The sequence below is a fragment of the Bos indicus genome, chromosome 4, assembly GCF_029378745.1.
Source record: "Bos indicus isolate NIAB-ARS_2022 breed Sahiwal x Tharparkar chromosome 4, NIAB-ARS_B.indTharparkar_mat_pri_1.0, whole genome shotgun sequence".
NCBI classification, from domain to species: Eukaryota; Metazoa; Chordata; class Mammalia; order Artiodactyla; family Bovidae; genus Bos; species Bos indicus.
Window position 1 is genome coordinate 40,525,200 of NC_091763.1, and position 111,989 is coordinate 40,637,188.

At 38.5% G+C, this 111,989-nt stretch overlaps 1 pseudogene; it reads right to left on the reverse strand.

Moving 5' to 3' along the window:
• Positions 1 to 33,779: 33,779 nt before the first annotated feature.
• On the reverse strand, positions 33,780 to 93,360 carry LOC109557879 (platelet glycoprotein 4-like; annotated as a pseudogene).
• Between the last annotated feature and the right edge of the window lie 18,629 nt (positions 93,361 to 111,989).

The window sequence follows — 111,989 nt, forward strand, 5'->3', positions numbered from 1 at the left end:
ACTCTTCTTACATAGAATAGAGAGGTCACTTCCCAGTTCATGCACTTGGGTCACACTTCACTGGACTTAGCCACAGTATTTGTTGGAGGGTATTCTGGAACATTGTGCTAACTTGCTACAGATCTGATAAGCATTCACGCTCACATATGGGATATCACCGTTGTCTTCATGTATTGCCTGCTGCGGTGAGACATTTGTTTCATGGTCCATGTAACCTCATACTGTGGTAATTGAGTCACATCTGAACTCAGCTTTATTGTAAGGATGTGTGGTTTGCTTACCAGAAGTGTGGGAAGGTTCCCCCTTCCCTAGGCCTTTGGCAATATTTATTGTCGCTGAGGATTATAGTATATATAGTAGGAATATAGTAGGTAATTCAGTTTATGTGTCAAATTAATGATTGTTTTATTTGGAATATGGTCCATTCGCAATGTTGTGTTTGTAGGTGTACTCAGACATGATTCAGCTGTGCCTGCATGCTCAGTCATGTCTGACTCTTTGAGACTCCATGAACTGTAGCCCACCAGGCTTCTCTGTCCATGGGAGTTTTCAAAGAATACTGGTGTGGGTTTGCTATTTCCTCCTCCAGGGGACCTTCCCGACCCAGGGATTGAACCTGCGTCTCCTGCATTGCCAGGCGGATTCTTTAGCACCGAGCAACCTGGGAATACCTTGATTCAGGTATACATAGACCTGTATCTAGTGTTTTTCACTATATTTTATTTCAGAGTGCTGAATAGGGTTCCCTGTTGTATACAGTAGGTTCTTGTGGGTGATCTCATTTTCAGTACCTGAGAGTGCATATGTTAATCCCAACGTACTGGTTTATTCCTCCCCCCAGTTTTTCTTCTTTGCTATAACTAAGTTGGTTTTATGTGTCTGGGAGTCTGTTGCTATTTTGTAAATGTGTACATTTGTATCCGTTTTTAGATTCTACCTGTACCTTATACTAAATGGTATTTGTCTTCCTCTATCTGACTTCCTTTACTTAGAAGGACCTAGTGATCATCATACTATGTTGCAGCAGATGGCATTATTCCAATCTTTTTTTTTTTTTTTTGTGGCCGAGTAACATTCCCTTGTCTGTATATAAATGTACCACAACTTCTTTATCCATTCATCTATAAATAGACATGATAGTTTTTTCCTATCTTGGCTGCTCTAAACAGTGCTGCAAGGAATTCTGGAATCATTTACAGGCCATCAGGCCTTATAAGTAAGTGCAGCCTTGAGTCCCAAGACTGCTCATTCTTCAGAATAGTGACCTTAGCCTAGGTCACGCTGGGCTGAATATAGTAGGCATTTTATTTTATTTGTCAAGTTAATCATTATTTATGTTGGAGTGTAGTTCATTTTTGGTGTTGGAGAAGATTCTTGAGAGTCCCTTGGACTGCAAGGAGATCCAACCAGCCCATACTAAAGGAGATCAGTCCTGGGTGTTCTTTGGTAGGAATGATGCTGAAGCTGAAACTCCAGTACTTTGGCCACCTCATGCGACGAGTTGACTTATTGGAAAAGACTCTGATGCTGGGAGGGATTGGGGGCAGGAGGAGAAGGGGACAACAGAGGATGAGATGGCTGGATGGCATCACTGACTCAATGGACGTGAGTCTGAGTGAACTCCGGGAGTTGGTGATGGACAGGGAGGCCTGGCGTGCTGCAATTCATGGGGTTGCAGAGTCGGACACGACTGAGCAACTGAACTGAACTGATAGTTCATTTTTAATGTGTTTGTTGAACTTGTGTAGCAACGAGGTTCAGGCATCCGTACACCTATGTCTAGCCGTTTTCATAGGCTTTACCCTCATAGGTTATTTCGGATGGTTGAGTAGGGTTCCCTGTTGTACACGGTGAGCCTTGTGGATGATCTGTTTTTGTATAATACGTGTGTGTATGTTAACCCCAACCTTCTTACTCGTTCCTCACCCACCAGTGTTTCTCTATCAGTATGGCTAAGTTGGTTTTCAAAGTGGTAAGTTTCGAACTTATCACTAAGTTGTTTTTCTCTTTCAGCTTTGTAAATAGTTCATTTGTAACAATTTTTAGATTGTACCTATAAGTGACAGCATATAATTTCTATCTTCCTTTTCTGACTTCCTTCAGTTAGAAGGATGTAGTGATCATCCTACTGTGTTGCTGCAAATGGCATTTTCAATCTTTTTTTTTTTTTGGTCTGAACAACGTTCTCTTTTTTCTGAATATAAATGTACCACAGCGTGTTTATCTATTCATCTGTGGATGGGCATTATGGTTGCTACTATCAATAGTGATGGGTTGAACATTGGGGTGCGTGGGACTTCTCTGAATTAGTTTTCTCTGGGTAGGAGCCCAAGAGTGAGACTGCCAGATCATATGGTATCTCTGTCTTTAGGTTTTTTAAGGAATCCACTGTGATGTTCTTTATAGTGGCTGTTACTAATTTGCATTCCACCAGTAGCCTGGAATGGTTTCCTTTTCTGCAGACCCTCTTTAGCATTTATTGTTGTAAACTTTTGATGATGGCCATTCTGACCAGTGGGAGGTAATACTTTGATGGGTTTTTGATTTCCATCTCTCTGATATTGAGGGGTACTGAAAATTTCTATACGTGTGTTTTCTGTAAGCCATTGATAAAAAAATTTGCCGGTTGAAAAGAGCTTCTTGAAAGCTTTGCCCTGTTTCCAGTTCTTATGCAAATACCTACCCCAGACCGTTTCTTGAGTACAGGAGTCTTTTTCAGGCCCTCAGGCCTTGTGAGTGCCCATCAGGACCAGTTGTAAAGGTGTTGTTACAGGAAATGGCCACGGGGTGGCAGAATTTCTTCATTCCTCACTCTGGTTATTGGAGCGCCAGAGGCTTAGTGAAAATGTGTCTGGTGTGTAAGTGAGAGTGGAATATGCCAGAACACACACCCTGGGGCTTGTGTCTCATTATTTCTATCCTACTAGTCTCCCCCAGATGGGATCAGTCCCACCGTCTTCAAATCTACCCTGCTGAGGATGAAGCAGCCTGAAAGTGGGGTGACACTAAGGAAGAAGGCTGGAGGTGGGAACCCCAGTACCTAGAGACAAAGAGACATCAGTTTTCAAAGTTCTTTTAGCCTGGAGGGTTGAGCATTTTTTGAGTGCATTAGTCTTTGGTGAGGGCTAGTGAGGGGCTACCTGGTCTGGAGATTGTGGTTTCATCCAGAGGAAACAAGTAAGACAAGTCTGTCTGGGGCTCGCTTGCTGCTACATCCTTTTTAGCTCCAGCGGCCCAGGGCAGTGCAGCCATGCGACCCAAGGCTACTCAGTCCTCAGAGAAGTCACCTTCACCCAGGCCACCTTCACTGAGGGGAGGACAGTAGGCATTTCATTTTACTTGTCACGTTAACCATTAATCACATTGGAGAGCAGTACATATCTAATGGTGGGTTTGTTGATGGTGTACAGCCATAAAGTTCAGGTATACATAGACCGATGTCTAGGCTTTCTTGGAGGCATTAACCCTACAGCTTATTTCAAAGTGTTGAGTAGGTTTCCCCATTCTAAACAGTAGACCCTGGTGGATCGTCTTTTTCTATAATGAGTGTGTATGTGTTAATCCCAATCTACTCATTTATTCTTCACATTCTGTCTTTCCCCATCAGTTTTCCAAGTCTGTGAGTCTCTTTCAATTTTGTGAAGTGAGTTCATTTGTATCAATTTTTAAATTCTCCCTGTAAGTGATTCCATGCGATATTTGTCTTTTTCTGACTTCCTTCACTTAGAAGGACCTAGTGATCTTCCTACTATGTTGTTGCAAATGACATTATTTCAAACTTTTTTTTATGGCTAAGTAACCTTACCTTGTCTGTATATGAATGTATCAAAATTGTGTATCCATTTATCTGTGGATGCACATCCTGGTTGCTTTTGTGTCTGCATCCTGTGAACAGTGCTGCATTGAACATTGGGGTCCATGTGTCTTTTTCAAGTTATAGTTCTTTCTGAGTAGAGAACCACGAATGGAAGTACCAGATCATATGGTATCTCTGTCTTTAGGTTTTTAAGGAACATCCATGCTGTTCTCCACAGGGGCTGTTAGTAACTTAGATTCTCACCAGTGTCAGGAGGTTTACATTTCTTCAGTCCCTGTCCAGCACTTACTGTTTGTAGATTTCTGGTGATGGGCGTTCTGACCACTGGGAGGTGATACCTGTCTGTATTTTTTATTTTCATGCCTTTAATATTGAGTGATATTGACAGTTTTTACACATGTGTGTGTGTGTTTTAAAGCTATTTCAGTAAAAGTTACATGTTGAAATTGGCTTTTTACATCATGCCCTGTCTTGAATTCTTATGCAGTTACCTACCACAGCCATTTTTTGAGAGCAGGAATTATTTACAGGCACACAACCTTATGAATAATATCTAGCCTAGGACATTAAGGGCAGGAGTCATTTATACAGGCCCACAGGCCTTGTGAGTACTAAGTGCCCATCAGAGCTAGTTCTGGTGGAGTTGTTAAAAGAAACGGCCACAAGGTGGCGGGATTTCTTCATTCCCCTCTCTGGTTACTGGAGCACCAGGCTTCCCTGGTGGCTCAGCTGGTAAAGAATCCAACTGCAATGTGGGACACCTGGGTTCGATCCCTGGGTTGGGAAGATCCCCTGGAAAAGGGAAATGCTACAATGCTACCCAATCCAGTATTCTGGCCTGGAGAATTCCTTGAACTGTGTAGTCCATGGAGTCGCAGAGTCGGACATGACTGAGCGACTTTCACAAAAGAGCACAAAGAGAGCCTTAGTGGTGGTTTGTCCTGCTGCTGGTTTGTAAATGAGAGTGGAATGTGCCAGAACACATTGAAGGGCCGTGTCTCACTACTTCTATTCCGTTAGTCTCCCCCAGACTGCCAGGATCAGCCCCACCCACTTCTACCTGCTGAGGAGGATGATGTCTGGAAGTGAGTCACACTAAGAAAGGAGGCTGGAGTTGGGAATGCCAACACCAGGAGATAAAGAGTGGAGATTGTTTTTCAAAGCTCTTTTAGGCCAAAGGAAGTACCATTCTTTGGGTGCATTAATCTTGGTTTAACTGGTGAGGGCCAGACCTGTTCTGGAGATTGTGGTTTTGTCAAGAGGAAATAGGACAGGGCCATCTGGGGCTCATTTGCTGGGACATTTCCTTCTCAGCTTCATGAGCCTGGGTTAGTGCAGCCTTGGCTCTCAAGGCTGCTCAGTCCTCAAAGAAGTGACCTTAGCCCAGGTCACGGAGGGCTTAGAAGAATAAAAAAGGCGTTTCATTTTACTTGTAAAATTAATCAGTAATTCTACTGGACTACAGTTCATTTCCAGTGTTGTGTTTGTGGAAGGTTTATAGCAGTGAGGTTCAGGTATACATAGACCAATGTCTAGGCTTTTTCAGACTGTTTACTCTATAGCTTATTTCAGACAGCTCAGTAGATTTCCCCATTTTATACAGTAGGCCCTTGTGGATGATTGATTTTCTATATTAAGTGTGCGTATGTTAATCCCATCTTACTGATTTATTCCTCACCTCCAGAGATTCCCCATCAGTGTTGCTGTGTTGGTTTTCTAAGTCTGTGATTCTCGTTCAGTTTTGTAAATGAGTTCATTTATATTAATATCAATGTATAGATTCTGCCTATGCGTTCGTGATAAATCGATTCAGTCGTGTCCGACTTTGCAATCCCGTCGACTGTAGCCTGTCAGGCTTCTCTGTCCATGGGATTCTCCAGGCAAGAATACTGGAGTGGGGTGTCATGCCCTCCTGCAGGGGATCTTCCTGACCCAGGGATGATTGAATGCAAATCTTTTATATCTCCTGCTTTGGCAGGTGGGTTCTTTACCACTAATGCCACCAATGTCTTCCCAGCCCCTATTCTACCCTTAAATAATAATATAGGATATTTGTCTTTTTCTGTCTGCCTTCCTTCACTTAGAAGGACCTAGTGATCATCCTACTGTGTTACAGCAAATGACATTATTTCAGGTTTTTTTAAATGGCTGAGTAACATTTCCTTGCCTGTGTACCAGGCAAGAATGTACCAGAATTTCTTAGCAGTTTGTGGTTGGACATTACTGTTGCTTCTGTGACTGGCATCCTGTGAGCAGTGCTATGCTGAACAATGGGGTGCCTGTGTCTTTTCCAAATTACAGTTCTTTCCAAGTAGAGGCCCAGGAGTGGAAGTGCCAGATCATATGGTCTCTGTCTAGGTTTTGAAGGAACCTCCGTGCCGTTCTGCACAAGGGCTATTACTCATTTACATTCTCACCAGTGTCTTTCGAGGGCTCCCTTTTCTCCAGGCGCTACTCAGCACTTACTGTTTGTAGACTTCTGATGATGGGCATTCTGACCAGTTGGAGGTGATCCTTCCCTCTATTTTTGATTTGCATTCCTTTATTATTGAGTGATATTTAGAATTTTTACATGGGTGTGTTTTTTTCAATGGTTTGAGTAAAACTTTCCCATTGAAATTGGCTTTTTAAAATCCTGCCCTGTTTCTAATTCTTATGCAGTTTTCTGCCCTAGACCATTTCTTGATGGCTGGGCTCATTTATAGGTCCACAGGTCATGTGAGCAGTAAGTGCCCGTCAACATCAGCGCTAAAGCTGTTGTTACAAGGCGGCAGGATGTCTTCCTTCCCACTCTGGTTATTGGAGCACCAGAGGCTGAGCATAAGTTTCTGGGTTGTAAGTGAGAGTGGAAAATGCTACAACACGCTCAAGGGCTTATGTGTCATTACTTCTTCACCATTAGTCTCCTGCCAGCTCCCAAGACAAATCTCAACATCTTTAACGATGCTGTGGTCTGAAAACAGGCCAGCAGTGAGTAACAAGGGGTAAGTGGGTATCCCACTACCCAATGACGAGGAGACAAGATCAGTTTTAAAGTTCTTTTAGGACCAAGGTCTACTTTCTTTGGGTGCATTACTCTTTGTTAAGCTATAGGGGACCAACCTGGATCTGAAGGTTGTGGTTTCATTCTGAGTGGGTAAAAATCACAGGTCCATCTGGAGCTCATTTGATGGCACATCCTTCTCAGCTCCATTAACCCAGGACCGTGCATCCTTGGTCCCAAGGCTGCTCAGTCCTCAGAGAAGTGGTGTTAGCCCAGGTCACCCAGGACTGGAAGGGAATAAAGTAGTCATTTCATTTTACTTGTGCAAGTAATCCTTAATTGTATTGGAGTATAGTTCATTTCCAAACTTATGCTTGTGCAAAGTGTACAGCAAGGTTTGGGTATACGTAGACCAACGTCTAGGCTTGTTCCAAGGCCTTGACACTAGGGCTTATTTTGGGGAGTTGAGTAAGCTTCCCAACTTTATACAGTAGTCCCTTGTGGATGATCTGTTTTTCTAGAATGAGTGTGTATGTGTTAACCTTCTAATTTACTACTGAACTCTGTGTTTCACTGCCCAGTGTCATTAACTTGGTCTTTGAAGTCTATGAATCTCTTTCAGTTTTGTAAATGAGTTCATTTGTATCAGGTTTTTGACTCTGTGTATAAGTGATACCAGGTGATATTTGCCTCTATCTGAATTCTTTCACTGAAAGTACCTGGTGATCATCCTACTATGTTGCAGCAAATGCCATTACTTCAGACCTTGTAATGGTCCCTCAGTTGTGTCTGACTCTTTGTGACCCCATGAAATTCATACATTCCATGAAATTTTCTAGGCCTGAATACTGGAGTGGGTAGCCTTTCCCCTCTCCAGGGGATCTTCTCAACCCAGGTCTCCTGCATTGCAGGCGGATTCTTTACCAACTGAGCTATCAGGGAAGCCCATCATTTCCTTGTCTTTATGTAAATTTTCCAAAATTTCTTATATTGTGGTTGGACATTATCATTACTTCTTCTGTCCTGTAACAGTGCTGTGTTGAACACTGGGATGCACGTGTCTTTATCACCTTATAGTCCTTTCTGGGTAGAGGCCCAAGAGAGAAAGGACTAGATCATATGGTATCTCTGTCTTAGGTTTTTAGGAACCTCCATGCTGTTCTCCACACTGGATGTTACTGATTTAAATTCTCACCAGTGTCTTTGTGGGTTCGCTTTTTTCAAGTCCCTGTCCAACGCTTACTGTTTGTAGACTTTTGATGATGGCAAAAGTCTACAAACTTTTCTAATCACTTGAGGTGATATTTCTGTGTATTTCTGGTTTTCCTTTAACACAGTGATATTGAGAATTTTTATGTGTATATGTGTGTTTTAAATCACTTTGTGAAAAATTGACCCATTGAAATTGACTTTTTAAATCCTTTCCTGTTTCAAATTCTTATGCAGTTACCTCCCCCATGACAATTCTTGAGGGCAGGAATCATTTACAGGCCCTCAGGCCTTGCAAGGTAGTAAGTGCCCATCAGTATCAGTTCTTAGCTGTTGTTTCCAGAATTGGCCACAGGGGGAGAGGATGTCTTTATTACCTCTTTGGGCACTGGAGCACCAGAAGCGGAAGGAAAGTCATGTTTCTGGCTTGTAATGGAGAGTAGAAAATGTCAGAACATGCAGTCAGGGGTCGTGTGTCATTATTTCTTCACCATTAGTCTCCCACAGACCTCAGGACAAACCCCTTCACATCTACCTTGCTAGTGATGCAATGGTTTGCAAGCGGGCCAACACTGAGTACAGTAAAACTCAGTGTCTATACGATAAGATCAGTTTAGAAGCTCTTTTAGTCTCAACATAAAGACATCTTTGGGTGCATTAGTCTTTGTTTTAGCGATGGAGGACCAACCCTAGTCTGCAGATTATAGTTTCATTCAGTATGGACAAATACACTGGGGACATCTGGGGTGCATTTGCTGGAACATCCCTCTCCCGACAGTACATCCTTGGATCCCAAAGATGCTCAGTCCTCAGAGATGTGACCTTTGCCCAGGTTACCCAGAACTGAAGGGAATATACTAGACATTTCATTTTACTTCTGCAGTCGTTTGTTAATTGCACTGAGAGACTGGGAGTGTTCATTAGTTTCACACTCGTGTCTGATTCTTTACAGCTCCATGGATTGCAGCACTGGATGGAACATGGTACATGACCTCAGTGAACAGATATGTTAACAGGGAAGAGTGGAGACAATTATATTCAAATAAATTAAACCATACATTTGGCCAGATAGTCTTTTTCTATCTGACTTCCTTCACTTAGAAAGAGCTAGTGATCTCCCTACTGTGTTGTAGCAAACAGCATTTTCTCAGACATTTTTTATGGGTTAGTAAGATTTCCTTCTCTGTATATGCTGCTAAGTCACTTCAGTCGTGTCCGGCTCTGTGCAACCCCAGAGACGGCAGCCCACCAGGCTCCCCCGTCCCTGGGATTCTCCAGGCAAGAACACTGGAGTGGGTTGCCATTTCCTTCTCCAAAGCAGGAAAGTGAAAAGTGAAAGTGAAGTCGCTCAGTCATGTCCGACTCTTAGCGACCCCATGGACTGCAGCCCACCAGGCTCCTCCATCCATGGGATTTTCCAGGCAAGAGTACTGGAGTGGGGTGCCATTGCCTTCTCCTCTCTGTATATAAATGTACCAAAATGTATTATCGATTTATATATGGATGGACATTATGTCAGTTCTGTATCTGTGAACTGTAAATAGGGCTGCATAAACATTGGGGTGCATGCATCTTTTCCAAATTGTACTTCTTTCCAGATGGAGGCCCAAGAGTGTAAGTGCCAGATCGTATGGTATCTCTGTCTTTAGGTTTCTACGGAACCTCCATGCTGTTCTTCACAGTGGCTGTTACTAATTTCCATTCTCACCAGTGTGTTAGGAGGTTTCATTTTTCTCTAGTCCCTCTCCAGCACTTCCTGTTTGTAGACTTTTGATATGGCCATTCTGACCAGTTAAAGTTGATACTTCTATGAATTTTTGATTTGCATTCCTTTAATATTGAGTGATATTGAGAAATTTTATATGTGGATTTTTTTTAAGCGTTTGAATAAAACTTTTAAAATTTGCTTTAAATTAATTTAAATTTTATTTTAATTAAAAAGCAAATTAAAACTTGCTTTTTATAATCCTACCCTATTTTGAATTCCTACCCGCTTACCTACCCCAGGCCATTACTTGAGGACAGAGTCATTTCCAGGCTTGCAGGGCTTGGGAGTAATAAGTGCCCATCAGTTATCAGCAGTAAAACTGTTATTATAAGAATGGCCACAAGGTGGCAGGATATATTCATTCCCCACTGGTTATTATCGCCCCATCGTCTAAGCGTTTGTTGTGTTTCTGGATTGTAAGAGAGTGGAAAATGACAGAACACATACCCAAGGGCTTCTATCTCACTACTTCTTCGCCATTAGTCTCCTGCCGACCCCCAGGTCATATCCCAACCCCTTTAAATCTACATTGCTAATGATTAGTTGGTCTGAAGATGGGCTGACACTTAAGGAAGCAAGGTGTAAGGAGGTAACCCACTCGCCGTGGTTAGGAGATGAGATCAATTTTAAAAGCTCCTTTAGCCCCAAGATGTAGCATTTTTGGGTGCTTTAGTCTTTGTTTAGCTATGGAGGACTGACCCTGGTCTGGAGATTGTGGTTTCATTCAGAGTGGACAAACACCACACGTCCATCTGGGCTCATTGGCTGGCACGTCCTTCTCAGCTCTGTCGGCCAAGGACAGTGTATCCTTATGTCCCAAGAGTCCTCATTTCTCAGATAATTGATCTTAGTCCAGCTCACCCAGGGTTGAGGGGAATATAGTACAGATTTTAGTTGTAAATTACTTGTTAATTCCACGGGAGTATAGTTCATTTCCAATGTTGTGTTTGTTGAAGGTACACAGCGAGTTTCAGGTGTACATAGACTAACATCAGGCTTTTTCTGAGGCCTTGATCCTAGAGCTTATGTAATTGTGTTGAGTATGTTTCCCCGTTTAATGCAGGTGGCCCTTGTGGATGATTTTTTGTATAATGAGTGTATATGTGTTAATCTCAAGCTGTTGATTTATTCCTCACCTCCAGTGTTCCCCAGCAGTGCCACTAAGATACACTAAGAAGTCTATGAATCTTTTGGTGTTGTAATTGAGTTCATTTTTATCAATCTTTAAATTCTCCCTATAAGTGATGATACCATATGGTATATATGCTTTTTCTACCTGACATCCTTCACTTAGAAAGACCTAGTGATCATCCTATTGTTGTAGCCACGCGTTCCGGGAAACAAACTCACTCAGAAGGACAATGCAGACAGTGGAGTGCAGTTTATTACACCGGCGGGCCCAAGGCAGAGTCTCCTCTCAGCCAAGGACCCCGACCAGCATTTGTGAAAATCTTTTATACACCATGTGTACGTGTCTGAAGCCACCACTCCAAATTCCTTGAGACTTACAAAAACCAAGGAAAATACAGTCCCAATAACCCCATCATTCCCATGCTATGTGCTCATGTGCTCAAACAGTCAAACAGTTAGCCAATAATCAATAAACCCGAGGTTACACTCCGATAGATACAGAAAAATTTATGGCCTGTCTGGAGGAAGGGGTGGTTAGTGTATGTTTTCTCTTAGGCAATAAGTAACCTAGAGACGATCTTCAAGGTTCCCCGGTCTGGAGGGGGTCTTATCCTTCCTTCTGTAGTTGTTTTCATAGGCACTAAACACAGAGTTCAGAGTCCATTGGAAAGGTGGCCGAGCACGATCAGCATGAACAGGCCTAAGATGGAGTCCAGGCCCTATGAATTCCTTCTTCACTATGGTGTTTCATCAAATGGCTTTATTTCGAACATGTTTTATGGCTGAGTAAGATTTCCTTGTCTGTATATAAATGTAGCAAAATGTCTCATCCATTTATTGTGGTTAGACATTATGTTTGCTTCTGTGTCTTGCAGACTGTAAATAGGGCACTGTTGAACATTGGGGTGTATGTGTCTTACCCAAATTATAGTTCTTTTCAGGTAGAGGCCTGAGAGTTGGAATGCCAGGTCATATATTGTTTTTGTCTTTAGGTTTTTAAGGAAACTCCCTGCTGTTCTCCACAGTGGCTGTTACTAATTTACATTCTCACTAGTGTCTTATGAGGTTCCCTTTGCTCAGGATCTCTCCAGCATTTATTTGTAGACTTTTGATGATTGCCGTTTTGACCAGTTGGAGGTGATGCTTCTGTGTATTTTTGATTTGTATTCCTTTAATATTGTGTGATAGTGAGAATTTTTACATGGGTGTTTTTTTTTTTTTTAACTATTGAGTAAAACTTTCCCATTGAAGTTGGCTTTTTAAAATCCTGCCTGGTTTTGAAATCGTACTCCGTTACCTGCCCCAAGCCATTTCTTCAGGGCTGGACTCATTTACAAGCCCACAAGTCGTGTGAGTAGTAAGGGCCCAACAGCATCAGCACTAAAGTTGTTGTTACCAGAAATGGCCACAAGGTGGCAGGATATCTTCCTTCTCACGCTGGTTATTGGAGCACCTGAGGCTGAGTGTAAGTAGTTTCTGGCTTGTATTAGTGAGTGCAAAATGCCAGAACACATAACCAAGGGCATTTCATTACTTCTTCTCCATTATCTCCCATTGACCCCCAGGATAAATCCAAACCTCTTCAAATCAACCTTAATGCTGCTGTGGTCTGAAATTGGGCCAACACTGAGGAACAGGGTTAAGTGGATACCCCACTACTTGGGGATGATGGAGTAAAGTATATTTTTAAAGCTCTTTTAGCCATGAGGTCTAGCGTACTTTGAGTGCATTGGTCTTTGTTTAGTTTGGAGAATCGACCTTGGTCTGGAGATTGTAGTTTCATTCAGAGTGGACAAAATACCACACGTCCATCTGGGCTCATTTGCTGGCACATCCTTCTCAGCTCTGTCAGCCCAGGACAGTACAGCCTCGGGTTCCAACATTGTTCAGGCCTCAGAGTGACCTTAGCTCAGGTCACCCAAGGCTGAGGGGAATATAGTGGACATTTCACTTGAGCAATTAATCATTAATTATATTGGCGTATAGTTCATTTCCAAGTTGTGTATGTTTTTTGATACAAGCAACAAATTTCGAGTACGTGTAGACCAGTATCAAGGCTTTTTTGTACACCCTGACTCTCTAGCTTATTTCAGAGTGTTGAGTAGTTTTCCCCATTTTATACAGTAGGCCCTTGTGGATGTTCTGTTTTTCTATATGAGTGTGTTATATGTTAATTGGAGGAGAAAATGGCTACCCACCCCATGGAGAATCCCATGGACAGAGGAGCTGGCAGGCTGCAGTCGATGGGGTTGCAGAGTTGAACACGACTAAGTGAGCTCTCATGCACTTATACCTGTTAAGACCAACTTTCTGATTTATTCCTCACTTCTAGTGTTATCCCATCAGTGTCACTAAGTTGGGTTTTGAAGTCTGTGAGTCTCTCTCAGTTTTGTATCAATTTAACATTTTCTGCATAGGTGATACCATAAGATACTTGTCTTTTTCTCTCTGACTTCCTTCAGTTAGAATGACCTAGTGGTCTTCCTAATATGTTGTAACAAGTGGCATTATTTCAAATCTTTTTTATGACTGAGTAGCATTTCCTTGGTGTGGTTTGGAACTGTGGTGTTGGAGAAGACTCTTGAGAGTCCCTTGAACTGCAAGGAGATCCAACCAGTCTACCCTAAAGGAAATCAGTCCTGAATATTCATTGGAAGGACTGATGCTAAAGCTGAAACTCCAATACTTTGGCCACCTGAAGCGAAGAACTGACTCATTGGAAAAGACCCTGATGCTGGGCAAGATTGAAGACAGGAGGAGAAGGGGATGACAGAGGATGAGATGGTTAGGTGGCGTCACCATCCTGATGAACATGAGTTTGAGCAAGCTCCAGGAATTGGTGATGGACAGGGAAGCCTGGCATGCTGCAGTCCATGGTGTCACAAAGACTCAGACACGGCCAAGTGATTAAACTGACTAAGTGTTTCCTTGTCTTATATAAATGTATAAAATTTCTTATCCATGCATCTGTGGATGTACAGTATGTTTTTTCTGTATCTGTGTACTGTAAATAGTGCTGTGTAAACATTTCCAAATTACAGTTCTTTCCAGGTAAAGGCCCACAGTGCAGGTACTGGACCTTACGGTATCTCTGTCCTTGGGTTTTTAAGGAATCTCCGTGCTGTTCTCCACAGTGGCTGTTACTAATTTACAGTCTCACCAGTGTCTTAGGAATGTTCTTTTTTCTCCAGTTCCTCTCCAGCATTTATTGTTCGTAAAGTTTTGAAATTGACCATTATGACTGGTGGGAGGTTATACCTCCATGTATTTTTGATTTTCATTTCTTTAGTAATGATTGATACTGAGAGTTTCTACTTTTTTTTTTTAACATGTTTGAGTAAAATTTTCCCACTTAAACTGGCTTTTTAAAGTCCTGCCTTGTTTGGAATTCTTACGGGATTACCTACTACAGGCCATTAATGAGGGCAGGTGTTGTTTACACACCCACAGTCCTTGTGAGTAATAAGTGCCATTCAGCATCAATTCTAAAGCTGTTGTTACATGAAATGGCAAGAAGGCAGCAGCGTGTCTTCATTCCACACTCTGGTTATATGAGGCTTAGTAACAGTCATGTTTCTGACTTGTAGAGAGTGATAAGAGCCAAATCACACACCCAAGGGCTTGTTTCTCATTCCTTCCCCACTATTAGTCTCCCACTGACCCCCAGGACAAATCCCAACCCCTTCAAATTCACCCTGCTGATGGGGCAATCTGAAAGTTGGATGACAGAGGAAGGATGGTGCCAGCGGCTACCCCACCACCTGGAGAGGAGGCGACCACATCGATTTTCAAAGCTCTTGTAGCCCAAGGTCAGGCATTCTTTGGGTTCGTTTGTTTATTCTTCCCTGATGGCTCAGTGGTAAAAGATTCCATGGGCAGTGCAGGAGATGCAGGATGCACAGGTTTGATCCCTGAGTCTGGAGGATCCCCTGGAGAAGGAAATGGCAACCCACTCCAGTATTCTCCCTGGAGAATCCCATGGATAGAGGAGCCTGGCGGACTACAGTCCATGGAGTCTCAAAGAGTCGGACATGACTGAGTGACTACGCGGGCAAATCCTTGTTTACCCGTGGAGGCTAACTCTGATCTCTAGACTGTGATTTCATTCAGAGTGGACAAATACCACATGTCCATTTGGGGTCATTTACTGCCACCTCCTCCTCAGCTCTGTCTGGAGAGGCACAGTGCTGTCTTGGATCCCTCAAGGGATGCCTCAAAGAGCTGACCTTAACCCAGAACACCCAGGCCTGAGGGAAGTACAGTAGCCATTTTGCATGTGAAATTAATCATTATTTCTATTGGAATATACATCATTTCCAATGTTGTATTTTTTGAAGGTGCTCAGTAACAAGCTTCAGGTATACATTGACCAATTTCTAGCCTTTTTCTGAGTCCTTGACTCTGTTGGCTCTATCAGGGATTTGAGTGGGATTCCCCTTTGTGTAGTGTAGCCCATTGTAAATGATGCGCTTTTTTGTAGGTGAATGTGTATGTGTTAATCCCTACATCCTGACTTGTTCCTTGTCCCCAATATTCCCCTCAATTTTCCAAGTATGTGAATCTCTTTCATCTGTGTATATGATTTCATTTTTATAAATTTTTAGATTCTCCATATAATTGTTACCATATGATATCTTTCTTCCTCTGAGGTTTTTAATTCTTCCATTAGAGGGATCTAGTGGTCATCCTACTATGTTGCTACAAATGGCATTATTTCAATCTCTTTTTGTGGTTTAGTAACAGTCCCTCATCTGTATAAATATACCACAATTTCTTCATCCATTTATCTATGGATGGACATTGTGGTTGCTTCTGTGTCTTTTGTACTGTAAATAGTGCTTTGTTGAACATTGGGTTGCATGTGATTTTTTGAAATTGCAGTTCTCTCTTGTAGAGTCCCCGAAGTGTAAATGCTGGACCATATTCTATCTCTATTTGAACCCTGAGAGGGTTTCCTTGTCTTCAGGATCTCCCCAGCTTTTACTGTTTGTAGACTTAAATGATGGTAATTCTCATCCATGAGCGGTGATAGTGTAAGTGAAAGTCACTCAGTTGCGTCCAACTGTTTGTGACCCCATGATACAGTCCATGAAATTCTCCAGGCCAGAATACTGGAATGGTAGCCTTTCCCTTCTTCAGGGGATCTTCCCAACCCAGGTATCGAAACCCAAGTCTCCTGCATTGCAGGTAGATTCTTTACCAGCTGAGCCACAAGGGAAGCCCAAGAATACTGAAGTATAGTAGCCTATCCCTTTTCTAGCAGATCTTCCTGACCCAGGAATCGAACCATGGTCTCCTGCATTGCAGCAGATTCTTTAGCAAGCTGTTAGGGAAGCGGTGATACCTTCTTGTATTTTTGATTTGTATTTCTCTAATAGTAGGCTTCCCAGATGGCACTAATGGTAAAGAATTTCCTAACCAGTACAGGAGATGTAAGAGATAAAGTTTTGATTCTCGAGTCAGGAAGATCCCCTGGAGGAGGCAATGGCAACTCACTCTTTTATTCTTGCCTGGAGAATCAATCCATGGACAGAGGAACCTGGAGAGCTGTGGGCCATAGGATCACAGAGTCAGGAAACTTCTGAGGCAACTTAGCCCACCTGCATGCAATATTGAGTGATACTGAGGATCTTTACATGTGTGATTTTTAAAAAAATCCGTTGGAATAAAACTTACCCAGTGAAATTGCCTTCTTGAAAGCCTGCCCTGTTTCAAATTTTATGGTATTACCTACCCCAAACCTTTTCTTGAGGGCAGCAGTCATTTCTAGGCCCTCAGGCCTTCTGAGGGATAAGCTCCCATCAGCACAGGTTGTAAAGGTGTTGTTAGAGGAATGACCACAAGGTGGCAGGATTTTTCCATTCCTCAGCTCTGGTTATTAGAGCACCAGAGCCTTAGTGAATGTGCTGTTTCTGGTTTGTCAATGAGAGTGCCATGTGGCAGAACACACATACAAGCATTTGTATCTCATTATTTCCTCTGCATTAGCCCTCCCACCCCCGATGCCCAGGACAAATCCCAGCCCCTTCAAACCTTTGTTGTTCACCTGCATCTGACTCTTTGCAACCCAGAGTTGACTGTGGCATGCTGGGCCTCCCTGTCCTTCACCATCTCCTGGAGCTTGCTCAAACTCATGTCCATTGAGTCGGTGATGCCATCCAACCATCTCATCCTCTGTCATCCCTTGTCCCTCCTGCCTCCAATCTCTCACAGCATCAGGGTTTTTCTAATGAGTTGGCTCTTGGCATCTGGTGGCCAAGGTGTTGGAGCTTCAGCTTCAGTCCTTCCAATGAATATTTCAGTGAATATTGTGGGTTGATTTCCTTTAGGATTGAAACCTTCAAACCTACTGTGCTGCTGATGTGGTGGTCTCTGATTCAGTTCAGTTCATCGCTCAGTCCTGTCCAACTCTTTGTGACCCCATAAACCGCAGCACGCCCTGATTGGGGCGACTCTAAAGAGACTAGAGGTGGGAACCCAACCACTGCGAGTTGTGGAGTCTAGATAAATTTTCAAAGCTCAAAATTTTAGCCCAAAGGTCCCAACATCCTTTGGGTGCATTATTCTTGTCTTGTGTGTTCAGGGCTGACCCTGGAGTGGATATTGTCTGTTCGTACAGAGGGACAAACATGAAGGTCCATGAGGGGCTCATGTGCTGGCACGTCCTTCTCAGCTCCCTCAGCCCAGGGACAGGCCCCAGGGATGTGGACCCCAGATCAGGTCCCCAAGGACTGAGGGTGACGTAGTTGGAATTTCATTTTATTTACCAGATTAGTAAATAATTTGTATTGGAGTATAGTTCATTTCCAATGTTGGTTTTGTAGGTGTACAGCAGTGAGCTGCAGATATTCATAGACCGGATATGTCTTTAGACCTAACATGTAGTCTTTTTCGGAGGCTTTGCCCTATAGGTGATTTCATAGTGTTTAATAGGTTCCCCATTATATACGGTCAGCCTTTGTGGATGATCTGTTTCTGTACATGGATGTACATGTGTTAATCCGAATCTCCTGATTTTCTTTTCACCCCGACATTTCCACTTCAGTGTCTCTAAACTGGGTTTTCTGTCTGTGAGTCTGCTTCAGTTTTGTAAATGAGTTCATTTGTGTCAAATTTGAGATTTTAAGTGATAACATATGACATTTATCTTTTTCTCTCTTACCTGCATCACTTAGAAGGACTTAGCAATCATAATACGATGTGGCTGAGAGTCATTATTCCGTTCTTTTTCTCCGGTTGAGTAACATTCCCTTGTCTGTATATAAACCTACCACAACTTCTTTATCCATTCATCTCTGTGTGGACATTACGGTTACTTCCTGGTGTTGGCTCTGGTGGACAGTGCTGCGGTGCACCTTGGCCTGCACGTGTTTCGTTTCGTTTCCAGATTACAGTTATTTTCAGGGCAGAGTTCTAAGAATCGGTGTGCTGCATCATACGGTATCTCTGTCTTTAGGTTTTTATGGAACTTCCACGCTGTTCCCCACAGCACTATTACCAATGTACATTCCCCCAGTGGCCTAGAGGCTTCCCTTTTTCCAGGCTCTCTCCAGAATTTGTTTGTAGTCTTCTGATAACAGCCATCTTGTCCATTGGGAGGTGATATCTCTTTGTAGTGTTGATACGCATTTCCCTAATTATGTGTGATGCTGATCATGTTTTCATTTGGTGTTTGGAAGTGCAGAGCCTTAATCATTAGCCTGATGGGGAAGCCCTTGCCAATGTGTGTTAGCTGACTATATCACAGGCATGCCTTTCCTCCCTGTGTTGTTTAGTCTTTTTTAAAAATAAATCTCTAGTTCTGTAAGATCCTTTCTCATAGGTTCTGATCTTCTCACTGATGGTTTTTCTACAAACATTTGTGATTTTGGTTTTTTCTAGGGGCTATGAGCTCAGGGACCTTCTACTTTCTTGGCTTTTCTCTACTGAATAATTTCAGTCAAATTATTTTCAAATATTATCAGTGTGATTCTTGTTTACCAACTTTTTTAGTATATTTATGTAACAGTGTACGGTAAGTTATATACTCTTGTTTTTTAAAGAATTAGTGTTTTCAAGATAAATAGCACTTAGTTTAGCTCCGTTGCTTCAGTTTATAGAGGAAGCAAATGAAATCCACTCAGAGAGTCGTTGCCAGGACTAAGTTTCTGGGCTGGTCTATTGTTCTTCAGCCAGTTGCTCCTTCCCATTTACAATATGGGTCACAATTTGTCTGGATGACCATTTCCTAGAACTGCGTTCTACACAGTAGATTGTTCTTCAAAAATATTTTTTTAGAAATGCTGCATAACATAGCTTGTTCTTGGTAATTCTTGGGAAATCCTTATTAAAAAAGTGAGACAACCTATGTTGAGAAATCTAACTTCTCACCTCTGGACATGAAGCTGCACAAACTCGAGGAGATAGTGAAGGAAATGGGGAGGCTGGTATGCTGTGGTTCATGGGGTCCAGTGTTTCTTAATGTAACCAAAGGATACATTAAAATATTCCATTAAAATACTGAGGCTAACAGCACAGAGTCTAATGTGGGAAAGCTCACATAAAGAAATGTCCAGGACTTCTATTCAGTAGGGCTGCTAAGTTACAGAGGGATTATGCATATTTCAGAGCTCCAGACAGATGTGTACAATCTAAAGGAATAAAGAAGAAACATGTTGACTCAAGAAAGAAGCCGCTTTACTCCTAAGTAACTGAAGGCAAGTAAATGAGGATGACACTCAAGCTCCAGTGAATAGATTATGTAAGTAGGTGCCTAAAGCCCCTGAACCTTAACCTCTCAGTCATGAGAAAAATTTCCTGTTATATATAAAACTTTGAAGCAGATAAGCTAAGGGAAGTACAAGTGCACACACACAGAAATACATGTGTGTGTATGTGTGTCTGTTTACATATGTCTGTGTACATACGTAAGAACAGAAGAATTGTCTTGTTCACAGAATGGTTTCTCAAACAAGGATATATCCTGAATTTTATAAACAAAGAGTTTAGAAAACCTAGTGGCTTAAAATTCGGCCAGAAAATATTTGCAGAACACCTACAAAGTACCAAATATTATTCATCAGATTCTAGTTCTCATTTCTTATTAGGCTTACATTACACTATGTGATAAAACACTTTTTGAAAAAAGTATGCATAATGAATTAAGGTGATGTGATAAAGTGGCTGAGTACTTCCTTTATATGGTGTAATCAGGGAAGACCTCTATGAGGACTTAGCATTTGCAATAAGCAGTGTGGCCCTCCAAAACTGCCTATGCCCTAGTCCTGATAATCTGGGAATATTCTTCTCATACCACATGCTTCAGACTTGACAGCTGATAGGGCTGTGTTCCACAAGGTCACCCAGGAAGTCAGGCGATGGGAGCCACCATCTCTCTGCATGTTGTCAGGTATAGCAGCAGGTGAGTGCTCTGTAGCCTCTGAGGAAGTCTTGCATAGCACTTCCATCCAGTCTGCTAGAATTTATTGTATAACCACTCCTAATTATAGGTGTCTGAGAGATTCAGGGGAGAAGACAGAATATTTGGAGCCACCACTATCTGTGCCACAGGTAATAACACCCCTTTTTAAAGCAAAATATCCGTGGCATTAACAGATAGATTCATCTATCGTACAATTCAGGGGACACAAACTATAGTTGGATGGTGAATAGAAGTTGCACAGAATGTGAGTATATTGAATATAAAGAAGTATTCAATTAATAATAAGGTATCTCACATGTAAGAGTAAGCAAAGAATTTTAGAAAGTTACAGCAGGGAGTTAGGAATGTTAGCACTTATGTAAGTAGCTCTGTAGTCCAGGATGTGTCATGTGGTACAAAAACTTAAAACAGTGTAGTTACTACCATAATCAAATGATTAAGGTTAGCATGTCAGTGAAAGCCACAGAATAGGGAAAACAACCATTTCAAATACTGAGCACTTTATACATGTCTCTTTTTGCACTGAGTACTTTATATTCATGTGTGTGCTGTGCTGTGCATAGTCGCTCAGTTGTGTCTGACCCTTTGTACCCCCATGGACTGTTGCCCGCCATGCTCCTCTGGGAGCCTGGGATGCCTGGAACATCCCAGGCAAGAATATTGGAGTGGGTTGCCATGCCCTCCTCCAGGGGATCTTCCCTTCAACCCAGGTATGGAACCCAGGTCTCCAGCATTGCAGTCAGATTCGTTACCCTCTGAGCCACTAAGGAAGCCCAAGGGATAGGCTACTGGAGCAGGTAGCCTATCCCTTCTCCAGGGGATCTTCCCAGCCCAGGAACCAAACCGGGGTTTCCTATATTGCAGGCATATTCTTCCCCAGTTGAGCTACCAGGGAAATCCATATTCATGCATAGCTTAAGTATAGTACAGTGTTTTTTAAAGACAAAGAAATGAATTATGAGAGGCAAGGAAAATAGTAATACCCAACAGTACTTTTTAAAAACTGTACTCGGCATTCGTTATTCATAAGTAGAATGAATTCATGGTCATAAAATTTAAAGGAAACACTGAACAGTAATTTTTCCTCTTGGATATTTTCTGTCACATTAAGAGCTCTGAGAAGCCTTCCAGAAGAAACCAGGTAGTGTCTTTTACCCAAGTTTACCAAGCTTTTTATCATATAGGTAAAAAGAATAGAGAAATATTAACCTGCCATACCCTGCTCAGCCTGGCATACAACTGAAAAAAAACAAAAAGAGGCTTTTCTGCCAGTTGGCTTTCAAAGTGGTCGATTCCTGAAATTCAGCCTTCCTCAGCTGTAATGTAAACCTATCATGTGCATAGTCTGTTTGAATTTGTTGCATCTCCCCTATGAGGTTTGAGATCAGGGGAAACTGACAGCAGATAGGCTGATACGCATGCTTTTTACTGAGCTGTAACAAAGTCTTTTGTCTCTGTCCCAGGAGTTTTATGTGTCTCCTGCCAACGTATTAGCTTGTAAGTAACATTAAGTCTAAAATATAATAGTGCAGCATCAGATCAGATCAGATCAGATCAGTCGCTCAGCCGTGTCTGACTCTTTGCAACCCCATGAATCACAGCTTCCCTGTCCATCACCAACTCCCGGAGTTCACTCAGACTCACGTCCATCGAGTCAGTGATGCCATCCAGCCATCTCATCCTCTGTCGTCCCCTTCTCCTCTTGCCCCCAATCCCTCCCAGCATCAGAGTCTTTTCCAATGAGTCAACTCTTCGCATGAGGTGGCCAAAGTACTGGAGTTTCAGCTTTAGCATCATTCCTTCCAAAGAAATCCCAGGGCTGATCTCCTTCAGAATGGACTGGTTGGATCTCCTTGCAGTCCAAGGGATTCTCAAGAGTCTTCTCCAACACCGCAGTTCAAAAGCATCAATTCTTTGGCGCTCAGCTTTCTTCACAGTCCAACTCTCACATCCATATATGACCACAGGAAAAACCATAGCCTTGACTAAACGAACCTTTTTTGGCAAAGTAATGTCTCTGCTTTTGAATATGCTATCTAGGTTGGTCATAACTTTCCTTCCAAGGAGTAAGCGTCTTTTAATTTCATGGCTGTAGTCACCATCTGTAGTGATTTTGGAGCCCAGAAAAATAAAGTTTGACACTGTTTCCACTGTTTCCCCATCTATTTCCCATGAAGTGATGGGAGCGGATGCCATGATCTTCGTTTTCTGAATGTTGAGCTTTGAGCCAACTTTTTCACTCTCCACTTTCACTTTCATCAAGAGGCTTTTGAGTTCCTCTTCACTTTCTGCCATAAGGGTGGTGTCATCTGCATGTCTGAGGTTATTGATCTTTCTTCTTGCAATCTTGATTCCAGCTTGTGTTTCTTCCAGTTCAGAGTTTCTCATGATGTACTCTGCATATAAGTTAAATAAACAGGGTGATAATATACAGCCTTGACATACTCCTTTTCCTATTTGGAACCAGTCTGTTGTTCCATGTCCAGTTCTAACTGTTGCTTCCTGACCTGCATACAAATTTCTCAAGAGGCAGATCAGGTGGTCTGGTATTCCCATCTCTCTCAGAACCCTCCAGAGTTTATTGTGATCCACAGAGTCAAAGGCTTTGGCATAGTCAATAAAGCAGAAATAGATGTTTTTCTGGAACTCTCTTGCTTTTTCCATGATCCAGCAGATGTTGGCAATTTGATCTCTGGTTCCTCTGCCATTTCTAAAACCAGCTTGAACATCAGGAAGTTCACGGTTCACATATTGCTGAAGCCTGGCTTGGAGAATTTTGAGCATTACTTTACTAGCATGTGAGATGAGTGCAATTGTGCAGTAGTTTGAGCATTCTTTGGCATTGCCTTTCTTTGGGATTGGAATGAAAGCTGACCTTTTCCAGTCCTGTGGCCACTGCTGAGTTTTCCAAATTTGCTGGCATATTGAGTGCAGCACTTTCACAGCATCATCTTTCAGGATTTGGAATAGCTCAACTAGAATTCCATCACCTCCGCCAGCTTTGTTCGTAGTGATGCTTTCTAAGGCCCACTTGACTTCACATTACAGGATGTCTGGCTCTAGGTCAGTGATCACACCATCATGATTATCTGGGTCGTGAAGATCTTTTTTGTACAGTTCTTCTGTGTATTCTTGCCACCTCTTCTTAATATCTTCTGCTTCTGTTAGGTCCATACCATTTCTGTCCTTTATCGAGCCCATCTTTGCGTGAAATGTTCCTTTGGTATCTCTGATTTTCTTGAAGATATCCCTAGTCTTTCCCATTGTGTTGTTTTCCTCTATTTCTTTGCATTGATTGCTGAAGAAGGCTTTCTTATGTCTTCTTGCTATTCTTTGGAACTCTGCATTCAGATGTTTATATCTTTCCTTTTCTCCTTTGCTTTTCGCTTGTCTTCTTTTCACAGCTATTTATAAGGCCTCCCCAGACAGCCATTTTTCTTTTTTGCATTTCTTTTCCATGGGGATGGTCTTGATCCCTGTCTCTTGTACAATATCACGAACCTCATTCCATAGTTCATCAGGCACTCTATCTATCAGATCTAGGCCCTTAAATCTATTTCTCACTTCCACTGTATAATCATAAGGGATTTGATTTAGGTCATACCTGAATGGTCTAGTGGTTTTCCCTACTTTCTTCAATTTCAGTCTGAATTTGGCAATAAGGAGTTCATGGTCTGAGCCACAGTCAGCTCCTGGTCTAGTTTTTGCTGACTGTATAGAGCTTCTCCATCTTTGGCTGCAAAGAATATAATCAATCTGATTTCGGTGTTGACCATCTGGTGATGTCCATGTATAGAGTCTTCTCTTGTGTTGTTGGAAGAGGGTGTTTGTTATGACCAGTGTGTTTTCTTGGTAAAACTCTATTAGTCTTTGCCCTGCTTCATTCCGTATTCCAAGGCCAAATTTGCCTGTTACTCCAGGTGTTTCTTGACTTCCTACTTTTGCATTCCAGTCCCCTATAATGAAAAGGACATCTTTTTTGGGTGTTAGTTCTAAAAGGTCTTGTAGGTCTTCATAGAACCGTTCAACTTCAGCTTCTTCAGCATTACTGGTTGGGGCATAGACTTGGATTACTGTGATATTGAATGGTTTGCCTTGGAAACGAACAGAGATCATTCTGTGGTTTTTGAGATTGCATCCAAGTACTGCATTTCGGACTCTTTTGTTGACCATGATGGCCACTCCATTTCTTTTGAGGGATTCCTGCCCACAGTAGTAGATATAATGGTCATCTGAGTTAAATTCACCCATTCCAGTCCATTTTAGTTAGCTGATTCCTAGAATGTCGACATTCACTCTTGCCATCTCTTGTTTGACCACTTCCAATTTGCCTTGATTCATGGACCTGACATTCCAGGTTCCTATGCAATATTGCTCTTTATAGCATCGGACCTTGCTTCTATCACCAGTCATATCCACAGCTGGGTATTCTTTTTGCTTTGGCTCCATCCCTTCATTCTTTCTGGAGTTATTTCTCCACTGATCTCCAGTAGCATATTGGGCACCTACTGACCTGGGGAGTTCCCCTTTCAGTATCCTATCATTTTGCCTTTTCATACTGTTCATGGGGTTCTCAAGGCAAGAATACTGAAGTGGTTTGCCATTCCCTTCTCCAGTGGACCACATTCTGTCAGATCTCTCCACCATGACCCGCCCATCTTGGGTTGCCCAAGGGGCATGGCTTAGTTTCATTGAGTTAGACAAGGCTGTGGTCCTAGTGTGATTAGATTGACTAGTTTTCTGTGAGTATGGTTTCAGTGTGTTTGCCCTCTGATGCCCTCTTGCAACACCTACCGTCTTACTTGGGTTTCTCTTACCTTGTGCGTGGGGTATCTCTTCACGGCTGCTCCAGCAAAGCGCAGCCATTGCTCCTTACCTTGGACAAGGGTTATCTCCTCACTGCCGCCCTTCCTGACCTTCAACGTGGGATAGCTCCTCTAGGCCCTCCTGCGCCCATGCAGCCACATCTCCCTGGACACGGGGTTGGTCCTCCCGGCCACCACCCTTGGCCTCGGGCATGGGGGCATGGGGGCGTGGGGTAGCTCCTCCCGCCAGCCACCCCTGGCCTCGGGCTTAGGGGCATGGAGTAGCTCCTCCCGCCCACGGCCCCTGGCCTTGGGCTTGGGGCATGGGGTATCTCCTCCCTTTGCTATTTCCATGTTAAGGTAATTTTTCCTGGGCTACTAGTTTTGACAGAGGAGAAATAAGAGTTACTGGGCAGTCAATTCACAGATGCTATGATCTACCAAAGTGGCAAGGTCTTTTTTTGTGTGTGTGTCAGTATTACAATTTATTTTTAGCTTTTTATTTTTAATTGGAGTGTAGGTGATTAGCAACATGTTAGTTTCAAGTGTACAGCATAATGATTCAGTTATAAATATAGATACATTTATTACTCAGCCATTAAAAAGAATACATTTGAATCAGTTCTAATGAGGTGGATGAAACTGGTGGTGATTATACAGAGTGAAGTAAGCCAGAAAGAAAAACACCAATACAGTATACTAACACATATATATGAAATTTAGAAAGATGGAAACAATAACCCTGTATGCGAGACAGCAAAAGAGACAGAGATGTATAGAACAGTCTTTTGGACTCTGTGAGAGAGGGAGAGGGTGGGATGATTTGAGAGAATGGCATTGAAACATGTATAATATCATAAGAAATGAATAACCAGTCCAGGTTTGATGAAGGATACAGGATGCTCGGGGCTGGTGCACTGGGATGACCCAGAGGGATGGTATGGGGAGGGAGGTGGGAGGGGGGTTCAGGATGGGGAACACGTGTACACTCATGGCAGATTCATGTCAATGTATGCCAAAACCAATACAATGTTGTAAAGTAATTAGCCTGCAATTTAAATAAATTTATATTAAAAAATAAAAAGATTCTTTTCCTAAATGAACGGTTACAGAATGAGTAGAGTTCCCTGCACTGAACTGTAAGTCTCTGTTAGTTATTTATATACAGTAGTATGTATATGTTAATCCCAAACTCCTAATTTATCCTTCCCCCACCTTTCCCTTTGGTAACCATAAATGTGTTTTTGCAATCTGTGAGTCTATTTCTATTTTGTAAAGAAGTTCATTTGTATCATTTTTTTTAAGATTCCGTCTATGTGATACCATATGACACCTTTCTGTGACTTACTTCACTAGTATAGAAATCTCTAGGTCCATCCATGTTCCTGCAAATGCCATTATTTCATGCTTTTTTCATTGCTTTGTGTATATGTACCACATCTTGTCTGTGCAGTCCTCCATCACTGGATTGTTTAGGTTGTTTCCATGTCTTAGCTAAACAGTGCTGCAGTGAACAGTCAGGTGTGTGTATCTTTTCAGATTGTGCTTTTCTCTGGGTACATGCTCAGGAATGGGATTGCTGGGATCATATGGTAGCTCTGTTTCTAGTATTTAATTAACCTTCATACTGTTGTCCAGAATGGCTGTATCAATATACATTCTCATCAACCGTGTGGGAGAGTTCCATTTTCTCAGCACTAACTCCAGCATTTACTGTTTATAGATTTTTTGATGATGGCCATTTTGACGATGTGAGGTGATACCTCATTGTAGTTTTGATTTGCATTTCTCCAGTAATTAGAGATGTTGCGCATCATATCGTGTGCTTTGTTGGCCATCTGTATGTCTTCTTCAGAGAAGTATCTGTTTAGATGTTCTGCCCATATTTGATTGGATTGTTTGTTTTTTGATGTTGAGCTGCTGCTGCTGGTAAGTCACTTCAGTATATGCTGTTTGTACATTTTGGATATTAATTCCTTGATAATTGCTTCATTTGCAAATATTTTCTCTCATTTTGTGAGTTGTCTTTTTATTTATGATTTTCTTTGCTGTGAAAAGTCTTCAAATTTAATTAGGTCCCTCTTTTTTTTCATTATTCTAGGAGGTGAATCCAAGAACATAATGCTGTGATTTATGTCAAAGAGTGTTCTGCCTGTGTTTTCCTCTAAGAGTTTTATAGTATTTGGTCTTACATTTAGGTCTTTTAGCCATTTTGAATATCTTTTTGTGTGTAGTGTTAGAGAATGATATAATTTCATTCTTTTACATGTAGCTGTCCAGTTTTCCCAGCACCACTTATTGAAGAGACTGTCTTTTCTCCATTGCATATTCTTTCTTCCTTTGTCATAGATTAATTGACCATAGGTTCATGGGTTTATTTCTGGGCATTCTGACCTCTTCCATTGATCGATATTTTTTGTTTTGTGCCAGTACCACACTGATGTGTTACTGTAGCTTAGGAAAATATCTTTTAAACCCTCCCAGTTAAAAGACATTTTGTCAGTATGTTTTGAGTAACTTTGGATTTTTCAAAGATCCTTCAGAAATGGTGATATCTCAGTTTGTGGTTTTCAGTGTTTACTGTGGCACCTAATGTGAGGAGACTGAATTGCTTTTGGATTTTAGTAGGCAAACAAAGCAATTAAAGTTTGTTAATCAGCCAGTTGTGTCTGATTCTTTATGAGTCCCAGGGCTTCCCTGTCCTCCACCATCTCCTGGAATTTGCTCAAACTCATGTCCATCAATTTGGTGGACTTGATGCCGTCCAACCATCTCATCCTTTGTTGTCCCCTTCTCCTCCTGCCCTCAATCTTTCTCAGCTCAGAGGCTTTTCCAATGGGTCAGCTCTTCACATCAGGTGGCCAAAGTATCGGAGCTTCAGCATCAGTCCTTCCAATGATCATTCAGGGCCGATTTCCTTTAGGATTGACTGGTTTGATCTCCTGGCAGTCCAAGGGACCCTCAAGAGTCTTCTGCAACACCATAATTTGAAAGCATCAATTCTTTGACGCTCAACCTTCTTTATGGTCCAACACTCTCATCTGTACAAGACTATTGAAAAGAAAAAACACACACACACAAAAATGTAGCTTTGACTGTACAGACTTTGTTGGTAAAGTAATGTCTCTGCTTTTTAATACACTGTCTAGGTTTGTCATAGCTTCTCTGCAAAGGATCAAGCATCTTCTCATTTCATGGCTACAGTCACCATCTGCAGTGATTTTGGAGTCCAAGAAAATAAAGTCTGTCACTGTTTCCATTGTTTCCCAGTGTATTTGCTATGGAGTGTTGGGATCCACTGCCATGATCTTCATTTTTTGAATGTAGAGTTTTAAACCAGCTTTTTCACTCTCTGCTTTAACCTTCATCAAGAGGCTCTTTAGTTCCTCTTTGCTTTCCGCCATAAAGGTGGTGGCATCTGCATATCTGAGGTTATTGACATTTCTCCCACTAGTGTTGATTCTAGCTTGTGCTTCATCCATCCCAGCATTTTGCATGATATACTCAGCATATTAGTTAAGTAAGTGGTGACAATATGCAGCCTTGACGTACTCCTTTCCCAATTTGGAACCAGTCCATTGTTCATGTCTGGTTCTAACTGTTGCTTCTTGACCTGCATACAGGTTTCTCAGGAGGCAGGCAGGGTGCTCTGGTATCCCCATCTGTTGAAGAATTTTCCATAATTTGTGTGATTCACTCAAAGGCTTTAAGCATTGTCAATGAAACAGAAGTAGATGTTTTTCTGAAATTCTCTTTTTCTTTGATCCAAAGGATGTTGGCAATTTGATCTCTGGCTCCTCTGCCTTTTCTAAATCTAGCTTGTACATCTGGAAGTTCTCAGTTCACATGCTGTTGAAGCCTAGCTTGAAGTATTTTGAACATTACCTTGCTGCTGCTGCTGCTAAGTCACTTTAGTCGTGTCCAACTCTGTGCGACCCCATGGACAGCAGCCCACCAGGCTCCTCTGTCCCTGGGATTCTCCAGGCAAGAACACTGGAGTGGGTTGCCATTTCCTTCTCCAATGCATGAAAGTGAAAAGTGAAAGTGAAGTCGCTCAGTCGTGTCGGACTCCCAGCGACCCCATGGACTGCAGTCCACCAGGCTCCTCCATCCATGGGATTTTCCAGGCAAGAGTACTGGAGTGGGGTGCCATTGCCTTCTCCAATTACCTTGCTAGCATGTGAAATGAATGCAACTGTGCAGTAGTTTGAACATTTTTTGGCATTGCCTTTCTTTGGGGTAGGAATAAAAACTGACCTTTTCCAGTCCTGTGGCCACTGCTGAGTTATCCAAATTTGCTGGCATATTGAATGCAGCAGTTTAAGAAATGCATTTTAAAAAGGAAAAGAAAATGAAAAACCTTATAAAAAATTTAGGAAAATGTGGTCAAGATTGAATTTAAAAAGAATGTTTCAGAAAGAAATACAGATGCATAAAGAAATAAAAATTCAAGTAGACTACTTCACACAGAACATTAGACTGAATGTTTTGTGATACAACAGGAACTAGGCAAAGCACAGGGATACGAAAGGGCATCTTTTAATGAATGAAACCTGTCTTTCTGCAGTGACTGTGAAAGCAAGAAATATTACAGAAAGTAACCATTAATGCCCATTCTACTCATTGTACCCTTTCACCCAAAACTTTTTATTTTCATTTACATCTCTTAACACTAGCACAGAACTCTTTTTATTTTTATTTATTTATTTTCTGGCTGTGCTGGGTCTTCATTGCTATGTGCAGGCTTTCTCTAGTAGTGGTAAGCAGGGGCTACTTGTTGTGATACATGGGCTTCTTGTGGCTTCTCTTGTTGCAGAGCGTGGTCTTTAGGTGCATGGGCATCAGTAATTGTAGCACTTGGGCTTAGCTGTCTTGCTGAATGTGGAATCTTCCTGGACCAGAGTTCAAACCTGGGTCTCCTGCATTGGCTGGTAGATTCTTAACCATTGGACCACCAGAGAATTCCTAGCATAGCATTCTGAAATTGCCAAGCATAAGTTGTATGCAGCTGAGTGAAAAGATCAAAATGTATTCAGTTTTCCAGAAGAGCTGATGAACATGGAAAATGACAAAATCCTTTTACATACCCATTTATATAATCATTGACAAAAATATAAGCATATATTGTTAAAGAGAGCATCATTAAAAATAATTCCATAAAGAAGGAAACTGAAGTAATGGATAATAAATGGTTCAGAGGCCAAGCGTTTGGTTACCATTCTTAAATGCCTTTCAAAATAGTTGATCCTCGTGAAATGCATGTACCAACAGTCTTGGGGTTTGTGTTGTTTCAGGGACATTGATAAGAGTAATGATATTTCCTCTTTGAGGAAGACAAGTGTTCAAGATCCAGGATTTGTTTAGGTTGTCCAGTCCTCTGCCATATTTACCACCAGGGAACCAATTAGTAAATCAATATCCAATAAAAATACTTGTATCATGAATAAGTGAGATCTGTAGAAACGTAATTCAAGTTGTTGTGTGTATGTTAAATTTTAAAAGGTACCTATTTTTGTTCCAAGTGTGGATGGCATCTTAGTAATTCTTTAGAAATGTGCTTATGCTCAGTACAAAACAAAAACAAAAAAATGCCACTAGTTCTTCAACTCTAAGATAAGGTGTGCTTGCAAAGATAAAGCACATCAAATCTTCATTTTGTAGGTCGATATTAAGAATGGTCCTGACGTAGCCGATGCATGAATGTGAAGACTCATTTGCTCCCTGGAAAGCAGAAAGTAAGTACTTAGTGCTTATCAGAAAGTTGTGGAAAAAATAGGTAATTCTGACATTCTTTAGATTGAAGATGTCATATTTTCTAGTAATTAGCCCAGCTTCTCAAGCTGGAGAGAAAGATTCTCTGATGCACTTCATGGATGAGACAATTATTTTCCCATTCCAGGGAGCATGAAGCCTCCTTCCCAGCTCTCAAGAGCTGCACGCAGTCAGATGAGGAGGGTCACTCATTAAATCTGCTCTGAATGAGCATTTCCACTCCTTGCTGTCCCTTCAGACCATCCTCCATTTAGTGGTGTATGTACTGCTACTTTCAGAAAGACTACTGGTTTATTCTCTCTGTGAATAAAACCACACCTTAGCTCTACCATCTTTGCTTTATTCCCTCCTGTACATCCATCTTCTTATTTTTCAATTGTTTATAAATCTGCCCACAGGCATAATTATTAAATATTCAACATGAGGCCTGTTTAAGGAAATCTATATCTGTGATTCTTCTTAATCTAGTAAATCAAGTAATCTATAGAGAACAGTGTTCTCTGTTTGTAAAGGGAAAAAAAAGAACATTGTGTAAAGAGCAGTAGCTTTCCACTGCAACAATCAGATGTTTAAGAAAAATCAATATACTTGTTGACAGTGACACGTTAGAGAGTTCTCCATCTTTTACCTTAATTTAGCCACATAGAGCCCCAAGATACTGGGTATTCAGGGTTCATTTAGCACTGATGAAATATATCACATAACAGTTACAGGGAAGAATACAGAAAAATTTACAATTATTACACTTCATTTTGAAAAGAATATTTTCCCACCAGAACAAGTTTTTGTTGTAATATGGCTTTTAAGTGGATAATCTTTTCTGTTGTATAAATGGTCATGTGCATTACTTTGTTTAATCATAACTTATTTGTTACTTGACTAATGATAGGTCTTAAAGGTGATACAATATTTCCTTCATTACAATGTGAATATATTAGATTAGCATTTTGAATATTCTGTTCAGATGGATTGTAGGCAGAAGTATTCAGTCTTTTTAGTGAATAAATATAGGCAGAAAGCATCAGAACAAAAGATTGAGTGGTCTTCCTAAGCCCAAGTTCTCATTCTTACATACAGAAAATACTGTTGTATGTCCTGTTTTACTTTTTTTTAATAATTCAGTTTGACTGATGTCACACTTAGAAAATGAACAGATTTGCACTGTTAAAATTTTCTGTAATGTCTCAAAAAGATAGATAGAATGAATGCTGGTGAATCCCTGGCTACTGGAAGTATAAAATTTTCATAGAGATTAGTTGTGATAATTCATATAAAATGGTTATCATAATTTTGGTGCACAATAGAAGGTCAGTCATTATCAGTGGCAGCTCCAGAATTTCTGTATAAGACATCATACAGTCAACAATCTGATTGAAAGTAGAGTAAGAAGACTTATTTTGAAGTTGTAATTTTTCATAGCAAGTATATTTGCTTTTATTTTGATTGTATATATTTTTTGATTTTCCTGGGAAGAAGGGTGGATGGAACCTAATGTAAGTGGAAAATCCTCCCCACACCCTACCAGGCCACACCAATGCCACATATGATTATTAAAGGCTTCATTTAGGGAAGATTGAGTCAGATGTTCCTCTATTTACAAGGGGGCATAGGCACTAATAACTAAAACACAGAGACCTGAGCCACGTCTTCAATTTTGCTTAAACTCCTACTGTCCACATTTACCTGATTTTTCCTGTAAACTCTGAGTAATTTGGTTTTACTGTATTGACTTGTTTTTCTTCTATTCTTTATACTATTGTATTCAATTTTAGTTCATGAATTGTAATAATTCATCAAGACTTCAACATTAAACATGTAGGGTACACACTGATTTTGTACTGTGATTGTAGCATATTTTTATGCTACAATCCTTTATATTAATATGTTATCTTCATCTTAAAATAGCATATTTATCCTGTTTTCTTACCATCATTTATTGAGTTTCTATTTCTCCTTAATTTCTAGCTTATTTAATAAACCTTTCTATTTTCTTTTCTCTTGTAAATTTCAGTCTCCCCAAATATCTACCGTTTTAATTTATATATAAATTTTCCTAGTCTGTGATTTTATTAATTTGTGATTTTAAAATAATTAGCTAGAAATAATCAAGAAATGAAAAGTTAGAACACATTTAGCTTTTGTGCAACATTTTAACTTTTCAAAAGTGATGACTTCATATTTTAGTGCATTCCTCTCAGAAGAAAGATGTAGTGATCTGCTTGGTATTACTAGGGCTTATTATTCATTCAGGCTTCATTTATGTTTCAATTTACGTTCAGTTCAGTTCAGTTCTCAGTCATGTCCGACTCTTTTCGACCCCATGAATCGCAGCCAGCACGCCAGGCCTCCCTATCCATCACCAACTCCCGGAGTTCACCCAAACTCACGTGCATCGAGTCGGTGATGCCATCCAGCCATCTCATCCTCTGTCGTCCCCTTCTCCTCCTGCCCCCAATCCCTCCCAGCATCAGAGTCTTTTCCAATGAGTCAACTCTTTGCATGAGGTGGCCAAAGTATTGGAGTTTCAGCTTCAGCATCAGTCCTTCCAATGAACACCCAGAACTGGTCTGCTTTAGGATGGACTGGTTGTATCTCCTTGCAGTCCAAGGGACTCTCAAGAGTCTTCTCCAACACCACAATTCAAAAGCATCAATTCTTTGGCACTCAGCTTTCTTCATAGTCCAACTCTCACATCCATACATGAGCACTGGAAAAACATCTCAAAACTTCAAAGATACATTAAAAACAATTGTTGACTAGACAGATCCAGAAATATTTGTAGCCTAATTTATTACCTCTTTTTGATAAAATGAAAACAAGCAATATATAATGTTATAGCAGCTGTATATAATTTTTATTATATACTTACTTATTTAACACTCCACTCGGCATGCACAGTATGAAATCATAAAAGCAACAAACATCACTGTACCAATACTCCATAAGATTATTTGTACCAGGCGAAGGAGGTTTATTTTTCCAGTTACTTGATCTATGAACATTGCTGCCTTCTCATCACCAATGGTGGCAGTCTGTAATAAAGTTAATAGTGTTTTTGGGGTAGTTTAGTGAAGCAAAATACTCAAAACCTTCAATTTACGTATCAGTTTTTTTTTTTTTTCAAAACACTGCATAAATTTTAGTTATTTTTTTCTGTAAAACAAGCTAATGGAAGTCTCTTTGCATGTCAGAGAAGGTAATAAATGCCAAGGTGGAATATTTAGAGAAATACAATCATTTCCCTTTAAACATGTTATATAGCATTCTTCAGTACACTGACTTCTTTGTTCAATACACTGGTCTTACAGAAATATTTTCCAGTTTCCCAAAGAATGTTTCTTAGTGACAGAGGGAAATATCAAGGGTCAGCAGTTTTCTTCCTCTAAAGGCTTATACAATGCATTTCCTAATTCTGTGGCTAATCCACTCCATGATTTTTACACTAAAAATGTCTCATCAGGAGATAAACTGCCTACATTTACTATAAACTCATCTTTATAAACTTGGTTGGCTTTTATTAACACTACAATATTCACACTGAGTTATTTGGAATGTCATGTTTGCATGACTCTTCCCCATGCCAAGCACTATGACAAGAGATAGTGTTTAATATACGCACTATGGAACTAATCTTAAATGATAGGAAGTACTTTGTCTTTCTAAAATAAAAACACTGAAATCTAACATAATCCTGATATTTCTGCATGGCTTGGTTCTCTCAAAATAATTAATTCTATAATTAATAATGTATAAACTTGCCCACATGAGTAATGGAAACTCATACAACTTCAAATACTATGCACACTTACTCAATTTTCAATCATCCAAGATTTATTCTATATACAAAGATGTTTGCTATTTCAGTGACTAATAGATAAAAATACTAACCTCATTAAGCCAAAGAATAGGCACCAAATAGTTCTGCTCCAAATGCTTTAATGCTCTGTAATATACATTGAAAATAATTATAAAATATTAAATAATTATGGAAATAAATATATATTATACACGCATAAGAGAAGTGTTAGTAATTATCTCTATACATGAATGTTCAGAAACTAGTTGCTGTTGTGTCTTGGTTAAATTCCTTGATTTTTGTTCTACGTGATGAATCATTTAAATTTTAAGGTCTGTTTCTGAGTTTTATAATCACTCTATGAATCTTTCTAATATATATTTCTAATTAGATTCACTTTTTCTAATCACTTATTTTCCCTTTCAACAAGTGATGCCCAGGAAACTGAGAGAGTAAATTCCTAGGCAGGCTGATAAGAAGTCCGGGATCCCCAAGGACAGAGGGGTCTGGAACTCTTGAGGAGGAGAGGACAAACTTTTTTATCCTCTATATTCCTTAGGATTATATAGCAATAATGTAACCTGCTTGAGGACAGTTTCTGGAAAAAAAAACCTTCTGGCTAATCCTGTTATCATAAAATGTAAATTATGGGAGTGGGTCTAGTAAGGTCTTTACAACCTCCAGACATTGTTTTGATTCACTTATTATTAATTTGACTAATAATAAAATTCAATAAAAATTTGATAATTATTATAAAATAATAATTATCAAATTATTATAATAATATTTTGATAATTATAATTTGGTTATTATAATATTTTGTAATTATAATTATCAAATATTATTATCATCATCATCAAATAGCTAACACTAGCAATGGGGTACTCTTTCTGCCCCCTTCTGATGTCTATGTCAGAAGCTTTCTCTACCTCTTTTATACTTTAATAAAACTTTATTACACAAAAGCTCTGAGTGATTAAGCTGCGTCTCTGGCCGTGGATTGAATTCTTCTCCTCCGGCAGCCAAAAATCCCAGTCTTTTTTGGTTTGGCAACAACCTTTCAAAACTAAACTTTGAATTCTGGAAACTACAGTCATAGAAATATTTGGACAGCTAGTGTGGAATGAGCAATACCACTATACACTCATTCCAAAATGTGTGTAAATACCATTTCAATACAAACTAGATATAATTCTAAATTGCAAATGAAAGTTATTAGCATTTTATGATTTAATGAATTAAGCCAAAGAAGTTGAAATTTTATTTTATATATGTTTTTTCATCATATTGGATTATTATTGCATGAGTTTATTCAAGAAAACTAAGAAGAAGTGGCAAGAATACACAGAAGAACTATACAAAAAAGATCTTCACAACCCAGATAATCACGATGGTTTGATCACTCACCTAGAGCCAGACATCCTGGAATGTGAAATCAAGTGGGCCTTAGGAAGCATCACTATGAACAAAGCTGGTGGAGGTGACGGAATTCCAGTTGAGCTATTTCAAATCCTAAAAGATATGCTGTGAAAGTGCTGCACTCAATATACCAGCAAATTGGAAAACTCAGCAGTGGCCACAGGACTGGAAAAGGTCAGTTTTCATTCCAATCCCAAAGAAAGGCAATGCCAAAGAATGCTCAAACTACCACACAATTGTACTCATCTCACATGCTAGTAAAGTAATGTCCAAAATTCTCCAAGCCAGGCTTCAGCAATACGTGAACCGTGAACTTCCAGATGTTCAAGCTGGTTTTAAAGATCAAATTGCCAACATCCTTTGGATCATCAAAAAAGCAAGAAAATTCCAGAAAAATTTCTGCATTATTAACTAAACCAAAGCCTTTGACTGTGTTGATTACAACAAACTGTGGAGTATTCCTCAAGAGATGGGAATACCAGACCACCTGACCTGCCTCCTGAGAAACCTGTATGCAGGTCAAGAAGCAACAGTTAGAACTGGACATGGACCAACAAACTGGCTCCAAACTGGAAAAGGAGTACGTCAAGGCTGTATATTGTCACCCTGCTTATTTAACTTCTATGCAGAGTACATCATGAGAAACGCTGGGCTAGAGGAAGCACAAGCTAGAATCAAGAGTGCTAGGAGAAATATTAATAACCTCAGATATCCAGATGACTCTCTTATGGCAGAAAGCAAAGAACTAAAGAGACTCTTGATGAAAGTGAAGGAGGAAAGTGAAAAAGTTGGCTTAAAGCTCAACATTCAGAAAACTAAGATTATGGCATCTGGTCCTATCACTTCATGGCAAATTGATGGGTGAACTGTGGTGACAGACTTTATTTTTTTAGGTTTCAAAATCACTGCAGATGGTGATTGCAGCCATGAGATTAAAAGACACTTGCTCCTTGGAAGAAAAGTTATGACCAACCTAGATAGCATATTAAAAAGCAGAGACATTATTTTGCCAACAAAAGTCCATCTAATCAAAGCTGTGGTTTTTCCAGTAGTCATGTATAGATGTGAGAGTAGGACTATAAAGAAAGCTGAGCGCCAAAGAATTTATACTTTTGAACTGTGGTGTTGGAGAAGACTGTTGTGTTGAGAGTCCCTTGGACTGTAAGGAGATCCAACCAGTCCATCCTCAAGGAAACCAGTCTTGAATATTCATTGGAAGGACTGATTCTGAAGCTGAAACTCCAATACTTTGGCAACCTGATGTGAAGAACTGACTCATTTGAAAAAACCCTGATGCTGAGAAAGATTGAAGGTGGGAGAAGGGGAAGACAGAGGATGAGTAGGCTGGATGGCATCACCGACTCGATGGACGTGAGTTTGAGTGAACGAACTCTGGGAGTTGGTGATGGACAGGGAGGCCTGGCATGCTGCAGTCCATGGGGTTGCAGAGTCGGACACAACTGAGCAACTGAACTGAACTGAACTGATGGTGACAAAGAATACTTTAATCCACAGCTTACAGTTTCTACAGTCAGAAATTCTTGGACATAGGTTTTCAAATCATTTAATGGTCATGCTTTTCTTTAGTAGCCTGTTTTGACATTCCTAAAGGGGCAGATATTCTAAATTTATGTAGAAATTAGAAAAAAAATCTTATCTCTAAATCTTTTAAGAGTATCAGTAATAAAGCTGGTAGAAAGAATTGAGCTGCAAACCTCTTACAGTGCTAACATGGAAGGATATAACCATGCTTATACAATTTTTCATATCTCCTTTTGCATTTTTTTCTGTGCATATATATTTTCCTCATACAAATTTGTTTATGCAGTCCATTCACTGTCTGTCTTCCTAGTCCAGCTACCTAAATTTCCGTAGATTTTCTTTTATTTCTATTTACCAACATTTTGTTTTATAGAGGTACAGGTAGATTTTTACTTTCATGACTCATTATTATCTGTGGTCAGTGCCTTGGGCTAAATAACTCTGATCATCTACATTACTTTAAAAAACAGATTTTTTTTTTTTTACATTGGAGTATAATTGCTTTGCAGTGTTGTGTTAGTTTCTTCTGTACAACAGTGTGAATCAGTTAAAAGTATACATAAATCCCCTTCATCTTCAGCCTCCCTGCCACCCCTCTACATCATCACAAAGCTCTGAGCTGAGCTCCCTGTTCTATACAGCAGCTCCCCACTACCTGTTTTACACATGGTCGTGTGTTTCTGTCAGGGCTGCTCTCTCAATTCATTCTACCCTCTCCCTCCCTCGCTGTGTCCACACATCCGTTCTTACATCCTCATCTCTATTCCAGCCCTGCCAATAGGTTCATCAGTGTCCCTTTTCTAGATTGCATATATATGTGTTAATATATGATATTTTTCTGACTTAGAGAAGTTGAATTTTATGTTCTTTCCCCTTCTTTTCATAGATATACTCCCATTCTTACAAGAAAATACTAAAAATCATAATGAAACTTGTTCAAGAGACTGACTCAATTTTTCTTGCTGGTTTAACCAGTATATTGATCTGCAGTTGTTTTGCAAAGTGTAGAGTGAATCCAGTTATCTAAAGACAGAACAAACTAAATTAATTATCAACTTCCTTAAAAAAAAAGATTTTATAAATCCAAAATTTATTTTTACTGTTACATAAAACCTAAAGTGAAACTCTACTACTTGAAATTTATTAAATAACTAATTGGACATATTGCTTCATGCACACATAATTCTCCATAATTAAATTTTGTGTGCGCATGAATAGGTGTATACAGATGTATATACCCATGCATATATATACACACAAAATTCCTTTGCCCATCCTAATGCCTAGGCTTTATTTAAATTTAAGATATTTATTTGAACTGGTTTTGAGGGATCTACCACAATAGTACTGAAACCCAGTACTGTTTACACTGTCTATAAATCCTGAACTTTGCATGGTTAAGTATATATCAGTCAGAACCCATATATCATCTGTATAATTATAATACTACTTATTATTCCTTATACTGAAATGTGACTTTTAAAATGCTGCGATATCATTTAAACTTTGAATAGGAGAATATTAAAATAAATGAAAAGTTGAAAACTGTTACTCTATAGAAAATTTAATAGATGTTTCCCTACACTGAGTATAATCAATCTTACCTCAAATGCATATATATCTGTAAAATCTTTCAATTGCTTGTAATCTACAGTGTCCCTTCATGTGAGCAGTACTTGCAGTTGTTATAAAATGAGCATAAAATTGTACTTTATACCAAATTGTTTTAAGTAGAATCATGTCTATCATTGCTTTCCCTGACCTATGAAGAATTAAAAAGATCTATAAAATTTCACATGCTATAAACTAAAACAGAATTATTTCATCTCATAAGCAACAATGGGAAAAAAATAAATGTTATTTTCATTGATATAAAAGTAAGTAATTTATCAAGATTGTGATGCAATAAATATAATCAATAAATGTGATTGAGAAAATGGAGAGAATTTAATTTTTCTTTCATTAAAAAATAATGTTAAACCAAACAGGTCAATAATGTATTTGCTTACAGGTTCAACATCTAAGTACGTGCTATGTTCTTCTTAATTTGGACTTACGCCTTCAATAGGTTCTGCAATTTCTGTACTTGCATATAGAAAATGAGGAAGTGAAATGTACACAGGTTTTCTTGCAAGCAAGTTTTAAAAGACAAATGGTATAAATACTTTTTCTTATTATACATCCCTTTCAGAAAAGATTTCCTTGAAGATAAAGCTTTTTAAGTTAAAAATGAAATGCAAAGTTTGCTTTGACTACTAATTGGATGGTGAGGGTTAGAGACAATTATAGCATCTAATCACTTTTGAACAATAACAAAAAAGAAATGTAACCAGTCATCCCTTAGGTGTTTATTTCCTATAAGTAAGGCTTAGCTGGCCTTCCCTGGTAGCTCAGTGGTAAAGAATCCGCCTGCCAATACAGGAGATAAGGTTTGATCACTGGGTCAGGAAGATCCCCTGGAGGAGGAAATGGCAACCACTCCATTTTCTTGACTGGGAAATTCCATGAAAAGAGGAGTCTGGTGGGCTATATAGTCTATGAGGTCGAAAAGAGTCAGATACGACTTAGCAACTAAGCAACAACAGCAAAGCTTAGCTGCTGAACACAAAGTTACAACCATATACCTTCATGTTTCAGGTAGTAATGTGCCTATGGACTGATAATTTTTTAAAGAGATTCTTTCTTTCTTCACACCTACACCAATATGAAATAGGTGAGCAAAATATGATAAACTCCATATTTTGAGTCAATTCTTGTTTTGGAGACTTCCTGAATACACTTATTTTTATTTACCATTTTCTAGGGTAGAAAAGTTAGAAAAATGCTAGATAAGTTGGGATGTTTAAAGTATTCTGATAACTATTTTAATTTTATCCTAAATCTAAAAAGAGCACAGAGATTCTGCACAGCAGAGGACACCATCAAAAATGAAAAGGCTACCTATGGGATGGGAAAAAATATTTTCAGAACTTATATCCCATAAGTAAGTAATATCCAAAATATACAAGGTATTCACACAACTCAAAAAAATAATCCTTAAAAAATGAGCAAAGAACCTTAAGATTTATTTTCCAAAGTAGCACAGAAAAATATCAGGGTGGTTTTACCTAATAACAACTAACTTTTGAAACAGTGAAAATCAGAACAAAAACAGCCTACCACTTTCTGCCATTGTTGCCTTCTCACTTTAAATTTCTTGTGGAAAGAAACCCTGGGTGAAGTTTACATTTTAAAGAATAATGCAAATTATGCCATGGATTGTAACATTGAGAACCTGTAAACTTACCTTCTTGGCATTTGCCAATGTCTAGCACACCATATAAGGTACAGTTTTTTGAGAAGTTCTTCTGTGCAGAAACAGTGGTTGTCTGGATTTTGAAGTGGAGATGCAAAAGCCAAGGATGGAAGAGTGAATCTGTACACAGGGATTCCTTTCAGATTCGTTTCAGCTGTGAACACAACATAGATGGACCTGAACACAGATACGGAAAAGCTTCATTCTGGGAAACTGAACTTCCTTCTGGAGATCCATTTTCTCCTATTGTAAAATTTATATTATTGCTTTAACTTAGGAAAATTATGTAATCTTGCTAGAATTCCTGCTTAATTCTTAGGAAAAAAATCTTGAGAGATTTTAAGCTATAACAGAACTCAGTACTTGGATATTCTTACCTTTGTTTTCAAAAGCTTCTGAGATTAATTTTTGTTTGTGAACTGCAATAGAGTATTTATCCCTTGAGATGGGAATGGCAGCCACTCTAGTTTTGTCGCCTGGAGAATCGCACAGATAATGGAGCCTGGTGGGCTACAGGGCTACAGTCCACAGAGTTGGACATGACTGAGCGACTAACCACATAGAGTATTTATACAGCAGACATTTCTCATAGTTCATTTCTTCTGTGGATTAATTATTGATGACTCTCTCAAATCCTTAATTCGTGCCCAATTTAAGTGAGATAAAAATAAAGTTTCAATCTTCCAAAACTTAATCATGGAGAGAAATTCTGCTTGAGTGTGTGCATGCTTGTGTTTAATATTTGCCTTCTACATGCCCATCATTTACAGCTCTTCACCATAACCAGGCTTCCCTGGTGGCTCAGAGGATAAAGCGTCTGCTTACAATGCAGGAGACCTGGGTTCGATCCTTGGATCGGGAAGATCCTCTGGAGAAGGAAATGGCAAACCAGTCCAGTACTCTTGCCTGGAAAATCCCATAGACTGAGAAGCCTGGTAGGCTACAGCCATGGGGTCGCAAAGAGTCAGACAACGACTGAGTGACTTCACTTCACTTCACTTCACTTTACCATAGCCTCGACAATGTATTGGATCCCACTATATACTTTTTTTTTTTTTTTAATACCCAGATGACCTTATTTGAAGAAATTCTGCTCTCTTCAATTTTACAGATAAGAAAAGTTTCAGAGATCTTCAAAGCTTTCTCACACCACAAAGAATTTAGAAACTAAAGGATTCAAGCATACCCAATGCCCAGTGTGGGTGCTGATGCTTGTGTGATAGTTACTGCACCCTGCCAATTTGAATGGATGTCGTAATGCCAGTAGAGCACATTAACATAGATCTGTGCCTGGAATCTCATCATTTTAGACAATTTAAGGAAGATCGGGCATGTCTTTCTTGACTGTTATTAAGCATACTACCACTTCAGTAAAAGAGAGGAACAAATAGCTCTTGCTTAGAAATGACAAAGAAGAAAATGATTTGTGTTACGCAGAGTGCCCTTCTACATCTTTTAGTTTACAGAAATAAACACATTATGAATTCTATATTGTATTTATTAATATATCAAAAAACTTCCTTAAATTTGTTTTATTTTTCTAATGTACTATTATTGAGTGTGGTCTTCTTGATTTATCTCTTGTCACTTGGGGAAATAATTCTGACTTAGAGAAATACATCAATGTCTTTGTCTTACCTGAAAATGTCCAAGGAGAAGAATTGTAATACCTGGGTCTTCTCAATAAAAGGTGGAAATGAAGCTGCATCTGTTTAAAAGTTGAGCCAGTGGCAAGGGATTAGATGCAGTTTGTGTCTTAAATCAAGAAATCTTGATTCCAACATGCTTGATAGAAATATAATATGAACTGTAGCAATTCTACATGTAATTTTTTAAACAGAAATTTATTTTTCTCATTCCTTTCTCTTTTATTAAATTTTCTGTTGGATCAGTTGATTAACCATGTTTTGTTAGTTTCAGGAGTATAGCAAAATGATTCAGTTATACATACACATGTATCTATTCTTTTTCTTTTCCCATCTAGGTGAAAAAAGAATATTGAGTAACGCTCTTTGTGCTATACAGTAAGCCCTTGTGGGTTATCTGTTTTAAACATTAATAGTGTATGTATGTCAATCCCAAACTCCAAATCCATCTCCTCCTCCAACTTCTTCCCTCAGTCACTGTACTTCATTGTCTGAAGTCTGTGAGTCTGTGTGGTAAGTTCATTTGTATCACTTTTTTAAGAGTCTGCAAAAAAGCAATATCACATGATCCATGTCTTTCTCTGATTTACTTCACTTAGTATGATAATCTCCAGGTCCATTCATATTGCTGCAAATGGCATTATTTCATCCTTTTTAATAGCTGAGTAATATTCTGTTTCACATATGCACCACATTTTCTTTATCTGTTGATGGACATTTAGGTTGCTTCCATCTCTTGGCTATGGTAAGCAGCACCGCAATGAATCCTGGTCTGCATATAACCTTTTGAACTACATTTTTATCCAGATACATGCCCAGGAGTGGGATTGCTATATCATATGGTAGCTTTATTTTTAGTTTCTTAAGAAACCTCCATACTGTTATCCATTGTGACTGTTACCAGTTTAAATTCCTACCAACAGTATAGGAAAATTTCCTTTTCTGCACATCCTCTCCAGCCTTTATTGTTAGTGAATTTTGGGGTGATGGAGTCTGACCATTGCGAAGTGATACCTCATTGTAGTTTTGATTTTCATTTTTCTAGTAAATAGTGATTTTGAGCACATTTTAATGTACTTCTTGGCCATCTGTATGTCTTCTTTGGAGAAATGTCAACTTAGGTCTTTTGCCCATTTTTTGATTTTTTTTTTTATATGTAATATAGAGAATATGAGCTGTTGAAAACTTTGGAAATTAATCCCTCATTGGTTGCATTGTTTGAAAATATTTTCTCCCATTGTGAGTTGTCTTTTAATTTTGTTTATGGTTTACTTTGCTGTACAAAAGGCTTTGAGTTCGATTATGTCCTATTTGTTTATATTTCTTCTTATTTCTATTTCTCTAAGAGGTGGCTCAGAAAAGATACTGCAGTGATTTATGTCAGAGAGTGTTCTGCCTATGTATTCCTCTAAGAGTTTCATAGCATTCAGTCTTTAGTTACTTAATCCATGTTGAGTTTATTTGTGTATGGTGTTAATGTTCAATTTCATTTTTTTACATGTACTTGTCCCATTTTCTCAGCACCATTTATTATACAGTCTTACCTACTTTGCTGTACATTAATTGGCCATATATGTGTGCGCTGTTTCTGGGCTTTCTACCCTGTCCCAGGGATCTACATTTCTGTTTTGGTGACACTGCCATACTGTTTTGGTGACTGTAACTTTGTAGTACAGTCTGAAGTCAGGGAGCCGTGATTCCTCCAACTTTGTTTTCCTTCTCGAGATTGCTTTGGCTATTCAAGGTCTTTTATGTCTCCATACACATTTAAAAATTTTTGTTCTAATTCTGTGAAAAATGCCATTGGTAATTTGATAGGGATTTCATTGAGTCTTTAGATTGCACTCGGTAATATAGTCATTTTAACAGTGTTGATCTTTGAATACCAGAATGTGATACATCTTTCCATCTGTTTGTGTCATCTTTGATTTCTTTCATCATCATATAGTTTCAGAGTATAGGTTTTTTGTTTCCTTAGGCAATTTTATTTCTAGGTGTTTTATTCTTTTTGATACAATGGCAAATGGGATTGTTTCTTTAATTTATCTTTCTGATCTTCATTGTTAGTGTACAGAAATGGATTACATTTCTGTGTAATAATTTTGTAATAATAATAATTACACACTTAGTTATCCTGCAACTTTACTGTGCTCAGACACTCAGTTGTGTCTGATTCTTTGTGACCCCATGGACTGTAGACCACCAGGCTTCTCTGTCCATGGGATTCTCCTGGCAAGAATACTGGAGTGGGTTGCCATTTCCTTCTCCAGAAACTATATTACAGCTCTTCAAAAATGAATTCAAGGGTTTTCTGATAGCATCTTTAGGATTCTTTGTGTAGAGTATCATGTCATCCACAAGCAATGACAGTTTTACTTCTTTTCCAATGTGGATTCCTTTTATTTCTTTTTCTTCTCTGATTTCCATGACTAGTACTTCCAAAACTATGTTAAATGATAGTGATGAGAGTCAATATCCTTTCTTGTTCCTGGTCTTAGAGGAAATGCTTTTATCTTTTAAATGTTTAATATGATGCTAACTATATTTTTGTCATATATGGCCTTTATTATGTTCAGATAGGTCTCCTCTGTACCCACTTTCTAGAGATTTTTTTTAAATCTCAATGGATATTGAGTTTTGTTAAAAGCTCTTTCTACCATCTATTGAGATGGTCATGTAATTTTATTCTTTAATATTCTTTGATATCATATATCACACAGATTGATGTCCAGATATTGCAAAATGCTTGTATCCATGGTATAAATCCCACCTTATCATGTTGTGTGATCCTTTAATGTATTATTTGATTTGGTTTGCTAGTAGTTTGTTGAAATTTTTCACATCTGTATTCATCAGTGATACTGACCCATGGTTTCCTTCTTTGCAGTATCTATGTCTGGTTTTGGTATCAGGGTGATGGTATCCTCATAGGATGAGTTTGAGAATATTCCTTCTTCTGCAAATTTTTCAGTAGTCTCAGAAGGATAGGTTTAACCCTTCTGTAAGGTTTTAGTAGAATACACCTGTGAAGCCATCTGGTCCTGGACATTTTTTGTTAGACGTTTTTAAAGCGCAGTTTCAATTCCATTACTTGTGATTGGTATGTTCATATTTTCTATTTCTTCTTAGTTCATTCATGGGAGCGTATACCTTTCTAAGAATTTGTACATTTCTTCCAGGTTTTCCATTGCATTGACATACAGTTGCTTGCAGTTGTCTCTTATGATCCTTTGTATTTCTGTGGTGTTTGTTTTAAATTATGTTCTTTTTCATTCTAATTTTATTGATTTGAACTCTCTCCCTTTTTCTTTCCTTGATGAGTTTGGCTAAAGGTTTATCCATTTTGATTCTTTTTAAAGAACAAGCTTTTAGTTTTATTGATCTTTTCTATTTTTTTTTCATTTTTGATTATGATTTGTTTTCTTCTACTAACTTTGGTGTTGTTTGTTCTTCTTTTTCTATTGCTTTAGGTGTAAGGTTAGGTTGTTTATTTGAAAATTTTCTTGCTTCCTGAGATAAGATTGTATTGCTATAAACTTCGTTCTTACAACTGCTTTTGCTTCTTCCCATAAGTTTTGGATCATCATGCTTTTATTTTCATTTATCTCTACGTGTTTTCTTTTATTATTATGCTTTGATTTATTCAGTGATCTATTGGTTTCTTGATAACATGTTGTTTACCTTCAACCCATTTGTGTTTTTTCAGTGTTTTTCTTGAAGTTGAATTCTAATCTCATAGCATTGTGGTCAAAAAAGATGCTTGATATGATTTCAGTTTTCCTAAACTTATCAAGGCTCACTTTGTGGCCCAGCCTGTGATCAGTCCTGGAGAATGTTCCATGTGAACTTGAAAGGAATGTATATTCTGCTTCTTTTGGATGCAGTGCACTATAAATTAAGTCCATCTGGTCTTTCTTTTAAGGCTTGTGTTTCCTTTGGTCTTCTGTCTGGATGATCTGTCCATTGCTGAAAGTGGGATGTTAAAGTCCCCCAGTATTATTGTGTTACTGTTGATTTCTCTTTTTATGGCTGTTAGTATTTGATTTATATATTAGGATGCTCCTATTTTGGGTGCAAGTACATTTGTAGCTATTACATCTTCCTTTTGGATTGATCCCTTGATCATTATGTAGTGTCCTTCTCTGTCTATTGTGAAAGTCTTTATTTAAAGTCTGTTTTGTCTGATGAATGTTGCTACTGCGGCTTTCTTCTGACTTCCGTTTGCATGGAATACCTTTTTCCATCCTCTGACTTTCATTGTGTATGTGTACTTAGATATGATGTGGATCTCCTGTAGACAGTATACATACAAGTCTGGCTTTTGTATCTATTTAGCTAGTCTATGTCTTTGGTTGGAGCATTTAATCCATTTACATTTAAGCTAGTTAGCAATGTCTCTTCCTATTTCTATATTCTTCATTGTTTTGGATTTGTTTCTGTAGGTCTTTTTTCTTTCCTTTCTCTTCTGTTCTGTTTTCTTGTGATTTGATGACTAGCTTCAGTGTTGAATTAGTTTTTCTTTTTTGTGTGTGTATCTACTGTAGATTTTCAGTTTGCTGTTACCATGAAGATTTGATATAGCAGTCAAATATAGCAGATATATACGTAAACACGGTTGTTTTAAGTTGCTGATGTTTTAATTTCAAGTGCATTTCCAATATCCTGTATTTGTGCTCCCTTATTCTCACAATTACTGGTTTTGATAGCATATTTTGCATATTTTTGTGCAGATGATTTCCTTTCTTTCTTTTTTTGCCTTTACTAGTAAGCTTTTCCATTCTTAATTTCTTTGTTTCTAGTAGTGAATTTCAGTTAGGATTTGTTGCAGATCTGGTCTGGTGGTAATGAGTTCTCTGTAAAGCTTTTGATTTCTCTGTTGCAACTGAACGATAGTCTTCTTGGACAGGGTATTCTTGGTTGTAGGTCCTTCCCTTTCATCACTTTGGATATGTCATGGCACTCCCTTCTGGCCTGCTGAATTTCTGCTGAGAAATCAGATGATAATCTTATGGGAGTTACCCTGTATGTTATTTGTTGTTTTCCCCTAGTTGCTTTTAATGTTTTTCTTTGTCTTAAATATTTGTCCATTTAATTCCTGTGTGTCTTGGTATATTCCTCCTTGGGTTTATCTTGCCTGAGACTCTCTGCACTTTCTGTACTGTACTCACTGTCTTCTTTCCCATGTTAGGGAAATTTTGGGCAATTTATATTCATTTTTCTCTCTCTCTTCCTTCAGAAACTCATATAAATGTGAATATTGGTGCATTTAACTTTGTCCCAGACTTTTAGACTCTTCATTTCTTCTTATTTTTTTTCTTTATTCTGTTCTGCAGCAGTGGTTTCCACTGTTCTTCTAGTTCACTTAGCCATTCTTCTGCCTCAGTTACTCTGCTGTTGCTTGCTTCTAGTGGATTTTTCATTTCAGTTACTGAATTGTTCCTCTCTTTTTGTTCTTTTGTTTTTCTAGGTCTCTTAAACATTTCTTACATCATCTTGATCTTTTTATGAGATCTTGTATCATCTTCACTTTCATTACTCTGAATTCCTTTTTGGGTAGATCACCTATCTCCATTTCAATAAGATGTTCTTCTAAGTTTTATCTTGTTCCATCATCTGGGACATATTCTTCTGTAACCTCATTTTGTCTAATTTTCTGTGATTGTAATTTCTTTTCTATAGGCTTTAGGATTGTAGTTCTTTTTGCTTCTGCTGTCTGTCCCCTGGGATAAGACTGTCTGAGTCTAAGAGGCTTGCACAGGCTTCCTGGTGGGAGGATTTTGTTCCTGCCCACTGGCAGGTAGAGCTGGGTCTAGTCCTGTCGGTGGGCAGAGCTGTACTCAGAAAGTCTGTGTGCTGATGGATGGGGCTGTGTTCCTGCCTTGGCGGTTGTTTTGGATGAGGTATCCCAGCACTGGAGCCTACAGGATGTTGGGTGGGGCTAGGTCTTGGGGAGGAAATGGTATTCACCAGAACTTCCACTACGAGTTGGTTTTTTTTTTTTTTTCCTTCCAGTTTGTGGGAAATAATTATACCACCTGGCAAGTACGGAATTTGGTTTCATTGTGATCGTGACTTTGCCCCTCCTTCTGTCTTGTTGTGGTTTTTTCTTTGTCTTTGGATGTAGAGTATTTTTTTTTTAGATGATTCTAGCATTTTGCTGATGTTGTGGATGGTTGTTCAGCAATAAGTTGTGATTTGGATGTTTTTGAAAGAAGGGGTGAACTCACACTCTTCTGCCTTGCCATCTTACTGCCAGTTGATTCAGAAATTTGAATACACGTAATTTTTAAATCCTCCAATAGCCACCTTTTAAAATGATAAAAGTATCAGTTATATTTAACCCAGTATATCCAAAATAACATAATTTTACACATAATCAATATAAAATTAACAAAATACCGTATGTACTTATGGCACATTTTGGTTTGTACTAACCCTATTTCAAGTACTTAATATGGACAGGTGACTAGCTGCTACCTTAATTCAACAAGTCTGTATACTGTCCACATTCATTGGTATTCAATTTTGTATCAGATTTTCCCACTGTTTAAAAATAAATGAGTTTTTTTTTTTTTTTAATGGCCAAATCACCTGTTGTTAAAACTATGATTGTTTTCCTACCCTATCAGTAGAGTGGCAATTTCCTTACTTTGAGGTTCCTTTACATGTCCTTTTGGTAAATGTTGTTCTTACTTTTGATTGTGATTCATTCACCTACACTTATGGCTGATTAACATTTTTAAAATCATTTTTTGAAGTTCTCTCTCTAGGATTTCATGCAAATAGTTTGAAATTGTATACATCAAAACAAAAAAAGCATTTGTTGAGTTTATTGAATCCCTACAATGGTTATTATCCATGGCACACATTGAATATAAGAAGGAATAACTAGATAATAACTAGATAATTTCCTCCATTTATTCCACAAATGAGTATCAGCAAAATGAGCCACTGCTGAATGTGTTTGTTCAAACAGTAAGACCTAGCCTTCAATTATGAATTCTTTTTCTAGTAACAGCACCAACTTTGGAATCTTCTTACATTTCACTTATAACAGAAAATCAGTAAACTTGATCCTGCCTTTAAGATAATGGGCTATTGAAGATTAACTTAAATGCCCAGATGGATCTCTGAATGGGCATTGCCTACAACTGCCTTCCCAACACCTTAAACATTAAAGGAAAAGAATACATTGAAAAGCTTTAAATATCATCAAAGATTCTGTCATAATGATACCAGCAATTACCATGTGTCATAACCCTAGGATTCTGCATACTAGCAGGACCCTTTTTTTAAAAATACATTCAAGTGTAAATCAGTATTTTAATTTTATACCTCTTTAAGCTTATTGGTGAAGGTATAGTAAGTACTTCTTTCATGCTAACAACATTGGAATCCTTTCTGCCGGGAGCCGGCATATTGCATATTGAGTGCAGCACTTTCCACAGCATCATCTTTCAGGATCTGGAATAGCTCAATTGGAATTCTATCATTGCCGGGAGCCAGCGTGAGGAACTCCGCCCATGACAAAGGTCATGAGGAAGGAGGCTTGGCATACGCAAAGGCGGGATCGAGCTTCAGGAGTGCCCCTGGAAATTCTCAGCATCTAGCCCCAAAACCAGAGTCTGCCTACTTTCTGCTTTGTGCTTTCACCTACACCTCTGACTTTACGGGGGGCTGTCCCCCACTACCTCTCTCTGAAAAAAGAGTTAGCTTACAGTTCCAGTTAATAATTCCTAGGTGTGACAGTGTTTAACCTACAAACTCCTTTGGAAATCCTCTAGCCTGCCTGAATAGGTTTTTCCGGCCACATGTGATTGTCAGAGCCTCCCAACTGTGAGAGGCAGGAGATGTTCTAAACTGTCTAAACACAGATTCTTTTGAGTAGTTAAAAGATTGATTAGAAATTGTATTGGTGAAGGGATTTTCACTTGTTGGGCCAATGTTTGCTGCTAAGTTTCCATATCCCTTACCTGCTGTGTCCCTGGCAGTGTATTGATTAATAGAATTGGTGTAAGTAGTAGCTTTAATGTTTGTAACCTGGGACCCTTGAGTTAATTCTTTTTCTTGTTATAGCCCACCACACCTTTGCTCTGTAGGAATGCAACTTTATCTAATGCTTTTGGAGGGTGGCTCCTGGCCAATCACCTTTAGAGAAAAATAAGTTTTCTGAAGAAAGGGTCTTAAAATGTTAACAGGCCTCCGGGCCAGAAGATGATGCAAATCACCTAAGCTTTTGCATATGATAAGTTTGCAGGAAGAAAGCCTGGCTTGCTGCATGACTCTACCCCTTCCCCCATTATCCTCTATGCATAACTTAAGGTATAAAAACTACTTTGGAAAATAAAGTGCGGGCCTTGTTCACCGAAACTTGGTCTCACCATGTCGTTCTTTCTCTTACCTTCTGGCTGAATTATTCAGCCTCTTTTCTCCACTGAATTTCCTCACTGAGCTATGCTTATTCTATTACTCTTTATATCCTTAATTAACATTTAACTAAGCAATTGTTTCCTGATCCTTGCCTATGCCGTCTCTCCTTCGAATACCCTGGATCAGCCGGGGCTGGTCCCCGGCACCTTTCCGTTTCTTTACACTCTTTTCCTAGTGTGTAACCAACAATCTGTCTCAAAGAGATTCCATCAGAATCCTTGGTCTGCCCAATATACCTCTACTCCTAGTATTTTTACTTCTGTTTTTCTCTTAGATACTTTTAACTTCATGATTTCTTCCCAACTTTAGTTTAGAATGTTCATTTTTGCATGTTTTTTCATGGTTGGTAACAATATCCAGTACAGGTATGTATTGGTTAACACATATATAACCTTATTTTTGTTGCTACTGTTGTTCTTTTCTCCATAATTATGATCATCTTATTCAAAATAGATGGCTCCCCTTGCAAGGTTACTGATTCTTCTTCATATTGAAACCTTCACTTGGAAAAATGTTTTACCTTTTATAATTATGTGGATTGTTAAATTCTTTCAGTTTTAAGTTATTATCTACACAGTATGTACAATAGATGTGAACAGTAACTACTAACCTCTTTACTTCTGTGACCAGTAAGTCAGTTAATTAGTCTTTACAAAGCAGTAGTAAAGATGCTTTGTAAAGCATTATTACAAAGCATTAGTCTTCACAAAACATTTCCCTAGGAATGCAGTAATGGTTTATTCTTAGTGATTAATCTTGAGACATTTCATCAAATTAGATAGTTACTATTACTTTGCCAACAAAGGTCCATTTAGTCAAGGCTATGGTGTTTCCAGTGGTCATGTATGGATGTGAGAGTTGGACTGTGAAGAAGGCTGAGTGCTGAAGAATTGATGCTTTTGAACTGTGGTGTTGGAGAAGACTCTTGAGAGTCCCTTGGACTGCAAGGAGATCCAACCAGTCCATTCTGAAGGAGATCAGCCCTGGGATTTCTTTGGAAGGAATGATGTTAAAGCTGAAACTCCAGTACTTTGGCCACCTCATGCGAACAGTTGACTCATTGGAAAAGACTCTGATGCTGTGAGGGATTGGGGGCAGGAGGAGAAGGGGACGACAGAGGATGAGATGGCTGGATGGCATCACCGACTCAATGGACATGAGTTTGAGTGAACTCCAGGAGTTGGTGGTGGACAGGGAGGCCTGGCGTGCTGCAATTCATGGGGTTGCAAAGAGTCGGACATGACTGAGCGACTGAACTGAACTGAACTGAAGCCTGTATAGGAATTGAGACCCTGAATTATGTTGTAGGGATACAAAGATAGGTAAAAGCATCCCTATCCAGAACATCGTCGGCATGATGGTAGATTTGTGGGAAAAAGGAGGGGGTTTCATTGTGGTATTATTACAAAACAAATACCCTTACCTGTACCATTAATCATGTCACAATAACTTGCCTGATAGGAGAGATGCCTTAGGGGGAAAAAAAAAAGGAAAGGAAATGAACGTTTGCATTCCAAGAGCACATCTCACATTAATTTTTCTTTTATGGTTCAAGTGGTGGGGGTGGTGGTTTAGTTGCTAAGTTGTGTCTGACTCTTACAGGAGTCTATAGCTCACCAGGCTCTTTTGTCCATGGGATTTTCCAGGCAGGAATACTTGAGTGAGTTGCCATTTCCTTCTCCTGGCAATCTTCCTGACCCAGGGCTTGAACTTGGGTCTCCTGCGTTGCAGAGAGTTTCCTACATTACAGGTGGATTCTTTACCGACTGAGCCACCAGGAAAGCCCTACTTCTGCTAACGTAATAAACATTGATTAGACTAGTTGTGACAAATGCTAAATTTAAGAAATACTCTAAATCATTTGGTCTATGTTTTGTTAGAAGTTTTCATCTTGCTGAGGTGAATGAAGTGCCTGATACCATTAAGTGGCCAGATTATAAAATAAAAACTGATAAATTTTGTTAGGAACAACTTGGAACAGACCGAGTTTTTAAACATTTTTTGAGAAATATTTATCAGAAATTTAGATCTCTGTTTAGGATTAAATTTCTGTGTTCCGGTGGGAGAAGTGGATTATTACATAGTATATTGAGTGTTCAACTGAATAGGAGAAAAATACTAAGTAGGTAACTGATGTAAACTCAATATGAGGGAAAAGAGGGGAGTGTGGAGAAGCAAAGAAGCAGATGTTTGATCAGAAGTGACTGGAAATGTAGATAATCAATTTATACTTTTCCCCTCTTTTAACTTTGCATGAACTGACATTAAAATAGAATGGAGTTTATTAATTTATACTCTGGTATTTTCATGAAATATACATATACATATAACTGGAAACAGTACAATGATGGTGATTGTTTCTCTGCAGTCTCAGCCACTTTTTGGTGATAGAAAATGGGTTTTTCACCCTCCTAATATATCATACCGTAAGATGTCAAGGCAAGCTGTTGCTTCTATTTGAAACACAATAAGCCGTCAATAATGCTCAGTCTTGCCGTGGTCAGTTAAATTAACCTTATCTTAACCTTAACGGAGAAGGCAATGGCACCCCACTCCAGTACTCTTGCTTGGAAAATCCCATGGATGGAGGAACCTGGTAGGCCGCAGTCCATGGGGTCGCTAAGAGTCAGACACGACTGAGCGACTTCACTTTCACTTTTCACTTTCCTGCATTGGAGAAGGAAATGGCAACCCACTCCAGTGTTCTTGCCTGGAGAATCCCAGGGACAGCGGAGCCTGGCAGGCTGCTGTCTATGGGGTCGCGCAGAGTCGGACACGACTGAAGCGACTTAGCAGCAGCAGCAGTAGTCACCTTAAACTCATGTGAAATTCTTATTCCAATTAGGAGCACTCAGTAACTCCTCAGAACCTCTCTGTAATACTGAAATTAAAGAAATGCTCACTGTACTCAATATATGAACACTGATATGATATCCCATAAAATGAGCATTTAGATGTGTTTTATCCCTCCATTAGATTTTCCGTAAAAAAAAAAATGTGAGTATGAACTCTGTAGATGAAAAAGGAATATGAGTAACTATTTAACTGTTTTACGCATATTTTAGATAGGAACTCAGTGTGAGGTAATGCTTGCTTAATTAATAAAAATGTTCCATCTCTTGATTTTGATTATTCTTTGTCATAAAATCACTGATCTAAAACTCATTTTAACTTTGAGGAATTGGGGTTCTTCCTATTTTAGACATATGACAGATTAGATGTACTCCAGATAAGCAGGCAGGAGTTAGAGAAAAGTAGGAAATTGTGGCTATGTGAACATATCTCATTCTACTACTGCTTCACAGAATATGTGCTTTTTATTTTCAAGTTCAGTATGTCAGTTTTAAACAGGAAATAATAATTCCATTTTTATAATGATAGGCTTTTTAAAAAAGCTGAGTTATTTTAAGAACATTTGGAAGGGGAAAGTCATAAAAGTTGTAGCATGGATTCATTAAGCTTCCGTCGTTATAGACATGTTTAGTCATGTCACTGGAATGAACAATAATTTTATTTCATGCTCAGTAAAAAAAAAAAAACAAAACGGTATATTTTCCTAGCTCCTGGATGGTGAGTTGACATATTGATATTCTTCCTTTTAATTTGCTATTATGTAATTGAAGTGTGCATGAAAACTCTGGTTATGCAACACAGATTAAAGTGGCCCCTTTAGATTTCTGTATATAAGAGACCTGTTCATAAAGGTGAACCCTCCAGTGGGGCTGATACTCAGCAGCTATGTACCAGTGTGACCAGTCATCACAACTAAAAGGTTAATGCCTGATAGACCAGGAGTTTCTAAGGGCCGAGATACAGGCAACTCTGTGCCATAGGTTGGTGCCTGTGCCTTACCAGTTGGTAAATAAGTTTCTTGCCTGCCTTAAAGCATCCTAGTGACACACACACACACACACACACACACACACACACACACACAACTTTGCCTGTATACTTACTTTTTGCCTTCGTATGTGTCTATTCTGGCAACTTTGCTTATGTCATCTTTCCCATTGAAAACTTTATAAACTCCATCTGCAGTGTTGTTGTACTGAAGAAATACATGCAAGAAAAAATTACTTCTAAAACAAGCCATGCTTTCCAAATTATAAAGTATGTAATTAACTCACTTTTGCATTTCTCAGACACTGGCTGTTCACAATTATTTTATATGATTTGAAATGTATAAGTGATGAATTTTTAAAATTACTTATTTTTAATATTTTATAAAAACAAGATATAAAAAGTGCCTAGAAATAAGTGCTAGATGCTGAGATAAAGGAAGAAAACAACTATCAGAAGCTGACATGATCCAACTCCAGTACTCTTGTAATTAAGCCAGAAAGGCCATTTTGATCACTAGTCCTGTTATATTGAGGTGAAGGAATAGTTAACAAAACCTATGAGAAATATGACAGCTTTCCTGAAGTTTTCTCAATATTATGATCTCTAATATGTGGTTACTAAAATTTAGGTACACAAAATTAAAAACAGAATTAGCGAAGGAAAGAAGTGAGTATTTTAGGTAAATAATAATAACTGAATTTATTATCCTTTAAGGCTTCTATACTTAAATTTAATTGATATATAACCTTGCAATCCTAAAAATCATCTCAAGTAAGATAATTAAAGAATATAACAGATATATAATAAAGTGCCAAATGAATTCATATTCAATTTTTAAATTCAGTAATCAACTGGTTCTTTTCATGGTTCAAAACATTAAGTACATCACCAAGTTCACATCTTCTTAAATTTCCTATATGTCACTTCATGACATTTGTAGATGTTTTTATCAACTAACTATGAAAATATGACATTGCTGATTTATCCTTCTTGTTGTGTAGAATTTCAGGTAACTTTTAAATTTACATTAAAACAAACTTGTAGGTCTAGAGAAGGAAGAATGGTATGATGAATACATTTCGTATAAAAACTGGGCATTCAATTTGATTGTGCATAGATAGAAAACCAAAGTCGAAAGTGTTCAAAGTTTTTCCACCCTACAACTTAATTTTAGACAATTTATACGTTTGTCAAAGAATGGAAACTTGATTAAATGTTAGTTTAATTTTGATTAGTAAATTCAGACAAGTAAATTTTCCCAGCTAGGAAAGATAAAACTATGTGACATAGACTTTGAAATAGTGAGAATATTTATTAGGGTTAATACACTAATAGGGTTAAGAAATAGGGTTGCTGCTGCTGCTGCTGCTAAGTCACTTCAGTCGTGTCCGACTCTGTGCGACCCCAGAAACAGCAGCCCACCAGGCTCCCCCGTCCCTGGGATTCTCCAGTCAAGAACACTGGAGTGGGTTGCCATTTCCTTCTCCAATGCATGAAAGTGAAAAGTGAAAGGGAAGTCGCTCAGTCGTGTCTGAGTCCTAGCGACCCCATGGACTACAGTCTACCAGGCTCCTCCGTCCATGAGATTTCCCAGGCAAGAATACTGGGGTGGGGTGCCATTGCCTTCTCCGAAGAAATAGGGTTAACACACTAAATAATAAAACTGTGAATTGCCAATGCCATTATATTTATCTGGTGAAAGTCCAATAATATTGACATTTGTATTGTTACTCACAGGATAAAATGAACCAACTGTAGTAGTAGGGTGTGGAACCAAATGCAAGAATGGATCCTTACAGGCCCACTAGTATATATAGTTTTTTTAAAGTTCTCTTTTGAAACATGAGAATTTGACTTTTTGATAAGTGAGTTGAGTATTCAATTCACTTTTTAAACTTTTAAAAGTGACTTTTAAGAACTTAGAGTATGTACTCTGAGATCAGAAATACGGTTGACACACTAAATGATAAACTTATGAATTGTCAATGTGATTATATTTATCCAGTTAAAAGTCTAACAGTATCAAGATTTATAATTGTTACTTACAGGATAAAACACATCAACTTCGGTAGGAATAGAGTATGGAATCAAGTTCAAGAATGGATCTGTATATCCCCACAATAGTTCTTTCAAAGTTCTCTTTTGAAACAGAAGAATTTGACTTTTTGGTAAGTGAACTAAGTATTCCTTGAATGTATCTGGATAGAGATGTGATACAGCCTGAAAAAAAAAAATCATGGTTTAAGACACCAACTGCAGTATCACTTTCTTAACAAATAAATATAAATACAAGAATTAAACTGAATAAAACAATTTCCAGCTATCTTTAAAATGACTGCCAAATCTAGCCAGGACTAAAGTATATTATTTCTTCATCTCTTAATGATTACATTTCTCTGTGGTTGTGTGGGCCACAGGAAGAGGAGTTTCAAAGTTAAGTCCTACTTTTTGACAAATTTTACTTATTTATTTCATTAGTGATTTATTTTGGCTGTGCTGAATCTTCGTTGCTGTGCACGCTTCTCTCTAGTTGCCTTGAGCAGGGCCAGTCTCTAGTTGTGGTGCATGGGCTTCTCATTGTGGTGGCTTCTCTTGGTGCAGAGCATGGGCTCTCGGGTGTGCAGACTTTAGTAGCTGAGGCATGTGGGCTCAGTGGTTGCGGCTCCCCAGCTCTAGAACACGTGCTCAACAGTTGCGGTGCTCAGGCTTAGCAGCTTTGAGGCATGTGGGATCTTCCTGGACCAGGGATTGAACTCATGTCTCCTGCATTATCAGGTGGATTCTTTATCACTGAACCACCAGGGAAGCCCCATAAATCCTTTTTAAAATGATACACTCTAAGTGGTCTTCTAATCAGTCTTCAGTTGTTTATTCTATCATCTTGTCATCTTTCCAAATGATCATAATTCAAAATAATAGCACAAGAAAGCATTTTTATAAAAATGAAAACAAAAGATATCTAATTGTAGTTTTAATCATGGGTTCTAGAGGATTTCAAAATCAGTAATTTTGCTGTTGTCTACTAACTGCTACTTCACTGGAATGTGAAGTCAAGTGGGCCTTAGAAAGCATCACTACGAACAAAGCTAGTGGAGGTGATGGAATGAATTCCAGTTGAGCTATTTCAAATCCTGAAAGATGATGCTGTGAAAGTGCTGCACTCAATATGCCAGAAAATTTGGAAAACTCAGCAGTGGCCACAGGACTGGAAAAGGTCAGTTTTCATTCCAATCCCAAAGAAAGGCAATGCCAAAGAATGCTCAAACTCCCACGCAATTGCACTCATCTCACATGCTAGTAAGGTAATGCTCAAAATTCTCCAAGCCAGGCTTCAGCAATACGTGAACTGTGAACTTCCTGATGTGCAAGCTGGTTTTAAAAAAGGCAGAGGAACCAGAGATCAAATTTCTAACAGCCGCTGGATCATGGAAAAAGCAAGAGAGTTCCAGAAAAACATCTATTTCTGCTTTATTGACTACGCCAAAGCCTTTGACTGTGTGGATCACAATAAACTGTGGAAAATTCTGAAAGAGATGGGAATACCAGACCACCTGACCTGCCTCTTGAGAAATCTGTATGCAGGTCATGAAGCAACAGTTAGAACTGGACATGGAACAACAGACTGGTTCCAAATAGGAAAAGGAGTACATCAAGGCTGTATATTGTCACCCTGCTTATTTAACTTATATGCAGAGTACATCATGAGAAACGCTGGGCTGGAAGAAGCACAAGCTGGAATCAAGATTGACAGGAGAAATATCAATAACCTCAGATATGCAGATGATACCACCCTTATGGCAGAAAGTGAAGAGGAACTAAAAATCCTCCAAATGAAAGTGAAAGTCCTAGTGAAAAAGTTGGCTTAAAGCTCAACATTCAGAAAACTAAGATCATGGCATCCAGTCCCATCACTTCATGGGAAATAGATGGGGAAACAGTGGAAACAGTGTCAGACTTTATTTTCTTGGGCTCCAAAATCACTGCAGATGGTGACTGCAGCCATGAAATTAAAAGACACTTACTCCTTGGAACGAAAGTTATGACCAACCTAGATAGCATATTCAAAAGCAGAGACGTTACTTTGCCAACAAAGGTCCGTCTAGTCAAGGCTATGGTTTTTCCTGTGGTCATGTATAGATGTGAGAGTTGGACTGTGAAGAAGGCTGAACGCCGAAGAATTGATGCTTTTGAACTGTGGTGTTGGAGAAGACTCTTGAGAGTCCCTTGGACTGCAAGGAGATCCAACCAGTCCATTCTGAAGGAGATCAGCCCTGCGATTTCTTTGGAAGGAATGATGCTGAAGCTGAAATTCCAGTACTTTGGCCACCTCATGCGAAGAGTTGACTCATTGGAAAAGACTCTGATGCTGGGAGGGATTGGGAGCAGGAGGAGAAGGGGATGACAGAGGATGAGATGGCTGGATGGCATCACTGACTCGACGGACGTGAGTCTCAGTGAACTCCGGGAGTTGGTGATGGACAGGGAAGCCTGGCGTGCTGCGATTCATGGGGTTGCAAAGAGTCAGACACAACTGAGTGACTGAACTGAGCTCACTGCTACAGCCAGGTTGAGAATGGTGAACGTGTCATCCTCAGTTCCAACTGATAGCGAGGGTTCAAAGATGGCGCCATTGGGCTGCAGGAAAGAGACCATGTGGCTCTCAGAGTCCTGGTTTATATTTTCCTTGGTGAGATAATGAACTCTGAAAAACAGGAGGAACTAAAACTCAAAACTGTTGTTTCAAATGAATGTCATTCATTTTAACAGAAGTTAAAATTCACAATAGTTATTCAAATGAAAATTAATTCTCAAATGCCATTCATTTAAGCAGCGATTATTGAGTACATAAATTATGTCAGAAATTAGGGTAAACAAGCAGATTAAAATGATAAATAAGCCAATGCTGAGCCTCCAGCAAATTAGAGAAGAGGAATCTTAGGTGTGCATAGCAGAGGAGAAGGAATATGTGTCTTTATAGGAGTTTACACAGGTTCTGTGAGAAAACATGGAACAGGTACAAACTTGGGCTATGGATTATGGTGGGGATAATGGACAGGATACAATTCCATATTAAGTGTTCTGAGTGAGAAAAATAAGCTTAGGTAAGATGAGATAGAAAATATCATGTGTTAGGTAAATGTGTTATTTTAGTAATTCAGATGTTTCAATATGGTTGGTTTAAGGAGTAAGGAGAGTGGTGGAAATAAAGTGATTAAAATAGGTAAGATCTGGACCATAAAAGGGTTGCATCCCATAATGAAATGTTTAGCTTTTATCCTGAGGGTGAGGAGAAGAAAGAGAGTTTTAAACAAGGGAATAGTAAGAGCATGTTTTCATATAAGAGAAAGACTGTTCAAAGTGCACAGACTTTCCTGTATTGGCTTTTCCATATTTTCCAATGTTTTAATGAGAATTAAAGATGCTAAGTGAAATATACTTTCTACTTTACAGATCGTTTCCCCTCAATCCCTGCCCCATATGTTGTTAAACTTATTACATCTAAGCTTCTCGCTTTAACACCTCTAGGCAAAGTACCATCTACCCTTAGGAAAGAGATCAAGGGTGGTTTTAGGGGGAAAACTCTTTTGCAAGTACAAGATATTTAGAGAGATGAAATAAGGTATACATTATTCATTGCTCTATCATAGAATATCTATTATGTGAGGTTATAGTAGATCTCTGTTGTTATCTGACTAAGGTAAACACTGAAAAAACAGGAAACTGAAGTGTGGAAACAAAAATAAACCAGAGAAAACCTGACGTGATTTCAGTCAGGTATATTATGTGTGTTTTATATGCCCAAGCAGTATCTGGTAAATGGTAATTTCTTGGTAAATATTTAAGAATGAATAAATAACGGTTCATATTCTTTAAAAAGTGAATTAACAAAAATATAGAAATATATCTTATTTCTAATATAATTTAATTAAAGCTTTATTGTTCACTATTCTTGGAGTACTGCAGACACAGAATACAAAAATCTAAAACAGCAGCCAGGATAGTCTATTACTACTCAATTATTATTTCCTCTTAGAAAATTATATTTTAAACTTAGATTACGTATTATTAACATTTTACTGTTAAAATACTTTAATTTTCAGGAAGATTTATATATGTATAATATTTGAAATAATAGCAAAATAGTTTTGACCCAAATTGTTTTCTTAGTTGTAGTTATAACACTATACCAGTAGATGGCAATCACTAAGAGAAAAATCCTTTAAACTGAGGTCTGTGTTTAAAATGTACTTTTTTTTAATATAAATTTATTCATTTTAATTGGAGGCTAATTACTTTACAATATTGTATTGGTTTTGCCATACATCAACATGAATCTGCCACGGGTGTACACGTGTTCCCCATCCTGACCCCCCCTCCCACCTCCCTCCCCATACTCTGGGTCGTCCCAGTGCACCAGCCCCAAGCATCCTGTATCATGCATCGAACCTGGACTGGCGATTCATTTCTTATATGATTTTATACATGTTTCAATGCCATTCTCCCAAATCATCCCACTGTCTCCCTCTCCCACAGAGTCCAAAAGGCTGTTCTATACATCTGTGTCTCTTTTGCTGTCTCACATACAGGGTTATCGTTACCATCTTTCTAAATTCCATATATATGCATTAATATACTGTATTGGTGTTTTTCTTTCTGGCTTACTTCACTCTGTATAAGAGGCTCCAGTTTCATCCACCTCATTAGAACTGATTCAAATGTATTCTTTTTAATGGCTGAGTAATACTCCATTGTGTAAGAGAACATGATCACTCAATTTTGGTGTAAAAATTAGACTACATACAGGTTCTAGAAAGTGTTGGTTAATGAGATCAAAGGGAGGAGTTCCTCTCTACTTTAGCCCAAGATTGGTTTCTGTGTACTCCTACCAAAGCAGAGGAACTTAAAAAAAAAAAAAATTATATTGGATCTGAGAATATTCTGAAGGAATTAACCAGGTCTTCAAAGAATTGGTGTAGATCGATCTCAAAGTAGATAATTTTATTCTTTGACCCATGTCACATCCTGCCAGAGTTTCATCAACTTCACATTAGCAGCCAAAGCTAAATAAGCCTGTGCTTCTGTTTGAGGAGGGAGATCCTTCTCAACTGGAAAAGGTTGGTTTCCATTCCAATCCCAAAGAAGGGCAATGCCAGAGAATGTTCAAACTACTGCACAATTGCACTCATTTCACATGCTAGCAAGATAATTCTCAAAATCCTTTAATCTAGGCTTCAACAGTGCATAAACCAAGAACTTCCAGGTGTACAAACTGGATTTAGGAAAGGCAGAGGAATGAGAGATCAAATTGCCAACATCCGTTGGATCATACAAAAAGCAAGGGAATTCCAGGAAAACATCTACTTTTGCTTCGTTGACTACACTAAAGCCTTTGGCTGTGGATCACAACTAATTGTGGAAAATTCTTAAAAAGATGGGAATACCAAACCACCTTACTTGCCTCCTGAGAAATCTGTAAGCAGGTCAAGAAGCAACATAAAAACTCAGCATGGAAAAACTGACTGGTTTAAAATTGGGAAAGGAGTACATCAAGGCTGTATATCATCACCCTGCTTATTTAACTTACATCACAGCACATCATGCAAAATTCTAGGCTGGATGAATCACAAGCTAGAATCAAGATTGCTGGGAGAAATATCAATAACCTCAGATATACAGATGACACCACCCTAATGGCAGAAAGCAAAGCGAAACTAAAGAGCCTCTTTATGAAGGTGAAAGAGGAGAGTGAAAAAAAGCTGGCTTAAAATTCAACATTCAGAAAAACTAAGATCATGGCATCTGGTCCCATCACTTCATGGTGAAATAGATAGGGAAAAAATGGAAACAGTGACAGACTATTTTCTTGGGCTCCAAAATCACTGCAGAAGTTGACTGCCACCATGACAGTGACACTTGCTCCTTGGAAGAAAAGCTATGACAAACCTAGACAGCATATTAAAAAGCAGACATATTACTTTGCCACCGAAGGTCCTCCTATGGTTTTTACCAGTAGTCATGTTCAGATGTGAGAGCTGGACCCATAAAGAAGGCCAAGTGCTAAAGAATTGATGCTTTTGAACAGTGGTGCTGGAAGACTCCTGAGAGTCCCTTGGACAGCAAGGAGATCAAACCAGTCAATCCTAAAGTAAATCAACCCAGAATACCCATTGAAAGGCCTGATGCTAAAGCTCCAATACTTTGGCCACCTGATGTGAACAGCTGACTCATTGGAAAAGACCCTGATGCTGGGAAAGATTGAGGGCAGGAGGAGAAGGGGGCGACAGAGAATGTGATGGTGGGATGGCATCATTGACTCATTGGACTTGAGTTTGAGCAAACTCTGGGAGATAGTGAAGGACAGGGAAGCCTGGCTTGCTGCAGTTCATGGGGTCGCAAAGAGTTGGACATAACTGAGTGACTAAACAACACTTTTCCTCCACTTCCAGTTTCAACTGTATTCAGGATTTAATTGATGGAAAAAGCTATTAGCTTTTCCTGAAATGTAACCAGTCATTTTCCTATTATTTAAGGCATATAAACAGACACTATGGAGAAGGCAGTGGCACCCCAATCCAATACTCTTGCCTGGAAAATCCCATGGATGGAGGGGCCTGGTAGGCTGCGGTCCATGGGGTCGATAAGAGTCAGACACGATAAAGTGACTTCACTTTCATTTTTCACTTTCATGCATTGGAGAAAGAAATGAAAACCCACTCCAGTGTTCTTGCCTGGAGAATCCCAGGGATGGGGGAGCCTGGTGGGCTGACGTCTATGGGGTCACACAGAGTCGGACACAACTGAAGCGACTTAGCAGCAAACAGACCCTGAGAACTGTTTTATTGACCTATTGAGACAAAATGACTCATAGTTAATCATAAATTCCTTTAATATTGTTCAGTTCAGTCACTCAGTCATGTCCGACTCTTTGCGACCCCATGAGTCACAGCACGCCAGGCCTCCCTGTCCATCACCAACTCCCAGAGTTCACTCAACTCACGTCCATCGAGTCGGTGATGCCATCCAGCCATCTCATCCTCTGTCGTCCCCTTCTTCTCCTGCCCCCAATCCCTCCCAGCATCAGAGTCTTTTCCAATGAGTCAACTCTTCACATGAGGTGGCCAAAGTACTGGAGTTTCAGCTTTAGCATCATTCCTTCCAAAGGAACACCCAGGACTGATCTCCTTTAGAATGGACTGGTTGGATCTGCTGGCAGTCCAAGGGACTCTCAAGAGTCTTCCCCAACACCACAATTCAAAAACATCAATTCTTTGGCACTTAGCTTTCTTCACAGTCCAACTCTCACTTCTATACATGACCACTGGAAAAACCATAGCCTTGACTAGATGGACCTTTGTTGGCAAAGTAACGTCACTGCTTTTGAATATGCTATCTAGGTTGGTCATAACTTTCCTTCAAAGGAGTAAGCATCTTAATTTCATGGCTGCAGTCACCATCTGCAATGATTTTGGAGCCCAAAAAACTAAAGTCTGACACTGTTTCCCCATGTATTTCCCATGAAGTGATGGGACCAGATGCCATGATCTTAGTTTTTTGAATGTTGAGCTTTAAGCCAACTTTTTTACTCTCCTCTTTCACTTTCATCAAGAGGCCTTTTAGTTCCTCTTCACTTTCTGCCATAAGGGTGGTGTCATCTGCATATCTGAGGTTATTGATATTTCTCTCGGCAATCTTGATTCCAGCTTGTGTTTCTTCCAGTCCAGCGTTTCTCATGATGTACTCTGCATATAAGTTAAATAAGCAAGGTAACAATATATAGCCTTGATGAACTCCTTTTCCTATTTGGAACCAGTTTGTTGTTCCATGTCCAGTTCTAACTGTTGCTTCCTGACCTGCATATAGGTCTCTCAAGAGGCAGGTCAGGTGGTCTGCTATGCCCATCTCTCAGAATTTTCCATTGTTTATTGTGATCCACACAGTCAAAGGCTTTGGCATAGTCAATAAAGCAGAAATAGATGTTTTTCTGGAACTCTCTTGCTTTTTCGATGATCCAGCAGATGTTGGCAATTTAATCTTTGGTTCCTCTGCCTTTTCTAAAACCAGGTTGAACATCTGGAAGTTCATGGTTCACATATTGCTGAAGCCTAGCTTGGAGAATTTTGAGCATTACTTTACTAGTGTGTGAGATGAGTGCAATTGTGCAGTAGTTTGAGCATTCTTTGGCATTGCCTTTCTTTGGGATTGGAAAGAAAACTGACCTTTTCCAGTCCTGTGGCCACTGCTAAGTTTTCCAAATTTTCTGGCATATTGAGTGCAGCACTTTCACAGCATCATCTTTCAGGATTTGAAATAGCTCAACTGGAATTCCATCACCTACACTAGCTTTGTTCATAGTGATGTTTCCTAAGGCCCACTTGACTTCACATTCCAGGATGTCTGGCTCTAGGTGAGTGATCATACCATCGTGATTATCTTGGTCATGAGGATATTTTTTGTACAGTTCTTCTGTGTATTCTTGCCACCTCTTCTTAATATCTTCTGCTTCTGTTAGGTGCTTACCATTTCTGTCTTTTATCGAGCCCATCTTTGCATGAAATGTCCCCTTGGTATCTCTAATTTTCTTGAAGAGATCTCTAGTCTTTCCCATTCTCTTGTTTTCCTCTTTCTTTGCATTGATTGCTGAGGAAGGCATTCTCATGTCTTCTTGCTATTCTTTGGAACTCTGCATTCAGATGCTTATATATTTCCTTGTCTCCTTTGCTTTTCACTTCTCTTCTTTTCACAGCTATTTGTAAGGCCTCCCCAGACAGCCATTTTGCTTTTTTGCATTTCTTTTCCATGTTATATATATACAAATTTATTTGTGTACTTTAGTTGCAAACTAACACAAAACACAAAAATTGTTTGTGTACTTTAGTTGCAAACTAACTTCTCTTTCCAACCCTCACCCCTTTGCTTCTCCAAGTAAATCAATTACATCTTACTCATTTCACTTTTATCCCTTAAAGAGAGAAGTTCACACCTCTAAGAATAAAATATATATTAACTGTCACCTATCAGAGCAGGACTAGGAGAGGAGTCAGTATTGTGTTTGTTTTTCTATACCACAATTAATATCCTTTAAAGTCAAAGCATAACCTCTCCAGACAAACAAAAAATTAAACAAAAATCATGGTAAGTTCTCAAATTCTAACAACTATTATCTTTTATTACATGCCATCAGTTCACTCAGTTCTGATTTTTAAAGTTATGCTTAGATGCTTATTAAGTTATATGTGAATTCTAGATTTTCAAATGCACATATCGTAGCTACATCATTTTTTTTTAAACAAGATATTTACATAGGCTTTTGATAATGACATAAGAACTGTAAGACTCTGAAAAAAAAATTTTTTTTGAAGGTAATATTTTTTTCTGTAACAAAGAAAACCAGGTAATCTGTGAGAGAGTTGTGAATAGTCATGGGCATATGCCTGGAGCTAGGACACATGGGGATAATTGCTGGACAGAGTGACACTCCGGCACTCCACAGCTTACATTACGTGTTGTAGCAGCAGGCATCCCCTCCCAGCTGCTCTTACTTCATTATATTTGAGTGTGAGTTTTTGATAAAGTTGTTGATATAGAAATATATTAATGCACAGAAAGGAAAGAAATTATGTAATTACAGACTACCTAAAACAAGTAAGTAAAACTATAAATTAGAGGAAACTATTGAAAATATGATATTTTGTACCTAACCATGGCATATAACTAGTTGAAATTATTCTTGAGGAACAATAAAAAATTTTATAACAAATGATACAGCAGGACTTAACTCTGTCCCCATTGGGCACCATAAATAGATTCCTAACATCACAATAAAATTAGTGTTTTGGGCACCTCTGGCCCCCCTTTTCTTTGATAGTTAGAAAAAACAGTCTATAATTTAGATAGGAGAAATTTACTCAACAGTGTAAGAGTTACTAATTCTCAAGTTTATATAAATCACAACATATCTCCTGGTTTCAGTTTATTTAATTTAAAATTGAAATGTTCTGGCTAATTATTTTCCCCTAGTTCTAATAGTCTAATGTTTGGTTCAGAAGTATGTTGAATTATTAAGGCATATAAAATATTTAGTCTCAATAGTGGGTAAATTATAAGAATGAAACTATTAAATAAGTAAAAACACCCTTAAGAGCTGGAAAATAGTTTGAATAGAAATCCTTAGCAGGTTTTGTGGTTATGTAAAAACTGTGGTGTTGGAGAAGACTCTTGAGAGTCCCTTGGTCTGCAAGGAGATCCAACCAGTCCATCCTGAAGGAGATCAGTCCTGGGTGTTCATTGGAAGGACTGATGCTGAAGCTGAAACTCCAATACTTTGGCCACCTGATGCGAAGTGTTGACTCATTGGAAAAGACCCTGATGCTGGGAGAGATTGGGGGCGGGAGGAGAAGGGGACGACAGAGGATGAGATGGCTGGATGGCATCACCGACTCGATGGACATGAGTTTGAGTGAACTCCGGGAGTTGGTGATGGACAGGGAGGCCTGGCGTGCTGTGATTCATGGGGTCACAAAGAGTCGGAAACGATTGAGCGACTGTACTGAACTGAAAATCAGTTTAATGTTGAGGTTCTCAAAATTGAGTATGTGTTGAAATCCTCCAGGATATTTTTTGAATTCATTACTGGTGCCAAAACTTGGAGTATCTGATATGTTTGGTAAGGTGGGACCTGAGAATTTGCATTTCTCCATAGTTCCCAGGAGATGCTGATGTTACTGGTCCAGCAGTCACACTTTGAGAACACTCTTATAACCCACACTTTCAATTTTAGGATTTAAAAATACTCTGGTTTTACATTTTTTGGATAGATTTTTTTTCCTATTTAACATGCAGATTTTAGAATTATTTAGAATATATGTCACAAGTAAAACTCCTATAGCTTTTTAAATGTATGGCAGTTAATTGATGCTGGTAAACTCATAATAAAATATGTATCTCTTATCATTGTATCTTTAGGGTTTTAAATAGGCAGAAACAAATATTTCAATGTATATTAATGGCAAGAAAATGACGAGTATGTTTCAATAAAACAGCATTTGTCAAATGAAAGCTTTTTCAGAAATACATATGATCAAGTGCCACTTTTTGTGGGGACTCACTCACCTGTATGTGTAAGGACTCCTTTGCTTGACTTTAATTTTGCTGCTATGAACTGCCACTTCCTTTGGATTCTATACATCGAATATCCAGAATTGTCTATAAACATCTGTGTCTGTTTTAAACCAATTTTTAAAAGCAATTGTACCTTCTTCAAGGACAGCTTCCTGTGAAACAGAAAACAACTTTGGGTTATTTCTTTGTGGTCAGTATGGGCATTTGTGGGCGTTGCAAACCTTTAATTATCAAGTGAAAAGACTAAACGCAAATATCTTTTCATGAGAACCTTGGCAACCTGCCACATGCTTGCAACAGAAATGTTTTCAGCACTTGAGATAGCAGTCTCTTTTAGTCAACATTTTATAAAGAGAATCATGTGATATTGTAGACATGTCTGGTGATTGTAAGGCCAACCATTGGCAAGCTTTAAAGTGACCTTATGACAGTATTGTGAAAGCTTATAATACAATTATTAAGAAAATTTCATCAAAACTTTTCCAGAAAGTTCTTATCAGGTCAAATATTAACTTTTTTGCCCTCTGTGAGTTGCATTGAGGAAGGAAAGGAAAAAAATCTGATGGTATTGAAGCTTTTTCACTTTTCTTCAGAAGCTTCAAAATCCTGCTCAGTGTGGCTTCCCTAATTCTCAATATGTTTATAGAAACATGTTAGTACATATTTCCAGAAACTTCAACAGTCTAATTCATTACATTTAGGCTACTACATTTTAGATAAAAGGGGGAATGAAGGTTTCTTATTATTCTTTGTGAAATCCATTAAGAATGTTAAGAATCATGGATGTTCCTTGTAGTAACGATATACAAATAGAAAAAATATCAGTGACAGAATCAGAAAACCCTGCTTTAGAAATCTCTCCTGTGCTACAGGAGTTGAAACTATAAAGAGTCACCAAACTCTCATGGGTCAATTTCACTATGTGTCAATGGAGGGAATTATCATAGATGCTCTCCCAGGTTCCTTCCAAGGCTTTGACTCTCTGAGAAGGAAGCCCAGGAAGCTCTAGAAGCTAATGCATACAAAGGTGACTTTGTAGCAGACAGTGTTTCCAATTAAGTACCTTGGGAGGAATATGTACCCAGATGTAATGCTTCAGTTTATCTTAGTGCTGGAGGAAGAGGGAGAACAATGTTTCACAGAAAATTGAGCCTAAAATCCTCATGAACACAGGACAATCTGACCTTTCATTCACCAGGAAGCATCAGTTCATAGAAGGAGGGATCAGGAAAGGACACTGAACATTGGCCCGTTTTCTGGGAGAGCATGCCGAGGCTCTGAGAAGCCTGGTGTCTGGCCAAGGGTCACCGGGTCAAATACGTAGAGGTAGAATCATGACAAGGCTCCTAGGCTCTGGCCCTTTGTTTACTCCACTTTTACTCTGTGCTTTTACTAGTTTTTTTTGTTTCTGTCATCTCTGCACTTGGTTGATAGTAGTCAAATTAAGTTTCATATCTTCAGGATACTTTACTTATTGCTTAATGGAGAGAATAAGGGAATTTCTTAGAGATGAACAGAGTATCAGCTAAAATGCCAGTACAAACGCCTGTGATGTCATAATCCTTTTACACAGGGTGCATTGCAGCTGCTAAAGCTTTGTGAGACTGTCTTACTTTTTACAAGCAATTATCCTTGAAGAACTTTTTCTTTGCTCCTAAAAAGTCTTTATTTCCATAGCAAACCCAAAATTGAGACAAAATTACTGCTATTCTAAATGTAAAGATGTTCACCCTAAATGATCAGGATGTTATAGCTGGAACCTATATGGAAACTGAAAGCTATGTTAGTTTACCCATTTTGAGAGACTTTATAAAGAAAAAAACATACACCAACATACACACATATATATGATTACTTTCACATTATAGAATCTTCAGATCAGATCAGATCAGTCGCTCAGTCGTGTCCGACTCTTTGCGACCCCATGAATCGCAGCACGCCAGGCCTCCCTGTCCATCACCAACTCCCGGAGTTCACTCAGACTCACGTCCATCGAGTCGGTGATGCCATCCAGCCATCTCATCCTCTGTCGTCCCCTTCTCCCCCTGCTCCCAATCCCTCCCAGCATCAGAGTTTTTTCCAATGAGTCAACTCTTCACATGAGGTGGCCAAAGTACTGGAGTTTCAGCTCTAGCATCATTCCTTCCAAAGAAATCCCAGGGCTGATCTCCTTCAGGATGGACTGGTTGGATCCCCTTGCAGTCCAAGGGACTCTCAAGAGTCTTCTCCAACACCACAGTTCAAAAGCATCAATTCTTCGGCGGTCAGCCTTCTTCACAGTCCAACTCTCACATCCATACATGACCACGGGAAAAACCATAGCCTTGACTAGACGAACCTTTGTTGGCAAAGTTCTCTGCTTTTAAATATGCTATCAAGGTTGGTCATAACTTTCCTTCCAAGGAGTAAGTGTCTTTTAATTTCATGGCTGCAGTCACCATCTGTAGTGATTTTGGAGCCCAAAAAGATAAAGTCTGACACTGTTTCCACTGTTTCCCCATCTATTTCCCATGAAGTGATGGGACTGGATGCCATGATCTTAGTTTTTTGAATGTTGAGCTTTAAGCCAACTTTTTCACTCTCCACTTTCACTTTCATTTGGAGGATTTTTAGTTCCTCTTCACTTTCTGCCATAAGGGTGGTGTCATCTGCATATCTGAGGTGATTGATATTTCTCCCGGCAATCTTGATTCCAGTTTGTGTTTCTTCCAGTCCAGCTTTTCTCATGATGTACTCTGCATATAAGTTAAATAAACAGGGTGCCAATATACAGCCTTGATGAACTCCTTTTCCTATTTGGAACCAGTCTGTTGTTCCATGCCCAGTTCTAACTGTTGCTTCCTGACCTGCATACAAATTTCTCAAGAGGTAGATCAGGTGGTCTGGTATTCCCATCTCTAGAAGAATTTTCCACAGTTTATTGTAATCCACACAGTCAAAGGCTTTGGCATGGTTAATAAAGCAGAAATAGATGTTTTTCTGGAACTCTCTTGCTTTTTCCATGATCCAGCGGATGTTGGCAATTTGATCTCTGGTTCCTCTGCCTTTTCTAAGACCAGTTTGAACATCAGGAAGTTCACGGTTCACATATTGCTGAAGCCTGGCTTGGAGAATTTTGAGCATTACTTTACTAGCGTGTGAGATGAGTGCAATTGTGCGGTAGTTTGAGCATTCTTTGGCACTGCCTTTCTTTGGGATTGGAATGAAAACTGACCTTTTCCAGTCCTGTGGCCACTGCTGAGTTTTCCAAATTGGCTGGCATATTGAGTGCAGCACTTTCACAGCATCATCTTTCAGGATTTGGAATAGTTCAACTGGAATTCTGTCACCTCCACTAGCTTTGTTCGTAGTGATGCTTTCTAAGGCCCACTTGACTTCACATTCCAGGATGTCTGGCTCTAGGTCAGTGATCACACCATTGTGATTATCTGGATCGTGAAGATCTTTTTTGTACAGTTCTTCTGTGTATTCTTGCCATCTCTTCTTAATATCTTCTGCTTCTGTTAGGTCCATACCATTTCTGTCCTTTATCGAGCTCATCTTTGCATGAAATGTTCCTTTGGTATTCTGATTTTCTTGAAGAGATCTCTAGTCTTTCCCATTCTGTTGTTTTCCTCTATTTCTTTGCATTGATCACTGAAGAAGGCTTTCTTATCTCTTCTTGCTATTCTTTGGAACTCTGCATTCAGATGCTTATATCTTTCCTTTTCTCCTTTGCTTTTCACTTCTCTTCTTTTCACAGCTATTTGTAAGGCCTCCCCAGACAGCCATTTTGCTTTTTTGCATTTCTTTTCTATGGGAATGGTCTTGATCCGTCTCCTGTACAATGTCACGAACCTCATTCCATAGTTCATCAGGTACTCTATCTATCAGATCTAGGCCCTTAAATCTATTTCTCACTTCCACTGTATAATCATAAGGGATTTGATTTAGGTCATACCTGAATGGTCTAGTGGTTTTCCCTACTTTCTTCAATTTAAGTCTGAATTTGGCAATAAGGAGTTCATGGTCTGGGCCACAGTCAGCTCCTGGTCTTGTTTTTGCTGACTGTATAGAATCTTAATGACTAATAAATTTAGTATTTATCATGTAGCTCTCAAGACATATATTTATTTCAGTTCTTAATGAGAGGAAACCAGTATATATTTATGGAACTCAGTATATATTCATGGAACTGAAAAGGCACTGTGATAGAATGTACTTGGCAGGACAGAAAAATCCCTCACTATCATGTTTGTGCTTTTCATATCAAAACACATTGTAAGTGTATCATGCTTTTATTCTAAACTCCATGAATCATCTTGTCTTATTTGTTCATCTGGAGATACTTAATTTTTCTTTAATGAGAAAGTTGAAACACAAAGAGTTGAAATGAATGCATTGAATTATCAGCTGTGAGAGTTAGGGTTATCTAACCCCATCCATGTTTTTTAGAGGTAGAAGTGAGTCCTAGAGAAACAGATGTCTTCTTCAGTTTTGTATGACAATTTATTGGTGGATAATGGAATCAGGTATTTTAGTCCAGTCTTATGTAATTTCTAAACCACCACAGTTTCTTCAGAGAGCAAAAGAAAAAATTTTGAAGCAGTCAGAATAGGAATGCCTTCTGATCCTAACACTACCACATGTACTATAAAATTGTATTGGCTTACTTGAGTACTAAGACTGATTTTATCATAAGTTCCTTTAATTTTAAATCAGCAAAAGTTTGTACATCTTTTGTGAATTTAAGAGATTTTGTTTTTATTTTATTTTTTAAATTGTTAATTGGAGAGTAATTGATAGACCTGGATTATCTGGTCTATTTTGCAAATGTTTCATTAAATTTAAAGTACAAAGGTGGTAATTATATGTACAGCAAAAGTAATATAAGATCCTCTCCCTTGGCCAATATGTACATCAGTATCTTTCCCTTAATTTAAGTATTGATATTATCCCAGCCTGGTAAGGAGATCAAACCTGTCAGTCCTTAAGAAAATCAATCCTGAATATTCACTGGAAGGACTGATGCTGAAGCTGAACTTCCAGTACTTTGGCCAACCTGATTTGAAGAGCCAGCTCATTGGCAAAGACTCTGATACTGGGAAAGATTGAACACAGGAGAAGGGGACAACAGAGGATAAGATGGTTGGATGGTATCACCAACTCAATAGTCATGAGTTTGATCAAACTCCAGGAGCTACTGAAGGACAGGGAAGCTTGGTGTGCTGCAGTCCATGGTGTTTCAAAGAGTTGGACATGACTGAGCCACTGAACAGCACCAACAAAACCCTAGTAATGGATAGATTCCAGCCAGATGACTCTTACATGGCATGGTCTCCAGCTAAGTTGAAAGCCATTTACCTTGAAACTTCTTTTTGCTCCATTAGATTGAAAGCTGATTTTTGAGAGAATAGTATCTTCTATCTAGTCACATGGTCACTTGATTATTGCTTTTATGGGAAAATGGTACTCATCCACATGATAGGCAACTTTAGTTTAACTGTTAAAATGTCTTTGATATCTTCCTATGCGTTAAGTATATAGAATACTTATATAAAATATGTATAGTCCCTTTTTTTAAGGATATTACACAGTAATGAGGGATAGAATCATATATAGCAGATTTTAATCCATGAGTAGATATCCTTAGCCTACTCTCAGCCTGACCAAGTACATTGACTTTATTACTCGAGCCTTGATTAAAGTGGTTAATAAAGAAATAGATGCTATGAGTTTGATCCCTGATTTGGTCACATTCTAAGCATTTAACTTAGGCAGGTTACTTAATTTCTTTGTACCTCAGTTTCCTTATCTGTAAAATGGCTGTAATAATATTAATATAATAAATTAATAATAATTATGAATTAATATAAATAATATAATAATAATATAATATTAATATTAGGTTGAACTAATACAACTAGCATTTTCAAAAGTCAAAATCAGTGCAATATGGTGAAATTAAATATTTATCCTCATATGTTGTTATAAGAATTAATAAATGTTAGCACTTAGTATAGTCTTAGCATATAGCAAACATTCAATAAACCTTGGCTGCTATTATTATAGAAATCCTATCCACCTTTAGAGGGAGCACTCTCATCTCATTTACTTCCCAGATTGCTCTAACTACTTTGTTCTTAGCATTACTGTATAAACCACTCATGTGGCAATAACTCATATAAAATCCTATGACATTTCTTTCTTTTCTTAAAAAAATTATTTTTGGCTGCACTGAGTCTATGTTGCTGCATGTGGGCTTTCTCTAGTTGCAGTGTATGGGCTACTCATTGTGGTGGCATTTCTTGTTGCAGAGGGCTCAAGGGCTCTCAGGCTTAGTCGTGGCTCATGGATTTAGTTGCCCCAGGGCATGTAGGTCTTTCCAGACAAGGTACTGAACACCTGTCCTCTGCACTGGCAGGCAGATTCTTAACTACTGGACCACCAGGAAAGCCCCTGTGAAACTTCTTTTTCTGCTATTTAATCTGCTGCTTTTTTCTGCTGTCATTTTATTTTATTTTATTTTTAAACTTTACATAATTGTATTAGTTTTGCCAAATATCAAAATGAATCTGCCACAGGTATACATGTGTTCCCCATCCTGAACCCTCCTCCCTCCTCCCTCCCCATACCATCCCTCTGGGTCGTCCCAGTGCTCTAGCCCCAAGCATCCAGTATTGTGCATCGAACCTGGACTGGCATCTCGTTTCATACATGATATTTTATATGTTTCAATGCCATTCTCCCAAATCTTCCCACCCTCTCCTTCTCCCACAGAGTCCATAAGATTGTTCTATACATCAGTGTCTCTTTTGCTGTCTGCTGTCATTTTAATATTGACTCGCCATCCAGTGAAATCAAAGCTTCCTTGAAAAGTAGAATCATACAGAAAACAATTTTCATTATCTCTGCTCACTACTAAAATTTGTTTTGTTAGGACTAGTTACAAGCAGTTTTTACATGTTCAAAAATGTTTCTCATATGTGTGGGCATTATGTACATGTGTGACTGTGCATTGCTGAAAAAGAGAAGTATTTAATTCCCTTCTTGGTGTTCAACAGTATCAAATTTATTTTAAATTGCCTATTTTATACAGTATTCACTAAATATTAATCAAGTGACATTAACAAAATCAAGGTGATGAATTATTCTTTGAAAATATTGATAAAACTTTGTCCTCTTTCTTAAGTCTTTTGGTGGTTTTTACTTTCCACACTCATGGCAGCTCATGTCCTTGACTTTATCTAGCAAAATTGCATAAACCTGCTGGACCTACACAAACATAATAGGAAACATAGTCTAAAATACTGGTAAATAAATTTTCAGATACAATGCATAAAAAGCATGAAGTCCCTAAAAATTTACATTGGAAATAAAGAGTAAATAAATACATATATATGAAATAAAATGTATTGATTATTTTAGGCTATTTCAAATGCTCATGTCAGGGTGATTTCTTATGGTGAACGATGTTGGATTTGTGATTTCTGAAGAAGATTTAGCTTAGGAACAAGGGACCAGGCTTCAGACACTCAGAATTTTGTGTGGCAGAAGTTTATTACAATGAAAAAGGACAGAGGAAGCTTCTGACATAGACATCAGAAGGGGGCCGGAGACTGCCCCTCTTGCTAGTCTTGTCAAGGCCTTATATACTTTTTTCAGTTGGTTACTAACAATAGAATGATCTTACCAGACCCACTCCCACCATATCCATCTTAAGATAATAGGACTAACAATAGTACTGGAGTGGGGTGCCATTGCCTTCTCCGAGAAAGGTCTTACCAGACCCCAAAGAAGATGTCCTTTTCATCACAGGGGACTAGAATGCAAAAGTAGGAAGTCAAGAGATAACTGGACTAACAGGCAAGTTTGGCCTTGGAATACAACATGAAGCAGGGCAAAGACTAATAGAGTTTTCCCAAGAGAACACACTGGTCATAGCAAACACCCTCTTGGAACGACACAAGAGAAGACTACACATGGACATCACCAGATGGTCATACCAAAATCAGATTGATTATATTCTTTGCAACGGAGATGGAGAAGCTCTATACAATCAGCAAAAACAAGATTGGGAGCTGACTGTGGCTCAGATCATGAACTCCTTATTGCCAAATTCAGACTTAAATTGAAGAAAGTAGCAAAACCACTAGGCCATTCACGAATGACCTAAATCAAATCCATTACAATTATACAGTGGAAGTAACAAATAGATTCAAGGGATACGATCTGATAGAGTACCTGAAGAACTATGGACAGAGGTTCGTGCCATTGTACAGGAGGCAGTGATCAAGACCATCTCCAAGAAAAAGAAATGCAAAAAAGCAAAACAGTTGTCTGAGGAGGCCTTACAAATAGCTGAGAAAAGAGGAGAAGCTAAAGGCAAAGGTGAAAAGACATACCCACTTAAATGCAGAGTTCCAAATAATAGCAAGGAGAGATAAGAAACCTTTCCTCATTGATCAATGCAAAGAAATAGAGGAAAACAATAGAATTGGAAAGACTAAAGATCTCTTCAAGAAAATTAGAGATACCAAGAGAACATTTCATGCAAAGATGGGCCTGATAAAGGACAGAAAAGTACGAACCTAACAGAAGCAGAAGATATTAAGAAGAGGTGGCAAGAATACATAGATGAACTATACAACAAATATTTTCATGATCCAGATAACCATGATGTTGTGATCAGTCACCTATAGCCAGACATCCTGGAATGCGAAGTCAAGTGGGCCTTAGGAAGCATTACTATGAACAAAGGTAGTGGAGGTGATGGAATTCAATTGAATTGTTTCAAAGCATAAAAGATGATGCTGTTAAAGTACTGCATTCAGTATGCCAGCAATTTTGGAAAACTCAACAGTGGCCACAGCACTGGACAAGATCAATTTTCATTCCAGTCCCAAAGAAAGGTAATGCCAAAGACTACCACACAATTTCACTCATCTCACACACTAGCAAAGTAATGCTCAAAATTCTCCAAGCCAGGCTTCAACAGTACGTGAACTGTGAGTTTCCAGATATTCAAGCTGGATTTGGAAAAGGCAGAAGAACCAGAGATCAAATTGCCAACATCCTCTGGATCATTTAAAAATCAAGAGAGTTCCAGAAAAACATCTACTTCTGCTTTATTGACTACACAAAGGCCTTTGACTGTGTGGATCACATCAGTGTGGAAAATTCTTCAAGGGATTGGAATACCAGACCACCTTGACCTGCCTCCTGAGAAATCTGTATGCAGGTCAAGAAGCAACAGTTAGAACTGGTCATGGAACAACAGACTGGTTCCAAATTGGAAAAGGAATATGTCAAGGTTGTATATTGACACCGTGCTTATTTAACTTGTATACAGAGTACATTATGAGAAATGCTGAGCTGGATGAAGCACAAGCTGGAATCAAGATTGCTGGGAGAAATATCAATAACATCAGATACACAGATGATACCACCCTTATGGCAGAAAGTGAGGAGGAACTAAAGAACCTCTTGATTAAAGTGAAAGAGGAGAGCAAAAATGCTGGCTTAAAACTAAAACCAATACAATATTGTAAATTAAAAAAAAAAAAAAAAGACTGAACTTAAAAAAAAAAAAACCTCAACACCCAAAAAACAATGATCACGGCATCCAGTCCCATCACTTTATGGTAAATAGATGGGGAAACAATGGAAACAGTGACAGACTTTATTTTTTTGGACTCCAAAATCACTGCAGATGGTGACTGCAGCCATGAAATTAAAAGATGCTTGTTCCTTGGAAAAAAAGCTATGATCAACCTAGACAGCATATTAAAAAGCAGAGACATTAATTTGCTGACAAAAGTCCATATAATCAAAGCTATGATTTTTCCAGTAATAAATATGGATGTGAGAATTGGACTGTAAAGAAAGCTGAGCACAGAAGAATTGATGCTTTTGAACTGTGGTGTTGGAGAAGACTCTTGAGAGTCCCTTGGAGAGCAAGATCAAATCAGTCAATCCTAAAGGAAATCTGTCCTGAATATTCACTGGAAGGACTAATGCTGAAGGTGAAGCTCCAGTACTTTGGCCACCTGATGCAAAGAACTGACTCATTGGAAAAGACCCTAATGGGAAAGATTAAAGGCAGGAGGAGAAGGGGAGGACACAGGATGAGATGGTTGGATGGCATCATCAACTTGATGGACATGAGCTTGAACAAGCTCCAGGAGTGGACAGGGAAGGTACAGGGAAGCCTGGCTTGCTGCAGTCCATCGGTTGCAAAGAGTCCACAGGACTACGCTCCTGAACTGAACTGAACCAGACCCACTCCTACATAAGATAACAGGATTAGTTCTTGTTAAGAAGGAGAAACACATCCTTGAGCAAGATACATTGTTGTTATATAATCATTTGTACAGAGCTTAAGGAAAAATATACCCTTGAGCAAGATGAGTTGTTTTGTTGTATAATCATTGTCTCTGGGCTTAAAGAAAATAAAGTCTTATGTGACTAAGAAAAAGAAATATAGAAAAAAGTCTGTCTTTTTCTCCTCCTTGAGAGCTCTGGACCCCTTTCTCCTCCTTGAGGGCCCCAGACTCATTATCAACCTATGTAAGAATTAACTCCTCAAGGGTACCATCTTTTAGAATCAAAAGATAACATAGAATCTCAACTCTGTACTTTAAAAATTAGATAACAACATGAGATTATTTTCTGATCTTTTAGAATTAAGCACTTTAATTCTTTTTTAAAAATGGCTGTTGTATACAGGTAATAACTTTCAATTTGGTATTTCTTAAATGAAGCAAGTAATCTGCAGTGGCTTCAATAGTAAATAAAAGTTGACAAGTTCTAAACTGTATGTATTTTTAAAATAACAGAATTAATCTAAGTGCTCCTAAGGCAGGGGTAAGGCACTTTGTGCTCTGGGATTATACAGAATTCACAGGGGCAATACCTACTGTTGACCACTTTGCCTGTTCTTTTGTCTCTCTCTGCATTCAGATTCTCTATAAAGCAAATTTACTGTTTAATCTGTAATCTCTATTGTAAAGATTAAATCTCTCTGAGCTCTGACCTTTGGAAGTATTTGTCCTGTGCTTGTAACTCAGTTGTATCTGACTCTGTGCGACCCCATGGACTGTAGTCTGCCAGGCTCCTTTGTCCATGGGATTCTCCAGGCAAGAATACTGGAGTGCCTAATTCAAATCACTTATTAAACCTTGGAACTTTTTTCTCCTAAGGTATACATTTCTATCAGTAACACAATTGGCCATCTTGCAGTCTGCTATTTTTACTCTTCTCTCTCTCTCCCCTTTTAGTCCCTTTATCCTATTGCATCTCATCAACCATTAGTTCTAAAATATCCACCACTCTAGACAGAGTGCATTTTGTTATGTACACACTGTGCAAAGATCTTTATAAAAGGGAATCTTAAATTCTCCTTGAAAGTGATCATGTCCTACCTAACTTTTGTTGGTTTTCTTGTTTTTAGTCTCCTCAATTTCCAACACTTTATATTTCAGAATTATACAGTTCGAGACTATGGAAAGTATCTAGTCTCTCCAGATTGCCTACGTTTGGAAATTGGCTCATCCTCTTTTTGGCTAGGTGAGAGTGCAAGTCAGTTTAAGCTCTTGTGACTGTAAAATGGGAAAAATAATAATATGTTCTCATAGGTATTTGTGAAGACTAGATGAATATTTATGCATATTGCTTGCTTGCTAAATCTCTTCAGTCATGTCCGACTCTTTGTGACCCCATGGCCAGTAGCCCACCAGTCTCTGCTGTCAATGGAATTCTCCAGGCAAGAATACTGGAATGAGTAGCCATTCTGTTCTCTGGATGAAGCTGTTAGTAGTAGAAATAGCATGTCTGTGAGGGACGTGGCATGCTGCAGTCCATGAAGTCACAAAGAGTTGAACACGACTTAGCGACTGAAAAACAAAATATACTAAATGCAAAGTAATTTAGGGTTATTTAATGAAGCTCTTTTGTTGTTGTTCAACTCTTTGCTACCCCATGGACTGCAGCATGCCAGGCTTCCCTATCCTTCAAGGTCTCCTAGAATTTTCTTAAACTCATGTCCGGTGAGTTGTTAATGTTATCCAACCATCTCATCCTGTGTCACTCCCTTCTCCTTCTGCCTTTCTGCCATTAGTTCCTCTTTGCTTTCTGCCATTAGAGTGGTATCATCTGCTTGTCTCAGGTTGTTGATATTTCTCCCGGCAATCTTGAGTCCAACTTCTGATTCATCCAGCCCAGCATTTTGCAGGATATACACTGCATAGAAGTTAAATGAGCAGGGTGATGATATACAGCCTTGTCGTACTCCTTTCCCAATTTTGAACCAGTCTGTTGTTTCATGTCCTGTTCTAACTATTGCTTCTTGACCTGTGTATGAGTTTCTCAGGAGGAAGGTAAGGTGGTCTGGTATTTCCATCTCTTGAAAAAATTTCCAGTTTGTTGTAAACCACAGTCAAAAGGTTTAACATAGTCAGAGAAGGCAGAGGTAGAAGATTTTTTTCCTGAAATTCTCTTGCTTTTTCTGTGATTCAGTGGATGCTGGCAATTTGATCTCTGGTTCCTCTGCCTTTTCTAAACTCAGCTGGTACATTAGGAAGTTCTTAGTTCATGTAGTGTTGAGGCTTGGCTTGAGGGATTTTGAGCATTATCTTGCTAGCATGTGAAAGGAGCATAATTGTATGGTAGTTTGAAGTTTTTTGGCATTGCCCTTCTTTGGGATTGGAATGAAAACTGACCTTTCCCAATTCTGTGGCCACTGTTGAGTTTTCCAAATTTGCTGGCATATTAAGTGCAGCACATTAACAGCATCATCTTTTAGCATTTGAAATAGCTTAGCTAGAATTCTGTCACCTCCATTAGTTTTGTTTGTAGTAATAGTTCCTTAAGGTCCACTTGACTTCACACTCTAAGATGTCTGGTTTTAGATGAGTGATCACACTTCTGTGGTTATCTGGGTCATAAGGTATTTTTTGTATAGTTCTGTGTATTCTTGCCACCTGTTCTTAATCTCTTCTACTTCTGTTGAGTCCTAGCCATTTCTGTCCTTTATTGTGCCCATTTTTGCATGAAATGTTCCCTTGGTATCTCTGATTTTCTTGAAGAGATCTGTAGTCTTTCCAGTTCTATTGTTTTCCTCTACTTTGCATTGTTCACTTTAGGATGGCTTTCCTATTCTCCTTTCTGTTCTCTGTAGCTCTGCATTCAGACGGATATATCTTTCTCTTTCCCCTTTGCCTTTTGCTTCTCTTTTTTTCTCAGCTATTTTAAGGCTTCCTCTTGCAATCATTTGCCTTGTTACATTTCTTTTTCTTGGGGATGGTTTTGGTAATCACCTCCGGTATAATGTTATGGGCCTCCATCCATAGTTCCTCAGACACTCTTGTCTACCAAATCTAATCTCTTGAATCTATTTGTCACACTCCACTGTGTAATCATAAGGCATGTGATTTAGGTCATACATGAATGGCCTAGTGGTTTTCCCTAGTTTCTCCCATTTAAGCCTGAATTTTACAATAAGGAGCTAATTATCTGAGCCATAGTCAGATCCAGGTCTTGTTTTTGCTGACTACATAGAGCTTCTCTCTTTTTGGCTGCAAAGAATATAATCATTCTAATTTTGGTATTGATCATTTTGAGATGTCCATGTGTAGCGTCATCTCTTGTATTGTTGGTAAAGTGTGTTTGCTATGGCCAGTGTGTTCTCTCGAGGCAACTATGCCTGCTGCTAAGTTGCTTCAGTCGTGTCCGACTCTGTGCGACCCCATAGACGGCAGCCCACCAGGCTCCCCCGTCCCTTGATATCAATCTCTAAATGCAGATTTTTATATCCAATATATAATGGAAAATAAACACCAACTACTATTGTCTGTCACATCATTAATTAAATATTCTGATACTCAGTTCAGTTCAGTCTCTCAGTCATGTCCAACTTTTTGCAAACCCATGGACTGCAGGACACCAGGCTTCCCTGTCCATCACCAACTCCAGGAGCCTACCCACACTCATGTCCGTCGCATCAGTGACGCCTTCCAATCATCTCATCCTCTGTCATCCCCTTCTCCTGCCTTCAATCTTTCTCAGCATCAGGGAGTTTTCCAGTGAGTCGATTCTTTGCGTCAGGTTGCCAAAATATTGGGGTTTCAGTTTCACCTATTCTGATATTCAAAGCATCCTAAAGCTTACCCTCATTGTTCTCTTTTTAATCTTCTCTCTTCTTAAGCCTATATTTTTGGCACATTTTCTACACTTGTCCTTCCCTTCTCACAACGTTTAGTTACATTTGCACTACTTTATCCATTATATTAGCCTGTTCTTTGACCCCTTTATTTGCAGCCCTCTTTGGATGTTCAAAGTTTTATACTTCAAAATTAAACTCAAGTCTCACATTTTTACTGAAGTTATTTATTGCTCTGAGAAAGTTCTCTTTCTAAATTACATTTATATAGCCTCCAATTAAAATAAATTTATATTAAGCAAATAAATTACATTTATGTTTCCATATAATATACTTTAGAATTCAATGGTAAAATTTCACAGGTCTCCTTTTTTTTTTTTTAACTAATACACTTTTTCCCCAATTGAAAGATATTTCTTGAAGTAAATATTTATTTTTTTCTGTCTTAGTCTCTATGCAAAAGCAAATTTCTAATGTCTGAAAACTCCTATTTCCTCAGGATTAGCATTGTGAATTTAGAGGGAAAATATTAAATAAACACTAAGGAAATCAGAGGGCTTCCCTGGTGACTCAGCAGGTAAAGAATCTGCCTGCAGTGTGGAGGACCTGGGTTTGATCCCTGGGTTGAGAAGATCCCCTGAAGGAGGAAAAGGCAACCCATTGTAGTATTCTGGCCTGGAGAATTCCATGGACTTTATAGTCCATGGGGTTGCAAAGAGTCAGACATGACTGAGCGGCTAACTTAGAACTAGAAAATTGATGGTACACCTTTCTTGTCATCTAATGAGAGTCTATGTCTATACTATCTTGAATAATAAAAGAATAGATTACCACTGTTGAAATATTGATCATCAATTATATATTGGAAAAGTAATCTTAATATAAAATATGATGCACTGGAAGATTATTGTGACTTTTCTACTCTGAAGACTTTCCATAATATGAGTTATAGACTCTGTGTTAGAACTGACTCTGTTTTCTCTAAAGAAAATGTTGTTGTACAAAGTCTGTATATCAAGTCACTGTATTTTTAGTTAAAACTATAGCCTTTTTGTTAAGTATATGATGGGGTATGTCCTACATTTCATTTCTGAAAGTATTTTCTGGGAGTCAAGTTTAAAGCTTCATCAAAAGGAAATAAGACAGTCATATATTACACGTATTTTAAAAAGCAGTATGGTAAGTACAAGATTTTTACCAGTTTTTCCAGATATTCATGTGTTAATATTAACTATAATTATGCTTAAGTTATATATAAGAAATGTGATTTTACTTTTTTCAGTATTAACCAGAGTACAGCTACTTTTCTAAATGTACTGTCACAAAATACAGTTACTTGTTTCTTATTCAAAAACATATCAGTATATTCTGTGGACATAATTAAAAGCAATTAATAATCAGTTAAGAGATACAGAAAATAAGTAGATCTAAAATATATCAAAAAGTCATTGTGAGAGGAGGAGAATACAAATGCAGGATTTTGAAAATGCATTTGAAAATGAGATCAACAACCTAAGACAATAGTGCATATGTAAATAGACTACTATACAATTACCACATGGTAATCATAAACCAAAGATCTAAAACACATATACATATGAAAAAGAAAAAGGAGGAAATCATAACAATAAAAAGTCAGAAAGTCAGAAAGTGAAGTCACTCAGTCTGTCCGACTCCTTGTGACCCCATGGACTGTAGCCCACCAGGCTCCTCCGTCCATGGGATTTTCCAGGAAGAATACTGGAGTGGGTTGTCATGCCCTTCGCCAGGGGATCTTCCCAACCCATGAAACGAACCCAGTTCTTCTGCACTGTAGGCATACGCTTTACCATCTGAGCCACCAGGGAAGTCCCATAACAGTAAAGATAGGCATCAAATCATAAGAGAAGAGAGCAAAAGAAGAAAGAGAAAAATAAAGTCCTACAAAAACATATCCATAATATTAACAAATGGCAACAAGAACTTAGATATCAATAATTACATTAAATATATATGGACTTAATGTTTCAAACAAAAAATAGAATGTCTAAATGGATACTAAAACAGACCCATATACATGTTGTGATATGAGATTCACTTCAGATCTAAAGATACACAGACTAAAACGAAGGATGGAAAAGGGTATTCCATGCAAATGAAATGCAAAAGAAAGCCAGAATAGCAATACTTACATCAGACAAAATGGATTTAAAAATATAGACTGTTATAAGACACAGAGAAAGATACTCCATAATGATCTAGGGATCAATCCAAGAAGATATAATATTTGTAAATATATATTTGCCCAACATCAGTTTCAGTTCAGTCGCTCAGTTGTGTCCGACTCTTTGCGACCCCATGAATCGCAGCACGCCAGGCCTCCCTGTCCATCACCAACTCCCGGAGTTCACTCAGACTCACGTCCATCAAGTCTGTGATGCCATCCAGCCATCTCATCCTCTGTCGTCCCCTTCTCCTCCTGCCCCCAATCCCTCATAGGAGCACACAAACATATAAGGCACATATAAATGGACATAAAAGGAGAAATCAACAATAACACAACAATAATAGAGGACTTTAACGACCCTCTTACATCATACACAGCATCCATATAGAAAATCAATCCGAAAACATTGGCCTTAAATGATACATTAGACCAAATGGGCTTACTTGATATATTATGTGTGTATCAGATCAGATCAGATCAGATCAAATCAGTTGCTTAGCCGTGTCTGACTCTTTGTGACCCCATGAATCTCAGCAGGCAAGGCCTCCCTGTCCATCACCAACTCCCGGAGTTCACTCAGACTCACGTACATCAAGTCAGTGATGCCATCCAGCCATCTCATCCTCTGTTGTCCCCTTCTCCTCTTGCCCCCAATCCCTCCCAGCATCAGAGTCTTTTCCAACGAGTCAACTCTTCACATGAGGTGGCCAAAGTACTGGAGTTTCAGCTTTAGCATCATTCCTTCCAAAGAAATCCCAGGGCTGATCTCCTTCAGAATGGACTGGTTGGATCTCCTTGCAGTCCAAGGGACTCTCAAGAGTCTTTTCCAACACCACAGTTCAAAAGCATCAATTCTTCAGCGCTCAGCCTTCTTCACAGTCCAACTCTCACATCCATACATGACCACAGGAAAAACCATAGCGTTGACTAGACGTACATATATGTATATACATATATGAACATTCCACTCAAAAACAGAATATACTTTCATTTCAGTTGCATGTGGAACACTGTCCAGGAAAAATTCCATACTAGGTTACAAAAGAAACCTTGATAAATGTAAGAAAATTTAAATACTTTTAAGCACCTTTCCCAACAATGTGATGAGACTTGAAATAAACTGAAAGAAGAAAAAAAAACTGCAGAAATTTTCTTAAAAAATCACAGAGAAGCTAAACAGTATGATACTAAACAACCAATGGATTACTGAAGAAATCAAAGAGGAAATAAAAAATTACCTAGAGACAAATGAAAATGAAAACATGATCCAAAATCAGTGGTTTGCAGCAAAGGCAGTTTTAAGAGGAAAGTTTACAAATTTACCTCAGGAAACAAGAAAAAAATCTCAAACAACCTAAACTTACACCTAAAGAAACTAAAGAAATAAGAACAAAAAGTAGAAGGGAAGGAATCATAAACATCAGAAATAGAAACTTAAAAAATACAGAAGATCAATGGAACTAAAAGCTGACTCTTTGAAAAGATAAAGTTGATAATCCTTTAGCCAGACTCATCAAGAAAAAAACAGAAATGATCTAAATCAGTAAAATTAGAAATGTAAAAGTGGAAGTTATCACTGACACCATAGAAGTACAAAAGATCATAAGAGGCTACTGTGAACAACTGTGCCAATAAAATGGACAGCCTAATCTAAGAAAAGACAAATTCTAGATACAGTATCTCAAGACTAAACCAAGAAGAAATAAAAAATATGAAAAGTCCAATTACCAGTAATGAATTGAATCAGCAAATTAAAAACTCCCAACAAATAAAAGTATAGGATCTGATGGCCTTGCAGTTGAACTCTGCTAAACACTTACAGCCATGGTAACTACCTCTCCTTCTGAGACTAGTCCCAGAAATTTCAGAGGAAGGAATACTTCTGAACTCATTCTATGAGGCCAGCATCACCCTGATACCAAAACCAGAGAAACCAAGTAAAAGAAAAAAAAAGGGAACCAAAAGTCAATATCACTGATGAACATAAATGTAAACACCCTTAATAATATAGTAATGGAATGTAACAATACATTAAAAGGATCATCCATATGATCAGGTGGCATTTATTCTGGTGATGGAAGGATTTTTCACTATCTTCAAATCAACCAATGTGATATACCATATTAACTAATGAAGAATGACAACTGTATGATAATCTCAATAGTTGCAGGAAACTTTTTAGATAAAATTTGACATCCATTTATGATAAAAATTTTCCAGGAGGTAGGCATAGAGGTAACCTCCTCAACATAATAAAGGCGTGATCCATCATAGCTAACATCATACTCAATGAAGAGAAGCTGAAAGTATTTCCTCTAAGATAAGGAACAAGACAAAGATGAACATTATCTCCACTTCTGTTCAATGTAGTTTTGGAAGTCCTAGCTGTACCAATCAGAGAAGAAAGGAAAGAAAAGGAAATTGGAAAGGAAGAAGTAAAACTGTTACTTTTACAGATGACATATATTATGCATAGAAAATCTTAAACATGCCATCTAGAAAACTACTAGAGTTCATCAGTGAATTTAGTAAACATTCAGGATAGAAAATTAATATACAGAAATCTGTTGCATTTCTATACACTTAACAGTGAACTATCAGAAAGGGAAATTAAGGAAACAGTCCTATTTACCATTGCATCAAAAAAGATATAATACCTAGAAATAAATCTACCTCAGGAGATAACAGACCTATACTTGGAAAGCTGTGAGACAGATAAAATAAAGAACATACAAGCAGATACAAAGATACTGTGTTCTTGGATTGGATAAAATAACATTATTAAAATGACCATACTACCCAAGGCAGACTAGAGATTCAGTGTAATCCCTACTAAATAGCAATGGCATTTTTCAGAATAGTACAACAAATAATTTAAAATCTGTATAGAAACAAGAAGTTCCCAAATAGCCAAAACAATATTGAGAAAAAAAAAATGGAGCTGGAATTATCAAGCTTCCTGAGTTCAGAGAATTAAACAAAGCTGTAATAATGAAAATAGTATTGTACTGTCACAAAAACAGACGTATAGATGGAAGGAGCAGAATAGAGAACCCAGAAATAAATCCACACATCTATGATCAACCAGTCTTCAACAGAGGAGGCAAGAACTTACAATGAAGGTGAAAGTATTAGTCACTCAGTCATGTCCAACTCTTTGTCATCCCATCGACTGTAATCCTCTAAGATCCTCTGTCCATGGGATTTCCCAGACAAGAATACTGGAGTGGGTAGCCATTCCTTTCTCCAGGGGATCTTCCTACCCAGGGACCAACGCGGGGTTGCCTGTTTCGCGGGCAATTTCTTTAGCATCTGATCACCAGGAAAAGAAGACCGTTTCTTCACCAATTGGTGCTAGGAAAGCTGAATAGTCTCATTATAAATTAATGAAATTAGAATACTCCTTCATACCATATACAAAAATAAGCTCAAAATGGATTAAAGACCTAAACTTAAAGCTGTATACCCATGAAACTTTTAGAAGGAAAGGTAGATAGGACACTGTGACATAAATCCCTTTCTTTCTGTCTCCAAAAGCAAAGGGAATAAAAATGAATATTAAAAAAATGAGACCCAGTTTTCTTAAAAGCTTTGGTACAGCAAAGGAAAGATTGCTGAAGTGAAGACAGCTTACTGAAGGGGAGAAACTGTTTAAAAATGATAAGACCATGGGTAAGAGGTTAATGTCAAAAATATATAGATATCTCATGCAACTCAATATAAAAAAAGAAAAAACAGAACAATCCATTTTAAAAATAGGCAAAAGAACTTAGTATATTTTTAAAATTTTATTTATTTTTACTGAAGTATAATTGATTTATAATGTTCTTAATTTCTATATAGAGCATGTGTGTGTTAGTCACTCATTTGTGTCTGATTCTCCGCAATATCATGGACTACAGCCCTCCAGGTTCCTCTGTCCATGGGATTCTCCAGGCAAGAATACGAAGTGGATTGCCATTTCCTTCTCCATATAGAGCATAGTGATTCAGTTATACCTAAATATACATTCTTTTTAAATAGTCTTTTCCATTATTATCTATCATGGGATATATTTTAAAATTGGAGGACACTCGCCTTAGAATGTTGCATTAGTTTCTGCTGTACAGTGTTAATCAGCTATATACATCTGTCCTCTCCCTCCCGCTGCCTCCCGCATTCCACCCCTCTAGATCATCACTGAGCACCATACTGAGTTCCCTGTGTTACACAGCAGCTTCCCACTAGCTATCTGTTTTATACATGATTTTATATATATATATATATATAAATATATATCTTTATACATATATATATATAAATGCTACTCTCTCAATTTGTCCTGCCTTCTTCCTCCACTATATCCACAAGTCTCCCCTACATCTGCATCTTTATTCCTGCCGTGAAAATAGATTCATCAGTACCATTTGTCTAGATTACATATATATATATGTGTATGTGTGTTCATATTTGTTTTCTCTTTCTGACTTACTTCACTCTGAATGACAGACTCTAGATTTATCCACATCACTGCAAATGACCCAGTTTCACTTCTTTATGCTAATGCTATGCTATGCTAAGTCCCTTCAGTCGTGTCCAACTCTGTGCGACCCCATAGACGGCAGCCCACCAGGCTCCCCTGTCCCTGGGATTCTCCAGGCAAGAACACTGGAGTGGGTTGCCACTTCCTTCTCCAATGCATAAAAGTGAAAAGTGAAAGTGAAGTCTCTCAGTCGTGTCCAACTCTTAGCGACCCCATGGACTGCAGCCTACCAGGCTCCTCCATCCATGGGATTTTCCAAGCAAGAGTACTGGAGTGGGGTGCCATTACCTTCTCTGCACTTCTTTATATGGCTATATAATATTCCATAGTATATGTGTACCTTAATTTCTTTATCCATTAATCTCTCAGTGGATATCTAGGTTGTTTCCATGTCCTGGCTATTGTAAATAGTGCTGCAGTGAACACTGGTGCCAGACATCCTAGAATGTGAAGTCAAGTGGGTCTTAGGAAACATCACTACAAACAAAGCTAGTGGAGGTGATGGAATTCCAGTTAAGCTATTTCAAATCCTGAAAGATGATGCTGTAAAAGTGCTGCACTCAATATGCCAGCAAATTTGGAAAACTCAGCAGTGGCCACAGGACTGGAAAAGGTCAGTTTTCATTCCAATCCCAAAGAAAGGCAATGCCAAAGAATGTTAAAACTACTGCACAATTGCGCTCATCTCACATGGTAGCAAGGTAATGCTCAAAATTCTCCAAGCCAGGCTTCAGCAATACGTGAACCATGAACTTCCAGGTGTTCAAGCTGGTTTTAGAAAAGGCAGAGGAATCAGAGATCAAATTGCCAACATCTGCTGGATCATCAAAAAAGCAAGAGAGTTCCAGAAAAACATCTATTTCTGCCTTATTAACTATGCCAAAGCCTTTGACTGTGTGATTCACAATAAATGGTGGAATATTCTGAAAGAGATGGGAATACCAGAGTACCTGATCTGCCTCTTGAGAAATTTGTATGCAGGTCAGGAAGCAACAGTTAGAACTGGACATGGTAAAACCAACTGGTTCCAAATAGGAAAAGGAGTATGTCAGGCTGTATATTGTCACCCTGCTTATTTAACTTATATGCAGAGTACATCATGAGAAATGCTGGGCTGGAAGAAGCACAGGCTGGAATTAAGATTCCCAGGAGAAATATGAATAACCTCAGATATGCAGATGACACCACCCTTATGGCAGAAAGTGAAGAAGAGCTAAAGAGCCTCTTGATGAAAGTGAAAGAGGAGAGTGAAAAAGTTGACTTAAAGCTCAACATTCAGAAAACTTAGATCATGGCATCTGGTCCCATCACTTCATGGCAAATAAATGGGGAAACAGTGGAAACAGTGGCTGACTTTTTATTTTTCTGGGCTCCAAAATCACTGCAGATGGTGATTGCAGCCATGAAATTAAAAGATGCTTACTCCTTGGAAGGAAGATTATGACCAACCTAGATAGCATATTCAAAAGCAGAGACATTACTTTGCCAACTAAGGTCCGTCTAGTCAAGGCTATGGTTTTTCCAGTAGTCATGTATGGATGTGAGAGTTGGAGTATAGAGAAAGCTGAGTGCTGAAGAATTGATGCTTTTGAACTGTGGTGTTGGAGAAGACTCTTGAGAGTCCCTTGGACTGCAAGCAGATCCAACCAGTCAATGCTAAAGGAAATCAATCCTGAATATTCATTGGAAGGATTGATGCTGAAGCTGAAGTTGCAATATCTTGGCCACCTCATGTGAAGAGCTGACTCATTTGAAAAGAGCCTGATTCTGGGAAAGATTGAGGGCAGGAGGAGAAGGGGACAACAAAGGATGACATGGTTGGATGGCATCATGACTCAATGGACATGAGTTTGGGTAAACTCCTGGAGTTGGTGATGGATAGGGAGGCGTGGCATGCTGCGGTTCATGGGGTTGCAAAGAATCAAACACGACTGAGTGACTGAACTGAATGTTGGTGTACTTGTGTCTTTTTTTAAAATTTATTTTTAATTGGAGAATAACTGCTTTACAGTGTTGGGTTGGTTTCTGCCATATATCAACATGAATCAGCTACAGGTATACATATGTTTCCTCCCTCTTCAACCTCCCTCCCACCTTTTACCCATCTATTTATCACAGAGCAGCAGGTGGAGCTCCCTGCATTATACCACGACTTCACATTAACTATCTGTTTTGCATATGGTAATATATATATTTCAGTGCTCTTCTCTGTTTGTCCCATATTCTCCTTCCACCTCTGTGTCCATAAGTCTAGTCTCTATGTCTGAGTTTCTGTTCCTGCCCTGCAAATAGGTTGATCAGTACCATTTTTCTAGATTCTATATATATGCATTAATATACAATATTTGGTTTTCTCTTTCTAACTTACTTCACTCTGTGTAGCAGGCTCTAGATTCATCCACCTCACTAGAACTGACTCAAATCTGTTGCTTTTTATGGCTGAGTAATATTTCATTGTATATATGTATCACTTCTTTATCTATTCATCTTGTCAACAAGCATCTAGGTTGTTTCCATGTCCTGGCTATTGTAAATAGTGCTTCAGTGAACACTGGGGTACATGTGTCTATTTCATTTATGGTTTTCTCAGGACATATGCCCAGTAGTGGGATTGCTGGATCGTGTGGTAGTTTTATTCCTAGTTTTTTAAAGAAATGTCCATACTGTTTGCCATAGTAGCTGAATCAATTTACATTCTCACCAGCAGTGCTAGAGGGTTCCCTTTTCTCCACATTCTCTCCAGCATTTATTGTTTGGAGAGGAAATACAGATGGCCAACATCATGTAACATGCTCAACCTTATTAATAGTCAGATCAGATCAGATCAGATCAGTCACTCAGTCGTATCTGACTCTTTGAGACCCCATGAATGGCAGCACGCCAGGCCTCCCTGTCCATCACCAACTCCCGGAGTTCACTCAGACTCACGTCCATCGAGTCAGTGATGCCATCCAGCCATCTCATCCTCTGTCGTCCCCTTCTCCTCCTGCCCCTAATCCCTCCCAGCATCAGAGTCTTTTCCAATGAGTCAACTCTTCACATGAGGTGGCCAAAGTACTGGAGTTTCAGCTTTAGCATCATTCCTTCCAAAGAAATCTCAGGGCTGATCTCCTTCAGAATGGACTGGTTGGATCTCCTTGCAGTCCAAGGGACTCTCAAGAGTCTTCTCCAACACCACAGTTCAAAAGCATCTATTCTTCGGCGCTCAGCCTTCTTCATAGTCCAACTCTCACATCCATACATGACCACAGGAAAAACCATAGCCTTGACTAGACGAACCTTTGTTGGCAAAGTAATGTCTCTGCTTTTGAATATGCTATCTAGGTTGGTCATAACTTTCCTTCCAAGGAGTAAGCATCTTTTAATTTCATGGCTGCAGTCACCATCTGTAGTGATTTTGGAGCCCAGAAAAATAAAGTCTGACACTGTTTCCACTGTTTCCCCATCTATTTCCCATGAAGTGGTGGGACTGGATGCCATGATCTTCGTTTTCTGAATGTTGAGCTTTAAGCCAACTTTTTCACTCTCCACTTTCACTTTCATCAAGAGGCTTTTTAGTTCCTCTTAATAGTCAGGAAAATATAAATCAAAACCACAATGATATATCACCTCACACCTGTCAAAATGGCTATCAGTATAAAAGCACAAATAACATAATGTTGGTGAGAAAAGGTAACCCTAATTCATTATCACTGATAATGTAAATTTGTTCAGCCACTGTAGAAAACAGTGTGGAGATTTCTTACAAAACTGAAAATAGAACTATCATATGACTCAGAAATTACACTCCTGGATACATAGATGAAAAACCCGCTAATCTGAGAGCATACATGTACCCTAATATTCAAAATTGCATTATTTTCAGCTGCCAAGACATGGAAGCATCTTCAGTTCCATCAACAGATAAATGGATGAAGAAAATGTGGTATATATGCACAAAGGAATAGTTCTCAATTATAAAAAAAGCAATTTAACCATGTTCAATGTAGATGGACTTGGAGGGCCTTAACCTAAGTGAAATAAGACAGAAAAAGACAAATATTGTATGATGTCACTTATATGTGGAGTGTAAAAAAATACAGCAAACTGGTGGGGGGGGTGGGGAACAGGAAAAAAAAAGAAAAGGGAGAAGACTCACAGACACAGAAAACAAACTAGTGGTTACCAGTGAGGAGAAGGAAGGAGAGGGACAATACAGAAATAGGGGGAAAATGGTTATTATGAAATTATATGAAATCATGTATGTGAAACTTGAAAATTTCAAAGCACAATAGAGTTTAAGAATCTTTCAATAAAAATGGTATATATGTATACAAAAAAAGCATATAACATATTCTTTGGACTTAAAAGCAATGACATGTTCTGGATACCACTTGTACCTTTTTAACTGTCTTCTCAATAAGCATGTCTCCAACTGGCACTAGAATATCACCAAACACAGCCAGGACTGCACCAGTGGCAGCACCAGTGATGAGCCCACAGTTTCTATCGCAGCCCATTTCTTGTTTAGGGGAAAAGCTAAGATTCAGCACCTGTTTCTTTCAAACTCTCGGGTCTGATGAAGGTGGTTTCCAAGTGGTCTGGTTCTATCATTGGAAGGAGCTCATAAAACAGAAGCATAAATATCAGTACAATTATCAAAGTACAAGAAAAACATACAACTGAAACAGATCATTTTGCCAGTTATAAATAAATAATTTTTTTAAAGAAAACTTTCTAGGTCTTACCCTTTTGTTGATTTGAGCTACCTACCAGTGATAGAAATAATAAATATTGTCACATAGAGCATTTCTTTAAATTCTACTTTTTAAAATGTTCTTTGAATGATTCACATACTGAAATCTTACCTAAGGAAATCGTGCTTACTGTACTCTCACCTTTTGCCTTCTTTTGTCAGCCTGAGACACTTATAGGTAACCTCACGCTTTATCCGGAGAAGGCACTGGCACCCCACTCCAGTACTCTTGCCTGGAAAATCCCGTGGGTGGAGGAGCCTGGTGGGCTGCAGTCCATGGGGTCGCTAAGAGTCAGACACGACTGAGCGACTTCACTTTCTCTTTTCACTTTCATGCATTGGAGAAGGAAATGGCAACCCACTCCGGTGTTCTTGCCTGGAGAATCCCAGGGACGGGGAAGCCTGTGGGCTGCCGTCTCTGGGGTCGCACAGAGTCGGACACGACTGACGCGACTTAGCAGCAGCACCCTTTGTCTTGCTTCTACACCCTACCTGGAGTTCTCCTGCAAACTGAATGCGAGTGTACAGATGTGTTTTCCTTCTAAATGCTAAGCGAGTGTGGTGACAAGTATTTTCTTTACTGTACATTCTTCACAAGTAGAAAGATACAGATTTTACAGGCAATGATATGATGAGTCTCAGAAGGAATCAATTCTTCTAATAATTGTAAGCTATCAGTTAAAACAAAAATGCATCTGTGAACTGGGAAAATACATTGTCCAGAAAATTAATACTAGATTGCTCTCTACTGTCATCAAAATTGTAAACGTTATTTAAAGAAAATTTCATTTTCACGAGTATTTAGTTCATGCTTAAATTCTTTCTTACATTTGAAAATATTGCAGTTTTAAGAAGACTATTTTCAATTTCATTTTTAATAATGCCTTTTAGATAGTCTAACGGTGAAAAGAATTTCAAGAAATATTTAAGGTAGTTGTTGACTAGCTTCTGTGACAGGCCTTGTTTTCTTACAAATCTCGTGTGTAGTGTGTGTGTGTGTATACACATATATATAAAAAACACATTTGAGTGGAATACAGTTCTTTTTGCCATGGGCAACTGATTTGTGCCAATTCTGTTAAAATCAACTACGTGGTGTGAGTATGTGTTTTACCTAGTCAGTCTCATCTTTGGTATATTTATATGAGATATGCATATTTCATAAAAATTGCAAGAAAATACTTAGTGGAATGAATAGGTCCTATTGTAACACATAATTTATTATTCTAACATTTGAAAACATACTCATTTGAGCTATTTTGGTTACAGAAGAATTTTTTTTAAATCGAGTTGACCTGACATTGATAAACAAGGTGTGCTTTGTAACTTTTAATCAAATATTCCCTACTTCAAAATGCCCCAGCCAAGAAAAACAAAAATGCCAACAGAATGAAGGCTGTAGACAAAAAAGACATACATATAGTATTTTTGTCAAGCTTATAAATATAATATTAATTATATTTTTGTTGTGGTCTTACATTTTCCCTTCCACAGCTTTGTTGTGGTAGTATCATTCTTATGAATTTATTAGTATTTTTTCCACTTTAGTAATCATTTTTTTTCATAATTATTACATATGTGGCTAAGAAAATAAGGGAAATTAGACTTTCCACAAAATTTGGACAGAAAAAATGTTAGAAAAATTTTCATGGTAATGTGTTAATTTTTTGCTTTTATCTATTAAGATCTTCCTGTACCTGTCTTAGGATCAGTTCAGTTCAGTCACTCAGTCGTGTCCAACTCTGCGACCCCATGAATCACAGCACACCAGGCCTCCCTGCCCATCACCAACTCCCGGAGTTCGCTCAAACTCATGTCCATTAAGTTGGTGATGCCATCCAGCCATCTCATGCTCTGTCATCCCCTTCTCCTCCTGCCCCCAATCCCTCCCAGCATCAGGGTCTTTTCCAATGAGTCAGCTCTTCGCATAAGGTGGCCAAAGTACTGGAGTTTCAGCTTCAGCATCAGTCCTTCCAGTGAACACCCGGGACTAATCTCCTTTAGGATGGACTGGTTGGATCTCCTTGCAGTCCAAGGGAACTCTCAAGAGTCTTCTCCAATACCACAGTTCAAAAGCATCAATTCTTCGGTGCTCAGCTTTCTTCACAGTCCAACTCTCACATCCATACATGACCACTGGAAAAACCATAGCCTTGATTAAACGGACCTTTGTTGGCAAAGTAATGTCTCTCCTTTTGAATATGCTATCTAGGTTGGTCATAACTTTCCTTCCAAGGAGTAAGTGTCTTTTAACTTCATGGCTACAATCACCATTTGCAGTGATTTTGGAGCCCCCCAAAATAAAATCTGATACTGTTTCCACTGTTTCCCCATCTATCTGCCATGAAGTGATGGGACTGGATGCCATGATCTTAGTTTTCTGAATGTTGAGCTTGAAGCCAACTTTTTCACTCTCCACTTTCACTTTCATCAAGAGGCTTTTTAGTTCCTCTTCACTTTCTGCCATAAGGGTGGTGTCATCTGCATATCTGAGGTTATTGATCTTTCTCCCGGCAATCTTGATTCCAGCTTGTGCTTCTTGTCTTAGGATACTTCCACTGTAAATCAGGATGAACAGACTGATTCACACTGATGTCCTGGTGGCTAAGAAGCTTAAATGGTCATTAGTGTCTTTTTTTTTTTTTTCGAGTGTAAATGAAAAACACACAAGCCTAAACAAGTGACTTATTTTATCCTGCGGAAATTATGTGTCACTGAGCAAGTAGGGTGGGCTTTTTACTAACTTTAGGGGTGAAAGATGAAGAGCAACATGCTACCTCCTGTGACTTTGGCTAGGGTTATCATAATGCAATGGAATGAGTTAGGTAAACCTGATAATAATGACTATATATTCTCAGGTAGAATCTTCTTTGTGAAGTCTAATTTTACAGCCACTTAAAGTGTTCATGGAACATAATCTCTTAAACAGTCATTGTCATTGCTAAGTAGAGAAAGTCATCCAGATATTCTGTGCAGATACAAATGGGATCATATTCAGGGGGGTTATTAAATAATATTTTATTGAATACCCATTTCATAGACTATTCCCCATTTCTCAAATACATGTTATACCTCAAGTAGTCATCAAAATACAAGGATTTTATATTTTGTGTGATTGAGACTGGTGGCCTGACAATGAAACCAGAGCCTGATTTCCCACCACTTAATCTCTCTATGCCTCTTAATTCCTTATGTGTAACATAAGATGCTAACATAATATCTGGAGTTTTTAATATAAGCAGCTTAACTGGTTCTTCACTCAAATTCTTACACGGAAGACCAGGCAAAGTGACTTTGATTACAGCAGTGGTGGGAACCCAAGACCTCCATGTTCTTTGCAGGTCTGACAGATGGAATACAAGTGATTTAAAAATTTTAATTATGTCACTGCTAAAAATGGATGTATATGTGTATATTTGCCCCTTTTCAGATTTTATGCCATCACCTAGTTGAGAATCTATTTTTCCTAGAATCATTCTCCTTTATTCACGCAGCCCATGGACTACAGGGAAGGGTCCCAAGGGGAAAAAAGATCCCAAGAAAGTCCACTGGATGACACAGGGGGCACATGTTCTTCATTGCCCCCCTCTCTAAACCTAAAAATTCATTACTAGATATCCAAGGACCCTGAGTCCAGAGATGTCAAGTCATGGGCAGACCTGGGTACTGCTTAGACTCTGTCTGCTTTGAACTTAAAATTGAAGTGAGATAGTGCACGCAGCCCACTACTGTTGAGTCAAGTTCATCAGAAAAGAGAAGTGTCAGTAATTTATTATTTCGAATTGCATAGTTAGTTACTAGTCTAATACTGGTCTGGATGATATATAAGCTAAGATATAATATTAATATAATTAGATATAATCTAATATTCCTGCATAGTCTTCATCACTCAGTCGTGTCCAACTCGAGACCCCATGGACTGTAGTCCACCAGGCTCCTGTGTCCATGGGATTTTCCAGGCAAGAATGCTGGAGTGGGTTGCCACTCCCTTCTCCAGGACATCTTCCCGACCCAGAAGTTGAACCCGGGTCTCCTGCATTGCAGGCAGATTCTTTACTGTGTGAGCCACCAGGGAAGCCCAATATTCCTGAATACATGTGCTGGTATTTTTGACAGAAATTGAGTTTATGTACTTTTTCAGATTTTGAGTTGCCTGACTCACTCTTGTCACCTTGATGTAAGTTTTCCATTTTTTTTCTCCCTCTAAGAATATGCAGGGTATTTCACATAAGTGTATTCCTCCTTTATCACATCAGCAGCTTTGCTTTCTGTGGTTTCAGGTACCCACACTTAAATAAGGTCAACTGAGGGTAACTGAAACTGTGCAAAGCAAAATCTTGAATAACGGGGGACTACTTAGGGTTTGGTGCTATCCGTGGTTTCAGGCACAAGCTGAAGGTGATGGAATGTATCCCCCACACCCGTCGGTAAAGGAGGGATTACTGTACTTGGGTTCATTTATTATGCTTCAGTGCCTTGTCACCATGAGTAAATATTGCTGTCATTGTCATACTTGTGTTCATACTATAAATTCCAAATAGAGTTGATTGACCCTTGAATATCACAGAGGGGTTACAGGCACGGATCCTGTGCACAGTAGAAAATCTAGGTTGTAACTATACAATCAGTCCTACTTATCTGTGTCCTGTATGCATGGATTCAACCAATCAGCCATTGTGGTTTGGGCAGTAATTTAGCTTTTATTGAAAAAAATCTGCATAAAATTGGAACCATGAAGTTTAAATCTTCCCCCCCTCCCAAAGGTCAATTGTAGTTTTATTCATTCAAGCAGTGCAGGAACGAGGCATTATGTCAGACATGCACTGGATACATAAGAGAAAAGTTCAGGTTACTCAGCACATTCTATCCAACAGCTCTTTCACTTATGTTCATCTTCAAAAAAATGTGGTTTGTCCCCACTCTTCTCTCAAATGTAGCTATTTGTAGCAGGTAAAAAGTTTTTCTTGCTTACCTGATTTTCTTAATAATGCAGTTTCTTTTTAGAAACCATATGTATCATTTCACATACAAATTTTACTATAATTCCTCTGTGGAAAGTTTATAATCATTTTATAGATACATGTCTTAGAGTATTTACAAGATAGTTACCAGTAATGAGGTTACAATAGATGAAAATATCTGGTGTTTTGTGAAGATGGCTTATTAAAAGAAGAAAGAATAATAGTTGCTAAATAGAATGATATTCAACATTCAACATAGGAGCCAAAATGTATATTCTATTCTGTTAATGTTTTATTTTGTGTGTTAGTCGCTTAGTCCTGTCCAACTCTTTGTGACCCTATGGACTGTAGCCCGCCAGGCTGTTCTGCCCATGGAATTCTCCAGGGAAATTACTGGAGTGGGTAGCCATTCTCTTCTCCAGAGAATCTTCCCAACCCAGGGATCAAACCCAGGTCTCCCAAATTGCAGGCAGATTCTTTACCATCTGAGTTTCCAGGGAAGCCCAATTATTTTATTTTACATATTATTAAAATGAAAAAGAAGAGAGAAATACATAGATACTTGAAGATGGTTTGGAGATAAACAAATGAGGAAAATGAGGTCCTGAGAGGGATAATAGTTGTGCAGTGTATTACACAACTATTCTAGAACAACAAAAAAATATTTTTTTGTTTTTTTTCTATCTTGTTTATGAGATAGAAATTATTTATACATACAAACATATCAACAGTGTTAATAACAGAATATTGCAGCTTCTTACATTTTAAAATTTTATTTGCTAATTTTAGATTAAACTTCATTCTTTATTGTTTCATCTTAAGAAATAGACAAAACATCGATGTCTCTAGTAATTTATTGCTTGCTTAAAGTACTGAAGTTTAGACAACAAAGGGGCAGGAAAGAAGACTAATTATTGGGACTTGACATCAAGAACAGAAAATGAAAAATGTGTTTTAAGATATCACTAATCACATACTTCTCTTGAATCTGTAGGGAGATCAGCTGTATCCTGTCAGTTCATAGATCATAAATTCTATTCCTTTTGTAGAATTCAGAATGTATCTATATGTGGGCTTTCTTTGAAAAAAGAAGAATATAATTTTTCTGTTTCTTCCTTGCTATCATATCTACAGAGTGTTTCTAGAATGAACGTATAAGCACTATGCCTTTGCACAGTGTTGGCAACATGGTGGTAGGAACTAAGGCTGAGCTACATGAAGTGTCTCCAATAAGTAGTTCAGAAAATCAGAGAAAGTTCCCAAAGAATCTGTAATTATTCCCATGTGTGAATAGAGCTACAGTCCCTGGGAGACTCCACCTAGAAAAGGCATCGCCCAGAGGTAAAATCTCCTGGGATGTGAGCTATGAAACTTTAAAACAGTTTCAGATTGCAGGAGTGCATGCTTGTCCCACAATGAATTTATCTTATAGTTTATCCCATGTGTCACTGGATCTCTACACAAAAGATTTTTTAAAATGTGTTTGTTGGTTAACTTAAGGATGAGTATTTAAAACAAATGTTTCTTTTACTAGTTTATATAATAAACAATTGAAAAAAGTACATGCAAAGATTTTAATAACATCTTTCAGTATGTTACTTGACAATTCCAGAAATTGTTTGAAATTTTCTCTAGAGAATTTATTGTTTACAATATGTATGAATTTACTTACTATAAGTAAATTAAAACTTTTTCTACAGAATGATTTGTCTTTATTTAAACTTGGTATCATCATTCAAGAAAGTAATTTGCTTTTGTCTGTAATTAGCTTCCTAAATATCCAAAAATATAAAATTTGGTTTATTTTTATTCTACCAAATTGTGTATAATTTATATAATTTATTTAAATCAGAATCATTATTTTGAATTAATAAATTCACTATCTCCAGTAGAAATTCAAGTTCCCTTGTTCATTAAGAAATGCTTAATAAGAGAATATCCAAAATAGACATTGCATTACTGTGTGGACAAAGTCAAGTTCACCAAAATCTGTGCAATTAAGATAGAAGATTAAACAAACTAATAGACTCTCTAAAATAATAATTAGTTAATGATTACATATTGCAAAGCATATTGGTATAAGTATGGCAAGTTGTTTAATAGGAACTAATTCTACTATAATGATTTTTGTTTTCATTATGGTTGTTTTCATTCATAATTTAAATTAAATATCATGTTCAAATAGCCTAATAGACAATGAAAATTCCCCAGTAGTAAAAATGGATACTAGATCATATTAAATGTTAACAAATGCTTACAGATAAAGGTAGGACTTTAAACATCAAGCAAAATGACATTAACTGTTGGACAAAGTTTCAATATTTTTAAACATAAAAGGTAAGATTGAGAACTTGGAAAACACAAAACCTAATTTTTTAAAAAAGCCTAATAACTTCAAGACAACATGTCCTGCTTGCTGCTGCTGTTCTATAACTCATTAAGAGTATTTATATAGTAGTGTCATCTCCTATTATTTGGGAAGCAGAAATCTTTTTATTTAAAAACAATCATTATGACTTACTTTTAAAAAGGCTAAGAAGGATTTTTCAAACAAATGCTCCAATATTTAAATAGACAATTATTCTTAGGACCAAATGTTATTTTGTAGAAAAACTCTACACTGAAGTCCTTATTACAAAAAAAAAAAAAAAGTGAGTTTAAATACGCTTAAAAAAATATGTCGGGCCTCAGTGAGTGATCTGTTGCAAGAGAAATTTAAAAGGAGAGGAAGAAAGAAACTTGCATCCTTTTACTGACATTCTTCTTCAAGGTCTGTTTTTCTGTTCTGGTGATGACCCATTACCTCCATCTGAGATCCTTCTGCAGCACTTTTATTTTTTAAACCATTTTTCCAAATAAGTCAGAGGCCAGAGAGACATAAGGAAATAACTTGCCGAGTGGGCTCTAATATGCTCTGTTTTACTGCACAGTCATTATTCCAGATGATAAACTGGGTCCGTGATGATGGGAAAGATTGAAGGCAGAGGAGAAGATGGTTGGATGGCGTCACTGACTTAATGGACATGAGTTTGAGCACGCTTCAGGAGATGGTGAAGGACAGGGAAGCTTGGCATACTGCAGTCCATGGGGTCGCAAAGAGTTGGACACAACTAAGCAACTGAACAAAAACAACACAATTAGGTCCAAGGGATCAGAAGTACAGATTAGGGAGACTTAGCACAGTCTCACTTCCCTGTATGATTTAGCTTCCAGAACTCATTTCATGAAGTTTAAATAAAATGCACTTTTCCATACAGCATTAATCTAAAATGTTGTGCGTAACACTTGTGAAAATAATTGGAGACTGTCAGTCATAAAGGAAATAACCTATTTTTCTAACTGGATTTTTTCCACCATTTGTCACTTCCTATTAGTTTTACAGAAGTTTCATGACCACAGCAAAATTCTTCTATGAAAACCAAAAATATTATTTCTCTCAGATTTTTAGATAAAAAAACAACTATTAAATAACATTTAAATAGAATTACTGTTTAGGATGATATTTTAATATAAAAAGTATTTTCTTAAGTTAACTTGAAAAGGCATTGCACTTGGGGAGAAATAAAAGACCCTCCATATGAAAAACACATTTTTTACAAAGAAATTCTCAATCATACAAGCAAAATAAAAATCTTCAGAGGTTAAGCTTTCATCTGACAGACAGACCAGCTGAATAAATGCTTCTCAATCAGCCTTGAAAGACAACCTGACAATAATAGGCAGAAATGCATTTAGTTCTTTAGATCATATTTAAACCGTGTGTAGGCTCCTTGCATTTGCTAGCTGTGCAACACAGCTGGGAAGGAACCCAAAGCACTTTTTTTCTGGAGAATTGCTTTCTTTTTCCAGGGTATTTTGACTGACAGCTTTATGTAAAAGTAAGTTATAAGAAAAATTATGTATATTGGGATTGTTTTTTCCAATGTCAGACCACTTAAACTAGAAGTGGGCTGTGTAAGCTCATTATACTTTTCATTTAAGAATAACTTACAGAAAGTTTACATATTTTAAAAAGATAATTTCCTTACAACTGAGACCTTGTATCTTTGTTGTATTAGTAAGATGGTAGTATAAAGGCTAATTTAACAATTATTTTGATTAAGAATATCTATTTTATTGTATTTAAGCTGCTTTGATACATTTCCTTCTCAGCCTTAATTCTCACAGATACACCATACACACCAATACACACCATACACACACAATATTAGCCCACTAACACAAAATTTCAGCTGCTATTTTAAAATGGCATATCTTAGGTATATTGAAAGGTTAGTTAAACTATAATGAAAATATGAACACTAATAGAGGAAGATAATTCAGAAAAGTACACATAAATAGATGCTTGAATTGACACTGAAGTTCCTTGAATCACTATTTAATCAGTAGCCTGTGCATGCTAAGTCTCTTCAGTCATGTTGTGTCCCACTCTATGACCCCATGGTTCCTTTGTCCAAGGGATTCTCCAGGCAAGAATACTGGGGCTGCCATGCCCTTCTCCAGGGGATCTTCCAGACCCAGGGACTGAACCGGTATCTCTTAGGTCTCTTGCATTAGCAGGCTGGTTCTTTTCTGCAAGCGCCACCTGGGAAGCCCAATCAGTAGCCTAATACCATCCAAATTCTCTGTCTCTGGAAAGAAAAATGTCACATGCTTCTGTGAGTAACCCAAAGAGTTATATTTCCATTTCCAGAGACAGCTGTTAAGTGTTCAGTCCCATAAACAATGTTCTTGAATAGCTTAGCGTACAAGACCTGGAAAATGCAGAGCTATGTAAAATCTGCAACCATATATTTATATTTTAAGCAAAATACTCATCTGAAACAGTAAGTCATAAAATTGCCATATCATTTCTGAGTAATTTATGTTGAGGTTTCCATTTTAAAAAGATTATGTACGTACAATATTTTGAAGGGTATGTGTCAGCAGATAATAGGGAGAGTCTAAGAGGACCCATCCTCACAGGCCTCGATTCTTGATGAAGACACAAAAAAGAATCTGAGGTCTTACCCATAGCAGAAATAAGTTTATTGAAGAAAACAGAAAGAACACCTCAAAGGAGAAGTGGGCAAACCAATAAAGGCACTGCCCTGAAATGATGAGGAATAGGGTTTTTCAAGTCAGGGCTTTTGTGTATTCATCTAGGTAGGCGGGGATTGACGTTTTTGATTGACAGTTGCGAGTTACATAACAGGCTCTATTGTGCATGTCTTCCCCATACTTGAGGACACAGCTGTGCATTAAGGAAGCATGTGGTGGGGTAGGAAAAGTCCCTGTGGTTAGTTTGTGTCCACTGTGCCCTGGGGCACATAGGCTGGGTGGAGTTGGAAAAGTTTCTGTGGGTATTTTGTAGAGTATCTGTGAACTCTTCCTCAGCCTTACCAGGCCTGTCAGGTGGGGTTTAGAGTTTAGCTTGAAACTTTTACAGCTATGCCACCCCTCTTTTGCTCATGCTGAACTTTCTACCTAAGAGTACGTTTTATATGAGGATAAACCTTAACCTTATGTAAATCCACTGCTGCTGCTGCAGCTAAATCGCTTCAGTCATGTCCGACTCTGTGCGACCCCATAGACAGCAGCCCACCAAGCTCCCCTGTCCCTGGGATTCACCAGGAAAGAACACTGGAGTGGGTTGCCATTTCCTTCTCCAATGCATGAAAGTGAAAAGTGAAAGTGAAGTCGCTCAGTCGTGTCTGACTCTTAGCAACCCCATGGACTGCAGCCTACCAGGCTCCTCTGTCCATGGGATTCTCCAGGCAAGAGTACTGGAGTGGGGTGCCATTGCCTTCTCCGAAATCCACTGCAGGGGTCCCCAACCCTTAGGCCACCTACAGGTGCGGCACCTGTTAGGAATGGGGTGTGCAGCAGGAGGTAAGTGGCAGGGGACGAAAAGGTTGGGGACCACTGCAGAGCGCTAGACAAATTTAGTAGAATGAAAAACTAAAATTGTCTATATGCCAAAGACAGCTTAGGAACAATGCTTTGGGAATGCTTTTTTATATTTTTTTGGAGGACCACTCAGAATTTGGAATCAGATAGACATAACTGACTCCTGGTATTACCACCACTAGCTTTATTCACTGGGGGTTTGCAGGTAAATAACTTTTTTTCTTAATCAAAAAAATGGAGGAAACTCAATTCAAGAATCATAATAAGAACTAATTGAGTAAAGTTGTGTGTAGCACTTGACAGGTGCCTGATTACAAGCCAGCAAAATGCTTCCCTTTCCATTTTTGCCCCTGGCCATTTTCTCCTCTTCTCTGTTTCCTGGAGATTACATATCTCCATCAGATTTACATTTGATTGTTTTTTTTTTTTTTTTTTTCTTTTTTGCATCTCTAAATGCATCTGTTAGAATGTTAGCTCTATTGTGAGGGGAAGGGGGAACTTGTCTGTTTAGTGCGCTGCTAAAGTGTGGTCATGTATGGATGTGAGAGTTGGACTGTGAAGAAGGCTGAGTGCCGAAGAATTGATGCTTTTGAACTGTGGTGTTGGAGAAGACTCTTGAGAGTCCCTTGGACTGCAAGGAGATCCAACCAGTCCATTCTGAAGGAGATCAGCCCTGAGATTTCTTTGGAAGGAATGATGCTAAAGCTGAAACTCCAGTACTTTGGCCACCTCATGCGAAGAGTTGACTCATTGGAAAAGACTCTGATGCGGGGAGGGATTGGGGGCAGGAGAAGAAGGGGACGACAGAGGATGACATGGCTAGATGGCATCACTGACTCGATGGACTTGAGTCTGGGTGAACTCCGGGAGTTGGTGATGGACAGGGAGGCCTGACGTGCTGCAATTCATGGGGTTGCAAAGAGTCGGACACGACTGAGTGACTGAACTGAACTGAACTGAGGGTAACTTCAAATCCAGGATGTACTATATATAAGGCAGTAATAATAAACTTTCAACTCTTTGCATAAGTCAGTTAATTTGAGTAGCTTTTCCAGGGCTACCAATTTTGACAAAAGAGAAATATGAGTTACCTGACAATCAACTCACATTTACTACCTACCAAGGTTACAGCTTTCCAGGGTGTGCAGTGATAAAGAATCTGCCTGCCAATGCATGAGATGTAAGAGACACAGTTTTAATCTTTGGGTTGGAAAGATCCCCTGGAGTAGGAAATGGCAACCCATTCCAGTATTCTTGCCTGGTAAATTCTGTGGACAGAGGAGCCTGGCAGGGTACAGTCCATGGGGTCAGAAAGAGTCAACACAACTGAACAAGTGGGCACCAAAGTTACAGGGTCTTATTTAACATTTACCTACTCTGTTTCATTCACTGTGGAAAACACTTGACATACATTATTTATTAAATTAATCAAAGATACTCCATGGTTTAGGTATCAGAATTTTCATTTTACATGTAAGGGAATTAACACACTGGGCTTAATTAATTTTTGTAAGGTCATGAAAGTGGTAGGCCTTACCTACCAAAGTAGGGGGTAGGCCTTTAATTCAAATCCCAGGCACCAAAACCAAATTTCTATCCATCACATTTAGAGAAAGAAGGTTATAGGAATTTTAAATTTATTCACAATAGAAAAAAATGTTTTCATAAAAATCAGATCAGATCAGATTGGTCGCTCAGTTGTGTCCAACTCTTTGCGACCCCATGAATCGCAGTACGCCAGGCCTCCCTGTCCATCACCAACTCCTGGAGTTCACCCAGACTCACGTCCATCAAGTCAGTGATGCCATCCAGCCATCTCATCCCCTGTCATCCCCTTCTCCTCCTGCCCCCAATCCCTCCCCGCATCAGAGTCTTTTCCAATGAGTCAACTCTTCGCATGAGGTGGCCAAAGTACTGGAGTTTCAGCTTTAGCATCATTCCTTCCAAAGAAATCTCAGGGCTGATCTCCTTCAGAATGGACTGGTTGGATCTCCTTGCAGTCCAAGGGACTGTCAAGAGTCTTCTCCAACACCACAGTTCAAAAGCATCAATTCTTTGGCGCTCAGCCTTCTTCACAGTCCAACTCTCACATCCATACATGACCACAGGAAAAACCATAGCCTTGACTAGACGAAACTTTGTTGGCAAAGTAATGTCTCTGCTTTTGAATATGCTATCTAGGTTGGTCATCACTTTCCTTCCAAGGAGTAAGCGTCTTTTAATTTCATGGCTGCAGTCACCATCTGTAGTGATTTTGGAGCCCAGAAAAATAAAGTTTGACACTGTTTCCACTGTTTCCCCATCTATTCACAAAAATAGTAGAAACTAAATTGAAGATTTTTTTTAAATATTAAAAGCCCAAGTTTTCAAATGTTTACCATAAAAAGAAAAGCAAAATAAAATGTTATTGTCCAATAAATATAAATAATATATGAGAAGACAGCAAAGGAGTTTTGAAGTCACTTTAGTCATGTCTGACTCTTTACAACCCTATGGACTATATGGGATTCTCCAGGCAAGAATACTGGAGTGAATTTCCGTTTCCTCCTCCAGAGGATCTTCCCAACCTAAGGATCAAACCCTCGCCTCTTACACCTCGTGCATTGACAGGCGGGTTCATTACCACTAGCACCACCTGGGGAGTCCTCACAAGCACTCTCCTGATATCTAATGAGTCACTCTAACTTCCACACTTGGTTTCATATGTCCCTGTTATTTATTCTCTATTAGCTGAGGTAAATACACCTAAGAATATTGTATAGTTGACACATAGCCGTGTCTTCATATCCTTGGGTTCCCTAACCGCAGGTTTTACCAAACTTGGAATTCAGTTTGTGCTTGAATCTGGAGATGTGAAGAGCAGATGCTTCGTTGAATCTGAAGATGTGAATGGCAGATATGGAGGACCAATTGCACTATGCCGTTTTATGTAAGAAACTTGAGCCTCCTTGGATTTTGGTATTCATGGAGGTCCTGGACCAATTCTGTGCAGATACCTAGGGCTGACAGTATAACATTACCTTCGTTTCAGGTGTACAGCAAAGATTTGGTTTATAGGCACTGTGAAATAATCACTAAAGTAAGTCTAGTTAACAACTATCACTGTAAATAGTTACAGTTCTTTATTCTTGTGATCAACACTTAAGGTTTACTCTCTTAGCAGCTGTCTAATGTGCAATACAAGATTACTTACTGAGTTGTCATATTGTACAATATATCCCAAGGACTTAATTACTAGAAGTTTGTATCATTTTGACACATTTTGCTGACTCATCTACCCCCACTCCTTGCCTCTGGCAACCACCAATTTGTTTTGTGTATATCTGAGCTTGACTTTTTTTTCTTTTTTCTTTTGGATTCCACATATAAATGAAATCATACTGCGTTTGTCTTTTTCTGTTTGACTTATTTTACTTACGGTCCTCAAGGACCATCCATGGTGTCACGAAGGTCAAGATTTTACTTTATGGCTGCATGATAGTCTGTTCTAGATTTTACTTTTTATGGCTGCATGATAGTCTGTTGTAGATAGATAAATCAATCAATCAATCAATTGATCGATTGATCTTGGTTATTGTTAGTTCAAGATTTTACTTTTTATGCCACATGATAGTCTGTTCAAGATTTTACTTTTTATGGCTACATGATAGTCTGTTGTAGATAGATAAATCAATTGATTAATTAATTGATCGATTGATCTTGGTTATTGTTAGTTCAAGATTTTACTTTTTATGCTGCATGATAGTCTGTTCAAGATTTTACTTTTTATGGCTGCATGATAGTCTGTTGTAGATAGATAAATCAATCGATTAATTAATTGATCGATTGATCTTGGTTATTGTTAGTTCAAGATTTTACTTTTTACGGCTGCATGATAGTCTGTTCTAGATAGACAGATAAATCAATCGATCAATCAATTGATCGATTGATCTTGGTTATTGTTAGTAATGCTGAAGCAATATCGGGAATGAAGAAATCTTTCAAAATCAATATTCTTGTTTTCTTCTAATAAATACCCAGAAGTGGAATTGCTTGATCTTATTGCATTTTTCCCCATCTATTTCCCATGAAGTGATGGGACCGGATGCCATGATCTTCATTTTCTAATTGTTGAGCTTTAAGCCAACTTTTTCAGTCTCCTCTTTCACTTTCATCAAGAGGCTTTTTAGTTCCTCTTCACTTTCTGCCATCAGGGTGGTGTCATCTGCATATCTGAGGTTATTGATATTTCTCCCGGCAATCCTGATTCCAGCTTGTGTTTCTTCCAGTCCAGCGTTTCTCATGATGTACTCTGCATATAAGTTAAATAAGCAGGGTGACAATATACAGCCTTGACGTTCTCCTTTTCCTATTTGGAACCAGTCTGTTGTTCCATGTCCAGTTCTAACTGTTGCTTCCTGACCTGCATACAGGTTTCTCAAGAGACAGGTCAGGTGGTCTGGTATTCCCATCTATTTCAGAATTCTCCACAGTTTATTGTGATCCATACAGTCAAAGGCTTTGGCATAGTCAATAAAACAGAAATAGATGTTTTTCTGGAACTCTCTTGCTTTTTTGATGATCCAGCGGATGTTGGCAATTTGATCTCTGGTTCCTCTGCCTTTTTTAAAACCAGCTTGCACATCAGGAAGTTCACAGTTCACGTATTGCTGAAGCCTGGCTTGGAGAATTTTGAGCATTACTTTACTAGCGTGTGAGATGAGTGCAACTGTGCGGTAGTTTGAGCATTCTTTGGCATTGCCTTTCTTTGGGATTGGAATGAAAACTGACCTTTTCCAGTCCTGTGGCCATTGCTGAGTTTTCCAAATTTGCTGGCATATTGAGTGCAGCACTTTTACAGCATCATCTTTCAGGATTTGAAATAGCTCAACTGGAATTCCATCACCTCCACTAGCTTTGTTCATAGTGATGCTTTCTAAGGCCCACTTGACTTCACATTCCAGGATGTCTGGCTCTAGGTCATGCTGCGATTCATGGGGTCGTAAAGAGTCAGACACGACTGAGCGACTGAACTGAACTGATTGCATTTTTAATTTTTTGAGAAACCTCCACATGTTTTCCATCATGGCTGTTGTTCAGTGGCTCAGTCATTTCCAACTCTTTGTGACCGCATGGACTGCAGCATGTCAGGCTTCCCTGTCTTTCACTATCTCCTGGAGTTTGGTCAAACTTCATGTCCATTGAGTTGTGATACCATTCAGTCATTTCATCCTCTGTTGCCCCCTTTCCTCCTGCCATCAGTCTTTCCCAGCATCAGGTTCTTTTCCAGTGAGTCAGCTCTTCACATCAGGTGGCCAAAGAATTGGAACTTCAGCTTCAGCATCAGTCCTTCCAATGAATATTCACAGTTAATTTCCTTTAGGATCAACTAGTTTGATCTCTTTGCTGTCCAAGGGACTCTCAAGAGTCTTCTCTAGCACCACAGTTCAAAAGCATCGATTCTTGGGTGCTCAGCCATCCTTATGGTCCAACTCTCACATTCATACACAACAACTGGAAAAGCCATAGCTTTGACTATACAGACCTTTATTGACAAAGTGAGTTCTCTGCTGTCTAGGTTTGTCCTACCTTTTCGTCCAGAAGCAAGCGCCTCTTAAATTCATGGCTGCAGTCACTGTCCACAGTGATTTTGGAGCCCAAGAAAATAAAATCTGTCACTGCTTGCATTTTCTCCACCTCTGTTTGCCATGAAGTGATGGGACCATATGTCATGATCTTAGTTTTTTGACTGTTGAGTTTTAAGCTAGCTTTTTCACTCCTCTTTTCACCGCCATCAAGAGGCTCTTTAGTTCCTCTTTGCTTTTTCTGCCATTTAGGGTGGTATCATCTGCATATCTGAGGTTATTGATATTTCTCTGGGCAGTCTTGATTCCAGGTTGAGCTTCATCTAGCCCGGCGTTTCACATGGTGTACTCTGCATGTAACTTAAATAAGCAGGGTGAAAATAGACAGCCTTGACATACTCCTTTCCCAATTTTGATCCAGTCCGTTATTCCATGTTGTTCCATGGTAGGTATGCCAACGTATATTCTCAACAACAGTACACAAAAGTTTCCTTTTCTCCATATCTTTGCCAGAAGTTGTTACTACTTTACTTTTGATGACAGTCATTCTAACAAAGTGTGCAGCAGTGAGATATCATTGTGGTTTTGATTTACTTTCACCCGATGATTAGTGATATTAAATATCTTTGCACGTTCCTGGTAGGCCATTCATAGGTCTTCTTTGAAAATGTTTTTTGTTCATATGTGCCAAAATTTTAATCAGATTTTTTAAGCTATTCAGTTTGAGTTCTATATTCTTTATATGTTTTTCATATGAATCCCTTGTCATATATATGATTTGCATGTATTTTCTTCTACTTCACATTTTGCCTTTTTATTGTTTTCCTTTGCTCTGCAGAAGCTTTCAAATTTGATGTAGTTCTATATATTTGTTTTTGCTTTTGTTGTAAAACTTAAAAAATTATCATCAAGGTTAATATCAAGAAACTTACTGAATATGTTTTATTCCAAATGTTATATGTTTTGAGGCCTAATGTTCAAGGCTTTAATGCCTTTTGAGTTAATTTTTGTGTATGATGTAAGATTGTGGTCTAGTTTCATTCATTTGCGTGTGACTCTCCAGTTTTTGCAGCAACATTTATTGAAGAGACTGTTGTTTTGCTGTTATATAGTCTCCACTACTTTGTTGTAAATTAATTGATCACATAGGTTTATTGCTCCTCTCTCTATTCGTTTCCATTAATATGTGTCTTTTTATGCTAATAACATCCTGTTTTGTTTATGGTATGATAGAGTTTGGAATCAGTAAGTATGATGCCTCCAGTATTGTTCTTCCTCCTCAAAATTCCTTTAGCTATTTCAGAGTCTTTTATAGTTTGGTAGGGGTTTTAGGATGATTTGCTCTATTTATGTGAAAAATGCCATTGGAATATTGATAGAGATTGGAATGAACCTGTAGTTTGCTGAGTAGTATGAACATTTTAACAATATTAATTCTTTCAATTCATGATCATGGAAGATCTTTGTGACTTATTTATTTCATCAATGTTTCATATTTTTTAGTGTGCAGAATTTAAGAGAAAGAATTTCCCTTTCACCACCTCAGTTAAGTTATTCCTATGTACATGGTTCATCTTGAACCAGTTGCAAATGGGATTGTTTTCTTAGTTTTTGTGTCTGGGAGTTTATGATTAGTGTATAGAAAGGCAGCATTTTTGTACTTTGGTTTTGTATCATGCCACTTGATGGAATTTGTTTACTAGTTCTGTGTTTTTTTTTTTTCTTTTTTGGTAGAATCTTTAGGACTTTTTCCATATAATATCAAGTCATCTGCAGAGACAGTTTTACCTCTTCCTTTCCAATTTAGATATCTTTCATTTATTTTTCTTATCCGATGGATGCAGCTCAGACTTCCAGTACTATGTGGAATAAAAATTGTGAGTGGTCACTCTTGTCTTGTTACTGATCTTAGAAGAAAGTTTTTCAGCTTTTCACCATGGAATATGATGTTAGCTGTGGGTTTGTCATAAATGGCCTCT